The 143,319-nt window shown below is 44.6% G+C and overlaps 5 protein-coding genes across 5 annotated transcripts in view; 3 read left to right on the forward strand and 2 right to left on the reverse strand.

Moving 5' to 3' along the window:
• Window positions 1-10,908: 10,908 nt before the first annotated feature.
• LOC132764742 (arylacetamide deacetylase-like 4) lies at window positions 10,909-22,101 on the reverse strand. The gene is made up of 4 exons (XM_067472797.1): window positions 21,691-22,101; window positions 14,336-14,555; window positions 13,000-13,063; window positions 10,909-12,075 (listed from the first exon to the last, which is right to left on the reverse strand). The coding sequence occupies exons 1-4, from the start codon at window positions 21,901-21,903 to the stop codon at window positions 11,301-11,303; spliced, it is 1,272 nt and encodes a 423-aa protein (XP_067328898.1). The 5' UTR covers window positions 21,904-22,101; the 3' UTR covers window positions 10,909-11,300.
• Window positions 22,102-68,995: 46,894 nt separating this feature from the next.
• On the forward strand, window positions 68,996-81,490 carry LOC132765002 (arylacetamide deacetylase-like 4). Its single transcript, XM_067472798.1, has 4 exons — window positions 68,996-69,246; window positions 71,035-71,251; window positions 77,114-77,177; window positions 80,503-81,490. The coding sequence occupies exons 1-4, from the start codon at window positions 69,070-69,072 to the stop codon at window positions 81,275-81,277; spliced, it is 1,233 nt and encodes a 410-aa protein (XP_067328899.1). The 5' UTR covers window positions 68,996-69,069; the 3' UTR covers window positions 81,278-81,490.
• A 3,257-nt stretch (window positions 81,491-84,747) lies between these two features.
• On the forward strand, window positions 84,748-86,213 carry LOC132765390 (zinc finger protein 271-like). Its single transcript, XM_067472896.1, has 2 exons — window positions 84,748-85,008; window positions 85,094-86,213. Exons 1-2 carry the CDS (start codon window positions 84,748-84,750, stop codon window positions 86,183-86,185), a joined length of 1,353 nt encoding a protein of 450 aa, XP_067328997.1. The 3' UTR covers window positions 86,186-86,213.
• An 18,501-nt stretch (window positions 86,214-104,714) lies between these two features.
• LOC132764896 (arylacetamide deacetylase-like 4) lies at window positions 104,715-112,992 on the forward strand. The gene is made up of 4 exons (XM_060759070.2): window positions 104,715-104,912; window positions 106,306-106,522; window positions 109,333-109,396; window positions 111,968-112,992. The coding sequence occupies exons 1-4, from the start codon at window positions 104,736-104,738 to the stop codon at window positions 112,740-112,742; spliced, it is 1,233 nt and encodes a 410-aa protein (XP_060615053.2). The 5' UTR covers window positions 104,715-104,735; the 3' UTR covers window positions 112,743-112,992.
• An 8,673-nt stretch (window positions 112,993-121,665) lies between these two features.
• RNF207 (ring finger protein 207) overlaps window positions 121,666-143,319 on the reverse strand; it is a 48,341-nt gene continuing 26,687 nt past the window's right edge. The window contains exons 11-18 of the mRNA XM_067472912.1: window positions 138,290-138,358; window positions 137,928-138,040; window positions 135,086-135,275; window positions 129,347-129,532; window positions 129,199-129,250; window positions 127,776-127,893; window positions 123,965-124,054; window positions 121,666-121,842 (exon numbers count right to left, since the gene is read on the reverse strand). Of these exons, the coding sequence (XP_067329013.1) occupies window positions 121,782-121,842; window positions 123,965-124,054; window positions 127,776-127,893; window positions 129,199-129,250; window positions 129,347-129,532; window positions 135,086-135,275; window positions 137,928-138,040; window positions 138,290-138,358 (879 nt within the window). The 3' untranslated portion in view covers window positions 121,666-121,781. The remainder of the gene's footprint in view (window positions 121,843-123,964; window positions 124,055-127,775; window positions 127,894-129,198; window positions 129,251-129,346; window positions 129,533-135,085; window positions 135,276-137,927; window positions 138,041-138,289; window positions 138,359-143,319) is intronic.

Consider the following 143,319-nt stretch of genomic DNA (forward strand, 5'->3'; position numbering starts at 1 on the left):
ACCATGATAGCCATATCTTCAACCCATGATTCAATATTAGTTAACTGATTGATGGTATTTCATTTTGTATTAGCCCTCCCATCCATTCACTTCCCATCCCCGCCCTGCAAATTCCAGACCTCTCCAGCCCGTTCCAACCCTCACCTCCCTCACAAAGTGCAGTTATAATTAATATATACAGCAACTTAGGACGGAACATGGTTATTGGACGGATTTTGTTGGCCATGGGGGCTCTCTGTGCCAAGTTTGGTCTTTATTGGTATTTGGATGAGTGTCACTGTGGTTTCAGGAAGTGAGTGAAGGTACTGCAAGTCCCATTGTCCATCCTCCAAATAGGACCGGGATGTAGAGTGGCTCATGGGGGCTCTGTGTGGCAAGTTTGGTCTTGATCAGTCATTAAATGAGGGTTTCAGCAGTCTTGGGAAGTGAGTGGAGGTACTTCAAGTCCCATCACCCATGGTTCATTCTGCTTGAAACTGCATCAGGATGTAGAGAGGGTCATGGGGGCTCTATGTGCCAACTTTGGTCTTGATCAGTCATTGGATGAGGGTTGTAGTTGTCTCGGGAAATGAGTGGAGGTACTTCAAGTCCCATCATCCATGGGCCATCCTCCTCCAAAGTGCAGCAGGATGTAGAATGGGTCATGGGTGCTCTGTGTGGCAAGTTTGGTCTTTATTAGTCTTTGTTGGGGGTCGCAGTGGTCTGTGGGATCAGAAGTGTTGGAAAGTACTACAAATCCCATCATCCATTGTCCACCTTCCCCCAAACCTCACCAGGATGTAAAGGGAGTCATAGGGGTTATGTGTGCCAAGTTTGGTCTTGTTCAGTCATTGTTGAGGATCGCAGCGGTTTCAGAAAGCGAGTGGAGGTACTTCAAGTCCCATCATCCATGATCTGCCCTCTTCCAAACCGCAGTAGGATGTAGAGTGGGTCATGGGGGCTCTGTGGGTCAAGTTTGGTCTTTATTGGTCTTTGTTGGGGGCAACAGTGGACCGTGGGAACCAAACTGTTTGAGAGTACTACAAATCCCATCATCTGTGGTCCAGCTCCCCCAAACCACACCAGGACGTAAAGGGGTTCATGGGGGTTATGTGTGCCAAGTTTGGTCCAGGTGCTTCACCCATGTTGGTCACACTAGCCTGTGAAAGTGGCAACCGGTCAGAAAGCTGCCACATACACTTCCGACGCATACATACAAACATTGACTTTTATTATATACTAGCTGTCCCCTGCCAGGCATTGCTGTGGCCCAGTCTGGTGATCTGGAAAATAAAGTCATGAGAAAGTGTTGGTTTCTAATCAATGTAATTCCTTTCTGCTTGTGAGTAAACAGTCTTTCTTGTTGTTTCTTTGTCTGTGTTGATGTGGAGAGTGTCTGGTTTGCCTACTCTGGAATATGCAGCATATCATTGTCCTTCTTCAGGGGTCCCTTTCAAATCTATGATACTATGTGTGTGAATCATATCTATCTATATCTATGGCTGGGTGGCTCTTTGTGAGGAGAGGTTTGTTGGTGATGAGGGTTCTGTGTGGGAAGTTTGGCCCCATTCTGTCATTTGTGGGGTTCAGAATGGTCTTTGATTGGAGGTGAGCAGTGAATCCCAGTGATTACAACTCCCAAATGTTAAGGTGTATTTCCCCCAAACTCCACGTGTTTTCATATTCGTGCCAAGTGTGGTGGAGATCCATCATTGCTCATGTCCACAGTGCTCTCTGGATGTAGGTGTACTATAATTCCCAAACGAAAGGTGAATGCCCAGCAAAACCTTCCAGTATTATCTGTTGGTCATGGGAGTTCAGTGTGCCAAAGGCGGGGTAGAAATCACTTAAAACAAATTAGTAAATATTAATATTGCGGTGTGAAGCAGGCATGGGTAAACTCTGGCCCTCCAAGTGGTGTGGACTTCAACTCCCACAATTCCTAACAGTAGCGGCTGAGGAGGAAAAGGAAGGGGCCTGAGGCTGTTAGGAATTGTGGGAGTTGGAGTCCGAAACACCTAGAGGGCCAGAGTTTGCCCATATCTGCACAGGAGGCCTCTGAAGCCCCATTTCCTGAGGCCTCTAAAGAGAAGGTCCCCCTCCTTCCTTCTTTCCCTCCTTCCTTCTGGTGCGGCCTTCCCTTGAAGAGGTAGCTTATCTGTAGCGAAGTGGAGGGGGCTGGACTTTCTGCCGGCTGTGTCCCTGCCGTTGACGTCCACGTCGCCGTTGCGGCAGGCCTGGAAGAGCTTGCGGGTAGGCTCCGAGAGGAAAGAGGAGGTGGAGGAGGAAGAAGAGACGCCGCCGAACAGGACGCCGAGGAGGGGAGCAGCGACTCCACCCCACCCGCACACCTCCGCCCAGCCATGCCTTCTCCTCTCCTCCTCCCGAGGCTCCCACTCACACCCGGAGGCCCGGCATAGAAAGAAGCGGCCTCTGAGGGGGGTGCGAAGAAAGAAGCCTCCGCCTCAGCGGCCCCGGTGGGAGGGGAAGCGGAACAGCCAGGGTGCGCGCGCATAGGGAGGAAGAGGGAGGAGGGAGAGAGGACTCGCAGGGAACAGGGTTGAGGGAGGCAGGCAGGCGGCACTGCGCATGCGGGCGCGGGGGAAGCAGGGAAATGGAGTCCTTCCTCCTCCTCGTATGCTCTGCGCATGCCCCATCTATTTCATGAATTGTGAGTTTGCTGTGATGTGTATCGGAATTGTGATGATTGTTGCTCATACCTTGGGGTATGAGGAATGTGTACGCCAAATTTGGTGAGTTTTCCTCTGGGGGTTTTCCTGTTTTTGGGCGCCTAAGAACGCCCTTAACAGATTTATATATAGAGATAGATGTAGATATAGATTAGGCTTGGGTAACCACGGAAAAATTTGGTTCTAAATTCGTTTTGTTTTTAGGGGGCCCTTGCGTTTCGTTTTTTTTAAGAATTCCGAAATTTTCCTTTTAAAAATTTCAAAATATAAAAATTTTTGTAAAATTACGAATCAATTCGTTAATGGCGGACGCGATTGCGCAATATGCTAAAAAAACCTCCAAACGGGACAGGGGGAACTTCTGAAGCTTCCCTCTCCCTCTGTTGTTGACTATTGGTGTGATAAAACAAACAACAATTATATTATATTATATTATAATTATATTATATTATTATATTATTATATTATATTGTTGTATATTATATTATAATATTATTATATCATATTATTGTATATTATATTATATTATATTACTTTATATTATAATATTATTATATTATATTATATACATAACATTATAATATAATATATTATAATATATTATATATATAATATAATAATATAATAAATATACAGTACTATAATATAATGCGCTCTACATAGGGCTGCCCTTGAAAACGGCTCAGAAACTCCAATTGGTCCAGCGGGCAGCAGCTAGGATGCTAACCGGGGCTCATTATGGAGAGAGGTCTACCCCTCTGTTTAAGGAGCTCCACTGGCTGCCATTTATTTTCCGAGCCCAATTCAAGGTGCAGGTGCTCACCTACAAAGCCCTGAACGGTTTGGGACCACCCTACCTGCGTGACCGCATCTCCGTCTATGAACCCACACGCTCACTCCGGTCATCTGGAGAGGCCCTGCTCGTGATCCCACCCGCGTCGCAAGCACGTTTGGTGGGGACGCGAGACAGGGCCTTTTCTGTGGCGGCCCCCCGACTTTGGAACGCCCTCCCAAAAGATCTCAGACAGGCCCCTACTTTGGCAGTTTTCAGAAAGAATTTAAAAACTTGGCTGTTCCGATGTGCCTTTTCAGATTAGGAATCCCCGTCACCAAGTCCTAGAAGCACTTTAGCAGAATTAAGATGGCTGCACACCGCACTTATTTTATAATCCTACATTCCTCCTGCCACTTCAGCACTTTTAATTCCTGTACCCACTGCTCTGGCCGGCCCAGTTTTAAAGTGTCCTGATGTATTGTTACTGTTATTGTTTATTTTGCTTAACTGTTTTGATTTGCTTCTGGTATTGCTGTTGTATTATGTTCTGTTGTATTGTGTTTTGGGGCTTCGGCCTGTGTGAGCCGCATTGAGTCCTTCGGGAGATGCTAGCGGGGTACAAATAAAGTTAATAATAATAATAATAATAATAATAATAATAATAATAATAATATATTATTATTATTATTATATATTATATTATAATTGTATTTTATATTATATTATTATATTATATTATATTATATACTAGGCATAGAGTGAGGGTATGAAAAATAAAGTAATGAGAAATTTTGGGCAAGAAGGATGCCAGGAGAAAGAGGAGGGAGGGGGGAATGTGGGATTTGCCAGCTGGAAGGAAGGAAGGAAGGAAGGAAGGAGGGAAGGAAGGAAGGAAGGAAGGTAGCCCAGAGTGAGGCAAGAAGAAGCATGAGGAAAGAGGAGGGAAGCAGCAGAGCAAAGGGACTGGAAGTGGGGTAAATGCAAGATTGTAAAACTTGCACCAGACATACGAAAATAATTACAAAATAATTACGAAATAATTACGAAAATTGGAAAAATTGTTTCGATTCTTAATTACTCCTCACACTATTCCTGCATGGCTCGATATTGGATCGTAAGCTAATTTAAATACGAATTAATAACGAATAACGAAATTAACGAACTGGATTGCCCAAGCCTAATATAGATAAAGATTAGAGGAGTGTCTAGTTGTCTGTATATTTTTTGTTGTTATATATTTTTGACACAGTCAGTGGGTTAAGTAATCAATAAACAGAGTATCTTTCTATACGGCTATGGGAGTGCCAGCACTGTAAGGTCGTCTTACTTGAAGAGCAGCATTGTGCAAGGAAGTACTTAGAGTATATGTCGCCAACAGGATTTATGGGATTCTCGATGGAGCAATGTCAAATGTTCATTCTCAGATCCAGTTTGGTTACAAAGGGAAAGACACTTGCTAGTTTAAGCTGAAATTGCTGAAAACGAGGAAAATGCGCTGTTTTTATGATTGTCAATCAGCAGTGTTTACTAGCTAGTGATCTTAGGGCAAAAAGAGTCGGCAAAAAGGGAGGGGCAAAGGTGTGGTTGGGAACATAATTCCTTAATAACGACAAAACTCGCCAGCATTGCTTTTCTGCAAGAGCCAGCATTGGGAAAAATCAGTTGCAATTATATACGAACTCGGATGACCTGAGCATAGTGTAATAATGAACTGGTTTAGAACCAGGAACTTGAGTTTAAAGTATTCATAAATCAGTGAGAGTCACGCTAAGAATAGTCATCCTGCATGATGCGGTTAGTTGTCAGCCTGGCTGTGACAAACGCAGCATAAATATTTTCATAATTAAATTTACATGTGTGTAATGGAGTCAGATGGGAAGCGATAAGGCGCTTCTTTCCAAATTGTGCGACAGGTTGATGGTATCAGAGGGATACGACTGCATTGTGGTCGAGGACTGGCAGTGCCAAGGCAAACGAATCATTCAGTCCCCATTGAAAGTCATCAAGCATTTCTCTTTCTCTGACAGATTTTGTTGTTCATTCGTTCAGTCGTCTCCGACTCTTCGTGACCTCATGGACCAGCCTACGCCAGAGCTCCCTGTCGGCCGTTACCACCCCCAGCTCCCTCAAGGTCAGTCCAGTCACTTCAAGGATGCCATCCATCCATCTTGCCCTTGGTCGGCCCCTCTTCCTTTTGCCTTCCACTTTCCCCAGCATCATTGTCTTCTCTAAGCTTTGCTGTCTCCTCATGATGTGGCCAAAGGACTTCAACTTTGTCTCTAGTATCTTTCCCTCCAGTGAACAGTCGGGCTTTATTTCCTGGAGGATGGACTGGTTGGATCTTCTCGCAGTCCAAGGCACTCTCAGAACTTTCCTCCAACACCACAGCTCAAAAGCATCGATCTTCCTTCGCTCAGCCTTCCCTAAGGTCCAGCTCTCACATCCGTAGGTGACTACAGGGAATACCATGGCTTTGACTAGGCGGATCTTTGTTGCCAGTCTGATGTCTCTACTCTTCACTATTTTATCGAGACTGGACATTGCTCTCCTCCCAAGAAGTAAGCGTCTTCTGATTTCCTGGCCACAGTCTGCATCTGCAGTCATCTTTGCGCCTAGAAATACAAAGTCTGTCACGGCCTCCACGGTTTCTCCCTCTATTTTCCAGTTGTCAATCATTCTTGTTGCCATAATCTTGGTTTTTTTGACGTTTAGCTGCAACCCGGCTTTTGCGCTTTCTTCTTTCACCTTGATTAGAAGGCTCCTCAGCTCCTCCTCGCTTCCGGCCATCAGAGTGGTGTCATCTGCATATCTGAGGTTGTTAATGTTTCTTCCAGCAATTTTCACCCCAGCTTTGCATTCCTCAATCCCCGCACATCCTCGCATGATGTGTTCTGCATACAAGTTAAAAGGGTTGGGTGAGAGTATGCAGCCTTGCCGTACGCCTTTCCCAATCTTGAACCCGTCTGTTGTTCCGTGGTCAGTTCTGACTGTTGCTCCTTGGTCCTTGTACAGATTCCTCAGGAGAGAGGGAAGGGGGCTTGGGATGCCCATCCCACCAAGATCTTGCCACAATGTATTATGATCCACACAGTCAAAGGCTTTAGAATAGTCAATGAAGCAGAAGTAGATGTTTTTCTGAAACTCCCGGCCTTTCTCCATTCTCCAGCGGATATTGGCAATCTGGTCTCTCGTTCCTCTGCCTTTTCTAAACCCAGCTTGAACATCTGGCAACTCTCGCTCCATGTATTGCTGGAGTCTTCCTTGCAGGATCTTGAGCATTACCTTACTGGCATGAGAAATAAGGGCCACTGTACGGAAGTTTGAGCAGTCTTTCGCATTTCCCTTTTTTGGTATGGGGATATAAGTTGATTTTTTCCAGTCTAATTGGCAAATAGAGGGAGAAAACATGGAGACAGTGACAAACTTTGTATTTCTAGGTGCAAAGATGACTGCAGACGCAGACTGCAGCCAGGAAATCAGAAGGCATGTTGCACTCCAGGCCAGGAAAGCCCTCTGACTTTATACACCACACAGCTGAGTAAAAATGTAAGCAGATTATTGAAGAGGTCGACATGGGCAGGAGCAATCAGAAGGCGTGGAGGCTGCTAAGACGGCTGAGCAATGACCCCTCACAAACTCATACCCATGTAATAAGAAATTCAATGTGCAAATGATGTGTGGGAATGAATGGAAGGATGGAAGGATGCATGGATGGAGCTAATCATTTTGGAAACACCAGTATAATATTAAGGCCTGCAGTGACTTACTACCTGCTTTCTGCTTTGTGATTAAAACCTGTTAATGAGATCTGAAGAGTAAACTGTGATACGAACTGGGACAGTGATAAAGGAAATGTTTGCAATCTTCCTTATGTTAAGAAGGAAGTCAACATAAGATCAACACCAATCAAGAAGATCAATATCTGGCCAGGAAACCGAGATGGATCCAGGATGGAAGGTGTCTATCATTAATTTACAACTTTGGGACTACATCAACAGAATATCCCTATAAAAGACTCAATCTAATAATGCTCAAATTGTGACCGACCTGAGGAGTCTGTTCCACCCTCCATGCTCTGCTCCATAGAAGGAGAGAGATGGTGTATTTGGAGAGTGGCAGATCTGCACGGGAGCAGTCTGGTCACTTTGGGCCTTCTTTCTCAAAAGAAGAGGAAGAAGTGCACTTTTAGAGTCTTAGATTTTGTGCAGGGAGTCAGGTTCTGCTGTATGGAAAACAGAGATCTGGTCCTTGGCATTGTTCTTAGGAAAAGAAGTTTTGGCATCTCAGCGTTTTGAAGTTTTGGCATTATGGAAGTTATGGAACTATGTGTTGGCAGGCTGCAGGAAAGCAGGGTCTGGCCTAACAGGTGGTTCTCCAAGGAGGGAGAAAGGATATGGTAATAGTTGGATGCATGTGGATGAATGTGTGTACATGTGGTGTGAATGTTGAGTAAAAATGTAATTCCCCTGTGTTTGTTTGTTAACCAATGTAATTGTAAATCCAATGTAGTTGCATAGAATCTGTATGTTTGTATGTCCAATGTCATTCTTTGTCTAAATGTTTTCTGTAATCTGATATACCTTCTCACACAAGAAATTGCAATAAAAAGAACCTATGCTTCAAAGTCATTGAAAAGTCATTCATGATACCCATGCCAACATAAAGGCAGATCAGATAGCACACCAACTCTTGAAGAATGGGAAACCCAACCTTACCACCAAAGTAGGAAAGAAACCAATAGCCAGACAACCAGAGATTGAGAACAACAACCTTCATGAACCCTTTACACTTACATGGCTCTCAATAAATGGCAAAGCAGCTGGCCTGGATGATCTACGGATGGAACAAATCAAGAACTTTGGTCCAAAAGCAAGGCGCTAGCTGCTGGAGCTGATGAACAACTGCACTGCATCCTGTCAGATCCCCAAAATCTGGAGGAAAGCAAGAGTCATCGCCATCTTGAAGCCAGGCAAAGACCGCAATGATCTAAAAAGCTACAGATCAATCTCCCTGTTGTGCCACTTCTACAGGGGAATGGCAGGGGAATGAGGTGGGCGTGGCTACGGCCAGCTCTTCTTGACAGCCACTGGGGGAAACCGCATTGCCGCTTGTCGCCAGGGAGGCCAGGGAAACTGCGAGATTATAAACTAACGGGGGGAGGGGCACTTTCCATTAATGAAGTAAACAAAGCTATTCAGTAGGGCTGGGCAACCACGGAAAAATTTGTTTCTAAACTCGATTCGTTTTTAGGGGGTTTTTGCATTTCGTTTTTTAAAAGAATTCTGAAATTTTTCTTTTAAAAAGTTCTATATTTACGAAATTTCGGAAATTACGAAACAATTTCGAAACAATAACGAATCGATTCGTTAATGGCGGACGCGATTGCGCAATACGCTAAAAAACCCTCCAAATGGGACAGGGGGAACTTCTGAAGCTTCCCTCTCCCTCTGTTGTTGACTGTTGGTGTGATAATTTATTTTTTTATCACTGATAAAACAAACAACAACTATAAAACTTGCACCAGACATACGGAAATAATAACGAAACAATTTCGAAATGATTTCAAAACAATTTTGAAATGATTTCGAAACAATTACGAAACAATTACGAAATGAATTGAAAAATTCGTTTCGATTTTTAGTTGCTCCTGAATGGTTCAATATCGGATCGTAAGCTACTTTAAATACGAATTATTAACGAATTACGAAATTAACGAACGAAATCGCCCAGCCCTACTATTCAGATTTTTGCTATTTCCGATCTTTTTTCAAGAAAATTTGAGAAATAATTTTAAAATCGAAACGCCAATGACAGACAATGACAGAGAGGCCCCAGTGCAAAGGGCAGTTTCTCATGCTGGTGTACCGCCCACCTCGTGACCCAGCAGTCTCCCTGACTGAGCTAGCAGAGGTGGTCTCCAATTCGGCCTTGGTCTATTTCCGATCTTTTTTCAAGAAAATTTGAGAAATAATTTAAAAATCGAAACGCCAATGACAGACAATGACAGAGAGGCCCCAGTGCAAAGGGCAGTTTCTCATGCTGGTGTACCGCCCACCTCGTGACCCAGCAGTCTCCCTGACTGAGCTAGCAGAAGTGGTCTCCAATTCGGCCTTGGTCTATTTCCGATCTTTTTTCAAGAAAAATTGAGAAATAATTTTAAAATCGAAACGCCAATGACAGACAATGACAGAGAGGCCCCAGTGCAAAGGGCAGTTTCTCATGCTGGTGTACCGCCCACCTCGTGACCCAGCAGTCTCCCTGACTGAGCTAGCAGAGGTGGTCTCCAATTCGGCCTTGGTCTATTTCCGATCTTTTTTCAAGAAAATTTGAGAAATAATTTAAAAATCGAAATGCCAGCGCCCCCTATATACAAAATGAGTTTAGAACCATTTTTTTCTTGATCAACCAAGCCTAGTGTCTACAAACAACACCGGCTCTTCAGCTTAGAAATGGAGATGAGCGCTACCACCACGAGCTGGACACGACTAGACTTAATGTCAAGGGGAAACCTTTACCTTTTCCTTTAAAAGCATGGAAAATGTTTATTACACTGCAAAAACTTTGTTTTTGAATGAATATTTTGAACGAATATTTATCTATTTATTTATTTAGAGCATTTGTATCCTGTCCTTCTCAACTCCCGAAGGGGGACTCAGGCCGGCTTACAATTGGCAGTCATTAGACACCATCAAAGAAACAGTTAGTACACAACAATTAACATAAACAGGTCAACAGCAATAAAAATACATTAAAAAGTAATAAAATACATTCAAAATATTGGCCCTGAAATATTAACACAACCAAGTCCAAGTCTGCAAATCCAAATCATAGTCCAGAGTTCCAGTTCAAGGTCTCTTAATTGACAATTCACACAAGTCATGACAGTTGTTGCTCAGCCAGCTGTGCGAATGCTTGGTCCCAAAGCCAAGACTTGAGTTTCTTCCTGAAGGAGAGGAGAGAAGTTGTCACCCTGATTTCACTGGGGAGTACATTCCACAGATGGGGGGGCACCACCGAGAAGGCCCTGTCTCTCATCTCCACCAATCACGCTTGCGAAAGTGGGAGATCAAGAACAGGGCCTCCCCTGATGATTGTAAACTCCGAGGTGGGTCAGAGAGGGAGATACATTCGGACAAGTAAACTGAGCTTTATAGATCAAGACCAGCACCTTGAATTATGCTCAGAAGTGGACTGGCAGCCAGTGGAGCTGTCGAAGCAGGGGCATGATGTGCTCCCTGTAAATCGCTCTGGTGAGTAATCTGGCTGCCGACCGTTGGTCTTCCAAAGAGTCTTCAAAGTCAACCCCACATAGAGTGCATTGCAATAATATATTCGGGATGTAACAAGAGCATGGACCACTGTGTCCAGATCAGACTTCCCAAGGTATGGGTGCAGCTGGCGCACAAGTTTTAATTGTGCAAAGGCTCCTCTGGCCACCGCCGAGACCTGGGCTTCCAGGCTGCGAAACTGGGTTTTCGGGGAGAGTGTAACCCCATCCAACACAGGCTGTCTTGTTTGGCCTTTCAACTGACCAATAGGACCTCTGTCTTGTCTGGATTCAATTTCAATTTGTTAGCTCTCATCCAGTTCGACACAGCAGCCAAGCACCGGTTCAAGGTCTGAACAGCCTCCTTAGTAGCAGGTGGAAAGGAGTGACAGAGTTGAACGTCATCTGCGTACAGGCGACACCATACTCCGAAACTCTGGATGATCTTTCCCAGCGGCTTCATGTAGATATTAAACAGCATGGTGAATATCTCACCATCAATTCTCAGCCAATGCCACATAGTTTGCAGCAGCCACAAAAACTAAGTTTCTGGAGTAGAACAACTCACTTCCTTCTGCGCTGACCCATTTTATAGGCATTTTAAGAAATTTATTACATAACGGAAATGCTGGCGGGTGCACTTGAATTCCAATGGACCAAAGTCAATGAGGAACAGTATTCCGTGAAAGCCGTCCTTGACATGATGCCACGTCACCGGGACACCGTTGTCCTCCAGCCGTTTCTTGTACAAAAGCCCGTCGTCTCGGACAACGTCGTATTCGCAGGTTAATAAGAAAGTCTCGGGAAGCTGGCGGATCACATCTTCCTCTGCTAAAAGTGGGGAAAACATTGGATGAAAGCCCTCTTTGCACGACTCGTAAAGTTCTTCACAGAATGGTGCGGGCTCCAATGGCACGTAGCCCCTGGCCTTGAATTCATCTGGGATATGGTCGGCGCTCACCCATTTCTTGTATTTCACCTGCAAGTCCTGGGGCACATGGGCGTTCTTCATCAGACCGTCCACGTTTACTATCCTCCCCGTCAGGTACGTTGCTCCCCATTTGATCGCCCGCTTCTTAAACAAAACAGGTATGGAGTGGTTCTGCTGATAAGAAGGCAGATTGAAGTCCACCGCCTGGAGGAACGGGTAGATGAGGAGTTGAGCACGGAGCTTTGGAAGGTCCTTCTTTGTCGCCAGATGTTGGCAAACGGCTGCGGCAAACGTGCCCCCGCTGCTGTCTCCGCAAACAGCAATGCGATTCGGGTCCACTCCGTATTTTGTTGCATTTTTCAAAAAGTGTATGGTAGCCGTGCAGCAGTCCAGAACCGGGAGTGGGAATGGATTCTCTGGAGCTAGACGAAACCTGAAATAGAAACGAGAAATGGTTTGAACCTGTAAATCTACATGATGCATTATGAGAAATACAATTTTTAATTCACTGAGGGCCTCATATTACACACGGTTTATGATGGGTGGCTATTTGTTAATGTTGAACACAAATTGAAACTGAATCCAGACAAGAAAGAGGTCCTACTGGTCAGTCGTAAGGCCGAACAGGGCATAGAGTTACAGGGCTGGGCAACCACGGAAAAATTTGTTTCTAAAATCGATTCGTTTTTTGGGGGTTTTTGCCTTTCAATTTTTAAAAGAATTCCGAAATTTTTCTTTTAAAAAGTTCGATATTTACGAAATTTTGTAAATTACAAAACAATACGAAACAATTACGAAACAATTACGAATTGATTCGTTAATGACGGACGCGACCGCGCAATACGCTAAAAAACCTCCAAATGGGACAGGGGGAACTTCTGAAGCTTCCCTCTCCCTCTGTTGTTGACTGTTGGTGTGATATTTATAAATTTTTTTCACTGATTAAACAAACAACAACTATAAAACTTGCCCCAGACATGCGGAAATAATAACGAAATGATTTCAAAACGATAACGAAACGAATACAAAACGAATTCGAAACAATTACGAAACGAAATTAAAAATTCGTTTCGTTTTTTAGTTGCTCCTGAATGGTTCGTTATCGCTTCGTTATAAAAAAAAATAACGAATTTTTAACGAATTACGAAATTACGAAACGAAACCGCCCAGCCCTACTAATTACTTTTTGGAACCTTTTGATTTTCTTACAAGCATTTATTTCTTTTGGCTATTTACTAAGCTTCAATAAAAGAAGATTTGTTTCTTCACTCCTCGTGTGGTGTGTTTAAAGACAGAGGGCTTCTTCTCGACCTGGAGTGCAACAACCAGACCCCAAATGAAACGTGATGTCACTTACCCAACACATACAACCACGGAATCACTTCTCCGGGAAATGTAGCGGTTCACCCTTTCGTAAGCTTCTGGAAAACAGGAGAGTTTTCTGATGCATTGGGTGACTATTTAAGAAAGACAGCATACTCCCTATTGAAATTGGGTCCCTGGGGATAACTATTCCAAAGAGCCCCTGGTGGTGCAGTGGGTTAAACCGCTGTGCCGGCAGGACTGAAGACCGACAGGTCGCAGGTTCGAATCCGGGGAGAGGTGGATGAGCTCCCTCTATCAACTCCAGCTCCTCATGCAGGGACATGAGAGAAGCCTTCCACAGGGATGATAAAAATATCAAATCATTTGGGCATCCCCTGGGCAACGTCCTTGCAGACGGCCAATTCTCTCACACCAGAAGTGACTTGCAGTTTCTCAAGTCACTCCTGACATAACAAAAAAACACAACAACTATTCCAAGCCTTTACTAGTTTTTGACAATAGTACGGTGTCACTTGTTTAACTGAAATTACTAGGCCTGGGTAACAACGAAAAAAATTGTTTCTAAACTCGTTTCGTTTTTAGGGGGCCCATTGCGTTTCGTTTTTTAAAGGAATTCTGAATTTTCCTTTTAAAAAAATTCGTTATTTACGAAATTTCATAAATTTCGAATTGATTCGTTAATGGCGGACGCGATTGCGCAATACGCTAAAAAACCCTCCAAATGGGACAGGAGGAACTTCTGAAGCTTCCCTCTCCCTCTGTTGTTGACTGTTGGTGCGATAATTTTTTTTTATCACTGATAAAACAAACAACAACTATAAAACTTGCACCAGACATACGGAAATAATAACGAAACAATTTCGAAACGATTTCGAAACGATTTCGAACCAATTACGAAACAATTACGAAATAAATTGAAAAATTCGTTTCGATTTTTAGTTGCTCCTGCATGGCTCAATATCGGATCGTAAGCTAATTTAAATACGAATCAATAACGAATTACGAAATTAACGAACGAAACTGCCCAGCCCTAGAAATTACACTCTGTAACACAATTTTTGTTCCTGGGTTATAGATGTCATTTCCTAATTGGTTCCATCCTAAAAATATGAGAAATGTTTCGCTCGTGCAATATAGAACGTTTCCCAATGTTTTGAGGACAATTTTATTTGTTAGTTGTGTTTGTTCAATTCGTCACTATCTCCAAACTAATGTCTATGGCCAAAGAAGGGTCCCAAGTTGCAGGGAGAATCCAATCGAAGGTGAACAACACAATTTTTTTTTGATGGCTCACGGACAAATATTCCTGTTAAAGGACAAAGCTGTACTCTTCTAAAAAACGCCTAATAGATAACCACAGGACATACTGATGCTTCCGAACAAACCGACGCCTCCATGGAGATAGATCATTCCTCTTCTGTTCCCGGAAGACGATGTTTTAGGCCAATACACTCGCACAGGAACGTCATCGAAAAGCAGATCCTTGATTATCAACGCCGAGCTCTTCTTTAATAGCGGTATACCATTAAACATAATCCTCCAGACTGTATACCTCTGGCAAATGCCGAGTCTCTCGTACGCCATTCCCTGTTTACAAAAGGAATGGGAAACAATCCACGGTTACACACACTTCACATTGAATGAATGAAGTCTATTATTACAATCACAGATCTGGAGTGTCAAACTCGAAAACGTTTATTTATTTATTTGCAGCATTTCTACCCCGATCTTCTCACCCCCACAGGGGGACTCAGAGTGGCTTACATGGATTCATACATGACATTTAGACAACCTACATGGCTTCATACATGACACTTAGACAATCTTGTTGGAAGATGCAAGGAATCAGTTAATGTGTGTGTGTATATCAACTGTAAAATAAGATGTGTGAAGCTGATTGGTTGGGCAATGTCCGGGGAGATGGCTGAGCCTGGGACTTTTGGATACTGTTACATTTTTGTTCAGGCTTGAGCTATGCAGGTGCAGAGAGAGACAGTTCAAAGAGAGAAGCAGAGAGACAGTGTTTGAGTATACTCTTGCTTCATGAACTGCTGAAGGAGTTTATCCAGATGGACAGAGAAAGACCATTTTAAACCTATCAAAAAAGGACATTATGTGAGTTGATACAACTGATTACATTGTACATATGTTGTTCTGAGCTACTTGTTCTTTACTGTTCACCTGCGTGGCATATTTTCTTTCTCTGGCAAGACAGTGTGTGGACTCATCTGTCAGGATTAATTTAGTTATATGTGTGTTTTCAAATGTGCTTCTATGTATTCCAAGATGGATTCTACTGTGTATTAGAAATGCTGGGCAGAATGTTCATGAGGCTGTGATAATGTAACCTTGAGAGAAGTGAGATAATATTTTCTCTTGCTGGCAGAGGCGGCCCTAGGTAATTTTCAATGGTAAGCAAACAATATTTTGCCCCCCCCCCCCAACCAATCATTGATATATATTTTCTGTTCATCGTGGGAGTTCTGTGTGTCATATTTGGTTCAATTCCATCATTGGTGGAGTTCAGAATGCTCTTTGATTGTAGGTGAACTATACATCCCAGTAACTACACTTGCCGCACTTGCTCCCTTGCCTGGCCCGCTTTGGGTCCGGAGGCGTGCCTGAAGACCCCGGCGTGTGCACCAAAAGTCACCTCTTCTCCTGACTTTCTCCTCAGCCATTGGGACCAAGAGAGAGAGAGAGAGAGGTGGAGATGCCCACCTTTCCTGAAGGTAGGCGCAAAAACAAAGGAGGGAGCGGAGGTGGGAGATACCTCCAGCCGGAGGGGCTCCCTCTCTCTCTCTTTCTCTCTTGGTCCCAATGGCTGAAGAAAAAGTCAGGAGAAGAGGCAACTTTTGGTGTGCATGCTGGGGTCTTAAGACACGCCTCCAGACCCGAAGTGGGCCAGGCGCGGCGGCTCCGCCCCTTGGCCCACCCATGGATTGGGGAGAGGAGGCGGGTGGAGCGCCGGGGGACCAGGAAAGGAAGCCAGTAATGGGGAAGGGATAGAACACGGAGAACGATTGAGCGCCGGCTCTGCTCACGCACCCGGTGGCCGGGTGGAGCAGGAACGAGAGGGGCAAAGGCGAGGCTCAAGGGTCTTTGGGAAGAGGATCGCCCGGCAGCGAGGCAAGAAAGTCGAGGCTCCCCCCCCCCCCGACTGCTAGGGCTGTTGTGAGCTGAGGGGGCACTCCTCAAGTAGCGGTTGAGGGGCATTTACAGAGGCGCCTCTGCGCCCCTGGCAAAAAAAAGTGTTCTGCGACCGCTTACTTCGCGTAATGGATGAGCCGCCCCTGCTTGCTGGGAACAAAAGGGAGTATTTCGTCTCAGCAGGGAGAAGAGAGATAAGCAGATGTGTAGAGACTTTGGTTTTGACTAGTTCCCAATTGTAGCTCACTGTAGCAAGACGTGTAGTTTGAATGTGCTTAGTAAAACTTAGTTTCTTTTGTAACTGAAAGCCTGCAGAGTCCTTATTTTACATCACAGTGTCTGCTGATCTAGCAAACCTTCTGCTGCGCACATCCCAAACTCTGACATCATCAAACGTGAATTACATGTGGTTTATTTTACACTAGCTTGGGTACCCAGCGCTGCCTGGGTTATTTGAGAAAGGCACTGTGTGGCAAAGGTGTTTTTTATCAGTTATCAGTTAGTGAAGGTACTGCGAATCCCATCGTGCATGGTCCAAACAGGACCAGGATGGAGAGTGGGTTATGGTGGCTCTGTGTGCCAAGTTTGATCTTGCTCTGTCATTGGTGAGGGTCACAGTGATCTCATGAAGTGTGTGAAGGTACTGTAGGTCCCATCATCCATGGTGAATCCTCCTTCACACCACAACAGGATGTAGAGTGGATCATGGGGGCTCTGTGTGCCAAGTTTTGTCTAGATCCGTCATTGGATAAGAGTCACAGTGGTCTCAGAAAGTGAGTTAAGGTACTGCAAGTCCCATCATCCATAGGCCATCCTCCCTAAACTGCACCAGGATGTAGAGTGGATCATGGGGTCTCTATGTGTCAAGTTTGGTTTTTATCAGTCTTTGTTGGGGGCCGCAGTGTTCTGTGGAAACCGAAGGGTTGGAAAGTACTACACATCCCATCATCCATTGTCTGTCCTCCCCCAAACCTCACCAGGAACTAAACGGGGTCATGGGGGTTATGTGTGCCAAGTTTGGTCTTGATCAGTCATTGGATGAGGATCGTAGCTGTCTCAGGAAATGAGTGGAGGTACTTGAAGTCCCATTATCCATGGTCTGCCCTCCTCCAAACTGCAGCAGGAAGTAGATTGGGTCATGGGGGCTCTGTGTGCCAAGTTTGGCCTTTATTGGTCTTTGTTGGGGGCCACAGTGGTCTCTGAAAACTGAAAGGGTTGAAAGTACTACAAATCCATCATCCTTTGTCTGTCGTCCCCCATACCTCACCAGGACGTACAGGGGGTCATGGGGGTTATGTGTGCCAAGTTTGGTCCAGGTCCGTCGCTCGTGCAAGTCTCTGTGGCCTGTGAAAGTGAGAGCCAATCAGAAAGCTACCACATACACTTCCGCCCTCCGCATACATACATACAAACAAACATTCACTTTTATTACATACTAGCTTGGGGACCCGGCACTGCCTGGGTTCTTTGAGAAAGTGGGTAATGGCGGTTCTGTATACCAAGTTTGGTCTTTATTGGTCATTGGATGACAGTTGCATTGTTTCAGGAAGTGAGTGAAGGTACTTGAAGGTACTATATCCTCCAAACAGCAGCAGGATATAGAGTGGGTCACGGGGGCTTTGTGTGCCAAGTTTGGTTTTGATCAATTATTGGATGAGGGTCGCAGTGGTTTCAGAAAGTGAGTGAAGGTACTGCAAGTCCCATCATCCATGGTCCATCCTCCTCCAAACTGCAGTAGGATGTAGAGTGGGTCATGGGGCTCTGTGTGCCAAGTTTGGTCTTGATCGGACATTAGATGAGGGTTGCAGCAGTCTTGGGAAGGGAGTGGAGGTACTTGAAGTCCCATCATCCATGGTCTGTCCTCCTCGAAAGTGCACCAGGATGTAGAGTGGGTCATGGGGACTCTGTGTGCCAAGTTTGGTCTTGATTAGTCATTGGCGAGGGTCTCTGTAGTCTCAGGAAGTGAGTGAAGTGACTGCAAATCCCATCATCCATTGCCAAATTCTTCCAAACCGCACCAGGATGTAGAGTGGGTCATGCGGGCTCTCTGTGTAAATTGTGGTCCTGATCCATCATTGTTGACAGTTGTATTGGTCTTAGGAAGGGAGTGCAGGTATTGCAAGTCCCATCGTCCATGGTCCATCCTCCTCCAAACCGTACCAGGATGTAGAGTGCGTTATGGAGACTCAGTGTGCCAAGTTTGGGTTGGATAATAAAACAAGGAAGTTAAAACATTATCCACTAAAATCATCGATAATCTGCCTCCTGAGTGAGCGATGGTTCCCTATCCTCGATTAGATGTTTTTGAGAATGTTCTTAAGATGTATATCTTGTGAATGCTCGTTGGAAATATGTTTGCCCAGAAGGCAAAAAGTCCACTGTGAATGCTGGAGTCATACTGTACTGTAATGGAATCCTGTGGATACCAGGAAAATACTGTACTGTAATAGAACTTTGTGGATACTGGGGTCATACTGTAAAGTAAGGGGACCCTGTGGATACCAGGGCCACTTTGACCTTTCAGACCGTGAAGGACTTGAAGAACTGAGATTTATTTTTAACACATGCAACACAACGATTTTCGACTGTGAACACAAATATACATAAACACACACACAAAACCTTGTGGATACTGGGGTCAAACTGTACTGTAATGGGACCTTGTGGATACCGGAGCCACTTTGACCTTTCAGACCATGAAGGACTTGAAGAACTGAGATTCATTTTTAACACAACAATTTTAGACCATGAACACAATAAACACACACACGCACAAATATGAAACCTTGTGGATACTGGGTTCAAACTGTACTGTAAAGGGACCTTGTGGATACCGGGGTACTTCAGATCTTGAAGGACTTGTAGAACCGATATCCATTTTTAACACATGTAACACAACAATTTTAGACCATGAACACAATAAACGCACACACACGCACACACATATATGAAACTTTGTGGATACTGGGTTCAAACTGTACTGTAAAGGGACCTTGTGGATACCAGGGTCCTTCAGATCTTGAAGGACTTGTAGAACCGATATCCATTTTTAACACATGTAACACAACAATTTTAGACCATGAACACAATAAACGCACACACGCACACACACATATATGAAACCTTGTGGATACTGGGTTCAAACTGTACTGTAAAGGGACCTTGTGGATACCGGGGTCCTTCAGATCTTGCAGGACTTGTAGAACCGATATCCATTTTTAACACAACAATTTTAGACCATGAACACAATAAACGCACACACGCACACACACATATATGAAACCTTGTGGATACTGGGTTCAAACTGTACTGTAAAGGGACCTTGTGGATACCGGGGTCCTTCAGATCTTGAAGGACTTGTAGAACTGATATTCATTTTTAACACATGTAACACAACAATTTTAGACCATGACTGTGACACACACGTACACACACATAAACATATGCATATACATACACGTACACGTACACATACATACACATACACATACACATACACATACATATACATGAAATTAGGAGCCCCCAGTGGTGCAGTGGGTATTATTATTATTATTATTATTATTATTATTATTACTATTATTACTATTATTACTATTATTACTATATTTATTATATGTATTATATTTATTATATTATTATTAATATTATATTATTATTTATTATATTTATTATTTTTATATTTATATTTATTATTATTTATTATTATATTTATTATTATTATTTATATTTATTATTTATATTTATATTTATATTTATATTTATATTTATATTTATATTTATATTTATATTTATATTTATATTTATATTTATATTTATATTTATATTTATTATTATTAACCGCTGAGTTGCTGAACGTGCTGACCGAAAGGTCGCAGGTTCGCATTTGGGGAGCGAGTAGCTCCCGCTGTTAGCCCCAGCTTCTGCCCATCTAGCAGTTCGAAAACATGCACATGTGAGTAGATCAGTGGTTCTCAACCTGGGGGTCGCGACCCCCAGGGGGGTCGCTTGGCCATTTTGGAGGGCTCGCGAGGCCACCTCCTTTGGCCCTGCCCCCCTCCTCAAAATGGCTCCCCACAGGGCCCAGGCACTGCCCCCCGAGCTGGGCGACCCAGGTCTGTGGAAGTCAGAGGTACTGTAGATCCCACCATCCATTGTCCAACCTCCCCAAAACACGTTGTTTCCCTGATTAATCACTATGCTTTAATTATGTTAAATTTGTAACAACGAAAATACATTTACATTACGATTCATAACAGTAGAATAATTACAGTTCTAAAGTAGCAACGAAAATAATTTTATGGTTGGGGGTCACTACAACATGAGGAACTGTATTTAGGGGTCACGGCATTAGGAAGGTTGAGAATCCCTGGAGTAGATCAATAGGTAACGCTCCGGTGGGAAGGTAACGGCGCTCCGTGAAGTCATGCTGGCCACATGACCTTGGAGGTGTCTATGGACAACGCCGGCTCTTCGGCTTAGAAATGGAGATGAGAGACAATCAATCGGAGGATTTCCACGGAGGAAATCAAAAAAGCAATTTAAAAAACTAACCCTGAATAAAGCCCCGGGGCCAGACGGCTTCACCCCACTCTGTTACAAAACCTTCGTAGAATCCCAGAAAAGATCATGAATAGAGTTACTGGACTTAATGTCAGGGGAACACTAGGCCTGGGTAACAACGGAAAAATTTGTTTCTAAAATCGATTCGTTTTTGGGGGTTTTTGCGTTTCGTTATTTAAAATAATTACAAAATTTTTCTTTTAAAAAGTTCGATATTTACAAAATTTCGTAAATGTGAAAAAAACTACAAAACATTAACGAATCGATTTCCGAAACAATAACGAATCCATTCGTTAATGGCGGACGCGACCGCGAAATACGCTAAAAAACCTCCAAAAACTTCTGAAGCTTCCCTCTCCCTCTGTTGTTGACGGTTGGTGTGATATTATAATTTTTTTTCACTAATTAAACAAAAAACAACCATAAAACTTGCCCCAGACATGCGGAAATAATAACGAAACGACCTCAAAACAATAACGAAACGAATACAATAACGAAATACGAAGCATTTACAAAACTATTTAAAAATTCGTTTTTTAAAAAAATTGCTCCAGAATGGTTCGTTATCGTTTTGTAATTTAAAAAAATTAACGAATTATTAACGAATTACGAATTAACGAAACGAAACCGCCCAGCCCTAGTATTTAGGGGTCACGGCATTAGGAAGGTTGAGAACCACTGGAGTAGATCAATAGGTAACGCTCCGGTGGGAAGGTAACGGCGCTCCGTGAAGTCATGCTGGCCACATGACCTTGGAGGTGTCTATGGACAACGCCGGCTCTTCGGCTTAGAAATGGAGATGAGAGACAATCAATAGGAGGATTTCCATGGAGGAAATCAAAAAAGCAATTTAAAAAACTAACCCTGAAGAAAGCCCCGGGGCCAGACGGCTTCACCCCACTCTATTACAAAACCGTCGTAGAATCCCAGAAAAGATCATGAATAGAGTTACTGGACTTAATGTCAGGGGAACACCTTTAACCTATCCATGAAATTGGGGGACGCTCACCAGTCCGACCGCATATTTCGAGAGGAAATTGAAGAAGCGCAGTTTGGCGTATTGCTGGATGTCCGTGGGGACGTACGTCCGGGTGATATCGTAGTAGATTCCCCAGGCCAGCAGGACGAACAGGGCGGCAAGGCTGAGGTAGGAGGCCAGCATCCAGAGCGCCGAGCCGAACTCCATGCTGTCGGACGGAAGGAAGGAAGGGCTGCCTCTCATCCCGGGTGTCTCCCTTCCGAGCGCGACGTCTGCTCAAGTCTCCCGAGTTATAGTCAAACTTCGTCTGCCTCCCACATAATTATCCCGTTGGGAAACAAACTGGTTACTTCAGGAGTTGAATGGCTCTCCTTGCATTTTTCAGCCTTTGACTCTTTGCTAAGGCTGACAGTTCTTGACAGCTCATTATGTCCCACCCTCCTTTCCATTCCAGATTATTAAGTGCTTGCATCCTTTACCGCTGCTTCGCTTGTTTCTTCACTGCTTTGCTCGACGAGGATTCGCTCTCGTCTTTAGCTTATCGTTGCAAAATCCTGCAGTTGCTTAGCAAGCTGTTTGACAATGACTCGACAGGCGAGTTCATTTCCAAGCATGGGAAGAGATTTCATGCATATTTTGCACAAAAGGGGATTGCAGTTTGTTTGGTTTTCCCCGACCATATCTCATAGTTTGATTGGTGACCCTCAGGTTCATTGAGAATCAATCCTGCAAACACAAATGCTCCAGGATCGAAATATTCCGCGAGGAACACACTACCAACATCTAGTTTTGAATGTCTTTGTATTCCGCGAAACGGTGGAAATCTGTCCTGTTTTTGTTGTTTTCGTATTAAATTTCTGGACAATTCTGGGGAATTTGCAGGTGGGCCATTCGGATTCGTAATTCGGGGTCCGAAGTTCCCTTTCCATTTTAGGTAGTATTGACATTAAGTCCAGTCATGTCTGACTCTGGGGTGTGGTGCTCATCTCCATTTCTAAGCCGAAGAGCCAGCGTTGTCCGTAGACACTAGGCCTGGGTAACAACGGAAAAATTTGTTTCTAAAATCGATTCATTTTTTGGGGGTTTTTGCGTTTCGATATTTAAAAGAATTGCAAAATTTTTCTTTTAAAAAGTTCAATATTTACGAAATTTCGTAAATGTTAAAAAAAATACGAAACATTAACGAAACAAATACGAAACAATAACGAATCGATTCGTTAATGGCGGACGCGACCGCGCAATAAGCTAAAAAACCTCCAAATGGGACAAATGGGAAGCTTCCCTCTCCCTCTGTTGTTGACTGTTGGTGTGATATTATAATTTTTTTTCACTAATTAAACAAAAAACAACTATAAAACTTGCCCCAGACATGCGGAAATAATAACGAAACGACCTCAAACCGATAACGAAACGAATACATAACGAATCCGAAGCATTTACGAAACCAATTTAAAAATTCGTTTTGTTTTTAAGTTGCTCCAGAATGGTTCGTTATCGCTTCGTTATAAAAAAAAATAACGAATTTTTAACGAATTACGAATTAACGAATCGAAACCGCCCAGCCCTAGTAGACACCTCCAAGGTCATGTGGCCAGCATGACTGCATGGAGCGTTGTTACCTTCCCGCCGGAGCGGTACCTATTGATCTACTCACATTTGCATGTTTTCAAACTGCTAGGTTGGCAGAAGCTAGGGCTGACAGCGGAAGCTCACGCCGCTCCCCAGAATCGAACCTGCGACCTTTCGATCAACAAGCTCAGCAGCTCAGCGCTTTAACCCACTGCGCCACCAGGGGCTTTCCATTTTGGGCATGTTTTTATTCTGCTAAACAGTGGAAATCTGTCCTGTTTTTGTTGTTTTCGTATTAAATTTCTGGACGATTCTGGGGAATTTGCAGGTGGGCCATTCGGATTCATAATACAGGATCTGGAGTTCCCTTTCCATTTTGGAGATCTTTTTATTCTGCTAAACAGCTGAAATCTGTCCTGTTTTTGTTGTTTTCGTATTGAATTTCTGGATGATTCTGGGAAATTTGGAGGTGGACCATTCGGATTCGTAATCCGGGATCCAGAGTTCCATTTCCATTTTGGACATGTTTTTATTCTGCGAAACAGCAGAAATCTGTCCTGTTTTTGTTCTGTTTTTGTTTCAAATTTCTGGACGATTCCGGAAAATTAGAAGGTGGGCCATTTGGATTTGTAATTTTGAATCTGGAGTTCTATTTCTGACATGTTTTTATTCTGCGAAACGGCGGAAATCTGTCCTGTTTTTGTTTTTTTCATTTTGAATTTCTGGATGATTCTGGGACACTAAGAGGTGGGCTGTTCGGATTATATTCCGGGATCTGGAATTCTGTTTCCATTTTGGGAAGAATGCCTGAAAACAAACTTGATTTCTGTCAGAGTATGAGATTTGACCCTAACCAATTCTGGAAACCCAAATGCTCCAGGCTCGAAATATTCCACGAGGAAAGCACCACCGACATCTAGTTTTCAATATGTTTGTATTCTGTGAAAAAGCAGAAATCTGTTCTGTTTTTGTTCTGTTTTTGTTTAAAATTTCTGGAAGATTAAGGGAAACTAGGAGGTGGGCTGTTTGGATTCGTAATTCAGGATCTGGAGTTCCGTTTTCATTTCAGGAGGAATCTGCTTGAAAACAGAATGGATTTCTGTCATAGTTTGAGCTTTGACCCTCAGATTCATTGACAACCAATCCTGGGAATACCATATGCTCTGGGATCAAAATACTCCACGAGGAACACACTACCGACATCTAGTTTTGAATATGTTTTTATCCTGCAAAATGGTGGAAATCTGTTTTTGTTCTGTTTTCATTTAGGAGGGGGGCCATTCGGTTTCGTAATTTGGGATCCGGTGTTCCATTTCCATTTTGGGAAGAATCTGACTGAAAACAGAACTGATTTCTGTCAGATTTTGAGATTTGCCCGTAACTAGTCCTGGAAACCCAAATGCTCAAGGCTCGAAATACTCCACGAGGAACACCCTACCGACATCTAGTTTTGAAAATGTTTTTATTCCGCGAAATAAAAATTTTCAATTTCTGGAAGATTCCGGGAAAATAGGAGGTGGGCTGTTCAGATTCGTAATTCGGGATCTGGAGTTCCGTTTCCATTTTGGGAAGAATCTGCCTGAAAACAGAATGGGTTTCTGTCATTTCAAAACAAAAACAGAACGGATTTCCGCCGTTTCGTGTACCCCTCATTTTTATGGATTTCAACTGAATTATTTTAAAATATCCATAATCCTGTTTTAATGTTCGTATATTAGTAGTTTTTAAACTGTATTGCAATGCTTTTAATGTAAACACCTTTGGAGAGAAAAAGTAGAGTATAATAAACATAAAAACAACAACAACAACAACAACAACAACATATTCTAATATTAATAATATATACAAAGCTGGTTTGAGTCTCCTTGTGGAGAGAGAAAAGGTGGATAGAAATAAACATAATGAACATCATCATCATTATCATCATCATCATCATACATTGGTCAGACCCCTTTCTCTTTATAGTTTGAGTAGTGTATATTATGTATCCAGCATTGCTTAAGTGCTGAAAATGCCATTGCTCCTCTGCTTTCCTTCTTTCCTTCCTTCCTTGTCAGATTATTGACGCTTGCCAGCGGAAGGATTGCTAAATCAGCAGACACTGTGTTCAGAAATCAGGACTCTGCAGACTTTTAGTTATAACAGAAAACTAAGTTTTACTAAGTACATCTACACACATCTATTCACAGCAAGCTACAGACAGGAACTCCTAAGCAAAAACAACAGTCTCTGAACATCTGCTTATCTGACTTCCGGCTGAGACCAGTTCCTCCCTCTTCTTCCCAGCCAGAGAACACGTTATCTCATTTCTGTCAAGGTTACAGTTTCACAGCCTCAGCACAGTATTTCTAATACACAATTGAACAGAATAGAATCCATCTTGAAATACATCTTAATCCACCTTGAATTACATAGAAGCACATTGAAAAACACACATACATAATTGACATTCCTTCCTTTCTTCCCTTTCCTTCCATTTCCTTCCTTTCTTTCCCTTCTTTTCCTCTTTCTTTCTTTCCTCCCTCCCTCCCTTCTCTGCATACTTTCTGTCTTCACCCCCAGAGGGCCACTTCACCTAGCAACATTATTTTTTGATGCAGACAAATGTACTTTGACATATATGGGCTGTGGTGCTGCTAGCTGGGAGCTAGCTGCATTAAATCACTACTGACCGAGACGTCATGAGTTCAAAGTCAGCCTGGGTTGGAGCGAGCTTCTGGCCATGCAGCCCGAAAGAGAGTTGCATTTGTCAAGTAGGAAATTTAGGTACCTCTTTATGTGGGGAGGCTAATTTAACTAATTTACAATGCCATAAAACTTTCCAGCGGCGTGTAGAAGAATGAGGAAGTATTCCATCAAAGGACTCAGTGTCACAATGGACGGTGAAGGGATTCTGGACTCAAGACAGAATCGAGCATACCCTCATGAAGCCAGAAAACCTGGGCACAGCTGGAATGTTAAATTGCCTCTGTGTCTGTCTATTACTTACTTACTTACTTAGGCGATCCCTCGTTGGACGAGTAAGATGGTCTTCCATGATGGGTTTCCTTCTGGATTCGTAGGTGGCTGTGGAGCCCTATTCTGTCTATATATGTTGTATGTCTAACTGACATTGAATGCTTGCTATGTATATGTGCATTGTAACATGCCCTGAGTCCCCTGTGGGGTGAGAAGGGCGGAATATAAATACTGTAAATAAATGTATTGTGTAGCCCAATGCCAGACAATAGAACGAGATGTAGAAATCTTAGAAATCAGACCAGGAAACAAGGGCTGGGATCCTGTCGGCGATACACACACAATGTCATTGCTTTGGATGTTGTGCAAGGAGTTGCCCATCTCCTTCTTGTGCCACATCCAAAGCAACTGGGCAGTTACCCATATAGATTCCTGCAAAAGGCTTTGTGATCGACTTAACATGAGATGGGAGAGGATGTGAACCCTAGAAAAGATTACTCATGTTGCAACGGCACTCACTTGATGCCATTTCCGTGCGCACAAACGTCCTATAGCAATTCCAAAAGGATTTTGCACATTTTGCACATTTCCCCATGCGAGGTGCAATTACAGCAGGAGATAATGCCGGTAGATTAGCAACGTTGATGGAATTATGTCAAGAGATGACAATGAACGTCTTCACAAATTAATCCCCTCATTGAATTTGTCAATAAATGAAACAGTGGGTTGATTGCAATCACAAGGGTGCAACGGAAAGTTATTGATGTGGCATCATCTTTCCAAACTAATACTACTAATTCCAGATGGCTGTGCGATTGACAAAAAAAAAATGTTTCAAAACTCGTTACAAAATGAGGTGTCGGCATTTGTTTCTAAAGTGTCGTCAGTGAAAACTTTATTATTATAACAAGAGTAACAAAATGTTGTGATTTTTCAGCTGATTCGACTCCCACAGACCACTACAATCCCCACAAATGACAAATCAGGACCAAACTTGGCACACAGACCCACATCACGCCCTGGTGTGGTTTGGGGGAGAATGGACCACAGATGATGGGATTTGCAGTATCTCGCCTGCTTTCGATCTGACATCAAAAGATCATTTTGACCCACACGCTAGGCATGGTTAGAGGCACTCAGATAACTTGTAGCTTTTAATAATTTGATTAAAATTCCTTTTTCAAAGCAATATCAACGCTTTTTTAAAAAAAGTCCCTTTGCCCTTCCGAAACTTTTTCCGCCATTTTTGTTATGACTCAGGAAGTGAGTTGGAAATTATTCAGCTTTTTGCCACTTCTGGTCCCTGGCCTCGGCTCAAACCAGAGAAGCCAGTTTTAAACCAGAGAAGGAAGGAATTTCCTGGTCTCGGCTCAAGCCAGAGAAGCCAGTTTTAAACCAGAGTGTCGGCTCAAGCCAGAGAAGCCAGTTATAAACCAAAGAAGGAAGGAATTTCTTGGTCTTGGCTCAAACCAGAGAAGCCAGTTTTAAAGCCAGAGAAGCCACTTCTAAACCAAAGAAGGAAGGAATTTCTTGGTCTTGGCTCAAGCCAGAGAAGCCAGTTTTAAACCAGAGAAGGAAGGAATTTCTTGGTCTTTGGTCAAGCCAGAGAAGCCAGTTTTTTAAACCAGAGAAGGAAGGAATTTCCTGGCCTCAGCTCAAGCAAGAGAAGCCAGTTATAAACCAAAGAAGGAAGGAATTTCTTGGCCTCGGCTCAAGCCAGAGAAACCAGTTTTAAACTAGAGAAGAAAGGAATTTCCTGGCCTCGGCTCAAGCCAGAGAAGCCAGTTATAAACCAGAGAAGGAAGGAATTTCCTGGCCTCAGCTCAAGCCAGAGAAGCCAGTTTTAAACCAAAGAAGGAAGGAATTTCCTGACCTCGGCTCAAGCCAGAGAAGCCAGTTTTAAAGCCAGAGAAGCCAGTTTTAAACCAGAGAAGGAAGGAATTTCTTGGTCTTGGCTCAAGCCAGAGAAGCCAGTTATATACCAAAGAAGGAAGGAATTTCCTGGCCTCAGCTCAAGCCAGAGAAGCCAGTTTTAAACCAGAGAAGGAAGGAATTTCCTGGCCTTGGCTCAAGACAGATAAGCCAGTTTTAAAGCCAGAGAATCCAGTTTTTTAAACCAGAGAAGGAAGGAATTTCCTCCGCTTGCTTTTCTTCACTTCTGGAGTAAAACAACTACTTTCAAAGTAAAGACCACCCAATGAAACAGAAAATAACACTTTCAAACCATTAACCAAAGGATTCAGAGGTCTTGGAAGTTTCGAAAAGTTTTGAACATTTTCTCTGTGAAAATCGGACTTTAGAATCGAACCACCAGCGCCCCCTACATCCAAAACCAGTTTTGAACCAATTTTTGTGGATCAACCAAGCCTATCCCATGCATGACTGACCTGGACTAAGCTTGGCACAGAGAAGCCCCATGACCAACTTAACATACTGGAGAAGCTTTGGGGGGAATTCACCTTGATTTTTGGGAGTTGTAGTTCACCTGCATCCACAGATACTGTGACCTCCACCAACAATAGATCAGGACCAAACTTGGCACAGAGAACCTCCATGACCAACCAAACATACTGGAGGATTTTGGGAAAATTTTACCTTGACTTTTGGGAGTTATAGTTCACCTACATCTATAGAGCACTGAACTCAGTCGACAACGGATCTGGACCAAATTTGGCGCATAGAACCAACATGGCCAAGCGTGCATACTGGCAGGGTTCAGAGGAAGTTGACCTTGGTATATGGGAATTGTAGTTCACCTGTATCCAGAACCCAGCAGGTGACAGATATAAGCTTCGTCACCTGCTGAGTTCAGTGCTCTCTGAATATGGGTGAACTATAACTCTGGGTTCCAAGGTCAATCGTCATAAACTCCACCAGTATTCAAAGTTGGCCATGTTGGGTCTGTGTGCCAAGTTTGGTCCAGATTCGTCACCTGCTGGGTTCAGTTCTCACTAAATATGGGTGAACTATAACTCCTAGGTTCCAAGAGCAAACTTTGAATACTGGTGGAGTTTGTGGTGATTGACCCTGGAACCCAGGAGTCATGTTACACCAGGAATTTGAAGTCACAAAACTATGTGAAACAGGTTCAGGCTCGTTAAGCAATGAACTCTGAGGAACGTGCAAAGCGCCTATGCCACGTTACAAGACGACGTGGATACAAAGCCGAGCAGAGGTGAAGTTGGGCAATTTTCGACGCCTGGAGCAAGATGTCAAGCTGGTATGCAAGAGCGGTATCAACAGAAGATCTGCAACAGACTACGGCACGGGCAAAAAGGAGATGAAGAAAGCGAGAGGGCCACAAGGAGATCCAACTCACCTTGGATGTTCTAAGCAGCCCAACAACTATTAGGAATTGTGGGAGTTGAAGTCCAAAACACCTGGAAGGGGGGGGGGAATCCAAGTTTGCTCATGCTTGTTCTAAACCCTTGAATTCAAATACAGTCGTGCCTCTACATTTGTGGATATGCTTTTTTGCAGAATCGTTGATTGGATGGATTATTGGATAATACACATTATCTCTAGGAATCTCTAGGTCCTCCTCTGTGATTCTGCAACCAACTTTTACTTGTAGTTATTTCTCTATTTACAACATTTATATGCCGCCCTCCTCACCCCGAAGGGGACTCAGGGCAGCTTACAAGTCATATGTCAGTACAATACATTATATTAGAATAGCACAATATCAGTACCATACATTCCCATCTATATATATATATATATATATATATATAAACTAGCTGTGCCCTGCCACGCGTTGCTGTGGCCTATAGTAAAACTTATCAAAGTTGAGGTAGATATCTGGACTATTATGTGTGTGCAGCGGCGGGGAGAATGATGGAGCCTGGGGTTGCGTGTGTGTGTGTGGCGGCGGGGGGAGTGATGGAGCATGGGGTTGCGTGTGTGTGTGCAGTGGCGGGGGGAGTGGGGTTGCGTGTGTGTGGCGGCGGAGGGAGTAATGGAGCGTGGGGTTGTGTGTGTGTGTGCGGCGGCGGGGGGAATGATGGAGCCTGGGGTTGCGTGTGTGTGTGCGGCGGTGGGGGGAGTGGGGTTGCGTGTGTGTGTGCGGCGGCGAGGGAGTGATGGAGTGTGGGGTTGCGTGTGTGTGTGCGGTGGCGGGGGGAGTGATGGAGCATGGGGTTGCATGTGTGTGTGCAGCGGCAGAGGGAGTGGGGTTGCGCGTGTGTGGCGGCGGAGGGAGTGATGGAGCGTGGGGTTGCGTGTGTGTGTGCGGCGGCAGGGGGAATGATGGAGCCTGGGGTTGCGTGTGTGTGTGCAGTGGTGGGGGGAGTGGGGTTGCGTGTGTGTGTGCGGCGGCGGGGGGAATGATGGAGCCTGGGGTTGCGTGTGTGTGTGCAGCGGTGGGGGGAGTGGGGTTGCGTGTGTGTGTGTGCGGCGGCAGGGGGAGTGGGGTTGCATGTGTGTGTGCGGCGGTGGGGGAGTGATGGAGTGTGGGGTTGCGTGTGTGTGTGCAGCGGCGGGGGGAGTGATGGAGCGTGTGGTTGCGTGTGTGTGTGCGGCGGCGGGGGGAGTGAGGTTGCGTGTGTGTGGCGGCGGAGGGAGTGATGGAGCGTGGGGTTGCATGTGTGTGTGAGGCGGCGGGGGGAATGATGGAGCCTGGGGTTGCGTGTGTGTGCGCGGCGGCGGGGGGAGTGGGGTTGCGTGTGTGTGTGCGGCGGCGGGGGAGTGATGGAGCGTGGGGTTGCGTGTGTGTGTGTGCGGCGGCGGGGGGAGTGATGGAGTGTGGGGTTGCGTGTGTATGTGCGGTGGTGGGGGGAGTGATGGAGCGTGGGGTTGCGTGTGTATGTGCGGTGGCGGGGGGAGTGATGGAGCGTGGGGTTGTGTGTGTGTGGGAAGCGGCGCGGCGGGACTTGGAGTGGGCATGGCTTCTGCAGAGGGAACGTTGGCCGGAAGGCTGTGTGCGCACGCCAGGGAACTTGCGGCTGGGCACCAATGCACATGCTCAGTTGTTTTGCCGTTTTGTGAGTGTGTTGTTGTGTTGTTTTTCATTTTGTGTAGATATGTTTGTACCTTGTGGGTTGTGTTATGGGCATGGGAATTTTGGTTAAGTTTCGTTGGGTTTTTTTTGAGTTTTGTTGTTTTGCTGTTTTGTGAGTGTGTTGTTGTGTTGTTTTTCATTTTGAGTAGATATGTTTGTACCTTGTGGGTTGTGTTATGGGCATGGGAATTTTGGTTAAGTTTCGTTGGGGGGTTGTGGAGTTTTGCTGTCCGGTTGAACCAACCTAACAGATTTATATATATAGATGCTCTGTGCATAATGAGTACCTTAAAAACAAAAGAACCAAATTTGGCAACAAAACGTCTCACAACAGAAGGAGTGACCATCACTCAAAAAAATATGATTTTGTCATTTGGCAGTTGTAGTTGCTGGGGTTTATAGTTCACCTACAATCAAAGAGCATTCTGAACCCCACCAAACCATATTTAATAATCAAAAAGCATTCTGAACACCCCTTGTGATCCCCTCAGGGGTCCCGATGCAGGCGAAACATCAGGAGGAGGACAGGCTGAGCCCAGGGAAGGGGGAGTCACCTTTTGGGTCCACGCCTCCTACCCCCTCCCCAGGCCGGGCCTGCCTTCTCCCGGCTTCAGGACGGGGTCTTGCCTCGTCCTGAAGCCGGGAGAAGGCAGGGGAAGGGGCTGGCGACGTGGCTTTGGGGCCGCGTTGCCTGCCGCTTCTTCACACCCCGCGGGCCGGATAAATGCCCTCGGGGGGCCGGGTCTGACCCGCGGGCCATAGTTTGAGGACCCCTGGATTATTGGATAGATATACATTATCTCTAGGTCCTCCACTGCGATTCTGCAACCAACCTCTACTTGTAGTTATTTCTCTATTTACAACATTTATATGCCGCCCTCCTCACCCCGAAAGGAACTCAGGGCAGCTTACAAGTCATATGTAAGTACTAGGCCTGGGTAACAATGCAAAAATTTGTTTCTAAAATCGATTTGTATTTGGGGTTTTTTTTTGTTTCGATATTTAAAATAATTACAAAACTTTCCCTTTAAAAAGTTCGGTATTTACGAAATTTCGTTAATATTTACAAAACATTTTGTAAAGATGGCGCCCTTTTTTTTCCAATATTTTTTCAATATTTTTTTAATTTAATTATTAATTTAGTAGAATAGGGAGGAGAAATTATTATTAAGGAGGGAAGGCAGGCACTCACTCTGGCGGGCCCTCAAGCGCTGCCGCCGAGTCGGGCCCGGCTCCTCCGAAGCTAAGGTTTCAGTGCGGAATTGGGAGAAGGGGCTCCCCAAAGGCCATCTAGTCCCGTCCTCTGCTATGGTCTCAATGCGAAATTGGGAGAAGGGCTCCCCAAAGGCCATCTAGCCCAGCCCTCCGCTAAGGTTTCAGTGCGGAATTGGGAGAACGAAGCACACCCACCGCAAAGGTGAGGAAGGAGGGATGGGCCGCCTTCCCGCTGAGGGTCGCTCACCCTCTCGCTCGCTTGCTCAGCCGGCACCTTCCCTGCCCTCTCCTCCTCCTCCTCCTCTTTCAGGCTTTGACTGGCTAAGGAGAGGAGAGAGAGGAGAGCTCCCAGCAAGCATCTAGCCATCTTACGTATTTCCAAAATGGACGGAAATACAAAAATATTTGGCGCATGCCGTTTCGATATTTAAAAACACTTCCGGGTTTAAAAATAAGTTTTGTAATCGTTTTGTAATTGCTAAAATTAACGAATATTTAACGAATTACAAAATTAACAAACGAAACCGCCCAGGCCTAGTAAGTACAGTACATTATATTAGCATAGCACAATATCAGTACCATACATTCCCATTAGGCCTGGGTAACAACGGAAAAATTTGTTTCTAAAATCGATTCGTTTTTTGGGGGTTTTTGTGTTTCGATTTTTAAAAGAATTCCGAAATTTTTCTGTAAAAAAGTTCGATATTTACGAAATTTCGTAATTCGTAAAATAATTACGAAACAATTACAAAACAATTATGAATCGATTTGTTAATGGCGGACGCGATTGCGCAATACACTAAAAAACCTCCAAATGGGACAGGGGGAACTTCTGAAGCTTCCCTCTCCCTCTGTTGTTGACTGTTGGTGTGATATTTATATTTTTTTTCACTGATTAAACAAACAACAACTATACAACTTGCCCCAGACATGCGGAAATAATAACGAAACGATTTCAAAACAACGAAACAAATACAAAACAAATCCGAAGCAATTACAAAACGAATTTAAAAATTCGTTTCGTTTTTTAGATGCTCCTGAATGGTTCGTTATCGCTTCGTTATAAAAAAAATAATGAATTTTTAACGAATTACGAAATTACGAAACGAAACCGCCCAGCCCTAATTCCCATATTGTACTAAATCATTATACTGTAATATTACTAGTAATACTAGCTGTACCTGCCACGTGTTTCTGTGGTCAACCTTCCCTCCCTCTTTCTTGCCTTCCTTTCTTCCTTCTCTCCCTCCCTCTTTCCTTCCTTTCCTTTTTTCCTTCCTTTATTCTTTCCTTCCTTTTCTCCCTTCTTCCCTCCTTCTCTCCCTCCCTCTTTCCTTCCTTCCTTCCCTTTTCCTTTCTGTTCTTCCTTCCTTCACTCCCTCTCTCCCTCCCTCCCTCCCCCTTCCTCCCTCCCTCCCTCCCTCCCTTCCTTCCTTCCTTCCTTCCTTCTTTCCCTTTTTTCTTTCCTTCCTTCATTTCCTTAATTTCCTTCCTTCCCTTTTTCTTTCAATCCTTCGTTTCCTTCATTTCCTTCCCATTTTCTTTCCTTCCTTTCCATCCCTTCCTTCCTTCCCTCCTTTCTTCTCTCCCTCCTTCTTTCCTTCCTTCCTTCCCTCCTTTTTCTCTCCTTCCGTCCTTCCTTCCTTCCTTCCCTTTTTCTTTCCTTCCTTCATTTCTTTCCTTCCTTTCCTTTCCCTTCCTTCCTTCACTCCTTCCTTCCTTCCACTCCTCTCCCCCCTCTTTCCTTCCTTCCTTTCTTTCTTTATTTACCTACCTTCTCTATCTTAACTATCTATCTGGATGATTGCTGGGAGTTGCAGTCCAGGAATAGGAAATTGGAAATATGCCGGGATTGGGATGCTCTCAAAGAAATCCCAGGAGAAGAAAGCTTGCATCTTGGAAGCAGTGCATTTGGATCCTCCTCCTCTCCTAAAGGGTCTGGTTTAGGGGATGCTGGGAGCTGTAGTCCGGAAGAGAATGTGAATAAGCTATTGTGTGTTTTGTTTGCCGGGGGAGTCATTTTTGCGCATGCTCTGTAGCATATTTTTGCTTGTTTTTTGGCCTTTTGAGTCATTTCTGCTGTGTTTTTCAGTGTTTTTGTGCGTGATAGTCACTTGTTGGCCTGATAGGTGTCTTGTGTCCAAATTTGGTGTCAATTTGTCCAGTAGTTTTTGAGTTATGCTAATCCCACAAACGAATATTATATTTTTATTTATATAGATTATCCTTATTAGACAATGTATTATTATAATTATATTATCATTGTATAATATTATAATAATTATATATTATAATATTTTACGCAACACGCTATTTGTTCCTGGGTTATTAGTGTCATTCCCTAATTGGTTCTGTCATTAAAACATGGAAAGTTTTGCTCTAGTCTTTCAACCAATCTCTCATCATTGTGTCAATTCAAAGTTTGTGGCACCCTCAAATACAACGACGTTTCCGGAGTAAAACAACTATTTTCAAAGTAAGAACTGCACAATTAAATAGGAATAATGCTTTCAAATTATGACACATTCAGTACCCATTGAAAGTTATCGAACATCTTCTCTTTCTCTACTTGAAAATAGCAATGTGTAGCACGATTTTCGTTCCTAAGACTCGTATGGATGGAGGCTGGAATCGCATTGGTTTTGCTTCATCGAGATGCACTGTGTCTGATCCTTCGTGGGTTCCAGTGATGATTTCGCTATGCCCTGTGACCTTATACAACTAGTGTCTTCAAAGTGTGGGATGCACCAGATTTAGCAACCCGGTGGCTGGATGAACCTACTCTAGTTCTATCTCCAAAATCTTAATCTTAAGGCAACAAATCACGGTCGATCCCACGCTTCCTTCCACACTTCATAACAACTCTTCTCCAGAGGTTGAGAAACATTTTTAACCTCTTCTTCATAGATTCATAGAATCATAGAGTTGGAAGAGACCTCATGGGCCATCCAGTCCAACCCCATTCTGCCAAGAAGCAGGAATATTGCATTCAAATCACCCCTGACAGATGGCCATCCAGCCTCTGCTTAAAAGCTTCCAAAGAAGGAGCCTCCACCACACTCCGGAGCAGAGAGTTTCACTGCCGAACGGCTCTCAGGAAGTTCTTCCTCATGTTCAGATGGAATCTCCTCTCTTGTAGTTTGAAGCCATTGTTTCGCGTCCTTGTCTCCAGGGAAGCAGAAAACAACTTTGCTCCCTCCTTCCTGTGGCCTGAGCTCGTTTTGTGCTTTAGCCTTGTGGACTTTTTCCCTACAGGTGTTGGCTATTTGTTTGAATTCTTCTTTGGTGATTTCTCCCTTTTCCCACTTCTTGTGGAAACCACCCGACTCATTTTCATGTATTCAGCAGCCCAATCCCCCAAACCCGGTACAACGATATCGTGCACAGCCCTACTACAAATACCAGAGTTTTTTAGAATCATAGAATAAAAGAGTTGGAAGAGACCTCATGGGCCATCCAGTCCAAAACCCTTCCAAGAAGCAGGAATATTGCATTCAAATCACCCCCGACAGATGGCCATCCAGCCTTTGTTTAAAAGCTTCCAGAGAAGGAGCCTCCAACGGGGCAGAGAGTTCCACTGCTGAACGGCTCTCAAAGTCAGGAAGTTCTTCCTCATGTTCATATGGAATCTCTTGTAGTTTGAAGCCATTGTTTCACGTCCTAGTCTCCAAGGAAGCAGAAAAAAAGCTTGCTCCCTCCTCCTCCCTGTGGCTTCCTCTCACATATTTATACATGGCTATCATATCTCCTCTCAGCCTTCTCTTCTTCAGGCTAAACATGCCCAGTTCCCTAAGCCGCTCCTCATAGGGCTTGTTCTCCAGACCCTTGATCATTTTAGTCGCCCTCCTCTGGACACATTCCAGCTTGTCAATATCTCTCTTGAATTGTGGTGCCCAGAATTGGACACAATATTCCAGATGTGGTCTAACCAAAGCAGAATAGAGGGGTAGCATTACTTCCTTAGATCTAGACACTATGCTCCTCTTGATGCAGGCCAAAATCCCATTGGCTTTTTTTGCCGCCACATCACATTCCTGGCTCATGTTTAACTTGTTGTCCACGAGGACTCCGAGATCTTTTTCACACGTACTGCTCTCGAGCCAGGCATTGTCCCCCATTCTGTATCTTTGCATTTCATTTTTTCTGCCAAAGTGGAGTATCTTGCGTTTGTCACTGTTGAACTTCATTTTGTTAGTTTTGGCCATTCATCTCTCTAATCTGTCAAGATCGTCTTGAATCCTGCTCCTGTCCTCTGGAGTCTTGGCTCTCCCTCCCAATTTGGTGTCTTCTGCAAACTTGATGATCCTGCCTTCTGACCCTTCATCTAAGTCATTAATAAAGATCCTGAGCAGGACCGGGCCCAGGACGGAACCCTGCGGATGGCACTCCACTCGTCACTTCTTTCCAGGATGAAGAGGAAGCATTGGGGAGAATCACCCTCTGGGTTCGTCCACTTAACCAATTCCAGATCCACCTCACCGTAGTTTTGCCTAGCCCACATTGGACTAGTTTCCTTGCCAGAAGGTCATGGGGGACCTTGTCAAAGAAGGCCTTACTGAAATCCAGGTACGCCACATCCACGGCATTCCCCGCATCTACCCAGCTTGTAGCTCTATCGAAGAAAGAGATCAGATGAGTCTGGCATGACTTGCTTTTGATCAATCCATGTTGACTATTAGCGATGACCGCATTGGTTTCTAAGTGTTTGCAGACCACTCCCTTAACAATCCTTTCCAGAATCTTGCCCGGTATCGACGTGAGGCTGACCGGACGGTAGTTGTTTGGGTCATCCTTTTTTCCCTTCTTGAAGATCTGACCCAGCGAAGGACTAGTTGCCATCTAAACACCTGACGTACATCGCAAACATTTTGGATTTTTGATATGGTCTCTGCTGCCAGAATACTCTAGGCACAAAACATGGAAAGGTAGTAGACTACCTTCAAGAGATAACTGGGTTGTAAAAACGATTGCAAGCACAAAAATGAATAAAGGATCTAGTACAAGTATGGGATAATCCCAGGCCCACGGGCCGAATGCGGCCCCTTGGGCTCTTTGTTCATGCCCTCCATTCTCATACCATCCTATCCTTCCTTGTCTCTTTCCTTCCTCCTTCCCTTCCTTCCTTATCATCCCCTTTTTCCTTTCCTCCGTCTTTTCCTTTCACAATTTCATCCTTCCTTCATTCCCTTGTTCCTCCCTCCTTCCCCCTTGTCTTTCCATCTATCCTTTTGTCTTTCCTTCCTTCTCTCTTTCCTCCCTCCCTCCATTCTATTCCACCCTTCCTTCCATACTTCTCTTCCTCCTTCCTTCCTTTCAAACTTTTGTCCTTCCTTCATTTCCTCATACCTCCCTCCATTCTATTCCACTCTTCCTTCCACATTTCTCTCCTTCCTTCCTTCCTTCCTTCCTTCCTTCCTTCCTTCCTTCCTTCCTTCCCTCCCTCCCTCCCTCCTTCCTTTCCTTTCAAATCGTTGTCCTTCCTTCATTTCCTCATTCCTCCCTCCTTCCCTCTCTCCTTCCTTCTTTCTTCCATTTTGCCTTTCCTTCCTTCTCTCTTACCCCCTCCCTCCATTCTGTTCCACCGTTCCACCCTTCTTTCCATCTTTCTCTTCCTCCTTCCTTCCACCATTCCCTTGTTCTTCCCTCCTTCCCTCTCTCTCTGTCTCCTTCCTTCTTTCCTTCATTCCCTTTTGTCTTTTCTTCCTTCCCTCTTTCCTCCCACCATCCATTCCATTCCACCCTTCCAACCTTCCTTCCATTCTTCTCTTCCTCCTTCCCTCCCTCCTTCCTTCCTTCCTTTCCTCCTCCCTTTCCTCTCAAACTTTCGTCCTTCTTTCATTTCCTCGTTCCTTCCTCCTTCCCTCTCTCTCTCTCCTTCCTTCTGCCCTTACTTTTTGTCCTTGCTTCTCTCTTTCCTCCCCCCTCCATTCTGTTCCACCTTTCCTTCCTTCCATCCTTCTCTTCCTCCTTCCTTTCTTCTTTCCTTCCCTCCTTCATTCCCTTATTCTTCCCTCCTTCCCTCTCTCTCTCCTTCCATCTTTCCTTCCCTTTTGTGTCTTTCCTTCCTTCTCCCTTTCCTCCCTCCCTCCATTCCGTTACACCCTTCCACCCTTCCTTCCATCCTTCTCTTCCTCCTTCGTTCCCTCCTTCCTTTCCTTTCACACTTTCATCCTTCCTTCATTCCCTCATTCCTCCCTCCTTCCCTCTCTCTCTCCTTCTGTCCTTCCTTCCCTTTTGCCTTTCCTTCCTTCTTTCTTTCCTCCCTCCCTCCCTCCATTCCGTTCCACCGTTCCACCCTTCTTTCCATCTTTCTCTTCCTCCTTCCTTCCACCATTCCTTTGTTCTTCCCTCCTTTCCTCTCTCTCTCCTCCCTTCTTTCCTTCCTTCCCTCTTTCCTCCCACCATCCATTTCATTCCACCCTTCCAACCTTCCTTCCTTCCCTTCTTCCGTTCCTTTCAAACTTTCGTCCTTCCTTCATTTCCTCGTTCCTCCCTCCTTCCCTCTCTCTCTCCTTCCTTCTGTCTTTCCTTCCCTTTTGTCCTTGCTTCTCTGTTTCCTCCCTCCCTCCTTTCCACATTTCCTTCCATTCTTCTCTTCCTCCTTCCTTTCTTCCTTCCTTCCCTCCTCCCTTTACTTTCACACTTTCATCCGTCCTTCATTCCCTTGTTCTTCCCTCCTTCCCTCTCTTTCTCTCCTTCCTTCTTTCCTTCCTTCCCTTTTGTCTTTACTTGCTTCTCTCTTTCCTTTCCCCTCCCTCCCTCCATTCTATTCCATCCTTCCTTCCATTCTTCTCTTCGTCCTTCCTTCCTTCCCTCCTTCCTTTCCTTTCACATTTTTATCCTTCTTTCATTCTCTTTTTCTTCCCTCCTTCCTTTTTTCCTTCTTTCCCTTTGTCTTTCCTTCTTTCTCTTTTTCCTCCCTCCCTCCCTTCTGTTCCACCCTTCCTTCCATCCTTCTTCCTTCCTTCCTTTCCTCCTTCCTTTCCGTTCACACTTTCATCCTTCCTTCATTCCCTCCCTCCTTCCCTCTCTCTCTCCTTCCTTCTGTCCTTCCTTCCCTTTTGTCCTTGCTTCTCTCTTTCCTCCCTCCCTCCAATCCATTCCACCCTTCCATCCTTGTTTTCCTCCTTCCTTCCTTTTATCCCTCTTTCCTTTCCTTTCACACTTTCGTCCTTTCTTCATTCCCTCGTTTCTCCCTCCTTCCCTCTCTCCCTCCTTCCTTCTTTCCTTCCTTCCCTTTTGTCTTTCCTTCTGTCTCTTTTTCCTCCCACCCTCCATTCCGTTCCACCCTTCCTTCCATCCTTGTTTTCCTCCTTCCTTCCTTCCCTCTTTCCTTTCCTTTCACATTTCATCCTTCCTTAATTCCCTCATTCCTCCCTCCTTTCCTCTCTCTCTCCTTCCTTCTGTCCTTCCTTCCCTTTTGTCCTTGCTCCTCTCTTTCCTCCATTCCATCCCACCCTTCCTTCCATTCTTCTCTTTCTCCTTCCTTTTCTCCTTCCTTTCCTTTCACACTCATGTATTATTGTATAACATTATTTATTATTTATATTATTTATTATTTATCGTATCAGATATAATATAATTATAATATAATATTAAATAAAATGATAATAATATGATATCATAATTAATATAATATGCTATAATATAATATAATATAATATAATATAATAATATATAATAATATATAATATAATATAATATAATATAATATAATATAATATAATATAATATAATATAGCAGGATGTTCCTCCCGCAGAAGCTTTTGCAGTTTAATCAGCTTTTCCCATGTTTTTATGATAGAACCAATTAGGAAATGGCATTGATAATCCAGAAACAAAAATCGTGGTACATATTGTAATTCTTTGGATTTATATTGCCCCCTAGTGACATAACTAGAGAAGGACGTAATACATTATGTAACCTCTTCAAAACATTTTATTATATTTATTTATGTATTTATTTATGTATTTTGCTTCTATACCGCTGTATCTCAAGCCCGAAGGCGACTCACGGCGGTTCACAAACAGTAAAAACAGTAGAAACAGCAGTGGTTCCATACAACATATAACAATTGACTTAACACATTATCCATAAATTACCAATAAGCAATTACAATGCACAATTATTACAAAAACAACCGTACCCAATCTTCTCATCATCCAAGCGTAGTCCAGGTTCGTCGTCCGTTGTTCCATTCCTATGTTCCATTACCAGATTGCACTCAATTACTCAAACGCCTGCACAAACATCCAGGTCTTCACCTTTTTGCGGAATACCATTAGAGATGGTGCTAGTCTAATGTCCGTAGGAAGGGCGTTCCACAGCCGCGGAGCCACCACCGAGAAGGCCCTATCTCTCGTCCCCACCAGCCGAGCTTGAGAAGCAGGCGGGATCGAGAGCAGGGTCTCCCCGGAAGATCTCAAGTCCTGGTAGGTTCATAGGCAGAGATGCGGTCGGATAGGTAGCTTGGGCCGGAACCGTTTAGGGCTTTAAAGGCCAACGCCAGCACTTTGAATTCAGCCTGGTAGCAGATCGGTAGCCAGTGGAGTTGGCGCAACAGGGGGGTTGTATGCTCCCTGTTAGTATCATGGCTGCCGAGCGTTGGACTAGTTGGAGCTTCCGAGCTGTCTTCAAAGGCAACCCCACGTAGAGAGCGTTGCAGTAGTCTAAACGGGATGTAACCAGAGCGTGGACTACCGTGGCCAAGTCAGACTTCCCAAGGTACGGTCGTAGCTGGCGCACAAGCTTTAGCTGTGCAAATGCTCCCCTGGTCACCGCCGAAACCTGGGGTTCCAGGCTCAGCGATGAGTCCAGGGTCACACCCAAACTGCGAACCTTCATCTTCAGGGGGAGTGCAGCCCCATCCAACACAGGCTGTAACCCTATGCCCTGTTCGGCCTTGCGACTGACCAGGAGGACCTCTGTCTTGTCTGGATTCAGTTTCAATTTGTTCGCCCTCATCCAGACCGTCACAGCGGCCAAGCACCGGTTCAGGACCTGGACAGCCTCCTTAGTAGCAGGTGGAAAGGAGTGACAGAGTTGGACATCATCCGCGTACAGATGACACCGTACCCCGAAACTCCGGAAGATCTCCCCCAGCGGCTTCATGTAGATGTTAAACAACATGGGAGACAATATTGAGCCCTGAGGAACCCCACAAGACAATGGTTGTGGGGTTGAACAGGTGTCCCCCAACAACACCTTCTGAGATCGACCCTCCAGGAATGACCGGAGCCACTGCAAAACAGTACCTCCAAGACCCATCCTAGAAGGATACCGTGGTCGACGGTATCGAAGGCCGCTGAGAGGTCAAGCAGCACCAACAGGGACACACTCCCCCTGTCGAGCTCCCGGCGCAGATCATCCACTATTATTATACTATTATTATTATAACTTTATTTGTACCCCGTTAGCATCTCCCAAGGGATTCGATGCGGCTTACAACAGGCCGGAGCCCAACACAATACAACAATACAATACATAGCAAATAAAACAGTTAAAGCAGAAAACAATAACAGTAGCAGTACAACAGGACATTATTAAAAACTGAGCCGGCCAGGAGTAGGGTACAGGATTAAAAGTGCTGAAGTGTCAGAGGGATATGGGATTAGAATATAAGTGCAGTGTGCGGTGAGGGTGATCTTGACTCTACTAAAGTGCTTCTGGGCTTTGGTAGTGGGGTTCCTAATCTGAGAAGGCACGTTGGAACAGTCAGGTTTTCAGGTTCTTTCTGAAAACCGCCAAAGTAGGGGCCTGTCTGAGATCTTTCGGGAGGGCATTCCAGAGGCGGGGGGCCACCTCAGAGAAGGCCCTGTCCCGTGTCCCCACCAAACGCGCCTGCGATGCGGGCAGGATCACGACCAGGACCTCTCCTGATGACCGGAGTGAGCGTGTGGGTTCGTAGACTGTGATGCGGTCACGCAGGTAGGGTGGTCCCAAACCGTTCAGGGCTTTGTAGGTAAGCACCTGCACCTTAAATTGGGCTCGGAAAATGAACGGCAGCCAGTGGAGCTCCTTAAACAGGAGGGTTGACCTCTCCTGTTAACATCCTGGCTGCTGCCCGTTGGACCAATTGGAATTTCCGAGCCGTTTTCAAGGGCAGCCCCACGTAGAGCGCATTGCAGTAATCCAGTCTAGAGGTGACTAAGGCATGGACCACCCCGGCCAGATCAGCCTTAGCGAGGTACGGGCGCAGCTGGCGCACAAGTCTCAGTTGTGCAAAAGCCCTCCCGGCCACCGCCGACGCCTGAGCCTCAAGCGTGAGCGATGAGTCCAGGAGGACTCCTAAGCTGCGGACCTGTGGCTTCAGGGGGAGTGTAACCCCGTCCAACACAGGTTGCCACCCTATACCCCAGTCTGGTTTGCGATCGACCAGGAGGACCTCTGTCTTGTCGGGATTGATCTTCAGCTTGTTCGTCCTCATCCAGATGGACACAGCGGCCAGGCACTCGTCCAGCACCTGAGAGGCCTCCTTGGAGTTGGGTGGAAAAGAGTAGTAGAGTTGTGTGTCATTTGGTGAAACCATCCAGTGAAGTTGTTCCATTGTGCTACTTGTGGCATCATCACAACAAAATCCATTCAATATAATGCATACATTAGAACACATTTCTGTAAAATACACTTGTCAAAATGCATTGACAAAGATTAACAGGAAACTAAGCACGACGCGACCATCAACTTCCAGCCAGCATTGCATTGGAAGACCTTGAGATTCCATTTTTAGATCATCTCTGCAAAATTCAAAACCACAGAGACGGAGGACCAACTGTAAATGTATTGCATGGAGGGACAAAGTGGAGTTAGGAAAACCAATACTTGGATGATTGGCTTTTAGGGCGTTGTCATCATCATCATCATCATCATCATCATTTTTTAAAACATTTATAATAATATAGTAATAATAAACCTTTATTTGTACCCTGCTACCATCTCCAGAAGGACTCGGTGCGGCTTACATGAGGCCGAGCCCAAATACATCAGTAAAAACAACAACAACAATAACAAAATGAAATCAAAACACCACGACGCATTAAAATCTATGGCAGGGCCAAATGTAATAGTTAAAATTAAATATATGCTGGGAACGACCAGGTGAAAAGGGTAGGTATTTGGAGGGGGATGGGGCATGCAGATATCCTGGATCTCCAGTAAAGTGCATTTGGGGACATATTGCTTGGAGTTTCCTTATTCTGGGAAGGCACACTGGAACAACCACATTTTCAAGCTCCTCCTAAAAATTGCCAATGTTGGGGCATGCCTGATGTCCTTAGGGAGAGAGTTCCAAAGTCGAGGGGCCACCACCGAGAAGGCCCTGTCCCTCGTCTCCACCAATTGCCCTTTCGAAGCAGGTGGGATCGTGAGCAAGGCCTCTCCAGATGATCGAAGAGATCATGTGGGTTCGTATTTGGAAATGCGGTCACGCAGGTAGGTGGGTCCCAAACCGTTTAGGGCTTTATAGGTGAGCACCCGCACCTTGAATTGGGACCGGAAAATGGAGCTCCAGTAGCCAATGGAGCTCCTTAAACAGGAGGGTTGACCTCTCCCTGTAAGGAGTACCAGTTAACAACCTGGCCGCCGCCCGTTGGACCAATTGAAATTTTCGGGCCATTTTAGAGTGCGTTACAGTAATCCAATCTGGAGGTGACTAAGGCATGGACCACCCTGGCCAGATCCACCTTCACGAGGTACGGTCGCAGTTGGCGCACGAGTCTTAGTTGTGCAAAGGTCTTCCCGGCCACTACCGATGCCTGAACTTCAAGCGTAAGTGATGACTCCAGGAGGACAGCCAAACTGTGGGCCTGTGACTTCAGGGGGAGTGTAACCCCGTCCAACACAGGTTGCCACCCTATACCCCGATCCAGTTTACGATTGACCAGGAGGACCTCTGTCTTGTTGGGATTAATCTTCAGCTTGTTCCTCCTCATTCAGACAGCCACAGCGGCCAGGCACTCGTCCAGCACCCGAGGGGCTTCCTTGGAATTAGGTGGAAAAGAGTAGTAGAGTTGTGTCATCTGCGTAGAGATGGCACCCAACTCCAAAACTCCGGATGACCTCTCCCAGCGGTTTCATGTAGAATCATAGAATCATAGAATCAAAGAGTTGGAAGAGACCTCCTGGGCCATCCAGTCCAACCCCATTCTGCCAAGAAGCAGGAATATTGCATTCAAATCACCCCTGACAAATGGCCATCCAGCCTCTGCTTAAAAGCTTCCAAAGAAGGAGCCTCCACCACACTCCGGGGCAGAGAGTTCCACTGCTGAACGGCTCTCACAGTCAGGAAGTTCTTCCTAATGTTCAGATGGAATCTCCTCTCTTGTAGTTTGAAGCCATTGTTCCGCGTCCTAGTCTCCAAGGAAGCAGAAAACAAGCTTGCTCCCTCCTCCCTGTGGCTTCCTCTCACATATTTATACATGGCTATCAAATCTCCTCTCAGCCTTCTCTTCTTCAGGCTAAACATGCCCAGTTCCCTAAGCCGCTCCTCATAGGGCTTGTTCTCCAGACCCTTGATCATTTGAGTTGCCCTCCTCTGGACACACTCCAGCTTGTCAATATCTCTCTTGAAATGTAGATCTTAAAAAGCATGGGAGACAGAATAGAGCCTTGCGGGACCCCACAGGTCAAAAGCCAGGGGTCTGAGCAGGCATCTTCCAGCTTCACCATCTGGGAACGATCCTCCAGGAAGGACTGGAGCCGTGATAAAACCGTGCCCCTGAGGCCCATCCCGGAGAGTTGTCCCAGAAGGATACCATGATCGATGGTATTGAAAGCCACTGAGATGTCCAAGAGAACCAATAGGGTTGCACTCCCCCTGTCCAGCTCTCTGCGGAGGTCATCCACCAAGGCGACCAAAGCCGTCTCGGTACCGTGACCAGATCTGAAGCCAGACTGTGACTGATCCAGATAGTTGATGTCATCCAGAAAGCCCTGGAGCTGAGAGGCGACCACCCGCTCCAACACCTTGCCCAAAAACGGGAGGTTGGAGATTGGTCTGTAGTTGTTCAGCACCTTGGAGTCAAGGGATGCCTTTTTCAGGAGTGGTCGAACCACAGCCTGTTTCAGCAGAGATGGAAAAATTCCCTGCTCCAACTATGCATTAATGATCAACACAAACCAATCTACCAAACCACCCCTGGCCGATTTATATTCCGCCCTTCTCACCCCGAAGGGGACTCAGGACGGAGCACAGCATATCTATGGCAAACATTCAATGCCAGGACACAAATTCTTATATACATACATAAACATTAAAAATATTTATCAAATTATTAAAATACACCATTTAAAACTGTCCTAGTCGTCCACGTCAAATCTAATTGGCCTGGTCATCTTTCCTATTGCCGCTTCATTGCCCTGTCCTGAAGCTTGGTCCCACAGCCAAGTTTTGACCATCCTTCTAAAGGACAGGAGGGAGGGGGACCGACCTGATCTCAACGGAGTTCCATAGCTGGGGAGCAATCACCGAGAAGGCCTTGTCTCTCATGCCCACCAATCGTGCTTGTGACAATGGCGGGGCAGAAAGCAGGGCCTCCCCGGAGGATCTTAATCTCCACGATGGTTCATAGGGAGATGAGAGGAGATTCCATCTGAACATGAGGAAGAACTTCCTGACTGTGAGAGCCGTTCAGCAGTGGAACTCTCTGCCCCGGAGTGTGGTGGAGGCTCCTTCTTTCGAAGCTTTTAAACAGAGGCTGGATGGCCATCTGTCAGGGGTGATTTGAATGCAATATTCCTGCTTCTTGGAAGGGGGTTGGACTGGATGGCCCATGAGGTCTCTTCCAACTCTTTGATTCTATGATTCTATGATTCTATGAGAGATGCGTTCATAGGGAGAGATGCACCCGGTAGCAAACAGGCAGCCAATGGAGCTGGTGTAACATGGGAGTTGTATGCTCTCTGTATGCCACCCCAGTTATTAACCTGGCTGCCTCTCATTGGACTATTTGAAGCTTCCGAGCAGTCTTCAAAGGCAACCCCACGTAGAGTGCGTTGCAGTAGTCTATCCGAGATGTAATGAGAGCATGGACCACCGTGGCCAAGTCTGACTTCCCAGCTGGCGCACAAGTTTTAGTTGTGTGAACGCTCCCCTGGCCACCGCCAAAACCTGGGATTCCAGGCTCAGTGATGGGTCCAGGAGAACTCCCAAGCTGTGAACCTGAACCTTCAAGGGGAGTGTGACCCCATCCAGCACAGGTTGTGACCCTATACCCTTGCGACTAAGAGGTCCACCAGGAGGCTGAGAGGTCCACCAGGAGGACCTCTGTCTTGTCTGGATTGAGTTTCAATCTGTTGTCCCTCATCCAGTCTGTTACAGCGGCCAAGCACCGGTTCAGGACTTGAACAGCCTCCTTAGTAGAAGGTGGGAAGGAGTGACAGAGTTGGACATCATCTGTGTACAGGTGGCACTGCACCCCGAAACTCCAGATGATCTCCCCCAATGGCTTCATGTATATTTTGAATAACATAGGGGACAAAACTGAGCCCTGCGGGACCCCACAGTAAAGTGGTCGTGGGGCCGAGCAGGAATCCCCTAACAAGACCTTCTGGGAGCGACCCTCGAGGAAGGACTGGAGCCACTGCAAGGCAGTACCCCCAAGGCCCATTCCCGTGCGGTGTCCCAGAAGGATACTGTGGTCGACGGTATCGAAGGCTGCTGGGAGGTCCAGGAGAACCAACAGAAACACACTTCCCCTGTCAAGCTCTCTGCGGACATCATCCACTAAGGTGACCATGGTTGTCTCAGTTCCATGTCCCGGTCTGAAACCTGACTGCGACAGATCCAGATAGTCAGTTTTATCCAAGAACCCCTGGAGCTGTGAGGCAACCACACATTCCAAGACTTTGCCCAAAAAGGGGAGGTTGGAAACTGGCCGAAAGTTGTTCAAATGGGATCCAGTGATGGCTTTTTCAGCAGCGGTATTATCACAGCCTTTTTTAGGCTCGCTGGAATGTTGCCCTCCTGAAAGGAGGCATTAACCACCACCTTGACCCACTCTGCCAACCTCCCTCTGGCTTCCTTTATCAGCCAGGATGGGCAGAGGTCCAGGATGCATGTGGTCGCCCTGCTTCTTCTTTCCCAAAGGATACTCAAAGCACCTAACACTACAAACAGAGGCGGCCCTCGGTAATTTTCAACTGTAAGCAAACAGTATTTTGGCGCCCCCCCCCCCCCCAATCAATCATTGATATATATTTTCTGTTTGTCGTGGGAGTTCTGTGTACAATATTTGGTTCAATTCCATCATTGGTGGAATTCAGAATGCTCTTTGATTGTAGGTGAACTATACATCCCAGTAACTACACTTGCCGCACTTGCTCCCTTGCCTGGCCTGCTTTGGGTCCGGAGGCGTGCCTGAAGACCCCGGCGTGTGCACCAAAAGTCACCTCTTCGCCTGACTTTCTCCTCAGCCATTGGGACCGAGAGAGAGAGAGAGAGAGAGAGAGGTGGAGATGCCCACCTTTCCTGAAGGTAGGCGCAAAAACAAAGGAGGGAGCGGAGGTGGGAGATACCTAAAGCTGGAGGGGCTCTCTCTCTCTCCCTCTCTCTCTCTCTCTCTTGGTCCCAATGGCTGAAGAGAAAGTCAGGAGAAGAGGCGACTTTTGGTGCGCACGCTGGGGTCTTCAGACACGCCTCCGGACCTGAAGCAGGCCAGGCGCGGCAGCTCCGCCCCTTGGCCCACCCGCAGATTGGGGAGAGGAGAGGAGGTGGGTGGAGCGCCGGGGATCAGGAAAGGGAGCCGGTCATGGGGAAGAGATCAAATGCGGAGAATGATTGAGCACCGGCTCTGCTCACGCACCCAATGGCCGGGTGGAGCAGGAACAAGAGGGGCTAGGCGAGGCTCAAGGGCCCGGCCCCTTTGGGAAAGGATCGCCCGGCAGTGAGGCAAGAAAGCCGAAGCTCCCCCTGGACTGCTAGGGCTGTTGTGAGCTGAGGGGGCGCTCCTCAAGTGGCGGTCGAGGGGCATTTACAGAGGCGCCTCTGCGCCCCTGGCAAAAAAAAGTGTTCTGCGACCGCTTACTTCGCGTAATGGACGAGCAGCCCCTGACTACAAATCATCCAATATTTATATTCATCATATCATTGGCAATCCCTCGTGTCCGAGCATGGGGTCTTGGTGGTGGGTTTGTAGGTGATTGTGGAGACCTATTCTTGACCTACATATCCTTTCTTCCATAGTGAGGACATCCAGATGGAAGATGATCCTGACAAGGATTAGCATGAGGCGCCTCCTTCCTCTTGATACATTTCTCCCAGGTCCACCACTTTCTTTATACATTTCAGCAGTGATCCCATCAGGTCCACTGGCTTTGTTATTTTAAGACCATTTCTAAAGTCTCTTTTCCTGCCCACCAACATTCTGTTTTCCGTTCTTGAGTTGGGAGTATAGTAACTGCTTTGGGAGGCAGTGATCTTTGGGCATTTGGACAACATGGCATTCAGTCCAACGGAATTAATGGTGGAGAATCATGGCTTCAGTGCTGGTGGTCATTGCTTCTTCTTCCTGACATTTGTCCACCTGTCTACCCAAATTTTTGCAGGATTTTCCAGAGGCAGTGTGGATGAAATCATTCCAGGAGTTGAGTAAAGAAGGGACCCGAGAAGACAGTTCCATCTCATCTCCTCTGACATCAGAGCCCCTCCCCCAGCAACAATATTATATATAATACTAATATTAAGAATGATGTATTATTACTATGCTAATAATATAGTATGTTGTATACACATATGACTTGTAAGCCGCTGTGAGTCCCCTTCAGGGTGAGAAGGGCGGCATATAAATGTCGTAAATAAATAAATAAATAAATAGTGACATCTGTAGATGGTCCACATTTCGTAGGTGTATATCAAGGTTGGGAGGACAATGGCTTTATCAACAACCATCTTGGTCTCCCTACAGATGTCCTGATCCTCAAATGCTCTCTGATTCATTCGATGCTGCGCTCGTTGATTTCATTGTTGATGTTGACTGTTGTGGCTACCCAGGTAATGTTCCACCATCAAGGTGTATTTCTGACATTTCAGAGGGATACCTGTTGCCTTTTGCTGAAAGAGCATTTTGGTTTTCTCAATGTTCAATGAGAGGTCAAGCGTTTCGTATGCTTCAGCAAAGGCGTTTAGAGCAGCTTGTAGATCTGCTTCTGAATGAGCACAGACTATGTTATCATCAGCATATTAGGTTTCTATAACAGATGTTGCACCCTTGGTTTTGGCTTTCTGTCTGCAGAGGTTAAACAACTTTCCATTTGTCCGATATATGATTTCGACGTCGGTGGGAAGCTTCCCATCAATAAGATGCAGTATCATAGCAACTAAGATGAGAAATAAGGTTGGAGCAATGACACACCCCTGTTTGACACCTGATTCCACCTTAAATGGGTCACACTACTGTCCAAGACTGTTGCCATCATGCCATTGTGGAGGAGCCACAGGATGTTCACAAATGTTTAATAAACCCAAGGAATACAAACATACGCCAAGTATCTTAAGAAATAGTTCTCAAGAATCCCACAAGGAGGCAGTGTTGCTTTTCAATGTGTCAATGTTGTTGTGAACCCTTGGTAGGTCATACATTCAGCTAGGGCTTATCTGGCCTGCAGATCTATAGCAACTTGGTAGTAGTGTCGTTTCCAACATCTCCAAGAGTTCTTTTGGTGCCCAATACTGGAAGGATGTTGTTGTTGCAGAAGCGTCGCTGATGGTCAATCATTCTATCAGACAAGACGTGGGGCTCAAAATCAATAGACTGACCACTTATCAAGAAGGATAGGCGAATAGGCTCCATGGCAGGTCATGGATGAATGAGTAGATCTGGATTCAGGCAAGCCAAGGCCGTCTTGAAATGTGTTAAATTAGGGGTGTGTGAAACGGCACAGAATTCCATTCTGTTTTCGGTTCTGTTTCCAGGAAGATTCGTTCCCAAATGGAAACAGAACTCCGAGTTCTGAATTTCGAATCCGAACGAACCCCTCCTCATCTCCTGGAGTCTTCCCAAAAACGGAATGGGGGGGGGGACCCAAAATTCGAAACGAAAACATGTGTGGCCTCAAATTCTCCCTAAGAATCTAGAGCAAACCAAGACTTTAGGTCCATGTCAACAGTTAGCATGGTTCGAGATGGAACTGGCTGCGACTGTTGACACTCACAAGACAGGGTCTCTTATGTTGATGACGAACTTATTTAATAGGCTTGGGCGGTTTCGTTTGTTAATTTCGTAATTCGTTATTAATTCGTATTTAAATTAGCTTATGATCCAATATTGAGCCATGCAGGAATAGTGTGAGGAGTAAATTAGATTCGAAACAAGTTTTTCAATTTTTTCCGTAATTATTTCGTTATTATTTCGAAATTATTTCGAAATTATTTCGTAATTATTTCGTAATTATTTCGTAATTATTTTCGCATGTCTGGTGCAGGTTTTATAGTTGTTGTGTGTTTTATCACACCAACAGTCAACAACAGAGGGAGAGGGAAGATTCAGAAGTTCCTTCTGTCCCATTTGGAGGTTTTTTTAGCATATTGCGCAATCGCGTCCGCCATTAACGAATCGATTCGTAATTATACGAAATTTCGTAAATTTCGAAATTTTTAAAAGGAAAATTTCGGAATTCTTTAAAAAAACGAAACGCGATGGACCCCTAAAAACGAAACGAGTTTAGAAACAAATTTTTCCGTTGTTACCCAAGCCTAGCTTAAATGTACTTTAACTAAAAGTTACAGGAGTGTTAGTGAGGATAGGGATGTGTGTTTATTGTGTCTTTGTATACGCATCTTTTGTCTTTTACTGTTGACATGGTCAGAGGACTAAACAATAAACAAATCTATCTATTTACTAGACATGTGCAAAAAATTCAGAAGTGTCGGAAATCGTAAGAAAATCGGGAATTTTGTACTGGAAGTCATATTCAAAGCGTTTGCATGGCACACACCAAATATTTTAGAATCAAAACTGACCCAATACTCTTTTGTTTTAGTTTTGTAAATCTCTGAAGGCTCTCAAAGTCAGTTTCATATTCAGTACAAGGAAGCGCAATTAAAACTTGTGTGCCAGCTGCGCCCGTACCTTGGGAAGTTTGATCTGGCCACGGTTGTCCATGCTCTTGTTACATCCCAAATAGACTACCGCAATGCACTTTATGTGCCTTTGAAGATGGCCCAGAAACTTCAATTAGTCCAATGGTCGGCAGCCAGGTTGCTCACCGGAGAGGTGTACAGGGAGCACACTATTCCTCTGTTACGCCAGCTCCACTAGCTGCCGATCAGCTTCCGAGCACAATTCAAAGTGCTGGTCTTAACCTTCAAAGCCCTAAACGGTTCTACCTATCCGAACATATCTCCTGGTACGAACCATCACGAAACTTTCACGAACAGAAAGATGGAGTAGCTATGGGGAGCCCTCTCAGCCCGGTCATAGCTAACTTCTACATGGAACACTTTGAAGAACAAGCCCTGGAGACAGCAACCAAAAAGCCCACGATATGGTTCAGAGATGTGGATGACACCTTCACCATTTGGAGCCATGGAGAAGAAGAACTCAACAGGTTCCTGGACCATCTTAACAGCATCCACCCAAACATCCAATTCACAATGGAAAAGGAAAATGAAGGAAGACTGCCTTTTCTAGATATCCTAGTCATCCGCAAACCAGATCAACAATTGGGTCACACCGTCTACAGAAAACCCACACACACAGATAGATATCTACATCAAAACTCCAACCATCACCCAAGTCAAAAAAGAAGCACCATTAAAGCCTTGGCAGACCGTGCAAAAAGAATCTGCGAAGCCCACCTCCTCCAAGATGAACTGAACCACCTCAACTGGGCTCTCCAGGCCAATGGATACTCCACCTCAGACATCAGAAGAGCTGCAAGACAACCGAGAAGAAGCCATGAGAGTCAAGATGAAGATCCACCCAGAGGAAAAGTGTTCCTGCCATACATCAAGGGAACCACTGACCGCAGAGGGAAGCTGATGAGGAAACACAACATACAAACTATCTACAGACCCACCAAGAAAATCCAACAAATGCTCCGTTCAGCAAAGGACAAGAGAGATCCTCTCACCTCTGCAGGAGTCTACCATTGTATACCATGCAGCTGTGGACAAGTCTACATAGGGACCACCAAACGCAGCGTTGCCCAGACACGCATCAAGGAACATGAAAGGCACTGCAGACTACTCCAACCAGAGAAGCCAGCCATAGCAGAGCACCTGATGAACCAGCCTGGACAGAGCATATTATTTGAGAACACAGAAATGCTGGACCACACCAACAACCACCATGTCAGGCTACACAGAGAAGCCATTGAAATCCACAAGCATGTGGACAATTTCAACAGAAAGGAAGAGACCATGAAAATGAACAAAATCTGGCTACCAGTATTAAAAAACTCTAAAATTATAACAGCTAAACAACAGAGAGGAAAAAACCAGGCACAGATTAACACCTTCCAGGAACAGATTTTCCCAGGCTCAGGCAGACCTTCAAATGCTAATGAAGGTGATCAGCTGAAACATTCACACCTAGCTCTAGCAGGGAAGAGCTCCTTGCTCCACCCCAGCCATTCCACAGATATATAAACCCATTGTCCTAATTCCAACAGACCTCACTACCTCTGAGGATGCTTGCCATAGATGCAGGCGAAACGTCAGGAGAAATGCCTCTAGAACATGGCTCTATAGCCCGAAAAAAACCACAAGAACCTGCCTATACTTGTTTTGTGATATTTTGTACTGATGTTGTTCACCGCTTTGAGTCGCCCGAGGGCTGAGAAAAGCGGTATAGAAATAAAGTAAATAAATAATAAATAAAATAAATGTGCAAAAAAAATCGGAAGTGTTGGAAATCGTAAGAAAATCGGAAGTTTTGTACACGAAGTCATATCCAAAGCGTTTGCATGGCACACACCAAATATTTTAGAATCAAAACTGACCCAATACTCTTTTGCATGGAAAGGAACTCCATGGCTTGGCTTCTCTCACTAATGCTTCCTCTTCATCCTGGAAAGAAGTGACAAGTGGGGTGCCGCAGGGTTCTGTCCTGGGCCCGGTCCTGTTCAACATCTTTATTAATGACTTAGATGAAGGGCTAGAAGGAAGGATCATCAAGTTTGCAGACGACACCAAATTGGGAGGGAGAGCCAATAGTCCAGAGGACAGGAGCAGGATTCAAAACGATCTTGATAGATTGGAGAGATGGGCCAAAACTAACAAAATGAAGTTCAACAGGGACAAATGCAAGATACTCCACTTTGGCAGGAAAAACGAAGTGCAAAGATACAGAATGGGTGACGCCTGGCTCGAGAGCAGTACGTGTGAAAAAGATCTTGGAGTCCTTGTGGACATGAAGATAAACATGAGCCAACAATGTGATGTGGCGGCAAAAAAAGCCAATGGGATTTTGGCCTGCATCAATAGGAGTCTAGTGCCTAGATCTAGGGAAGTCATGCTACCCCTCTATTCTGCTTTGGTTAGACCACATCTGGAATATTGTGTCCAATTCTGGGCACCACAATTCAAGAGAGATATTGACAAGCTGGAATGTGTCCAGAGGAGGGCGACTAAAATGATCAAGGGTCTGGAGAACAAGCCCTATGAGGAGCGGCTTAGGGAACTGGGCAGGTTTAGCCTGAAGAAGAGAAGGCTGAGAGGAGATATGATAGCCATGTATAAATATGTGAGAGGAAGCCACAGGGAGGAGGGAGCAAGCTTGCTTCTTTGGAGACTAGGACGCAATGGAACAATGGCTTCAAACTACAAGAGAGGAGATTCCATCTGAACATTAGGAAGAACTTTCTGAGAGCCGTTCAGCAGTGGAACTCTCTGCCCCGGAGTGTGGTGGAGGCTCCTTCTTTGGAAGCTTTTAAGCAGAGGCTGGATGGCCATTTGTCAGTGGTGATTAGAATGCAATATTCCTGCTTCTTGGCAGAATGGGGTTGGACTGGATGGCCCATGAGGTCTCTTCCAACTCTTTGATTCTATGATTCTTCCCTCACAATGGTCGGTTGGTGCGTTATTCTTCTTGCGCACTGGGGAGGGGGGCTTTTGCGCATGCTCTGTAAGGCATTTTTCTTTTTGGGGAGTTTTGAGTTATTTCCCCTTCATTTTTAAAGGTTTTTCTGTTTGAAAGAGATAGATTGCTTTGGTTGGTGTCTTGTGTCCAAATTCGGTGTCAATTCGCCCAGTGGTTTTTGTGTTCTGTTAATCCCACAAACGGACATTACATTTTTATTTATATAGATATACTAGCTGTACCCGCCACACGTTGCTGTGGCCAACCTTCCTTCCCTCTTTCTCTCCTTGCTTTCCTCTTTTTCTTTCCCTTCCTTTTTATCTTCTTCTTTCTTCCATCTCTACCTGTTTCTTTCCTCCCTTTGTTTGCTCTTTGGTTACATCCTTCCTTCCCTGTATTTTTCCTTTCACTTTTTTATTTCCTTCTCTCCTTTCTTGCTTCTCTTCCTTTCTTTCTTTCCTTCCTTCTTTCCCTCCCTCCTTCTCTCCTTCCTCCTTTCCTGCCTTCATTCCTTCCCTCTTTCCCTCCTTCTCTCGTTACTTCTTGACTGTCCCTTCCAACTCTATTCTGTAAGTCTATTTAGTTTGTATTATGTAGTAATTATGTAGTCTCAATAAAATAGTAAAGAGTAGAGACATCAGACTGGCAACCAAGATCCATTGCCTAGTCAAAGCCATGGTCTTCCCCGTAGTCACCTACGGATGTGAGAGCTGGACCTTCGGGAAGGCTGAGCGAAGGAAGATCGATGCTTTTGAGCTGTGGTGTTGGAGGAAAGTGCTGAGAGTGCCTTGGACTGCGAGAAGATCCAACCAGTCCATCCTCCAGGAAATAAAGCCCGGCTGCTCACTGGAAGGAAAGATACTAGAGACAAAGTTGAAGTCCTTTGGCCACATCATGAGGAGACAGCAAAGCCCAGAGAAGACAATGATGCTGGGGAAAGTGGAAGGCAAAAGGAAGAGGGGCCGACCAAGGGCAAGATGGATGGATGGCATCCTTGAAGTGACTGGACTGACCTTGAAGGAGCTGGGGGTGGTGATGGCCGACAGGGAGCTCTGGCGTGGACTGGTCCATGAGGTCACAAAGAGTCGGAGACAACTGAACGAATGAACAACAACAACAGTAATATATAATAGTAAGATATTATATGGTAATCTATATAACAATATATAAAATATTGTATTTATATCTTACATAGAAAGAAGGAAGGAAGGAAAAAGGGAGGGAGGGAGGGGAGGAGGGAACGAAGGGAAGGAAGGAAAGGAAAGAAGGAGGGACATCAAGGAAGGAAAAAGGAAGGAGAAGGAAGGAAGGAAGGAAGAGGGAAATGAAGGAGGGGGTGAAGAAAAGAAGGAGGGGAGGAAAGTATGGGGAAGGAAATGAAGAAAGGGAAAGAAGGGGGACAGGAAGGAAGGGGGGAAGGAAAGGAAGGGAAAGGGAGGGAGGAGGGAACAAAGGGAAGGAAGGAAAGGAAAGAAGGGACATGAAGGAAGGAAAAAGGAAGGAAAAAGGAAGGAGAAGGAAGGAAGGGGGAAAGGAAGGATGGGGTGAAGAAAAGAGGGAGGGAAGGAAAGTATGGGGAAGGAAATGAAGAAAGGGAAAGAAGGAGGAAAGGAAGGGAGGAAGGAAAGGAAGAAGGGACAGGAAGGAAGGGAAGGAGGGAAAGAAGGAAATGAAGGAGAAGGAAGGGAAAAAAGGGGGGACAGGAAGGAAGGGGGGAGGAAAGGAAGGGAGGAGGGAACAAAGGAAAGGAAGGAAAGGAAAGAAGGGACATGAAGGAAGGAAAAAGGAAGGAGAAGGAAGGAAGGAAGGAAGGAAGGAAGGAAGGGGGAAAGGAAGGATGGGGTGAAGAAAAGAGGGAGGGAAGGAAAGTATGGGGAAGGAAATGAAGAAAGGGAAAGAAGGAGGAAAGGAAGGGAGGAAGGAAAGGAAGAAGGGACAGGAAGGAAGGGAAGGAGGGAAAGAAGGAAATGAAGGAGAAGGAAGGGAAAAAAGGGGGGTCAGGAAGGAAGGGGGGAAGGAAAGGAAGGGAAAGGAAGGGAGGAGGGAACAAAGGGAAGGAAGGAAAGGAAAGAAGGGACATGAAGGAAGGAAAAAGGAAGGAGAAGGAAGGAAGGAAGGAAGGAAGGAAGGAAGGAAGAGGGAAAGGAAGGAGGGGTGAAGAAAAGAGGGAGGGAAGGAAAGTATGGGGAAGGAAATGAAGAAAGAGAAAGAAGGAGGAAAGGAAGGGAGGAAGGAAAGGAAGAAGGGACAGGAAGGAAGGGAAGGAGGGAAAGAAGGAAAGGAAGAAGAAGGAAGGGGAAAGAGGGGACAGGAAGGAAGGGGGGAAGGAAAGGAAGGGAAAGGAAGGGAGGAGGGAACAAAGGGAAGGAAGGAAAGGAAAGAAGGGACATGAAGGAAGGAAAAAGGAAGGAGAAGGAAGGAAGGAAGGAAGGAAGGAAGGAAGGAAGGAAGAGGGAAAGGAAGGAGGGGGTGAAGAAAAGAGGGAGGGAAGGAAAGTATGGGGAAGGAAATGAAGAAAGGGAAAGAAGGAGGAAAGGAAGGGAGGAAGGAAAGGAAGAAGGGACAGGAAGGAAGGGAAGGAGAGAAAGAAGGAAATGAAGGAGAAGGAAGGGAAAAGGGGGGGACAGGAAGGAAGGGGGGAAGGAAAGGAAGGGAAAGGAAGGGAGGAGGGAACAAAGGGAAGGAAGGGAAGGAAAGAAGGGACATGAAGGAAGGAAAAAGGAAGGAAAAAGGAAGGAGAAGGAAGGAAGGAAGGGGGAAAGGAAGGATGGGGTGAAGAAAAGAGGGAGGGAAGGAAAGTATGGGGAAGGAAATGAAGAAAGGGAAAGAAGGAGGAAAGGAAGGGAGGAAGGAAAGGAAGAAGGGACAGGAAGGAAGGGAAGGAGGGAAAGAAAGAAATGAAGGAGAAGGAAGGGAAAAAAGGGGGGCAGGAAGGAAGGGGGGAAGGAAAGGAAGGGAAAGGAAGGGAGGAGGGAACAAAGGGAAGGAAGGAAAGGAAAGAAGGGACAGGAAGGAAGGGAAGGAGGGAAAGAAAGAAATGAAGGAGAAGGAAGGGAAAAAAGGGGGCAGGAAGGAAGGGGGGAAGGAAAGGAAGGGAAAGGAAGGGAGGAGGGAACAAAGGGAAGGAAGGAAAGGAAAGAAGGGACATGAAGGAAGGAAAAAGGAAGGAAAAAGGAAGGAGAAGGAAGGAAGGAAGGAAGGAAGGAAGGAAGGAAGGGGGAAAGGAAGGATGGAGTGAAGAAAAGAGGGAGGGAAGCAAAGTATGGGGAAGGAAATGAAGAAAGGGAAAGAAGGAGGAAAGGAAGGGAGGAAGGAAAGGAAGAAGGGACAGGAAGGAAGGGAAGGAGGGAAAGAAGGAAAGGAAGGAGAAGGAAGGGAAAAGGGGGGAAGGGACAGGAAGGCAGGGGGGAAGGAAAGGAAGGGGAAGGAAGGAAGAAAAGGAAAGAAAGGGAGGAAAGAAGGGAAGGGAGTGAGGGAGAGAAGGAGTGGAGTGTGGCAGAGGCAGCTACCTAATGGTCTGGATGTTAATGGGGGGGGGAGAGAGAGAGTGTTAAATGTGTGGGAGGGAAGATAAGAGAGGGAGGGAAGAAAGAGTTGGCAAAGAAGGGAACAGTCTCTCTCCCCTCTTCCCTCCCTCCTGCCTGCTGCTTCTACCGGGACATCTTGAAGGAAGAGGAGGTGACTGTCCTCCTCCTCTTTTTCCTCACTCCCATGGTGGCCACTCTCACTTGTGTGTGGGGGGGGGCGTGCACGTGCGCCTGGCTCCTCATGTTTCCCCGCGAGGAGGACGGGGCGTGGCCATGGGTCTCGGTAGACATGCAGTTTCTCCTTTGTGGACATGCAGTTCAGAAGTGCTTTCTGCTTTTTGTTTTCGTGGGGTTTTTTTGAGTGGAGAACATACATTGGGTTGTTAGGGACATCATGTCCAAATTTGGTGCCAATTGCCGCAGTGGTTTTTGAGTTCTGTGAATACCACAAACGAACATTAAATTTTTATTTATATAGATATTAGGGCTGGGCAACCACGGAAAAATGTGTTTCTAAACTCGATTCATTTTTAGGGGGTTTTTGCGTTTCGATTTTTAAAAGAATTCCGAAATTTTCCTTAAAAAAAGTTCGAAATTTACGAAATTTCGGAAATTACGAAACAATTACGAAACAATTACGAATCGATTCGTTAATGGCGGGCGAGATCGCGCAATACGCTAAAAAAAACCCTCTCCCTCTGTTGTTGACTGTTGGTGTGACAATTATATTTTTTTTTCACTGAGGAAACAAACAGCAACCCTAAAACTTGCACCAGACATGCGGAAATAATAACGAAACGATTTCGAAACGATTTCGAAACGATTACGAAACGATTACGAAACAATTACGAAACAATTACGAAACAATTGGAAAAATTTGTTTCATTTTTTAGTTGCTCCTGAATGGTTCAATATCGCTTCGTTATCAAAGAAAATAACGAATTAATAACGAATTACGAAATTAACGAACGAAATCGCCCAGCCCTAATAGATATAGATATATTGGGAAGCATTCTAGAACAAGAGTTTGAAGGAGGTTGGCCTGAATCATCATCTTCTCCGTCACGGAGATTTCTTCTGCAGATAGAGACCACATTGTTTCCCATATAATGCAGACGAAGAGAAAAATAGGGCGAGGTTGCATTGTGCGTTGCAATGGGAGGCGATGTTTTTGGCAACGAAAGCTCACGCTCGCTTTGCTGATAATGGAGCGAAGTTGCAATCCGGTCCCTCCTTATCTGTGATAACATGATGAAACAACATTTGAAAAAGGTTTCTCTTCCTGGTTTGAAAGTGTTTAATTGCGCAGCCCTTACTGTGAAAGTAGTTGTAGCTTTGTGGCTGATTTGGTTGAGACGCAATGAGATATTCACTGGAAAAATATAGCCAAAGGTGCTGGAGGATATCCTACTTTCCTCATGTTTTTATGAGAGGACCAATCAGGAAATCTATATCTATATAAATAAAAATGTAATGTTCGTTTGTGGGATTAACAGAACTCAATAACCAGGGGACGGATTGACACGAAATTCGGACACTATACCCCTAACAGACCAACGAGTGACCATCACTCATTAAAAAAAAACCAAAAATAGCAGAAAGGACTTAAAACCCCCAAAAAGCTAAATGACGAAAAGCTAAAAATGGCAATGCATATCTGCGAGTCAACGGATCACTTCAAAATCGGCGCCATTCTTCTTCTGGGAAAATTCTAAGACTAATGGCTATCTCGCTTTTGCTCTGCTAACCCCTCCGCCTCGGGAATAACCATTTTTGCCTCTAAAAACCCAACATGGAGCCCAGCTGGTTCCAGGATGACACCGTGTTGTTGCCACCATTTCGTCGATGCCCAGAGAGCCTGCTAATCTGGAGAATCTGTCACCCCTTGGGATCCCCAAGATGTCAGCGTACCATTTTGGTCCTTGATGAAAGGGGATCTATAGTTTTCTTCACTTTCCAAGACGGGTCCCGACCTCCAGCGCTGGCAGCCATTTCCATAAGGACTCAATGGACTCTGGGGCACCTCTCCCAACTTGCCCCCCTGGATTGTACAACTTTTATCAACTTTCACCAACTTTTAAGAACTTTTGAAAAAAAATTGGAACTTTCTCCTCTTTCAAGCCCCATGGACACCCCTTTAATGATTATGGGGTTTTATGATTTCATAACTTTAGACTCTCTATGAACTCTGGTGGGTCAATATGAATTTCTCTCTCCTCCCCCCCTTTTTCCCCATGTGTACCTTATGAACCCCCATATATGTGTCTGTATATGAAATATGGAGAGCCACCTTTTCGTGACCCCAGCATGACGAACTCTTGGGAAATTCCTTCCTATTTGCTGAGATGAATTCCCCATTGACCTAAGGACTCTTGGGAAATTCCTTCCTATTTCCTGAGATGAATTCCCCATTGACCTAAGGACTCCAACAAAGACTTATTGCATAACAATAATGGTGCCCTTGGGTCTTGAAGCATGGCCTCCCAGGAGAGCACCCCATGGTGACTCAATCATTCCTCAACAATGGGACATCCTGCCTTCAGGAAGGATCAGGGTGCCCCATCCGCCTTACTCATTGTCTTTGCCCCTTGGCTGAAACCAACACATAGATAGCACCAATTGATCCCATATCCAGGACTAGAGATTATCAAGGCTTGGCAGCCACGCCAGCCACTTTTGTATATCTCACAATACCAGGCCAGCTTGAGGAATCCCCGGATTATCACCAGCCGTCGGACAAGACACTAAGTCACATTTAATCCACTCATTTCCCACTCGGTTCTTTGTTTCCCGCTTGTACTGCCACTTTGATCCCCATTGGCTCAGAAGCCAAAGCGGCGCTGGATTCCCCATTGGCTGAGGCGCGCCTACACCAGCCACGCCTCCCTCCAGTTGAAGACTCCAGCCAATCAGCGCAAAGCCAGCAAGGGGGCGGGGGGCGGGAAGTTTGAATTTGACAGTTCTGTACTTCCTATAAAATTTACCCCTTTTCGCCCTGCCGAACATGTCAACTTATGCAAGGGATTTGGTTTGACATCCGTACCAGCTGGCATGAAATAAAGACAACTCGGTGGCTTTTCTTCAACTTGGTGAGACCTTTTATTGGGAAAAAACAGGGAAAATCTTGGGTGCTTCTTTCTGTCTCGCCAGGGCTACGGACTCTCGTTGGTGAGTCTGATCGGTTTTCGCCTACTGGAAAAGACCCCCAAGTTCTTGCTCGATATCAGTTGCTGGGATTTATAATTCACCTACAATCAAAGGGCACTCTGAACCCCACCAATGACGGAATTGGGGCAAACCTCGCACACAGAACCCCCATGACCAACAAAAAATACTGTGGTTTCTAGTAGTCTTTTGTGACCCTTCTGACACCCCCTTGTGACCCCCCCCCCAGTGGTCCTGACCTCCAGGTTGAGAAATGCTGCCTTAAGGCCACCCAGTCCAGCTCCCTTCTTTACCAGGGTAAGAAAACATAATCAAAGCCCTCCTGACAAAGAGACATCCAGCCATAGATATTGATAGCTACTAGGGCTGGGCAATTCGTTTCGTTAATTCGTAATTCGTTAAAAAATTCGTTAATTTTTGAATTACGAAATGATTACAAAACTTTTTTTTTAACCTGGAAGTGTTTTTAAATATCGAAACGGCAGGCGCCAAAAAATTTTGTATTTCCGTCCATTTCGGAAATACGTAAGATGGCCGCCTGGCTTGCTGGGAGCTCTCCTCTCTCGGCGCCGGCTGAGCAAGCGAGCGAGAGGGCGAGCGAGAGGGCAAGCGGCGAGCGAGAGGGCGAGCGAGAGGGCGAGAGGGAGGTCTCCTTCTCTTTCTTTCCTTTTCTCTTCTTTCTCTCTCTCTCACCTTTCGCAGGGGGGTTCTGAGCTCTCTTCCAAAGAAGGCTCACTTGCTTCCTCTTCTCTCTCTCTCTCTCTCTCTCTCTCAATTCGAGGCAGGAAACCCCTCCATCCTGCAGCCATCTACACTGCAGCCTGGATGAGGTTTGGCACCACATTGGCTCAGTGCTGTAGCATCCTGGGAGTTGTAGTTTGGCAGCCTGGGAAAAAGAGCCCCTCCTGGAAGGAACCCATCCTAGCGAGAGGGCGAGAGGGCGAGCAAGAGGGCGAGCGAGCGGCGAGCGAGAGGGCCCGCCAGAGTGAGTGCCTGCCTTCCCTCAATAATAATTTCTCCTCCCTATTCTACTAAATTAATAATTAAATTTAAAAAATATTTTAAAAATATTGAAAAAAAAAAGGGCGCCATCTTTACAAAATGTTTTGTAAATATTTACGAAATTTCGTAAATACTGAACTTTTTTTTTGGAAAATTTTGTAATTATTTTAAATATCGAAACAAAAAAACACCTCAATTACAAATCGATTTTAGAAACAAATTTTTGCGTTGTTACCCAGGCCTAATAGCTATATATGATTCACACACACACACACACACATATGACACACATAGTATCTTAAATTTGAGAGGGACCCCTAAAGAATAATAATAATAATAATAATAATAATAATAACACTTTAATTGAACCCCGCTACCATCTCCCCAAGGGACTCGGTGCGACTTACATGAGGCCGAGCCCAGATACAACAATACAAGCAATAATAACGACAATACAGCAGTTAAAATAAAAACATAGGCAATAAAACACATTTTCAATAAGACAACACACAATTAAAACTGTGGGAAGGCCAAATGTAAAGTTAAAAATTGAAAATAATGCTGGAGCATAGACGAAAGATTATAGTGGCATTTGTGGAGGGCATACCAGCAGACCTAAAGAAATGTAAAGTGCTTTGGAGGACAAAGTGCTATGGGATCATTATTCCAGGAAGGCACACTGGAACAGCCACGTCTTCAAGCTCCTCCTAAAGACTGGCAGAGTTGGGGCCTGTCTGATATCTTTAGGGAGTGAGTTCCAGATTCGAGGGGCCACCACCGAAAAGGCCCTCTCTCTCATCCCCTCCAATCGCGCCTGCGATGCTGGTGGGACTGAGAGCAGGGCCTCTCCGGATGATCGAAGGGATCGCGTGGGTTCGTATACAGAGATGCGGTTCAAGAACCTGCACCTTGAATTGGGTCCGGTAGATGAATGAAAAGGGAAATGCGAAAGACTGCTCCAACTTCCGTACAGTGGCCCTTATTTCTCATGCCAGTAAGGTAATGCTTAAGATCCTGCAAGGAAGACTCCAGCAAGACATGGAGCGAGAGTTGCCAGACGTTCAAGCTGAGTTTAGAAAAGGCAGAGGAACCAGAGGCCAGATTGCCAATATCCCGATGCTGGATAATGGAGAAAGGCAGGGAGTTTCAGAAAAACATCTACTTCTGCTTCATTGACTATTCTAAAGCCTTTGACTGTGTGGATCATAGTAAATTGTGGCAAGTTCTTGGTGGGACGGGCATCCCAAGCCCCCTTCCCTCTCTCCTAAGGAATCTGTACAAGGACCAAGGAGCAACAGTCAGAACTGACCACGGAACAACAGACTGGTTCAAGACTGGGAAAGGCGTACGGCAAGGCTGCATCCTCTCACCCAACCTTTTTAATGTGTATGCAGAACACATCATGCGAGGATGTGCGGGGCTGGATGAATGCAAAGCTGGGGTGAAAATTGCTGGAAGAAACATTCACAACCTCAGATATGCAGATGACACCACTCTGATGGCCGAAAGCGAGGAGGAGCCGAGGAGCCTTCTAATCAAGGTGAAAGAAGAAAGCACAAAAGCCGGGTTGCAGCTAAACATCAAAAAAACCAAGATTATGACAACAAGAATGATTGACAACTGGGAAATAGAAGGAGAAAATGTGGAGGCCATAACAGACTTTGTATTTCTAGGCGCAAAGATGACTGCAGATGCAGACTGTGGCCAGGAAATCAGGAGACGCTTCCTTCTTGGGAGGAGAGCAATGTCCAGTCTCGATAAAATAGTAAAGAGTAGAGACATCAGACTGGCAACAAAGATCCATTGCCTAGTCAAAGCCATGGTCTTCCCTGTAGTCACCTACGGATGTGAGAGCTGGACCTTCGGGAAGGCTGAGCGAAGGAAGATCGATGCTTTTGAGCTGTGGTGTTGGAGGAAAGTGCTGAGAGAGCCTTGGACTGCGAGAAGATCCAACCAGTCCATCCTCCAGGAAATAAAGCCCGGCTGCTCACTGGAGGGAAAGATACTAGAGACAAAGTTGAAGTCCTTTGGCCACATCATGAGGAGACAGGAAAGCCTAGAGAAGACAATTATGCTGGGGAAAGTGGAAGGCAAAAGGAAGAGGGGCCGACCAAGGGCAAGATGGATGGATGGCATCCTTGAAGTGACTGGACTGACCTTGAAGGAGCTGGGGGTGGTGACGGCCGACAGGGAGCTCTGGCGTGGGCTGGTCCATGAGGTCACGAAGAGTCGGAGACGACTGAACGAATAAACAACAACAGATGAATGGCAGCCAGTGGAGCTCCTTGAACAGGAGGGTTGACCGCTCCCTGTAAGGAGCCCCAGTTAACAACCTGGCTGCTGCCCGTTGGATCATCTGAAATTTCCGGGCCGTTTTCAAGGGCAGCCCCACATAGAGTGTGTTACAGTAGCTCAATCTGGAGGTGACTAAGGCATGGACCACCCTGACCAGATCTGCCTTCACAAAGTACGGTCACAGTTGGTGCACGAGTCTCAATTGTGCAAAGGCCCTCCTGGCCACCGCCGACGCCTGAGCCTCAAGCGTAAGTGATGAGTCCAGGAGGACACCCAGACTTCAGGGGGAGTGTAACCCCGTCCAACACAGGTTGCCACCCTATACCCCGGTCTGGTTTACGATCGACTAGGAGGACCTCTGTCTTGTTGGGATTAATCTTCAGCTTATTCGTCCTCATTCAGACAGCCCCAGCGGTCAGGCACTCGTCTAGCACTTGAGGGGCTTCCTTGGAGTTAGGTGGAAGAGAGTAGTAGAGTTGTGTGTCATCTCCATAGAGATGGCACCCAACTCCAAATCTCTGGATGACCTCTCCCAGTTGTTTCATGTACATGTTAAAAAGCATGGGAGACAGAATAGAGCCTTGTGGGACCCCACAGGTCGAAGGCCAGGGGTCTGAGCAGGCGTCTCCCAGCTTCACTATCTGGGATTGACCCTCCAGGAAGGACCGGAGCCATAACAAAGCCGTGCCCCCAAGACCCATCCCGGAGAGTTGTCCCAGAAGGATACCATGATCGATGGCAGGGCCGTAGCCAGAAAAAAAATTCGGGAGGGGTTGAAATTTTCGGGGGGGGTTTTGAAATTTTCGTAGGGGGGGTTGAAACCTGCCTCCTAGCTCACGCTGAAGCAAAGAGCACAGCAGGGGGGGGGGGGTGTCTGCAGCTCCGCCCTTGTCAACCACCTCCACCAAGTCTGGCCTCCTTAATGAGAGCATTCAACATCCCCCCCCCCCCGCCAACTTAGTTGCTTCACTACTGTTCTGTTGCGCGCTGGGCCTGTAAATAATTGTCTTTAGAACAGGATGTGCAACCTTTGCCCAGCGGGAAGCCAGGGGGCCTAAAGAGAAGTTCTCAGAGGTTTCCACCACAAACAGTCTTTAGATGGCTTGAGAAGTACAACAAAGTCTTTTATTAATGAACCATCAAACAGAAACTTCTCTTGTCTTCAGTAAAATTAAGCAAATGATTCCAAGCTTTTAGGCAACTGGTGAATTCCTAATTTTGCCCACGAAGGACAGGCAACTGTCTTCACTAACTTCTTCTTTAAAGGAAAATCCCCGTTTTAACTTCTCCCAGGCTGACTGCGATCTAACCCTTACTGATGTGAGCTCCGCTACCGGGTCGAACTGCGTCTCGAACACCGAGTGGACCTACCAGCAAGGCAGTAGATGTTCTCCAGCTGGAGTTCTTTGGTCTTTAAGGCTGTTTTCCTGGAAATTCTTTGGAGGCTCTTAAGACCTTTCTCCCCCGGAAGGTCTTAAGGGTTGAAGCTTTTGTACAGGGGAAGCTTGCACACATCCTATACATAAGTTTACTTTGCTGAGACTAACTAAAAATGGCTCCCTTCCCTTCCCAATTGCCCTGAGCAAGGGGCGGGACCAAAACTTAACAATGATGGACAGGTGACTTGCCCTATGACTGCAACCAAAGAAGCCACCTATCTGCAGAGTCCCTGAAACCTAGGACTGCAAGCAAACATTTAATACAAAGCAAATAAAGTTGGAGCTCCTGGTACAGCTGTACCAGAACAACTACATCAGCTATTGCTGCAAGTAATGACAGTGTGAATAAATTGCTAATATTTGCTTGAGATAGTGCTTGCAGTTCTGGAGGGACTCTTGATTTTTTGCATCTCATAGACTTAGCAGCATGGGGATTGGGCTAACCAGTTAAAATTCATGAGTAAACCAGGTTTTTTAAAAAAAATCTGAAACATTTCGGGGGGGGGGGTTGAACCCCTAAACTAAATCCCCTCACTACGGGCCTGATCGATGGTATTGAAAGCCGCTGAGATGTCCAAGAGAACCAACAGGTAGGCCTGGGTAACAACGCAAAAATTTGTTTCTAAAATCGATTTGTAATTGGGGGTTTTTTTTGTTTCGATATTTAAAATAATTACAAAATTTTCCCTTTAAAAAGTTCGGTATTAATGAAATTTCGTAAATATTTACAAAACATTTTGTAAAGATGGCGCCCTTTTTTTTCAATATTTTTTCAATATTTTTTAAATTTAATTATTAATTTAGTAGAATAGGGAGGAGAAATTAAAATTATTATTAAGGAGGGAAGGCAGGCACTCACTCTGGCAGGCCCTCTCGCTCGCCGCTCGCTCGCCGCTCGCTCGCCCCTCTCGCTCGCCATAGATGCAGGCGAAAAGTCAGGAGAAAATGCCTCTAGGCCATGGCCATATAGCCTGAAAAAACCTACAACAACCCAATCAGGGACATCTAATCACCTCTCAACAAAAGATTGCTCCAGGCACTGCCAAGCCATCAAATGCTAATCAAGGTGGTCAGTTGAAACATTCACACCTCGCTCCAGCAGACAAGAGTCCTTTGTCCCACCCTGGTCATTATTCCACATAAATATAAACCCTTTTTCCTACTTCCAACAGACCTCACTACCTCTGAGGATGCTTGCCATAGATGCAGGCAAAACGTCAGGAGAGAATGCCTCGCTCGCCCCTCTTGCTCGCCGCTCGCTCGCCCCTCTCGCTCGCCCTCTCGCTCGCTTGCTCAGTCGGCGCCGAGAGAGGAGAGCTCCCAGCAAGCATCGGCAGGCAGCCATCTTACGTATTTCCGAAATGGACGGAAATACAAAATTTTTTGGCGCCTGCCGTTTCGATATTTAAAAACACTTCCAGGTTAAAAAAAAAGTTTTGTAATCGTTTCGTAATTCAAAAATTAACGAATTTTTTAACGAATTACGAATTAACGAAACGAATTGACCAGCCCTACCAACAGGGTCACACTCCCCCGGTCCAGCTCCCTACGGAGGTCATCCACCAAGGCGACCAAAGCCGTCTCAGTGCCGTGGCCAGGCCTGAAACCAGACTGTGACTCATCCAGGTAGTTGAAGAAGGACAATGATATGTTGCATGTTCCAGAGTAGGCAAACCAGACAATTAGGGCTGGTCAATTCGTTTCATTAATTCGTAATTCGTTAAAAAATTCGTTAATTTTTGAATTATGAAACGATTACAAAACATTTTTTTTAACCTGGAAGTGTTTTTAAATATCGAAACGGCAGGCGCCAAAAAATTTTGTATTTCCGTCCATTTCGGAACGGCCATAAGATGGCCGCCTGCCGATGCTTGCTGAGAGGGGCGAGCGAGAGGGGCGAGCGAGAGGGGCGAGCGAGCGGCGAGCGAGAGGGGCGGAAGCACTCTCTCCTGACATTTCACCCACATCTATGGCAGGCATCCTCAGAGGTTGTGAGGTCTGTTGGGAAACTAGGCAAGTGGGGTTGATATATCTGTGGAATAATGTTCAGGGTGGGAGGAAGAACTCTTGTCTGCTGGAGGCAAGCGTGAATGTTGCAGCTGGCCAGCTTGATGAGCATCGAATGGCCTTGCAGCTTCATGGTCTGGCTGCTTCCTGCCTGAATGTTGCAATTGGCCAGCTTGCTTAGCATTGCCTATTAATAATAATAGCGAGCGGCGAGCGAGAGGGGCAAGCGAGCGGCGAGCGAGCGGCGAGCGAGAGGGGCGGAAGCACTCTCTCCTGACATTTCACCCACATCTATGGCAGGCATCCTCAGAGGTTGTGAGGTCTGTTGGAAACTAGGCAAGTGGGGTTGATATATCTGTGGAATAATGTTCAGGGTGGGAGGAAGAACTCTTGTCTGCTGGAGCGAGAGGGGCGAGCGAGCGGCGAGCGAGAGGGCCCGCCAGAGTGAGTGCCTGCCTTCCCTCCTTAATAATAATTAATAATAATTAATCCCTATTCTACTAAATTAATAATTAAATTTAAAAAATATTTAAAAAATATTGAAAAAAAAAAGGGCGCCATCTTTACAAAATGTTTTGTAAATATTTACGAAATTTTGTAAATACCGAAACTTTTTTTTGGGAAAGTTTTGTAATTATTTTAAATATCGAAACAAAAAAAAAACCCAATTACAAATCGATTTTAGAAACAAATTTTTGCGTTGTTACCCAGGCCTACAGACAATCTCCACATCAACACTGACAAAGAAACAGCAAGAAATACTGTTTACCCACAAGCATTTTTTTTTACATGTATTAGAAATCAACACTTCCTCGTTACTTTATTTTCAAGATAAAAATAAACTGGGCCACAGCAACGCCTGGCAGGGGACGGCTAGTTAAAATATAAGAAAAGTAGTGCAAAGTTTTGCACCGGAAGCATTAAAGACTTCAAATCCAACATTCAGGGTGAGCAAAATGTGCCCTCCAAAGTGACCTCCAAAGACTGGGCCACAGCAACACCTGGCAGGGGATGGCTAGTTAAACATTACTTGAGTGGTGGAGGGGGGAATGTGTTTTATCAATTTCTCTCCAGGTAACGCTTCAGTGGGTGGGAAGGGCGTCTTCCTAATGGATATCTTTCATCTCCTCTTCTCTTCCCAACTTGTGAAAGTGTCCCGAGATATTACTCCAGCCAGCGCCGTGTTGCAAGTCAGAACAGCTGTCTTCCAGCTGCAGGGATGGAATGGCTTTCGACAACGCTGTGGCTGTTCATCTATCTGAGCGTTGCCGTCCTCTGTTTGTACTTTGGGAGCTCGCTTCATTACATTATGACCAGGACTCATATCCCTGCGGAAATTAATCCCAATGTGAAACTACGCATCCTTACAGTCTGCATGCATTTCGGACGTCGATTGGTAAGTGCTCTCGGTTTTTGTTATGGTTTTCCTTTCTACTTCTCTTGATCTATTTCCAATGTGGGGATTGTCCAAATTGCTTAGAACTGCTGACCTGAAGTCGGTGGTTCGAATCCGCAAGATGAGGTGAGCTCCCATCTGTAAGCCCCAGCTTCCCATGCAGAGACGTGAGAGAAGCCTCCCGTAGGATGGCAACACATCCTGGGGCACATCTCTGTAAATGGCCGACTCTCTCGCACCAGGAGCAACTTGCAGTATGTTCTCAAGTCGCTTCTGACAATTAAAAAAAAAACACAGGATACAGTGTTGTAGGTTTTTCGGGTTCTAGAATATACACAAAAATATACACACACATATACCCACACAAAACACATATAAACAGAGTGGGCCACAGCAACACGTGGCAGGGGACGGCTAGTAGTAGTATATAATGCTGATATTGTACTATGCTAGTAATATATACACATATACACAAAAATATGCACACACAAATACCCACACAAAACACATATACACAGAGTGGGCCACAGCAACGCGTGGCAGGGGATGGCTAGTAGTAGTATATACTGCTGATATTGTACTATGCTAGTAATATATACACATATACACAAAAATATACACACACATATACCCACACAAAACACATATACACAGAGTGGGCCACAGCAACACAGGACAGGGGACGGCTAGTAGTAGTATATAATGCTGATATTGTACTATGCTAGTAATATACACACATATACACAAAAATATGCACACACAAATACCCACACAAAACACATATACACAGAGTGGGCCACAGCAACGCATGGCAGGGGACAGCTAGTAGTAGTATATACTGCTGATATTGTACTATGCTAGTAATATATACACATATACACAAAAATATGCACACACAAATACCCACACAAAACACATATACACAGAGTGGGCCACAGCAACACAGGACAGGGGACGGCTAGTAGTAGTATATAATGCTGATATTGTACTATGCTAGTAATATATACACATATACACAAAAGTATACACACACATATACCCATACAAAACACATATACACAGAGTGGGCCACAGCAACGCATGGCAGGGGACGGCTAGTAGTAGTATATAATGCTGATATTGTACTATGCTAGTAATATATACACATATACACAAAAATATGCACACACATATACCCAAACAAAACACATATACACAGTCTGGGCCATAGCGACGTGTGGCTAGTAGTAGTATATAATGCTGATATTGTAATATAATATATTGTGTGTGTGTGTGTGTATCTTGCAAGCCGCTCTGAGTCCCCTTCGGGGTGAGAAGGGCAGCATATAAATGCCATAAATAAATAAATAAATAAATAAATAAATAATAGAAGCATTCTCTCCTGAAGTTTCGCCTGCATCTGTGGCAAGCATCGTCAGAGGTGCACCTGTGGCAAGCAACCCTCTTTGATTGTAGGCGAACTATAAATCCCAGCAACTACAACTTCCAAATGACAAAATCACTTTTAGTGATGGTCCTTGGGTTTGTAGGTGTCTTCTGGCCAAATTTGGTGGCGATTCGTCCAGTGGATTTTGAGTTATGATGTCACTCAAAACGAAGAGAACATTTATATATAGATAGATTATTGAGGGGTTCCCAGTTGGTGTTGGGGGAGAGGATATATACTAATAGTGTGTGTCTCTGTGTGTGTGTGTGTATGTATCAGGCATGGGCCGGGCCAGTGCCAGAGGGATGGAGAGTGTTTGGGTGAATTAATTCAAAATCTTTGGTTTGCTTTCTTCTAAACAGTCGGTGTTGGTGGAAAAACTGGGCCTCTGTCACCGTTACGAAGTCTGGCGGTTCTTCTTCAAAGGCATCCATCCGAGGAAGAGTTCGGCGGTGGTTACGAAAGATCTGGATTTCGATGGGGTGAACGTGAGGGTCTATTGGCCCCGAACACTGCCTGCTGGGAACGCGAGAGGAATGGTGGTCATTCCCGGAGGGTTTGGGCTGTGCGGAAGTATCCGTAAGTTCTGTGAAAGGAGCCGACAACCTACCCGTCGTAACACTTTGGACTTTATTACGCGAGGCATTGCATTTGGACCATCACTTTTGGCGATGGTCCCTGTTACATGACGCCATGTACATCCCACTGTGGGTCTGACTCCCCAACATGAAATACCGGTCCCTAGCTATTAATGGGTCAAATACCTTTGATGTCTCGCAATCTCGTAATATTCCTGTGACCGTCATACAATGGGTCCATTCCACTTCTGTGCCAACATCCCAACAGCAATCACTGATTCCTGGCTAGTAGGGCTGGGCGGTTTCGTTTCGTTAATTCGTAATTCGTTAATAATTCGTTAATTATTTCAATTACAAAACGATAACGAACCATTCTGGAGCAATTTTTTAAAAAAACGAATTTTTAAACACGTTTTGTAAATGCTTCGTATTTCGTTATTGTATTCGTTTCGTTATTGTTCTGAGGTCGTTTCGTTATTATTTCCGCATGTCTGGGGCAAGTTTTTTGTTTAATTAGTGAAAAAAAATTATAATATCACACCAACAGTCAACAACAGAGGGAGAGGGAAGCTTCAGAAGTTTTTGGAGGGTTTTTAGCGTATTTCGCGGTCGCGTCCGCCATTAACGAATTGATTCGTTATTGTTTCGGAAATCGATTCGTTAATGTTTTGTAATTTTTTTCACATTTACGAAATTTCGTAAATATCAAACTTTTTAAAAGGAAAATTTTGTAATTATTTTAAATAATGAAACGCAAAAACCCCCCAAAAATGAATCGATTTTAGAAACAATTTTTTTTGTTGTTACCCAGGCCTACTGGCTAGTAATGGGTTAAATACCTTCGATGCCTACTTTCATATGGTGAGTCCATTCCACTTCTATTCCTGTCTGGAATAGACAGGAATGGGACTCATGAATCACAGGTCCATAGCGATTAATTGGTTAAATACCTTCGATGTCTCGCAATTTCACAATATACCCATTACCTATTTTCATAGGATTATTATTATTATTATTATTATTATTAATAATAATAAATAAACCTTTTCCCGGAGGACTCGTAAGTAGGCAACGGGTATATTACGAGATTGCGAGACATTAAATACCTTTGATGCCTCGCAATCTCATAATATACCCGTTGCCAACTTTCATAGGATGGGTCCATTCCACTTCTAGGGCAGCATCCCAACAGTAATGGAACTACCCCACATGAATCACCAGTCCCATTGTATGAAAGTAAGTGACAGCGATATTGCGAGATTACGAGGCATCAAAGGTATTGAACCCATTAATAGTCTAGGCCAGCATCCCAACAGTAATGGAACTACCCAACATGAATCACCAGTCCCTAACTATTAATGGGTTCAATATCTTTGATGCCTCGCAATCTCGCAATATACCCGTTGCCTACTTACATAGGATGGGTCCATTCCACTTCTAGGGCAGCATCCCAACAATAATGGAACTACCCAACATGAATCACCAGTCTCATCGTATGAAAGTAAGTGACAGCGATATTGCGAGATTACGAGGCATCAAAGTTATTGAACCCATTAATAGTCTAGGCCAGCATCCCAACAGTAATGGAACTACCCAACATGAATCACCAGTCCCTAACTATTAATGGGTTCAATATTTTTGATGTCTCGCAATCCCGCAATCTCGCTGTTACTTTCATGCAATAGGTCCATTCCACTTCTAGGCCAGCATCCCAACAGTAATGGAACTACCCAACATGAATCACCAGTCCCTAACTATTAATGGATTCAATAATAATAATAATAATAATAATAATAATAATAAATTAATAAACCTTTATTTATACCCCGCTACAATCTCCCGGAGGACTCGTAAGTAGGCAACGGGTATATTACGAGATTGCGAGGCATTAAATACCTTTGATGCCTCGCAATCTCGTAATATACCCGTTGCCTACTTTCATAGGATGGGTCCATTCCACTTCTAGGACAGCATCCCAACATGGAACTACCCAACATGAATCACCAGTCCCATCGTATGAAAGTAAGTGACAGCGATATTGCGAGATTACGAGGCATCAAAGGTATTGAACCCATTAATAGTCTAGGCCATCATCCCAACAGTAATGGAACTACCCAACATGAATCACCAGTCCCTAACTATTAATGGGTTCAATACTTTTGATGTCTCGCAATCCCGCAATCTCGCTGTTACTTTCATGCAATAGGTCCATTCCACTTCTTGGCCAGCATCCCAACAGTAATGGAACTACCCAACATGAATCACTACTTCCTAGCTATTAATGGGTTCAATAACTTTGATGCCTCACAATCCCGCAATATACCCGTTGCCTACTTTCATAGGATGGGTCCATTCCACTTCTAGGCCAGAATCCCAACAGTAATGGAACTACCCGACATGAATCACCAGTCGCATCATAGGAAAGTAAGTGACAGCAATATTGCGAGATTACGAGGCATCAAAGGTATTGAACCCATTAATAGTCTAGGCCAGCATCCCAACAGTAATGGAACTACCCAACATGAATAATCAGTCCCTAACTATTAATGGGTTCAATAATAATAATAATAATAATAATAATAATAATAATAATAATTAATAAATAAACCTTTATTTATACCCCTCTACCATCTCCCGGAGGACTCGTAAGTAGGCAACTGGTATATTATGAGATTGCGAGGCATTAAATACCTTTGATGCCTCTCAATCTCGTAATATACCCGTTGCCTACCTTCATAGAATGGGTCCATTCCACTTCTAGGGCAGCATCCCAACATGGAACTACCCAACCTGAATCACCAGTCCCATTCATATGAGAGTAAGTGACAGCAATATTGAGAGATTACGAGGCATCAAAGGTATTGAACCCATTAATAGTCTAGGCCAGCATCGCAACAGTAATGGAACTACCCAACATGAATCACCAGTCCCTAACTATTTATGGGTTCAATAATAATAATAATAATAATAATAATACCTTTATTTATACCCCGCTACCATCTCCCGGAGGACTCGTAAGTAGGCAACGGGTATATTACGAGATTGCGAGACATTAAATACCTTTGATGCCTCGCAATCTCGTAATATACCCGTTGCCTACTTTCATAGGATGGGTCCATTCCACTTCTAGGACAGCATCCCAACAGTAATGGAACTACCCCACATGAATCACCAGTCCCATCGTATGAAAGTAAGTGACAGCGATATTGCGAGATTACGAGGCATCAAAGGTATTGAACCCATTAATAGCCTAGGCCAGCATCCCAACAGCAATGGAACTACCCAACATGAATCACCAGTCCCTAACTATTAATGGGTTCAATACTTTTGATGACTCGCAATCTCGCAATATAACTGTTACTTTCATGCAATGGGTCCATTCCACTTCTAGGCCAGCATCCCAACAGTAATGGAACTACCCAACATGAATCACCACTTCCTAACTATTAATGGGTTCAATACCTTTGATGTCTCACAATCTCGCAATATCGCTGTCACTTACTTTCATGCGATGGGTCCATTCCACTTCTAGGCCAGCATCCCAACAGAAAAGTAATGTCAGGAGTAACATTCCTTTTTATTTTTTATATTTATACTAGCCATCCCCTGCCACGCATTGCTGTGGCCCACATAGGGGTTCTGTGTGGGAGGTTTGGCCCAATTCTATAGTTGGTGGGGTTCAGAATGCTCTGTGATTGTAGGTGAACTATAAATCCCAGCAACTACAACTCCCAAATGTCAAGATTCTATTTTCCCCAAACTCCACCAGTGTTCATATTTGGGCATAATGAGTATTCGTGTAGAGTTAGGTCCAGATCCATCATTGTTTGAATCCACAATGCTGCCTGGGTGTAGGTGAACTACAACTCCAAAACCAAAGGACACTTCCCACCAAACCCTTCCAGTATTTTCTGTTGGTAATGGGAGAACTGTGTGCCAAGTTTGGTTCAATTCCATCGTTGGTGGGGTTCAGAATGCTCTTTGATTGTAGGTAAACTATAAATCCCAGCAACAACAACTCTCAAATGACAAAATCAATTTTTTTGAGTGAAGGACATACATTGGGTTGTTAGGTGTCTTGTGTCCAAATTTGGTGTCAATTCGTCCAGTGGTTTTTGAGTTATGCTAATCCCACAAACGAACATTACATTTTTATTTATATAGATTGTAGGTGAACTATAAATCCCAGCAACTACAACTCCCAAATGACAAAATCATTTTTTGAGTAAAGGACATACATCGGGTTGTTAGGTGTCTTGTGTCCAAATTTGGTGTCAATTCATCCAGTGATTTTTGAGTTCTGTTAATCCCACAAACAAACATTTACATTTTTATTTATATAGATTCACCTTCTTTGGGGTTTTTAAAATGATGTTATTGTGCAAATGCGCTATAAATAAAAATTGAAAAAAAATAAGGAACAGTAGCAGTGCGGACGGGAGGGCTACGAGGATAAGATTGACGGATCAATGATCGGCGAACTGCCTTATGAAACAGTTATGGAATGCACAGGGGAGGCTCGTCCATTACGCGAAGTAAGCGGTCGCAGAACGCTTTTTTTTGCCAGGGGCGCAGAGGCGCCTCTGTAAATGCCCCTCGACCGCCACTTGAGGAGCGCCCCCTCCGCTCACAACAGCCCTAGCAGTCCGGGGTAAAGGTGGAGATGCCACCTTTCCTACCTTCAGAAAAGGTGGGCATCTCCACCTCTCTCTCTCTCTCTCTCTCTCTCTTGGTCCCAATGGCTGAGGAGAAAGTCAGGAGAAGAGGTGACTTTTGGTGCACACGCTGGGGTCTTCAGGCATGCCTCCAGACCCAAAGCGGGCCAGGCAAGGGAGCAGTCCGGCTTTCTTGCCTCGCTGCCGGGCGATCCCCTTCCCAAAGGGGCCGGATCCTTGAGCCTCGGCTAGCCCCTCTCGTTCCTCCTCCACCCGGCCACTGGGTGTGCGAGCAGAGCCGGCGCTCAATCGTTCTCTGCGTTCGATCCCTTACCTATGACCAGCCCCCTTTCCCGATCCCCCGGCGCTCCACCCGCCTCCTCTCCTCTCCCCAATCCGCGGGTAGGCCAAGGGGCGGAGCCGCCGCACCTGGCCCGCTTCGGGTCCGGAGGCATGTCTGAAGACCCCAGCGTGTGCACCAAAAGTCGCCTCTTCTCCTGACTTTCTCTTCAGTCAAGAGAGAGAGAGGTATCTCCCACCGGCTGGAGGTATCTCCCACCTCCACTCCCTCCTTTGTTTTTGCGCCTACCTTCAGGAAAGGTGAGCATCTCCACCTCTCTGTCTCTCTCTCTCTCTCTTGGTCCCAATGGCTGAGGAGAAAGTCAGGAGAAGAGGTGACTTTTGGTGCACACGCCGGGGTCTTCAGGCATGCCTCCAGACCCAAAGCGGGCCAGGCAAGGGACCAAGTGCGGCAAGTGTAGTTACTGGGATGTATAGTTCACCTACAATCAAAGAGCATTCTAAACTCCACCAGTGATGGAACTGAACCAAATATGGCACACAGAACTCCCATGAAAAACAGAAAATATATATCAGTGATTGGTTGGGGTGTGTGTGCCAAAGTACTGTTTGCTTACCACTGAAAATTACCTAGGGCCGATACGTCCAAACTTGTGAGGTTGGGATTGATTTTATCATTTGGGAGTTGTAGTTGCTGGGATGTATAGTTCACCTACAATCAAAGAGCATTCTGAACTCCACCAATGATGGAATTGAACCAAATATGGCACACAGAACTCCCACGAAAAACAGAAAATATATATCAATGATTGGTTGGGGGGGGGGCGCCAAAATACTGTTTACTTACCGTTGAAAATTACCTAGGGCCGCCTCTGGGAATGCAACGAATAATACGATTTGTTTTTCAGAGGCGTACGAAAGGATGAGCCGTTATATCGCCCGAGAAAGTAATACCGTGGTTGTTAATATTGGGTAAGTCATTTCACTCGAGTTGCAGGACAAGTAGGATTCAGGACAAGAAGTGTAACACACTCTTAGCCTTTTTGTGTTCTGTTCCAACAAACGGTTGATATATCCCACTATCAACAGTTTGTTGGAGCAGAAAACAGAATGCCTGCTCTCTCGATAAGCACTTATTGGTTCATAAGACGGGATGAGATGAAGTCAGAAAAATCTCTACCTTACACTCAACGTTCAACAGATTATTGCAAAAATTCGGCATTATAGGAAAAATTGATGTTCAGCGTGCCAATTTTGTAGTTGACTTTCGTTATTCGGAATAAAGTCGAAAATATTTCCTTTTTGAAGTGATTTTGAAGTTTTTAAGAAAACTTTTCGAAGCTTTTTCGCCATTTTTTTAACGACTCATGAAGTGAGTCGGAAATGCTTCTTCCTTATAATTCGCTTCTGTGGCTTTAAAACTGGCTGTCTTTAATGGCTTGAGGAAGAAGCAGAGCAAATCCATGCTTCTCTCTTATACCTCGCTTAAAGCTAGATTAGAATTTGCAAAATGGCTGAAATCCAATTAGTAATGTATTTCAGATAGGCTTGGACGGTTTTGTTCGTTAATTTCGTAATTCGTTATTAATTCGTATTTAAATTAGCTTACGATCCAATATTGAGCCATGCAGGAATAGTGTGAGGAGTAAATTAGATTCGAAACAATTTTTTCAATTTATTTCATAATTATTTTGTAATTATTTCGTAATTATTTTCGCATGTCTGGTGCAAGTTTTATAGTTGTTGTTTGTTTTGTCACACCAACAGTCAACAACAAAGGGAGAGGGAAGCTTCGGAAGTTCCCCCTGTCCCATTTGGAGGTTTTTTTTAGCATATTGCACAATCGCGTCCGCCATTAACGAATCGATTCGTAATTATACGAAATTTCGTATATTTCGAAATTTTTAACACAATTTAAAAACAACTTAAAACAATTTAAAAACAATTTAAAAACAACAATATCAGAGATCAAAGGCCTGTCGAAACAGGTATGTCTTACATGCCCTGCGGAAAGCTGGTAAGTCCCGCAAGGCACGGACTTCAGGTGGCAGAGTATTCCAGAGTGATGGTGCCACTGCTGTGAAGGCTCTGCGTCTGGTTGCTGTTAGACGCAAGGTCTTGACACTGGGAATTTCCAACAAATCTTGGTCCTCAGAACGGAGGGATCTCTGGGGTTGGTAGGGGGTGAGGCGGTCTCTCAGGTACATCGGCCCCAGACCATGCAAGGCCTTAAAAGTGAGTCCCATAACTTTGGAAGTGATCCGGTGCTCAATTGGTAATCAATGCAGCTGTAGTAAGATTGGTGTTATGTGGCTTCTCATCGGAATTCCCGCAAGAAGCCGAGCAGCTGCATTTTGTACCAACTTGAGCTTCCAGGTCACCGACAGAGGAAGGCCAATATAGAGGGCGTTACAGTAGTCCAGTCTTGAGATGACCATAGCCTGGATCACCATAGCTAGGTCATCCCTGGACAGGGAGAGGGCCAGCCGTCTAGACTGCCGCAGATGAAAAAAGGCGGTTCTGCTCACGGCGGAGACCTGGGCCTCCATCGTCAGCAGAGGGTCCAAAAGGACTCCCAGACTCTTGACCAATTATGACGGGCGTAGCGCCTCGCCATCCAGGGTAGGCAGCTGGATGTCCCCACTGCCCGGTCGACCCAGCCATAGCATCTCCGTCTTTTCTGGATTCACCCTCAACCTGCTGGCACGCAGCCATCCAGTCACGGCCTTGAGGCACTGATGGAAACAATCGGGTACAGAGTCCGGTCGGCCTTCCATCTTCAGCACCAGCTGAGTATCATCGGCGTACTGGTAACACTAAAGCCCAAAACCTCGAACCAGCTGAGCAAGTGGTCACATACAGGTGTTAAACAAGAGAGGGGAGAGAATGGCCCCCTGAGGAACCCCACAAGAGAGAGAGAGGGGACCTCTCAGAGACCAGGCCTCCCCTCTCCACGCGCTGTCCACGGTTGTGAAGAAAGGAGGACAGCCAGTTCAAAGCTCTCCCCCTGACTCACTCCAACAGCAAGGCGGTGGGTCAAAAAAATTGTGGTCAACTGTGTCAAATGCTGCTGTGAGATCCAATAACACAAGCAGCGCCGACCCGCCCTGGTCAAGCTGGCATTGAAGGTGATCCGTGATGGAGACCAGCACAGTCTCTGTCCCATGCCCATTGCATGGTTTCTACTTTGAAAGTAGTTTTTTTACTCCAGGAGTGGGTTATAACTCGCTTCTGTGACTTTAAAACTAGCTGCCTTTAATGGCTTGAGGAAGAAGCGGAGCAAATCCATGCTTCAAGCGAGTTAAAAGGGAGAAGCATGGATTTTCTCCGCTTCTTCCTCAAGCCATTAAAGGCAGCCAGTTTTAAAGTCACAGAAGTGAGTTATAAGGGAGAAGCATTTCCGACTCACTTCATGAGTCGTTAAAAAAATGGCGAAAAAGTACTTCCGGATTTTCTTAAAAACAAAATCGCTTCAAAAAGGAAATCTTTCCGATTTTATTCCGAATAATGAAAGTTCCGAATGGACCTAACCATTAGGCTTGGGCGGTTTCGTTCGTTAATTTCGTAATTTGTTATTAATTCGTATTTAAATTAGCTTACGATCCAATATTGAGCCATGCAGGAATAGTGTGAGGAGTAATCGAAACAATTTTTCCAATTTTCGTAATTATTTCGTAATTATTTTCGTAATATAATATAATAATATTTAATATATAATACAATATATTATAATAATATAATATACAATAATATAATATAATAATATTATTATAATAATATAATATAATAATATATAATATAATATACAATAATATAATATAATAATATTATAATAATATATAATATAATATATATATATAATATAATATATTATAATAATATAATATACAACAATATAATATAATAATATTATAATAATATAATATAATATAATATAGTTGTTTGTTTTATCACACCAACAGTCAACAACAGAGGGAGAGGGAAGCTTCAGAAGTTCCATTTGGAGGTTTTTTAGCATATTGCGCAATCGCGTCCGCCATTAACGAATCAATTCTAAATTTACAAAATTTCGTAAATTTTGAAATTTTGAAAAGGACAATTTCGGAAGTCCAAAAAAAAAAACCGAAACACCATCGCCCCCTAGAAACGAAACAGGTTTAGAATCAAATTTTTCCGTTGTTATCCAAGCCTACTAACCATGTCTAATAGGGATATAAATAAATATATACACAAATAAATAAAATACACAGTGTTGTCTAAGTTTAGGAATTTCTATCGTTTCTTGCTTACGTTTCAGTTTCCGCCTCGCCCCGGAACATCCGTACCCAGCCCAAATCCAGGACTGCTGCATCGCTACCGAGCACTTTTTGAGGAACGCGGAGGATTACGGAGTGGATCCGAACCGTATCAGCATCGGCGGAGAAAGCAGCGGGGCCTCCTTTTCCGCGGCCGTGTGTCAGATCCTGGCGAGAAAGGGGTTCCTCCCCAAGCTCCGGGCTCAGGTCCTCTTGTACCCGTTTCTCCAAGGAGTGGATTTCAATTTGCCGTCTTATCAGCAGAACCATTCGATTCCCCTCTTGTTTCGGAAATTCACCGTCAACCACGGCTCAACGTATCTGATCGGGAAAACCATTGACGTGGAAGAAATGATGAAGGGAAGCTACATTCCAGAGGATTTGCGGGTGAAATACAGAAAGTGGGTGAGCGGGGACCACATTCCGGATGAATTCAAGGTTCGGGGCTACCGGTCAGTGGAACCCGCTCCGTTTTCCAACGAGCAGTACGAAATGTTGAAGAAAGGCTTTGATCCTGTCTATTCGCCACTTTTAGCCGAAGACGACGTCATTCGCCAGCTCCCGGAGACGCTCCTCGTAACGTCGGAGTACGACATCCTCCGCGACGATGGGCTTTTGTACCGGAAGCGCCTAGAAGACAACGGCGTGCCGGTAACGTGGCACCACATTGAGGACGGAATCCATGGAATGACATTCACAATCGACTATGGGTTCCTCGAATTTCCCAATGCACGGCGTGGTTTGCAACATGTGGTGAAGTTCTTAGAAGGGTTGTAACATTCAATAGTGTATTATATATGTCCCCTCCTTCGGAGAGGCCCAACAGTTGGAAAGTTAGAAACGTCCTTACCATCCCTCCGTTGGCAAAAAAAGAAACGTAGTTGCCGTAGTATTTGGTTCTAGAAAAAAGTATAAATAGTTCTTTCGAAACAGAAATATCAAGACTGTCATTCTGGGGAAGATCAATGCCAAATCCCCTCATGCCCATGTCATCTTCCCATGATGTCCTAGAGGACCACTTCACCCAGTAATAGCCAACCCAGTGAGATCCCAGAGGGCCACTTCACCTAGATACAGCCAACTCCTCGCCTAACTCACAATGTCTCCCTGGCAACATGGCTCTCTTTTCTTCCTCCCTTCCCCTTATATACATCACATTTCTTTACCCATGACATCCCAGAGGGCCACTTCACCCAAGAACAGCCAATCCAGTGACATCATGAAGGGCCACTTCACCCAGCCACAGTCAATCCAGTAATATCACAAAGCACCACTTCACCTACCGACAGCCAAAGCAGTGAGATCACAGAGGGCCACTTCACCTAGGAACAGCCAGCCCCTCATCTACTTCACAACATCTCTCTTCACAACATCTTCACAACATGGCTTCCTGGTTATCCTATATAAACCAGCGTCTGAACCCAAGGGGCAGCTGGGCTCCCACAGAAGTTGAGGAAGCAGGAATCCATTTTGTTTCCTTCTGCTTCAGGATAAGCTTTGTTTAAATTTAACTGCTTTCAGTGTTGCTTGTTGGAGAGGAGGGGTTTCTGTGTTTAAATTTAACTGCTTTCAGTGCTGCTTTGTTTGAGAGGCGGGGCTTCCTGAGTTTAAAAATTAACTGCTTTGTTTGAGAGGCGGGGCTTCCTGAGTTTAAAAATTAACTGCTTTGTTTGAGAGGCGGGGCTTCCTGGTTATCCTATATAAACCAGCGTCTGAACCCAAGGGGCAGCTGGGCTCCCGAAGAAGTTGAGGAAGCAGGAATCCATTTTGTTTCCTTCTGCTTCAGGATAAGCTTTGTTTAAATTTAACTTCCTTGGAGACTAGGACGCGGAACAATGGCTTCAAACTACAAGAGAGGAGATTCCATCTGAACATGAGGAAGAACTTCCTGACTGTGAGAGCCGTTCAGCAGTGGAACTCTCTGCCCCGGAGTGTGGTGGAGGCTCCTTCTTTGGAAGCTTTTCAACAGAGGCTGGATGGCCATCTGTCAGGGGTGATTTGAATGCAATATTCCTGCTTCTTGGCAGAATGGGGTTGGACTGGATGGCCAGGAGGTCTCTTCCAACTCTTTGATTCTATGATTCTATGATTCTATGGCTCTCTTTGTGACTCTTTCCATCCTTTGCTTCCCTCATACAAGTGACACTTTTATCCCCAAGCGATCATGCAAAGAGCCACTTCACCTAGCAATGCCCAATCCGGTGACATTGCAAAAGGTCACTTCACCTAGTGACAACCAACTCCTCGCCTACTTCACAACATTTCCTTGGCAACATGGCTCTCTTTGCGACTCTTTCCATCCTTTGCTTCCCTCATACAAGTGTCACTTTCATCCCCATGTGATCATGCAAAGGGCCACTTCACCTAGCATCAGCCAATCCAGTGGCATTGCAAAGGGCCACTTCACCTAGTGACAGCCGACCCCCTCACCTACTTCACAACGTCTCCTTGGCAGCACGGCTCTCTCTGCAGCTCTTTCCTTTGTCCGTTCCATTCATACACACGTCACCTTTATTTCCCCCATGTTGTCCCAGAAGACCACTCCACCCAGCAACAGCCAGCACAGCGACATTGTGAAGGGCCACTTCACCTAGCGACAGCCAATCCTTCACCTATCTTCCAACTCTCTTTGGCAACACAACTGTCTTTGTGGCTCTTTCCATCCTTTGTGTTGCTTTCCTTTCCTAGTAACGTCGCAAAGGACCACCTACTCTAGCAACGGCCAATCCGGTGACAGCGCAAAGGGCCACTTCACCTACCAATGGCCCTTGACGTCCAGAGAGGCAGACAAATGGGCAGATTTATTTCTATCCCAGTTTAAAATCTTTGATTGAGAAGCAAAGCCACTACATAGGTAGGGCTAAGCTAGGAGGCGGTTCGTGCTTGGTTTAGTTTGCGTATGTGTTGTTGTTGTTAAAGAAACCACAATATGCCTTAAAGAACAAGAAAGGCGTTTGCTTTTCTCCATTGTCTGAAACTAAGAAGGGATTGAGAGCAGGATAGTCCGGTTTCCACGTATCTCTGGAATGTGCAGCTGTGGGGAGAATAAGTAAATTGTACTCAGAGGTGGCCCTAGGTAATTTTCAATGGTAAGCAAACAGTATTTTGGCACACACACCACCACCCCCCCCAACCAATCACTGATATATATTTTCTGTTTGTCGTGGGAGTTCTGTGTGCCATATGTAGTTCAATTCCATCATTGGTGGAGTTCAGAATGCTCTTTGATTGTAGGTGAACTATACATCCCAGTAACTACAACTCGCCTATGTCAAGGTCTATTTTCCCCCAAGAGCGCCTCAAGAGCACCCCTGGGCAACATCAACGATACTGCGAATGCTTACTCTGCGTAATGGATGAGCCGCCCCTGTACTGTCGTCAAACAACACTCCGGGGATCTGGTGTCGGTTATTCCAGAGCATCCTTACACGGACGTTGTAGTTTTGCAAGGCCTTTCACACGAATGAGAGCAAACACAGCCAGGATTGCACCACGTTGAGCGAGTGGCATCGATGCATCCTCCAAAACAGCCTTATCCATTGATCTGGCATCCCATCTCGATGACACAGCCTTGTGTGCAAGTTATCATTCAAATTTCCAACGTATTGATCCTCCTTGTATGTCGCAACCGACGTTCCTCGCCCATCTTAGTCACAACATTTGTAACTCCTTCCGCTTCGAATCCAGACGGGAGTTTGTGCCTTTCAGTCATCGAGGCCCTCCAAACGCACTCCAAACCAGATGTGTAGTTCGAAAGCGCTTGCAGTAGGGCTGTGCAGAAAGTCGTATGTGCTTCGGATGTCGTTTCGTAAGACTCGTATGTACGAAGCGATATTAAGGAATGCGAGGGGCATCCAGGTAAAACACTCGCCTATGATAAAAGCTTTGGGGAAGTGGCCAAGCTGATCGCCCACGAGTGGCTCCACATGGTCGACTGGCCCTACAAGTGCTCCTCCTTCGGGAAGAGCTTCAACCAGAGCTTGGAAGTCTCCCAGCACGAGCAGATCCACACAGGGGAGAAGCCCTCCAAGTTCACCACCTGCGAGAAGTGCTTAAGCCAGGGGTCCAAGCTGGTTGTCCATCAGCGCTTCCACACTGGGGAGAAGCCCCACATCTGCACCCTCTGCGGGCATTGTTTCCACCAGCGGGTGGACCTGGTCAAGCACGAGCGCATCCACACGGGGAGAAGCCCTACAAGTGCTTCAACTGTGGGGGCATCTTCCACCAGAACTTGGACCTGATCAAGCATGAGCACATCCACACAGGGAGAGAAGTCCTACAAGTTCCCAGACTGCGGGGACAGCTTCCACTGGAACTCAGACCTGGACAAGCATGAGCACATCCACACGGGGGAGAAGCCCTACAGGTGCTACAACTGTGGGAGCATCTTCCACCAGAACTTGGACCTGGTCAAGCACGAGCGCATCCACACAGGGAAGAAGCCCTACAAGTGCTACAACTGTGGGGGCATCTTCCACCAGAACTTGGACCTGATCAAGCATGAGCACATCCACACAGGGAGAGAAGTCCTACAAGTTCCCAGACTGCGGGGACAGCTTCCACTGGAACTCAAACCTGGACAAGCATGAGCACATCCACACGGGGGAGAATCCCTACAGGTGCTCCAACTGTGAGGGCAGCTTCTACCAGAACTCAGACCTGGTCAAGCATGAGCGCATCCACACGGGGGAGAAGCCCTACAAGTGCTCCACCTGTGGGGGCATCTTCCACCGGAACTTGGACCTGGTCAAGCACGAGCGCATCCACACAGGGAAGAAGCCCTACAAGTGCTCCACCTGTGGGGGCATCTTCCACCGGAACTTGGACCTGGTCAAGCACGAGCGCATCCACACAGGGGAGAAGCCCTACAAGTGCTCCAACTGCAGGAGCAACTTCCACCGGAACTCAGACCTGGTCAAGCACAAGCGCATCCACACAGGGAAGAAGCCCTACAAGTGCTACAACTGTGGGGGCATCTTCCACCGGAACTTAGACCTGGTCAAGCATGAGCACATCCACACAGGGGAGAAGCCCTACAAGTGCTCCACCTGTGGGGGCATCTTCCACCGGAACTTGGACCTGGTCAAGCATGAGCACATCCACACAGGGGAGAAGCCCTACAAGTGCTCCGACTGTGGGGGCATCTTCCACCGGAACTTGGACCTGGTCAAGCACGAGCACATCCACACGGGGGTGAAGCCCTACAAGTGCTCCGATTGCAGGGGCAGCTTCCACTGGAACTCGGACCTGGTCAAGCACAAGTGGATCTACACTGGGGAGCAGCCCTACAAGTGCTCCACCTGTGAGAAGAGCTTCCACCAGCACTCAGCCCTGCTCTACCACGAGTGGACCCACATGGTGGAGAAGCCCTACAAGTGCTCCGACCTGCAGGAAGGGCTTCAGCTGCAAGATCCCCCTCGTGCTCCACAAGAGGACCCACACAGGGGAGAAGCTCTACAAGTGCCACTTCTGTGGGAAGACCTTCACCACCATCTCGTATTTTGTGAAGCACCAGCAGATGCACCTGGGGCAGGAACCATTGCCAGTTCTCTGAAAGGAGAAAATGTTACTCCTCTTTCGCGGAAATGCACGAGCATCAGGACTGCAGGAACAATGGCTGGGAAACTGAGCAACACGTTCCTCGCAGAGGAAATCATTCAATGTGCAAATCTTTCTGAAACTTGAGGAAAATTATGCCCTGGTAATCTCTTGTCATTGTAGAGACAATCATGAAAATAGTTTTCGTAGTTTTCGTTTTTAAAATGTTTGAAAAATTTACAAAATTCTCCAAAAATCATTAAATGTGCGAATCTTTCTGAAACTTGGAAGAAACGATGCTCTGGTTCTCTCTTGTCATTGTAGAGAAAATTATGAAGATGGTTTTTGTAGTTTTTGTTTGAAAAATGTTTGAAAAATTTACAAAATTCCCCAAAAATCATTAAATATGCAAATATTTCTGAAACTTGGAAGAAACGATGCTCTCGTTATCTCTTGTCATTGTAGAGAAAATCATGAAGATAGTATTTGTAGTTTTTGTTTTAAAAATGTTTGAAAAAATTAAAAAATTCCCCAAAAATCATTAAATGTGCAAATCTTTCTGAAACTTGGGGAAATACCTTGGTTATCTCTTTTCATTGTAGATAAAATCATGAAGATGGTTTTTTGTAATTTTTGTTTGAAAATGTTTGAAAAATTACAAAATTCCCCCAAAATCATCAAATGTGCGAATCTTTCTGAAAATTGGGGGAAACGATGCCCTGGTTATTTCTTGTTATTGTAGAGAAAATCATGAAGATGGGTTTTAAAGCTTTTGTTAAAAAAAAATTACAAAATTCCCCCCAAAATCATCAAACGTGCGAATCTTTCTGAAAATTGGGGGAAACGATGCCCTGGTTATTTCTTGTTATTGTAGAGAAAATCATGAAGATGGGTTTTAAAGCTTTTGTTCAAAAAAAATTACAAAATTCCCCCCAAAATCATCAAACGTGCGAATCTTTCTGAAAATTGGGGAAAATGATGCCCTGGTTATTTCTTGTTATTGTAGAGAAAATCATGAAGATGGGTTTTATAATTTTTGTTCAAAAAAATTTACAAAATTCCCCCAAAATCATTAAATGTGTGAATCTTTCTGAAACTTGGGGGAAACGGTGCCCTGGTTCTCTCTTGTCATTGTAGAGAAAATCATGATGGTTTTTGTAGTTTTTTTAAAAAAATACAAAATTCCCCCAAAATCATTAAATGTGCAAATCTTTCTGAAACGTGAGGAAAATGATGCCCTGGTTATCTCTTGTCATTGTAGAGAAAATCATGAAGATGGGTTTTATAGTTTTTGTTCAAAAAAATTACAAAATTTCCCCAAAATCATTAAATGTGCTAATCTTTCTGAAAATTGGGGAAAACGATGCCTTGGTTATTTCTTGTTATTGTAGAGAAAATCATGAAGATGGTTTTTGTAGTTTTTTGTTTTAAAATGTTTGTAAATATTACAAAGTTCCCCAAAAATCATTAAATGTGCGAATCTTTCTGAAACTTGGAAGAAATGATGCCCTGGTTATCTCTTGTCATTGTAGAGAAAATCATGAAGATAGGTTTTGTAGTTTTGTTTGAAAAATGTTTGAAAAACTTACAAAATACCCCAAAAATCATTAAATGTGTGAGTCTTTCTGAAAATTTGGGGAAATGATGCCTTGGTTATTTCTTGTTAGTGTAGAGAAAATCATGAAGATGGGTCTTATAGTTTTTGTTCAAAAAAATTTACAAAATTCCCCCAAAATCATCAAATGTGCGAATCTTTCTGAAAATTGGGGGAAACAATGCCCTGGTTATTTCTTGTTATTGTAGAGAAAATCATGAAGATGGGTTTTATAGTTTTTGTTCAAAAAAAATTACAAAATTCCCCCAAAATCATCAAATGTGCGAATCTTTCTGAAAATTGGGGAAAACAATGCCTTGGTTAAGCTGTGTCATTGCAGATCAGTGGTTCCCAACCTTTGTTTAACCAGGGACCACTTGACCAGGGACCACTCTCCAACATTAGTACCAACATTACGATCCAGTTTTTGGTCAACTTGAGATTTGGTTTGGTTATTTGGGGCGCTGATTCAGAAAATTGCATTGGATAGATCTCATCAGCTCCAGCTTCTGATACAGAACATATGCCATCCAGTAGTTGTCATCTTCTCACCCACAGAAAACCATTTTTAATGATCTAGAGCTGATGTGGTCTATCTAATGCAATTTTCTGAATCAGCACATAACCCCAGGAATAGGCCTAAAATGATTTTTTTGGTAGGATTGCACTACAAGAGGGTTTTGCAAGACCAGTCACTCTTCTTGCAATGGTGTAGTAACAGTAAGAACATGGACCATATTTTAGTTGGGTGGTTCATGGACCACAGGTTGGAAACCACTGTAGTAGATAAAAGAGTTCATCACACTAGAGAAAAAAAATCCACTTAAAATCTCGTTTCTGCCTTCTGCAGAATTCTGGGGATTGTAGTTTAGTGAGGCTGTTAAACGCTCCTCCCTAAACTACAAACCCCAGAATTCTGCAGGAGGCAGAAACCAGATTTTAAGTGGTTTTTTTTCTGTAGTGTCATGAGACCCATTATCAAGGAGATAGCTCTTGTAGTTTTTTAAAAAAAATATTTGTAAAAACTTACAAAATTCCCCCAAAATCCATCGATGTGTGAAGTTTTCTGAAACTTGGAGAAAACAATGCCCTGTTTATGTTGTGTCATTGTAGACAAAATCAAAGAGATAACATTTGTACTTTTTTTGTTTTAAATATTGTTTGTGAAAATGTTAAAAATTCCCCACAAAAATCAATAGATATGTGAATCTTTCTGGAACTTGGGAAGAAGGATGGTTATTAGGCTTGGGTAACAACGGAAAAATTTGTTTCTAAACTCGTTTTGTTTTTAGGGGTCCATCGCGTTTCGTTTTTTAAAAGAATTCCAAAATTTTCCTTTTAAAAATTTCGAAATTTACGAAATTTCGTATAATTACGAATCGATTCGTTAATGGTGGACGCAATTGCGAAATATGCTAAAAAAACCTCCAAATGGGACAGGGGGAACTTCTGAAGCTTCCCTCTCCCTCTGCTGTTGACTGTTGGTGTGATAAAACAAACAACAATTATAAAACTTGCACCAGACATGCGAAAATAATTACGAAATAATTACGAAAATATTTCAAAATAATAACGAAATAATTACGAAATAAATTGAAAAGATTGTTTCGAATCTAATTTACTCCTCGCACTATTCCTGCATGGCTCAATATTGGATCGTAAGCTAATTTAAATACGAATTAATAACGAATTACAAAATTAACGAACGAAACCACCCAAGCCTACTGGTTATATCGTGTCATTGTAGACATTGTAGACAAAATCAAGCCAATTTAAAAAAAGTTTGTAAAAACTTTTTAAAAATCCCCAAAAATCAGTAAATGAGTGAAATGTTCTGAAACTCAGAAAGTTAACAGTGGTAAATGTGTGCTATAATTGTCATAAGTTTTATGGCAATATCCCTTGTAGTTTTTGTTTAAAAAGTTGTTTGTAAAAAATTCAAAATTATCCCCAAACTTATTGGATGAGCGAAATGTTCTGAAACATGGTAAGGTAACAGTGGTAAATGTGTTCTATAATTGTAGCAAGCTTCATGCTAATAGCTCTCGTAGTTTGTTTGTAAAAAAATGTTGTTTGTAAAAACCTTTAAAAATTCCCCAAAAATCAGTGGATGCGCAAAACATTCTGAAACTTGGAATGGTAACACTGGTGAATGTGTCCTACCATTGTGTCAACTTCTACGCTGACAGCTCTAACAATGATGGAGGGAAAAAAATCCCCTGACGTTTCCCCATTGGCATAATTACATCACAAAAAAGTCGGTATTTCGTTATAGTTACGATATGGACCCCGTACGATATTTTAGAAACACTTTAGAAACAATTCTCCACCGCTCTTAATTTAGTAATGAGTATTGAAACATTTTTCGCATTTTTCACCACTGGATATACCACATTTTCCAGCATACAAGGCGACCGGGGGTATAAGACGACCCCCCAACTTTTCAACACAAAATACAGAGTTAGGGATGTACTCCGCGTTTAAGAGAACTCCGCATTACATGGAGGTGATGGCCTGCTGGGCTGTCCCTGCAGCTCCCATGGCTCTCCCCACTCTACTTTCAAGACCCTCCTCCGAAGGCCACTGGGCTCGCCTTAGGCCCAAGGAGCACCTCTGGAAGACAACTCCCAGCAGTGCTGGGCAGTGGCGTGCCTGGGATGTGCTCCCAAAGGCATTCTGGGAGCAGTAGTTCCCTGACTCCTACTGCTCCCAGAATGCCTCTGGGAGCACATCCAAGGCACGCCACCGCCCAGCACTGCTGGGAGTTGTCCGGAGACATTTCCTTGGGCCTCTGGAATACAACTCCCAACTGTCCTGTGTGGCGGTGTGCCTTGGATGTACTCCCAGAGGCATTCTGGGAGCAGTAGGAGTCAGGAAACTATTGTTCCCAGAATGCCTCTGAGAGCAAATCCAAGGCACGCCACCATCCAGTGCTGCTGGGAGTCATCCGGAGATGCTTTCTTGGGCCTCTGGAAGACAACTCCCAGCTGTCCTGGGCGATGGCATGCCTTGGATGTGCTCCCAGAGGCATTCTGGGAGCAGTAGTTCCCTGACTCCTATAGCTCCCAGAATGCCTCTGGGAGCACATCCAAGTCATGTGGCCGCCCAGCAATGCTGGGAGTCATCCAGAGACGCTTCCTTGGGCCTCTGGAAGACAACACCCAGCTGCCCTGGGCGGTGGCGTGCCTTGGATGTACTCCCAGAGGCATTCTGGGAGCAGTAGTTCCCTGACTCCTATGGCTCCCAGAATGCCTCTGGGAGCACATCCAAGTCACGCCGCCGCCCAGCACTGCTGGGAGTCATCCGGAGATGCTTCCTTGGGCCTCTGGAAGACAACTCCCAGCTGTCCTGGGTGGCGGTGTGCCTTGGATGTACTCCCAGAGGCATTCTGGGAGCAGTAGGAGTCAGGGAACTACTGTTCCCAGAATGCCTCTGGGAGCACATCCAAGGTACGCCGCCGCCCAGCAATGCTGGGAGTCATCCAGAGACGCTCCTTGGGCCTCTGGAAGACAACTCCCAACTGTCCTGGGTGGCGGCATGCCTTGGATGTACTCCCAGAGGCATTCTGGGAGCAGTATGAGTCAAGAACTACTGCTCCCTGAATGCATCTGGGAGCACATCCAAGTCATGCGGCTGCCTAGTGCTGCTGGGAGTCGTCTGGAGATGCTTCCTTGAGCCTCTGGAAGACAACTCCCAGCTGTCCTGGGTAGCAGTGTGCCTTGGATGTACTCCCAGAGGCATTTTGGGAGCAGTAGGAGTCAGGAAACTATTGTTCCCAGAATGCCTCTGGGAGCACATCCAAGGCACGCTACCACCCAGTGCTGCTGGAAGTCGTCCAGAGAGGCTTCCTTGGCCCTCTGGAAGACACCTCCCAGCTGTCCTGGGTGACGGTGTGCCTTGGATGTACTCCCAAAGGCATTCAGGGAACAGTAGGAGTCAGGGAACTACTGCTCCCAGAATGCCTCTGGGAGCACATCCAAGGCACGCCGCCACCCAGCACTGCTGGGAGTCGTCCGGAGATGCTTCCTTGGGCCTCTGGAAGACAACTCCCAGCTGTCTTGGGCAGTGGCGTGCCTTGGATGTGCTCCCAGAGGCATTCTGGGAGCAGTAGTTCCCTGACTCCTATAGCTCCCAGAATGCCTCTGGGAGCACATCCAAGTTACGCCACCACCCAGCAATGCTGGGAGTCATCCAGAGACGCTCCTTGGGCCTCTGGAAGACAACTCCCAGCTGTCCTGGGCAGTGGCATGCCTTGGATGTGCTCCCAGAGGCATTCTGGGAGCAGTAGTTCCCTGACTCCTATAGCTCCCAGAATGCCTCTGGGAGCACATCCAAGTTACGCCGCCGCCCAGCACTGCTGGGAGTCAGTCGGAGATGCTTCCTTGGGCCTCTGGAAGACAACTCCCAGCTGTCCTGGGCAGTGGCATGCCTTGGATGTACTCCAAGAAGCATTCTGGGAGCAGTAGGAGTCAGGGAACTACTGCTCCCTGAATGCCTCTGGGAGCACAACCAAGTCATGTGGCTGCCTAGCGCTGCTGGGAGTCATCCGGAGACGCTTCCTTGGGCCTCTGGAAGACAACTCCCAGCTCTCCTGGGTGGCGGTGTGCCTTGGATGTACTCCCAGAGGCATTCTGGGAGCAGTAGGAGTCAGGGAACTACTGCTCCCTGAATGCCTCTGGGAGCACATCCAAGTCATGTGGCTGCCTAGCGCTGCTGGGAGTCGTCCGGAGACGCTTCCTTGAGCCTCTGGAAGACAACTCCCAGCTGTCCTGGGTGACGGTGTGCCTTGGATGTACTCCCAAAGGCATTCTGGGAACAGTAGGAGTCAGGGAACTACTGCTCCCAGAATGCCTCTGGTAGCACATCCAAGGCACGTCGCCACCCAGCACTGCTGGGAGTCGTCCGGAGATGCTTCCTTGGGCCTCTGGAAGATGACTCCCAGCAGCCCTGGGCAGTGGCGTACCTTGGATGTTCTTCCAGATGCATGCTAGGAGCAGTAGTTTCCTGACTCCTATGGAATTGGAAGAGACCTCAAAGGCCATCTAGTTGAACCCATCAGAGATAGATAGGGTCCTAGATTTGGAAGAGACCTCAACGGCCATCTAGTTGAACCCTTCAGAGATAGATAGGGTCCTAGATTTGGAAGAGACCTCAACGGCCATCTAGTTGAACCCTTCAGAGATAGATAATCGGACAGAATCCTAGAGTTGGAAGAGACCTCAACCACCATCTAGTTGAACCCATCAGAGATAGATAATCAGATAGGATCCTAGAGTTGGACGAGACCTCAATGGCCATCTAGTTGAACCCTTCAGAGATAGAATCCTAGAGTTGGAAGAGACCTGCATGGCCATCCAGTTGAACCCTTCAAAGATAGATAGAATCCTAGTTGGAAGAGATCTGGATGGCCATCTAGTTGAACCTTTCAGAGATAGATAGAATCCTAGAGTTGGAAGAGACCTCAATGGCCATCTAGTTGAACCCATCAGAGATAGATAGGATCCTAGAGTTGGAAGAGACCTCAATGGCCATCTAGTTGAACCCTTCAGAGATAGATAATCAGACAGAATCCTAGAGTTGGAAGAGACCTGGATGGCCATCTAGTTGAACCCTTCAGAGATAGATAATCAGACAGAATCCTAGAGTTGGAAGAGACCTGGATGGTCATCTAGTTGAACCCTTCAGAGATAGATAGGATCCTAGAGTTGGACAAGACCTCAATGGCCATCTAGTTGAACCCTTCAGAGATAGATAGGATCCTAGAGTTGGAAGAAACCTCAATGGCCATCTTGTTGAACCCTTCAGAGATAGATAGGATCCTAGAGTTGGAAGAGACCTCAAAGGCCATCCAGTTGAACCCTTCAGAGATAGATAGACTCCTAGAGTTGGAAGAGACCTGGATGGCCATCCAGTTGAATCCTTCAGAGATAGATAGGATCCTAGATTTGGAAGAGACCTGGATGGCCATCCAGTTGAACCCTTCAGAGATAGATAGACTCCTAGAGTTGGAAGAGACCTGGATGGGCATCTAGTTGAACCCTTCAGAGATAGATAGGATCCTAGAGTTGGAAGAGACCTCAAAGGCCATCCAGTTGAACCCTTCAGAGATAGATAGGATCCTAGAGTTGGAAGAGACCTCAGTGGCCATCTAGTTGAACCCTTCAGAGATAGATAGAATCCTAGAGTTGGAAGAGACCTGGATTGCCATCTAGATGAACCCTTCAGAGATAGATAGAATCCTAGAGTTGGAAGAGACCTCAATGGCCATCTAGTTGAACCCATCAGAGATAGATAATCAGACAGAATCCTAGAGTTGGAGGAGACCTCAATAACCATCTAGTTGAACCCTTCAGAGATAGATAATCAGACAGAATCCTAGAGTTGGAAGAGACCTGGATGGCCATCTAGTTGAACCCTTCAGAGATAGATAATCAGACAGAATCCTAGAGTTGGAAGAGACCTGGATGGCCATCCAGTTGAACCCATCAGAGATAGATAGGTTCCTAGAGTTGGAAGAGACCTCAATGGCCATCTACTTGAACCCATCAGAGATAGATAATCAGACAGAATCCTAGAGTTGGAAGAGACCTGCATGGCCATCTAGTTGAACCCATCAGAGAAAGATAGAATCCTAGAGTTGGAAGAGACCTCAATGGCCATCTAGTTGAACCCTTCAGAGATAGATAGGATCCTAGAGTTGGAAAAGACCTGGATGGCCATCTAGTTGAACCCATCAGAGATAGATAGAATCCTAGAGTTGGAAGAGACCTCAATGGCCATCTAGTTGAACCCTTCAGAGAGAGATAGGATCCTAGAGTTGGAAGAGACCTCAATGGCCATCTAGTTGAACCCATCAGAGATAGATAGAATCCTAGAGTTGGAAGAGACCTCAATAGCCATCTAGTTGAACCCTTCAGAGATAGATAGAATCCTAGAATTGGAAGAGACCTCAATGGCCATCTAGTTGATCCCTTCAGACATAGATAGGATCCTAGAGTTGGAAGAGACCTCAATGGCCATCTAGTTGAACCCTTCAGAGATAGATAGGATCCTAGAGTTGGAAGAGACCTCAATGGCCATCTAGTTGAACCCTTCAGAGATAGATAGGATCCTAGAGTTGGAAGAGACCTCAATGGCCATCCAGTTGAACCCATCAGAGATAGATAGAATCCTAGAGTTGGACGAGACCTGGATGGCCATCTAGTTGAACCCTTCAGAGATAGATAGAATCCTAGATTTGGAAGAGACCTCAATGGCCATCTAGTTGAACCCTTCAGAGATAGATAGGGTCCTAGATTTGGAAGAGACCTCAACGGCCATCTAGTTGAACCCTTCAGAGATAGATAATCGGACAGAATCCTAGAGTTGGAAGAGACCTCAACCACCATCTAGTTGAACCCTTCAGAGATAGATAATCAGACAGAATCCTAGAGTTGGAAGAGACCTGGATGGCCATCCAGTTGAACCCTTCAGAGAGAGATAGAATCTTAGAGTTGGAAGAGACCTGGATGGCCATCCAGTTGAACCCTTCAGAGATAGATAGGATCCTAGAGTTGGAAGAGACCTCGATGGCCATCTAGTTGAACCCTTCAGAGATAGATAGGATCCTAGAGTTGGAAGAGACTTCAATGGCCATCTAGTTGAACCCTTCAGAGATAGATAGGATCCTAGAGTTGGAAGAGACCTCAACCACCATCTAGTTGAACCCTTCAGAGATAGATAATCAGACAGAATCCTAGAGTTGGAAGAGACCTCAATGGCCATATAGTTGAACCCTTCAGAGATAGATAGGATCCTAGAGTTGGAAGAGACCTCAATGGCCATCTAGTTGAACCCTTCAGAGATAGATAGAATCCTAGAGTTGGAAGAGACCTGGATGACCATCTAGTTGAACCCTTCAGAGATAGATAATCAGACAGTATCCTAGAGTTGGAAGAGACCTCAATGGCCATCTAGTGGAACCCTTCAGAAATAGAATCCTAGAGTTGGAAGAGACCTGGATGGTAGTTGAGAAGCATTGCCATACCAACTTCAGTCAGCAGATGGCAGCAAAATACGGTTGATATCTGCTCTCTGGTTGACACTCATACTTACTCATAGTTTCTTCCCAGGAAGACAAGCTATTCAAGGAGTGATTTTCAAGCCAATGGAGAAACAGCATCCGATCTCAGCTCAGCAATACCTTACTCCACCTTCTTGAGGCAAAGTGGAGTAGCAGCTCCCCATTGTGGCTCTTATCTAATACGGGTGTATATGCCCTGTCATTGCCCTCCTGCTTTCTCCCTTCTCCGGCTCTCAGAAGGCTTGTCTCACCATGTCTTCCTTTTCTTTCTTCATCCTTTCCTTCCCTTCTTTTTCTGTCTTTTCCTTCCTTTTTCCTTCTCTTCCCTTTCTCCCTTCTCCAGCTCACAAAGTGATTCCTTCCTTCCTCCATTTTCCTCATGCATCTTCTATCTCTCACTGTCTCTCTCTCTCTCTCGTTGGTTTCTTCTGTCCTACTTCCCTCGTTTTCCCTTATATACCTTCACCATCTTCCTTTCTTTTCCTTCCCTTCTTTTTCTTTCCTCCTTCCCTCTCTCCCTTCATATCTTCTTTCTTCCCTTCTTTCTCTTTCTTTTCCTTCTCTTCTCGTCTTGTTCTTTCTTTCCTTCCAACTTACCTTACTTTTCCTCATACACCTTCACCCTTCCTTCCCTTTCTCTTCCTTCCTTCCCTTCTTTTTCTTCCTTCCTTCCCTCTCTCCCTTCATATCTTCTTTCTTCCCTTCTTTCTCTTTCTTTCCTTTCTCTTCTTTCCTTCCAACTTGCCTTACTTTTCCTCATACACCTTCACCCTTTCTTTCCTTTCTCTTCCTTCATCATCCCTTCTTTTTCCTTTCTTCCCTGCCTTCATATCTTATTTTTATCTTCTTTTCTTTCCTCTTCTTCTTTCTTTCTCTTCCCTTCTTTTTCTTTCTTTCTTTCGTTAATTCATTCTTTCCTACTTTCCTTGCTTTTCCTCATACACCTACACCCTCTTTCTTTCCTTGCTCTTCCTTCCTTCCTTCCTTCCTTCTTTCCTTCTTTCCTTTCTTTCTTTCTTTCTTTCTTTCTCTTTCTTTCTTTCCTCCTTTCCTCCTTTCCCTCTCTCCCTTCATATCTTCTTTCTTCCCTTCTTTTCTCTTCCCTTATTCTTTATTTCATTCATTCTTTCCAACTTCCTTTGCTTTCACTCATACACCCTCCCTCCCTCCATCTCTTCTTTCTTCAATTCTTTCCTCTTAACTTCTTTCTCTTTCTTTCTTTCTTTCTTTCTTTTTCTTTCCTTCTTCCTTCTTTTCTTCCATCCCTGCCTCTCTTCTTTCTTCCCTTCTTTCCTCTGCACTTCTTTCTCTTCTTTTCCTTAATTCCTTCTTTTCTTCCATCCCTCCCTCCTTTCATCTCTTCTTTCCTCCCTTCTTTCCTCTTCACTTCTTCCTCTTTCTTTCTCTTTCTTTCCTTTTTCATTCCTTCTTTTCTTCCATCCCTCCCTCCCTTCATCTCTTCTTTCCTCCTTTCTTTCTGCTTCACTTCTTTCTCTTTCTCTTTCTTTCCTTCATTCCTTCTTTTCTTCCATCCCTCCCTCCATCTCTTCTTTCTTCCCTTCTTTCCTCTTCACTTCTTTCTCTTTCTTTTTATTTCTTTCTCTTTCTTTCCTTTTTCATTCCTTCTTTTCTTCCATCCCTCCCTCCCTTCATCTCTTCTTTCTTTCTGCTTCACTTCTTTCTCTTTCTTTCCTTCATTCCTTCTTTTCTTCCATCCCTCTCTCCCTTCATCTCTTCTTTCTTCCCTTCTTTCCTCTTCACTTCATTCTCTTCCTTTCTCTTTCCTTCTTCATTCCTTCTTTTCTTCCATCCCTCCCTCCCTTCATCTCTTCTTTCTTCCCTTTTTCCCCTTCTTTCTCTTCCTTTCTTTCTCGTTGTTTCCTTCTTCATCCCTTTTCTTCCTTCCCTCCTTCTTTCTTCCTTACTTTCCTCTTCCCTTCTTTCTCTTTCCTTCCTTTCTTCTCCTTTCTCTTTTTCTTTCTTTCCAGCTTCCCTTACCTTCCTTCATACATCTTCACCTTCTTTCCTTCCTTGTCCTTTCTCTCTCTCTTCCCTCCTCTTCATCTCTTCTTTCTTCCCTCCTTTGTTTTCCTTTCTTTTGCTCCTCTCTTACCTTTGGATGTGGCATCTATAACACCTCATTGCTCTTTCCCTGGAAGGGAAGGAAATGCAATACGAGTGTCAAAGAGTAGCTTCTTAAAACAACCTTGCAATACATTAGTGAGGGTGCATTCATAATATCGCATCTGCCATAAACGTCGGTGGAAACTAATTAACAAACCAGCGACGTGGGCACGAGTTTTTCGGGCGAGCTTCCTTCTGAGTTACAAAACAGGTTGTCGGCGCCAGTTTCCATGGGTTTTTTTTCTGGATCTTATCAGGCAATCCGGTTTAAGCAGTTTCATCATCCCACAGGGTTGGTTTGTTTTGATTTTCCCATTTCCTTGTTTGCAAACTGGGGAACACCCCCGAACTCGGAACACCAAATCACCGGCTTCCATGCCCCACAAAGAGATGCAATCCCAGAATTTTGCAAGAGACAGCAACTGGGTTCAGTTGGGATACATCCTGCAACACATTATATTATATGAATATGTATTATTATATGTATTATTATAATTTTATTCATTATATGATATGATTCTATTATAATCTATATATATAAAATGCTTAAGGGCGTCCTTAGGCGTTCAAAAACGGACAAACCACCGGACGAAATCTCACCAAATTTGGCCTGCTAATACCTCTTCCCCCAAGGTATGACCAACAACCCTCAAAACACCAATACGCAACAACACAAACGCACAATACCGTAAAAACATGGAGCATGCGCAGAGGCCTCGGGAGGAATACGATGAGGAGGAAGGACTGCATTTCCCAGCTTCCCCCACGCCCAAGTCCTCCTCCGCATTCACACTGCCGCCTGCGTGTATCCCTCTACCCCATCGCTCCCGCCGCTGCCTCACATACACACATGGAACAAGAACAGGAGAGATTGCGAGCCCAGTCTGAGAAAGCCCACCAGGCCGATGTAAACACTAACGGCCGGGGAGGGCATGGAAGCTAGGGGGGGGGGGGCGCCGAGGGCAACAAAAACAACACAAGACAGCAGGCCCGCCATCTTCTCCTAAACCGGGGCCTCGATTTCTACTGTGGCCCGATGCCCCTCTTGCCTTCGGCGGCCTCATGGAAGCAAATAGAGAAGGAAGGAAAGAGGTAGAGAAGAAAGGAGTGAAAGAGGGAGGGAAAGAAAGAAGGAAAGGGAGAAGGAAGGAAGGAATGAGGTAGAAAAGGAAGAAAGGAGAGAAAGAGGGAGGGAAAGAAAGAAGGAAAGGGAGAAGGAAGGAAGGAATGAGGTAGAAAAGGAAGAAAGGAGAGAAAGAGGGAGGGAAAGAAAGAAGGAAGGAAGGAAGGAAGTAGAAAAGGAAGAAAGGAGAGAAAGAGGGAGGGAAAGAAAGAAGGAAAGGGAGAAGGAAGGAAGGAATGAGGTAGAAAAGGAAGAAAGGAGAGAAAGAGGGAGGGAAAGAAAGAAGGAAGGAAGGAAGGAAGGAAGGAAGTAGAAAAGGAAGAAAGGAGAGAAAGAGGGAGGGAAAGAAAGAAAGAAGGAAAGGGAGAAGGAAGGAAGGAATGAGGTAGAAAAGGAAGAAAGGAGAGAAAGAGGGAGGGAAAGAAAGAAGGAAGGAAGGAATGAGGTAGAAAAGGAAGAAAGGAGAGAAAGAGGGAGGGAAAGAAAGAAGGAAGGAAGGAAGGAAGGAAGTAGAAAAGGAAGAAAGGAGAGAAAGAGGGAAGAAAGAAAGAAGGAAAGGGAGAAGGAAGGAAGGAATGAGGTAGAAAAGGAAGAAAGGAGAGAAAGAGGGAGGGAAAGAAAGAAGGAAAGGGAGAAGGAAGGAAGGAATGAGGTAGAAAAGGAAGAAAGGAGAGAAAGAGGGAGGGAAAGAAAGAAGGAAGGAAGGAATGAGGTAGAAAAGGAAGAAAGGAGAGAAAGAGGGAGGGAAAGAAAGATGGAAGGAATGAAGTAGAAAAGGAAGAAAGGAGAGAAAGAGGAAGGGAAAGAAAAAGGGGGAAGGAAGGAAAGTTAGAGAAGGAAGGAATGAGATAACAAAAGAAAAAAGGGAAAGAAGGAAGGAAAGAGGGAGCAAAGGAAGGAAGGAGAGAAGATATAGAGAAAGAGGGAGGAAAGGGAAGAAAAAGAAAGAAAGAGAGGGAGGGAAAGAAAGAAGGAAAGGGAGAAGGAAACATGGAAGCAAAGAGAGGAAGAAAGGAGAGAAAGAGGGAGGGAAAGAAAAAGGGGGAAGGAAGGAAAGTTAGAGAAGGAAGGAAGGAAGGAGAGAAGGAAAGTAAAAAGTAAAAAGGGAAAGAAGGAAGGAAAGGAAGGGGGAAGATGTAGAGAAAGAGGGAGGGAAGGGGAGAAAAAAAGAAAGAGAGAAAGAAAAGGAAAGGGAGAAGGAAGCATGGAAGCAAAGAGAGAAGGAAGGAAGGAGAGAAATAGGGAGGGAAAGAAAAGGGGGGAAAGAAGGAAAGAGAGAAGGAAGGAAGGAAGGAAAGAAAGAAGGAAAGAAAAAAAGGAAAGAAGGAAGGAAAGAGAGAGCGAAGGAAGGGGGAAGATGTAGAGAAAGAGGGAGGGAAGGAAAGAAAGAAAGAAAGAAAGAAAGAAAGAAAGAAAGAAGAAAAGAGAGACAGCAGAAGAGAAAAAAGGGGGAAGGAAGGAAAGAGATAGAGAAGGAAGGAAGTGAAGAAAGACAGGAAGGAAGGAAGGAAAGAGGGAGTAAAGAAAGGAGGGAAAGAAGGAGAGAAGGAGGCAAGGTTGGCCACAGCAACGCGTGGCGGGTACAGCTAGTTGTATTATATTATTATAATCTATTGTTATAATATATAATACAATATATATTATTATAATATAATAATATAATATATATTATAACATAACATTATAATATATTAAAATACAAAACAGGAGCTTTTTTGTTGAGTTCCAGGGCCAGAGAAGCAGATAGCGAAGACAGAAGAACGGTCTGCCTCAGGGGAGCGTGCTTGCTCCATCCATGTTCAACATGTACATAAATCATCATCACTCAACTGCTGAGTAGCCAACTCTGTTTGGCGCAAGTCTGCCCAAGCGAAGTAAGTGAACATAGCATTGAACGAAACATGCAGAATAATCACAGGATGTCTTAAACCTTTTTCAAATAACCCGGACATCGCCGGGTACCCAAGCTAGTACAATAATAAATATTATAATAATATCAAATAATTACATTAGTAAGAACGTCATCCCTGACCTTGTCTCACTCAACTGCTGAGTAGCCATCCCTATTTGGAGCAAGTCTGCCCATGTGACGCAAGTGAACATAGCATTGAACGAAAGATGCAGAATAATCACGGGATGTCTTGAACATTTTTCAAATAACCCAGACATTGCCGGGTACCCAAGCTAGTACAATAATAAATATTATAATAATATCATATAATTACATTAGTAAGAAGGTCATCCCTGACCTTGTCTTACTCAACTGCTGAGTAGCCAACCCTATTTGGAGAAAGTCTGCCCAAGCGAAGTAAGTGAACATAGCATTGAACGAAACATGCAGAATAACCATAGGATGTCTTAAACCTTTTTCAAATAACCCGGACATCGGCGGGTACCCAAGCTGGTACAATAATAAATATTATAATAATATCAAATAATTACATTAGTAAGAACGTTACCCCTGACCTTGTCTTACTCAACTGCTGAGTAGCCAACCCTGTTTGGCGCAAATCTGCCCAAGCGAAGTAAGTGAACATAGCATTGAACGAAACATGCAGAATAATCACAGGATGTCTTAAACCTTTTTCAAATAACCCGGACATTGCCGGGTACCCAAGCTAGTACAATAATAAATATTATAATAATATCATATAATTGCTTTAGTAAGAAGGTCATCCCTGACATCGCCGGGTACCCAAGCTAGTACAATCTATATAAATAAAAATGTAATGTTCATTTGTGGGATCAACAGAACTCAAAAACCACTGGGGGAATTGACACCAAATTTGGACACAAGACACCAACCAAAGCAATCTATGTCTTTCAAACAAAAAACCTTTAAAAATGAAGGGGAAATAACTTAAAACTCCCCCAAAAGAAAAATGCCTTACAGAGCATGCTCAAAAGCCCCCCTCCCCAGTGCGCGAGAAGAATAATGCACCAACTGACCATTGCGAGGGAAGAGAAGCCTAGCCATGGAGTCCCTTTCCATACAGGAAGGCAGAGTCCTTTTTCTTTTGGGGAGGGGTTGAGGAAAGGAAAGGGGGAAGGAAGGAGAAGGCCTGACCCCACGGAGGGCATGGAGGCTTGGTGAGGCAAGCCCCGGCAGCAGCTGGAGCCACCGCAGTGGCTCCATGAGGCCCAAGGAAGGAGGCTCAGCTCCTCACAGCGATTCCCACACACTAGACTTCAACTCCTGGAAGCCTCTGCTACCTTAGACAATGAGAAAGGATTTTGGAAATATACTTAACAGTCCAATGTATGTCCTTTACTCAAAACAACAACGGAAACAAAAAGCAGAAAAGACTTCTAAACTGCATGTCCACAAAGGAGAAACTGCATACCCAGAAAGAGGCCCACGTCCACACCACCTCCTCCTTGCGGGGAAACAGCTGGCCGTTAAAGCATGAGTAGCCAGGCGCACGTGCACGCCACACACACACAAGCGAGAGTGGGCACCATAGGAGTGAAGGTGGAGGCTTGCCGCATGGAGCCCCTTCTCTTTCCTTTCTATGTCAGTAGGGCGGTCTCCTCCTCCTTTCTTTGTTGGAAGAGGGAGGGGTGGATGAGTGGCAGCGTCAGCAGCGGAGCCCCCAGGAAAGGAAGAAGGGGGGGAGGAGGAGGAAGAGGATGCAAGGAAGGTTGGCGGTGCTTGAGTGAAGGACCTTCCTTCTCTCCCTCAATCCCTTCCTTTCCTTTCCTCCCTCTCCTTCCTCCCTTTCTTTCCATTTCTTCCTTCCTTCTACTTCCTTTCCTTCATTCCCTCCTTCCCTTCCTTCCTGTCCCCCCTTCCTTTTTCCTCTCCTTCTTTTCCTCCCTCCCTCCCTTTCCTCCTTCTTTCCCTTTCTTCATTTCCTTCCCCTTCATTTCCTTCCCTCCCTCCTTTCTTCATCCCCTTCCTTACTTTCCCTTCTTCCTTCCTTCTCCTTCTATTAGTGCCGTGTGCAAAAGCCAGAAAGTCCTATATAAGGCCAGACTTTTGAACGGTGAGGGTCAGTCAGTTGAAGACTGAGACAGTATCGTTAATCATCGTTTTACATTGTTCTTTTTACTGTAGTTATGCCTCCTCGCACATGTGTAAATAAAGCACTATGGAAAAAGATATCAAGGCAAATGGACTCCGTCCATGCTGTCAGACTCCTGCTGGAGCATTGTAAGAGACAATCCTTTCCTTGAATACAAAAGAAAAGTCAAGAGAAGCAAACAGGATATAAACTAAAGTCACGATTAAAGTGACATTTAAACTTTCAGACTTTTCAACTGCATTAAGCCTACGAATATAGTTTCTTGCTGCACAAACATAAACAATAGACTAATTAAATAAATATCTCTCATGTATAAACTATTGGCAATATAATTTGACTAAAATTTAGTAAATATTCACAGTTTATATACATGCAGTAAGGTTAGGCGCATTATCATAATATTAATGAATTACTAGGGCTGGGCAACCACGGAAAAAATTGTTTCTAAACTCGATTCGCTTTTAGGGGGTTTTTGCGTTTCGTTTTTTAAAAGAATTCCGAAATTTTTCTTATAAATGTTCGATATATACGAAATTTCGGAAATTACGAAACAATTACGAAACAATTACGAATCGATTCGTTAATGGTGGACGCGATTGCGCAATACGCTAAAAAACCCTCCAAGTGGGACAGGGGGAACTTCTGAAGCTTCCCTCTCCCTCTGTTGTTGATGTTGGTGTGATAATTTATTTTTTTTCACTGATAAAACAAACAACAACTATAAAACTTGCACCAGACATACGGAAATAATAACGAAACAATTTCGAAACGATTTCGAAACAATTTTGAAACGATTTCGAAACAATTACGAAACAATTACAAAATGAATTGAAAATTTCATTTCGATTTTTAGTTGATCCTGAATGGTTCAATATCGGATTGTAAACTACTTTAAATACGAATTAATAACGAATTACGAAATTAACGAACGAAACCGCCCAGCCCTACGAATTACCTATTGTGGAGAAAATTGAAATAGCTGTTGCATAAAAACCAGAGCCAATTAACACATTTAATTATTATATTTGAATTCAGCATGTTAAATTTATTAAGAAACGGTACATTTCGTTTCCGAAACTGAGAAAAACTGAAAATTTGTAGAACAGTGTTGTCCGTCTACGCAGGGTTCCATACTCGGCACTTTAACAATGCAACTATTCAATGCTAAGGCTTCCCACCAAAACGGAACTGTAGAGGAGAGTCTACTGAATAAGCCAGTACCTGCCACATACCAGGACTGCCATCTGTTGAGGAGTTACGAAGGTGGAGGCATTACATTTCATTCAACCTTCGTAATATGCTACAGTGGGATGTCCCTCCTGCAAAGACAAAGTGTGCACAGTTGAATAAATTTTCCCCATGTTTTTATGATGGAACCCGTTAGGAAACAACACTGATAACCCAGGAAGAAGCAACATGCCGTGTAATGTTATTATCACGGCCTTCTTCCTACCTTTTAGGGATGGCGCAACCGTCAGGACTGGTGATGTAACCCGGCAGATAAGGGCAATGGGTGGAAAAGGAGAAGGATGCTCCTCACCGAGACTGTGGTGCAGAATGTTGTCATTATTACACAAAATGGGTGATTAAAAAATCAAGAATGTTTCCCTCCGTGAACTCCTGAACGAACCAAGTAACCAAGTCGGTAATTAATGCATTATCCCGTGGGCGTCCAAAAAGGGTGGAAAACTTGGGAAATTCAACCAAAGCCGAACATCCCGGCGTCTGGAGAGCTGCGTTGTCCCATTTGGTTCTCCGTCTCCAAGGGAATGGAACTGGTTCCCAGTCTATGGGCACTGGCTTTGTCTCTCAGTGTCGGGACTCTTGGCTGGTTGCTCGTGTGGGGCGTTTATTACAACGTGACCCGGACTCATCTTCCCCCGGACCTCAAGCAACGCACGAAACTGCGATGGATTACCTTCTTGCAGAATGTCCTGATGGCGTTGGTGAGTTTCCTTCCAACTATGGTCACGGGCCTTCAAGCAGAGGATCACGATAATCAATAATTAATCAATACAATCATAATAATAAATCCCAGGATTTATATCGCACCTGGGATTTCTAGATTTGTACAACTCCTATTATCCTGGGATTTGTAGTTTGCTGTGGTTATGTGACTGAATGGAGTGAGACTACAACTCCCATTCTCCTGGGATTTCTATTTTGTCGAGGTTATGTCACTGAATGGAGTGGGACTACAACCCCCATTATCCTAGGATTTATACTTTGTCGTGGTTATGTCACTGAACTGAGTGGGACAACTCCCATTATCCTAGGGTTTATACTTTGCCGTGGTTATGTCACTGAATGGAGTGAGACTGCAACTCCCATTATCCTGGGATTTATGCTTTGCCTTGGTTATGTCACTGAATGGAGTTGGACTACAACTCCCATTATTCTGGGATTTATACTTTGCCTTGGTTATGTCACTGAATGGAGTGGGACTGCAACTCACATTATCCTAGCATTTATACTTTGCCATGTTATGTCACTGAATGGAGTGGGACCACAACTCCCATTATCCTGGGATGTATACTTTGTCATGGTTATGTCACTGAATGGAGTGGGGCAACTACCATTATCCTAGGGTTTATACTTTGCCTTGGTTATATCACTGAATGGAGTGGGACTACAACTCCCATTATCTTGGGATTTGTAGTCTGCTATGGTGGTGTCAATGAATGGAGTGGGACTACAACTCCCATTATTCTGGGATGTATACTTTGCCATGGTTATGTCACTGAATGGAGTGGGACTACAACTTCAATTATCCTTTTTGTGTCACAAGTGACTTGAGAAACTGCAAATCGCTTCTGGTGTGAGAGAATTGGCGACCTGCAAGGACATTGCCCAGGGGCTGCCCAGAAGTTTTGATGGTTTACCATCCTTGTGGGAGGCTTCTCTCATGTCCCTGCACAGGGAGCTGGAGCTGACAGAGGGAACTCATCCACGCTCTCCCCGGATTCGAACCTGCGACCTGTCAGTCTTCAGTCCTGCCGGCACAAGGATTTAACCCACTGAGTAACCGGGGGGTCCTCCCATTATCCTGGGATTTATAGTTTGCTGTGGTTGTGTCACCTAATGGAGTGGGATGACAACTCCCATTATGCTGGGATTTGAAATTTACCTGTGGTGTTTAAGTCAAGGAAACTGAACTACCGCCTTCATAGTCATGGGATTCGTAGTTTTCTCATTCACCTTTACTCTCTGATAACATTATGTGTAATATGATTTTTTTCCTGGGTTATGAATGTCATTTTCTAATTGCTTGAATCACAAGCTCATCGCCGACGAAGATACAATTTACCGTTCACTGTTTCTCTTGTTTCTCCAAAACAGGCCTTAGGGATCGAGAAACTCGGTGTTTGTAACCGGTACAAAATCTGGCAGCTAATATTCAATGGCATCCCACCATTGGGAGATTCGGGCCTGATCATTAAGGACTTACGATTCGACGAGGTGCCGGTGCGGATGTATCGTTCCAAATCCCAACCGTCGAAGAAGAGTAGAGCCATCGTCTACATCCCGGGAGGAGTCGGGCTGCTGGGAAGTATCTGTAAGTCCTTGGCACGGCACCTTCAACGATCTCGCTCTTGATATCCTATTCCAACTCTGTCTTATCTATTAGGGCTGTGCGATTTTTTTGTTCGTCATCATAAGTCGGATCAAATTCGTCAAATTTGTACTTATGGCACAATATCCAACAGCACATAGCCTATCATCTATATACGGTGTAGATGTTTCAGGATGAAACTTGGTACACTTGTCGTCAACATTTAAGACTTTAAGCCTGCCAAGTTTCTGAAAGTTTTGGTCACTGACTAATTTTTAGGAAATTTAATTTTTAATAATTGTTTTAAAATAATTGATAATTGTTTTTAAGCCACACAAGATATCCCCTTTAATTTCTGCACAACGGGACAACATAAGTGACAATTGTTGATCCGCATGTTCTCCTGCAGTGAGGACATTCGTTTCCAAGTGGAAGGCAGTCCTGGACGAGGTTGGCTTGACGTGCCTTTCCTTTGGCACGTTTCTCTCTTTTGCCCTCCATTCATGCCTCTTCAAATTCTACAGCACTGCTGGTCACAGCTGACCTCCAGCTGGAGTGCTCATGGCCCAGGGCTTCCCAGTTCTCGGTGTCTATGCCAGAGTTCTTAAGGTTGGCTTTGAGCCCATCTCTCAATCTCTTTTCCTGTCTTCCAACATTCTGTTTTCCGTTTTTTTGTTCGGAGTAGAATATCTGTTTTGGGAGACGGTGATCAGGCATCCGGACAACGTGGCTGATCCAGCAGAGTTGATGGCAGAGGATCATCGCTTCAATGCTGGTGGTCTTTGCTTTTTCTAGCACGCTGACATTTGTCCGCTTGTCTACCCAAGAGATTTGCAGAATTTTTTGGAGTCAATGCTGATGGAATCGTTCCAGGAGTTGCATGTGACGTCCGTAGACAGTCCACGTCTTGTAGGCATATAGCAGGATTGGGAGGACAATAGCTTTATAAACAAGCACCTTGGTCTCCCTACAGATGTCCCAGTTCTCAAACATTTTTTGCTTAATTCAGAAAAATGTTGCACTCGCAGAGCTCAGGCGGTGTTGTATTTCAGTGTCAATGTTGACATCTGTAGACAGTCCACGTCTCGTAGGCATATAGCAGGGTTGGGAGGACAATAGCTTTGTAAACAAGCACCTTGGTATCCCTACGGCTGTCCTGGTCCTCAAACACTCTCTGCTTCATTCGGAAAAATGCTGCACTCGCAGAGCTCAGGCAGTGTTATATTTCAGTGTCAATGTTGACATCTGTAGACAGTCCACGTCTCGTAGGCATATAGCAGGGTTGGGAGGACAATAGCTTTGTAAACAAGCACCTTGGTATCCCTACAGCTGTCCCGGTCCTCAAACACTCTCTGCTTCAGCTCGGGCGGTGTTGTATTTCAGTGTCAATGTTGACGTCTGTAGACAGTCCACGTCTCGCAGGTGTATGGCAGGGTTGGGAGGACAATAGCTTTATAAACAAGCATCTTTGTCTCCCTACGGATGTCCCAGTTCTCAAACATTCTTTGCTTCATTTGGAAAAATGCTGCACTCGCAGAGCTCGGGCGGTGTTGTATTTCAGTGTCAATGTTGACGTCTGTAGACAATCCATGTCTCGCAGACGTATGGCAGGGTTGGGAGGACAATAACTTTATAAACAAGCACCTTGGTATCCCTACGGCTGTCCTGGTCCTCAAACACTCTCTGCTTCATTCGGAAAAATGCTGCACTCGCAGAGCTCAGGCAGTGTTATATTTCAGTGTCAATGTTGATGTCTGTAGACAGTCCACGTCTCGCAGGTGTATGGCAGGGTTGGGAGGACAATAGCTTTATAAACAAGCATCTTTGTCTCCCTACCGATGTCCCAGTTCTCAAACATTTTTTGCTTCATTCGGAAAAATGCTGCACTCGCAGAGCTCAGGCAGTGTTGTATTTCAGTGTCAATGTTGACATCTGTAGACAGTCCACATCTCACAGGCGTATGGCAGGGTTGGGAGGACAATAGCTTTATAAACAAGCACCTTTGTCTCCCTATGGATGTCCCAGTCCTCAAACACTCTCTGCTTCAGCTCGGGCGGTGTTGTATTTCAGTGCCAATGTTGATGTCTGTAGACAGTCCATGTCTTGCAGGCGTATGGCAGGGTTGGGAGGACAATAGCTTTATAAACAAGCCCTTTGGTCTCTCTATGGATGTCCCAGTTCTCAAACATTCTTTGCTTCATTTGGAAAAATGCTGCACTCGCAGAGCTCAGGCAGTGTTGTATTTCAGTGTCAATGTTGATGTCTGTAGACAGTCCACGTCTCGCAGGCGTATGGCAGGTTTGGGAGGACAATAGCTTTGTAAACAAGCCCTTTGGTCTCTCTACGGATGTCCCAGTTCTCAAACATTCTTTGCTTCATTTGGAAAAACGTTGCACTCGCAGAGCTCAGGCAGTGTTGTATTTCAGTGTCAATATTGACTTTTGTGGAGAAGTGGCTGCCAAGGGAGCGGATTTCAAGGGTCGCACACAAGCTGATTTTGTACAGAATCATTCCCGAACTGCGAATATTCTTTCGGGAATGCTTTCGTTGTAGGAAGTTGGATTCGATGGTCTTTGTGGCCTTTCTCCTTTCTATGATTCTCTGAATCAATGGTTAGGTAGGTCGACACTTATGTAAGCTTCACTGGTTTTGATGGGTTTACTCCAGTTGGGACCGTCAAAAGAATTTGACAGTCCCAACTAATTCCCAAAGAACTAATTCCTCTAGAAATATCCTGGGATTCAAGTGCTCATGGGGTTTTCACTCCCCAAAGGAGTTTAAGAAGTAATCTGCCTGTTTTCTCTATATTTTAGCGGCGTATGAAAGGGTGTGTCGCTTCATCGCCCGAGAAAGCGAGTTCGTGGTGGTGAGCATTGGGTAAGTGGCATTATTTCTGACGCCGAAGTGAAACATGTTCTCAAAAACTGAATCAAACCAATCACCTTTCCAGCCCAGCATTTTATTTCCTGTGTAGACACTAGGGTTGTGCACTGATCCGCTTGTCAAAAAATGGTTGTGTCCATTTTCAGCCAATCAGAGATCGCTGCTGGTTGTGTCCAACCTCAGCCAATCAGAGATCACTGCTGGTTGTGTCCTTCCTCAGCCAAACAGAGATCACTGCTGGTTGTGTCCATTCTCAGCCAAACAGAGATAGCTGCTGATTGTGTCCATCCTCAGCCAATCAGAGATCACTGCTGGTTGTGCCCATCCTCAGCCAATCAGAGATCACTGCTGATTGTGTCCATTCTCAGCCAATTAGAGATTGCTGCTGGTTTATCCATCCTCAGCCAAACAGAGATCACTGCTATTGTGTCCATCCTCAGCCAATCAGAGATGGCTGCTTGTTGTGTCCATTCTCAGCCAATCAGAGATCACTGCTGGTTTATCCATCCTCAGCCAAACAGAGATAGCTACTGATTGTGTCCACCCTCAGCCAAGCAGAGATAGCTGCTGATTGTGTCCACCCTCAGCCAAACAGAGATAGCTGCTGATTGTGTCCACCCTCAGCCAAACAGAGATAGCTGCTGATTGTGTCCACCCTCAGCCAAAGAGAGATAGCTGCTGATTGTGTCCATCCTCAGCCAAACAGAGATAGCTGCTGATTGTGTCCATGCTCAGCCAAACAGAGATAGCTGCTGATTGTGTCCATCCTCAGCCAAACAGAGATAGCTACTGATTGTGTCCATCCTCAGCCAAACAGAGATAGCTGCTGATTGTGTCCATCCTCAGCCAAACAGAGATAGCTACTGATTGTGTCCACCCTCAGCCAAACAGAGATAGCTGCTGATTGTGTCCATCCTCAGCCAAACAGAGATAGCTGCTGATTGTGTCCATCCTCAGCCAAACAGAGATAGCTACTGATTGTGTCCATCCTCAGCCAAACAGAGATAGCTGCTGATTGTGTCCATCCTCAGCCAAACAGAGATAGCTACTGATTGTGTCCACCCTCAGCCAAGCAGAGATAGCTGCTGATTGTGTCCACCCTCAGCCAAACAGAGATAGCTGCTGATTGTGTCCACCCTCAGCCAAAGAGAGATAGCTGCTGATTGTGTCCACCCTCAGCCAAAGAGAGATCGCTGCTGGTTATGTCCATTCTCAGCCAAACAGAGATAGCTGCTGATTGTGTTCATCCTCAGCCAAACAGAGATAGCTGCTGATTGTGTCCATCCTCAGCCAAACAGAGATAGCTGCTGATTGTGTTCATCCTCAGCCAAACAGAGATAGCTGTTGATTGTGTCCATCCTCAGCCAAACAGAGATAGCTGTTGATTGTGTCCATCCTCAGCCAAACAGAGATCGCTTCTGGTTGTGTCCATCCTCAGCCAAACAGAGATAGCTGTTGATTGTGTCCATCCTCAGCCAAACAGAGATAGCTGTTGATTGTGTCCATCCTCAGCCAAACAGAGATAGCTGCTGGTTGTGTCCATCCTCAGCCAAACAGAGATAGCTGCTGATTGTGTCCATCCTCAGCCAAACAGAGATAGCTGCTGATTGTGTCCATCCTCAGCCAAACAGAGATAGCTGCTGATTGTGTCCATCCTCAGCCAAACAGAGATAGCTGCTGATTGTGTCCATCCTCAGCCAAACAGAGATAGCTGTTGATTGTGTCCATCCTCAGCCAAACAGAGATCACTGCTGATTGTGTCCATCCTCAGCCAAACAGAGATCACTGCTGGTTGTGTCCATTCTCAGTCAATCAGAAATAGCTTCCAGTTGTGTCCATCCCCACCCAATCAGAGATCACTTCTGGTTGTGTCCATCCTCAGCCAATCAAAGATCACTGCTGGTTGTGTCCATCCTCAGCCAATCAGAGATAGCTGCTGACTGTGTCCAACCTCAGCCAATCAGAGATCACTGCTGGTTGTGTCCATCCTCAGCCAATCAGAGATAGCTGCTGGTTGTGTCCATTCTCAGCCAAACAGAGATCACCGCTGGTTGTGTCCATTCTCAGCCAATCAGAGATCACTGCTGGTTGTGTCCATCCTCAGCCAAACAGAGATAGCTTCTGGTTGTGTCCATCGTCAGCCAATCAGAGATCGCTGCTGGTTTATCCATCCTCAGCCAAACAGAGATCACTGCTAGTTGTGTCCATCCTCAGCCAAACAGAGATAGCTTCTGGTTGTGTCCATCGTCAGCCAATCAGAGATCGCTGCTGGCTTATCCATCCTCAGCCAAACAGAGATCACTGCTAGTTGTGTCCGTCCTCAGCCAATCAGAGATAGCTGCTGGTTGTGTCCATTCTTGGCCAATCAGAGATAGCTGCTGGTTGTGTCCATCCTCAGCCAATCAGAGATCACTGATGGTTGTGTCCATCCTCAGCCAATCAGAGATAGCTGCCAGTTGTGTCCATTTCGTATAATGTCTTGATTTATCATTCCATCTATAAATCAAGACACAGAGATTGGAAAGTAGCTTCTGATTTCAGTTTGCTTTCTCATTTTCATTTTAGGTATCGTTTAGCTCCTGAGCATCTATATCCAGTTCCGTTGCTCGATTGTTGCACGGCTGTGGCCCACTTCTTGAAGCATGCCGCGGATTATGGAGTCGATCCCAACCATATTACCATTGCAGGGGACAGCAGTGGAGGGACATTTGCCGCAGCGGTCTGCCAGCGTCTTACGGCGAGGAAAGACCTCCCACGGGTCCAAGCTCAGGTCCTGATCTACCCGTTCCTCCAAGCTGTGGACTTCAACTTGCCTTCTTACCAACAAAACCATTCCGTCCCGCCGTTGTTCAAGAAACGGGCGGTGAAGCTCGGGTTAACATACCTGACGGGGATGCGCAAGCATGTGCGCTGTCTTATGAAGAACGCTCACGTTACCCGGGATCTGCAGGCAAAGTACCAAAAATGGGTCAGTGCGGACCTCATCCCGGATGAATTTAAGGCCCGGGGCTACGTGCCAATGGAGCTTCCTCCATTTTGCGAAGCTCTCCACTCGCTCTACGAGAAGGGCTTTGACCCCATGTTTTCCCCACTTTTAGCGGAAGATGAGATTCTCCGCCAGCTCCCAAAGACGTTCATATTGACCTGTGAATACGACGTCGTTCGAGATGATGGACTGTTGTACAAGAAACGACTCGAGGACAATGGCGTGCCAGTCACATGGTGTCACATTAAGGACGGATTCCACGGAACCGCGTTCTTTATCGACTACGGCCTGTTTGAATTGGAAATCTCGCACCGCTCTTTGAAACCCTTAATACAGTTCTTGGAAGATTTATAAAGAGAAAGCATGCATTTAAAGCTATATATAACGATCACACCGCTGCTCAGCCAAATTATGACGACCACACAGCAGTCTACCAAATTATAATGATGACACCACCAATACAGATAAGCTCACCAAAATATGGAGGGAGAATAGTTGTTGAAACAACTGGATATTTAAAAGCTAGGAACTGGGGAGCACTGGAACTGAGAGACTTAAATTGATTCCTTAAAAGATTTCCGCTGCCACCATATGATTAATAAACAGGCTGAGGTAAAATATTGAGAGATGGTTCTGAGACCCCCACTGTGTCATTATAGTTCTCAACCTGGGGGTCGCGACCCCCCAGGGAGTCATTAGGCAATTTTGGGGGGGGGGGTCGCGAAGCTGCCTTGGTTGGCCCCGCCCCCTCCAAAATGGTTGCCATGCGGGCAGTCATTCTGCCCGGCCCACGTGCCTCTCCGAACTCAAAGGGATGTGTGGGTCAGGCGGAAGCCTGCCCGCAGGGCCTCGCCAGGCAAGCAGCCTTTCCGCCCAGCCCACGCGCCTCTCCGAACTCGGAGGGGTGCATGGGCCAGGTGGAGGCCTGCTCACAGGGCCTCACCAGGCGGGCGGCCTTTCCACCTGGCCCATGCGCTTCTCTGAACTTGGAGGAGTGCATGGGCCAGGCGGAGGCCTGCCCGCAGGGCCTCGCCAGGTGGGTGGCCTTTCCGTCCGGCCCACGCGCCTCTCCGAACTCGGAGGGGCGCGTGGGCCAGGCAGAGGGCTGCCCGCACAGCTTTGCCGTTGAAGAGCCTTTTCTGCTTGGCTCTCATCCCCTGGGTGGATGGCTCCCAGCATGGCCTGGCCATCCATGGAGTGCCATGGTTGCCTGGCACTCACTCCCTGCCGAGCTTAAGAGGGGCAGAGCCAGGAGGAGGGCTCCACATGGCCTGGCAGTCTGGGGAGCCTTTGCCACCAAGCCCTCACCCCTTGCCGAGCTCGGTCCAGATCCATCGGTATTTGGGTTCACAGTGCTCTCTGGATGGAGGTCAACTCCAACTTCAAATCAAGGTAAATTTCCCCTAAAGACCTTCAGTATTTTTTGCTCAGATTTGGGCATATTGAGTATTTGTGCCAAGTTGGGTCCAAATCATTGTAAATCATTGTCAATTCCTCCCAGTCAATAATTATGTTTAATTTCTAATAATGAAAATACATCCTTCATATCACATGTTTCCATTATGATTCATAAATGTAGCAAAACTACTAGGGCTGGGTAACCATGGAAAAATTTGTTTCTAAACTCGATTCGTTTCCAAATTCTAAATACTTCCGAAATTTTGAGATTTCAAAATTTCGTTATTTGCGAAATTTCGTTAATTTCGAATTGATTCGTTAATGGTGGATGCGATAGCGCAATATGCTAAAAAAAATCTCCAAATGGGACAGGGGGAACTTCTGAAGCTTCCCTCTCCCTCTGTTGTTGACTGTTGGTGTGATAAAACAAACAACAACTATAAAACTTGCACCAGACATGCGAAAATAATTACGAAAAAATTACGAAAAAATTAAGAAAATAATTTCGATATAATAACGAAACAATAACGAAATAAATTGAAAAAATTGTTTCGAATCTAATTTACTCCTCACACTATTCCTGCATGGCTCAATATCGGATCGTAAGCTAATTTAAATAGGAATTAATAACGAATTACGAAATTAACGAACGAAACCGCCCAGTCCTAAAAACTACCGTTATAAAATAGCAATGAAAATATGGTTGGGAGTTGCCACAACATGAGGAACTTCATTTAGGGGTCACGGCATTAGAAAGGTTGAGAACCACAGCTGGCTTGAATAACACTTTGGCCACAAGGTATTCACACTGAGGCTGATATAAGTTGGTAAAAAATAACAAGAACTTTTATTGAACAGGCTTGAATAATTCAGGTACAAATGCTTGGTGGTTTCAATAAAAATCTGGCACACAAAGCTTGTGGTTACGTTTGAGAAGAGATCTTAAAAACGTCTGGGTTTCAAGTCTTAAAAGTTACAGCACAGAAAATTACTTCAGGAAATGAATCTCTGAAAGTAACTCCCCCAAAAAATCCCCCTTAGGAATTTAGCCAAAACCCTGGACTAGACTTCCTTAAGGAAAAGAACAGACCGCTAACGGGGTTCTGCGCCACACAGTATTCTAGCTATACTTCCCTATAGCTACCCTGAATACTAGGCCTGGATAACAACGGAAAAATTTGTTTCTAAAATCGATTCGTTTTTTGGGGTTTTTTGCTTTTCGATATTTAAAAGAATTCCGAAATTTTCCTTTTAAAAAGTTTGATATTTACGAAATTTCGTTAATATTAACGAATCAATTCGTTAAAATGGCAGACGCGGTTGCGCAACTGAAAATAATAGGGGTGAGATCTCTATTCTGGTTTGACAACGCTTCCCAATAATAATAATAATAATAATAATAACAAACCAATTTCTGCCTTCCTGCATGTAAGGCACAGTCAAAGCACTACTGAAAGATGGCCATACATTCTTAATAATAATAATAATAATAATAATAATAATAATAATAATAAATATAATAAATATAATAGTTTTAACCTGGAGAAGGAAAGAGGTTAGGCAGGCAACAGGCAGGTCTCTGAGTGCTGCACTGCTGTGTCTCTTTGCCCAATGCACATGCAGGCCAGAGTGAGGAACGAGGTGAGGTGACGACAGGAGGAGAGGAGAATTTGATCCACTTAAGCAGAGGCCAGGGACCCGGAAGTAGGGTAAATGCCGACCGCTTGCAACCAGGGAGAGGGGAGGGAAACAACTATAAAACTTGCACCAGACATACGGAAATAATAACGAAACAATTACAAAACAATTACGAAATAGCTTTAAAAATTCGTTTTGTTTTTTAGTTGCTCCTGAATGGTTTGTTATCGCTTCGTTATCAAGAAAAATAACGAATTATTAACGAATTACGAAATTAGCGAACGAAACCGCCCAGCCCTACTGAATACTAAACAAAAGACTGACCCAAAGTTCTTCTTCAAAACCCCAAACTGCTCTCGCTAACACCCTTTCCAAGCTCCAACTCTCAACTGGCAAACTCGGAACTCAAGTCTCAGTTTAAAAGTAACTTTTTTCCTTCAGATCACTTAGACTCTACCCCCATCTTCTTAACCAATCCAATTTCCCTCCAAAACTAGAGGCAAACCTAACCTAAGATGGTGTCTCCCTGTCTCCCTTCTCCAAAACGGATGCCGTGGCTTTGCCAGGCCCACTCTCCTAGGCCTAAGCTAGCTTACCAAGGTAAGGGATTGATTACACTATACCATTGCTGCGGTATCGGTAACCAAAGCTATTGGAAGAAATATTTCCCGTATCAATCTTTTCTTTCTCGGTCATGGTGTAAATGTTGATATTTGGTTCGGATTTCATTAAGGAGCAGCCGAGCAGTTGCCAGGCGGATCTGGACCAAAGCCCTTGAACAAAGCAGACAGTTATTGCAGCAATACGGGCGAGAAGGAGCGGGATTAGTGTAATTATATGCGAGCAGCTTAATTATCACTATGGCCATGAAAAGGTGCAACTATCTCAACCTAGCAGTTTCTTTTCCGACCTGTTTTTTGGGTAATTGGCAGTTCCTTCTGACTCCTGCTAAGTCGTTTTTGGATTTTTGGAAACCGCTGTTTACACCACACCCGCGGTTTGCCCAAAGCCTTGGAGCCTTCTCCGATTCCTGGGTGTGTCCTCATCACATGGTGCAGTCATCCTAATGACACGATTCCAACCGAAGGTGATGCATCGATCACTGAACTGTTTCCCCAAAGCCGCTTCATTTGTGATTACAAAGTCCGGAAGACACCCCATTTTGTTTCTAAAATGTTTTGCAAAATTCGTAAGAGACCCGTTCCATAATTTTGATTCATTTGTGTTAGGTAGTTGAATGTATGCCAATAGTACACATACTTTGTTCAAATATTGTACAGGGTCATCGGGATATGTGTTGGAGCAGGGGCGGTTCGTCCATTATGCGAAGTAAGCGGTCGCAAAATACTTTTTTTTTGCCAGGGGTGCAGAGGTGCCTCTGTAAATGCCCATCGACCGCCACTTGAGGAGCGCCCCCTCAGCTCACAACAGCCCTAGCAGTCCGGGGGGAGCCTCGGCTTTCTCGCCTCGCTGTCGGGCGATCCTCTTCCCAAAGGGGCCGGGCCCTTGAACCTCGCCTCGCCCCTCTCGTTCCTGCTCCACCCGGCCACCGGGTGCGCGAGCAGAGCCGGCGCTCAATCGTTCTCCGCGTTCGATCCCTTCCCCATGACCGGCTCCCTTTCCCGATCCCCCGGCACTCCATCCGCCTCCTCTCCTCTCCCCAATCTGCGGGTGGGCCAAGGGGCGGAGCCGCCATGCCTGGCCCGCTTCGGGTCCGGAGGCGTGTCTGAAGACCCCAGCGTGCGCACCAAAAGTCGCCTCTTCTCCTGACTTTCTCTTCAGCCATTGGGACCAAGAGAGAGAGAGAGAGAGAGAGAGAGAGAGAGCCCCTCCGGCTGGGGGTATCTCCCACCTCCGCTCCCTCCTTTGTTTTTGCGCCTACCTTCAGGAAAGGTGGGCATCTCCACCTCTCTCTCTCTCTCTTGGTCCCAATGGTTGAGGAGAAAGTCAGGAGAAGAGGTGACTTTTGGTGCACACGCCGGGGTCTTCAGGCACACCTCCGGACCCAAAGCGGGCCAGGCAAGGGAGCAAGTGCGGCAAGTGTAGTTACTGGGATGTATAGTTCGCCTACAATCAAAGAGCATTCTGAACTCCACCAATGATGGAATTGAACCAAATATGGCACACAGAACTCCCACGACGAACAGAAAATATATATCAATGATTGGTTGGGGGGGGGGGGCAAAATACTGTTTGCTTACCTTTGAAAATTACCTAGGGCCGCCTCTGTGTTGGAGGGATCCGCCCAAGGTCCCTGCTGAATAAACCTGCATTTTTCCCCTTAAGAGGAAGGCCTGGTGTGTTTCCTGAAATCCAACCATAACATCGGGCCAAGGCAATGGGGTTGTGTCCAGATCTTCTTCTCTCCCTCCGACATTTAGGCAGTGGCAGTTGGCATGGGTGGAGTTCTTTTGCTTCTGGGCCTAGGTATAATGGAGCAGCACCCATCACTTCCCTTCCTCTGATACAAGGGCAGTGGCAGTTAGGATGGATTGACGGATTTTCCTGCTTGTTCGTCTTTCATCCAAGGCCAAGGGAGTGGCAGTTGGGATGGATGGAGTGCTTTTGCTTCTGGGCCTAGGTATAATGGAGCAGCACCCATCACTTCCCTTCCTCTGATACAAGGGCAGTGGCAGTTAGGATGGATTGATCGATTTGCCTGCCTGCTCGTCTTTCATCCAAGGCCAAGGCAGTGGCAGTTGGGATGGATGGAGTGCTTTTGCTTCTGGACCTAGGTATAATGGAGCAGCACTCATCTCTTCTCTCCCTCTGAAATTAAGGCTGTGTCAGTTGAGATGGATGGAGCACTTTTGCTTCTGGACCTAGGTATAATGGAGCAGCACCCATCTCTTCTCTCCCTCTGACATCAGGGCAGTGGCAGTTGGCATGGATGGAGTGTTTTTGCTTCTGGGCCTAGGTATAATGGAGCAGCACCCATCCCTTCCCTTCCTCTGATACAAGGGCAGTGGCAGTTAGGATGGATTGATCGATTTGCCTGCTTGCTCGTCTTTCATCCAAGGCCAAGGCAGTGGCAGTTGGGATGGATGGAGTGCTTTTGCTTCTGGACCTAGGTATAATGGAGCAGCACTCATCTCTTTTCTCCCTCTGACATTAAGACAGTGGCAGTTGGCGTGGATGGAGTTCCACTATGCCTAGACCCAAAACCAAAGCACTCTTTCCATGCCAACTGCCACTGCCCTAGGTATAATGGAACAGCGCCCATCTCTTCTCTCCCTCTGGCATCAGGGCAGTGGCAGTTCCACTATTCTTAGACCCAAAACCAAAGCACTCTTTCCATGCCAACTGCCACTGTCCTAGGTATAATAGAACAGCAGCCATCTCTTCTCTCCCTCTGACATCAGGGCAGTGGCAGTTCCACTATGCCTAGACCCCAAACCAAAGCACTCTTTCCATGCCAACTGCCACTGCCCTAGATTTAATGGAACAGTGCCCATCTCTTCTATCCCTCTGGCATCAGGGCAGTGGCAGCTCCACTATGCCTAGACCCAAAACCAAAGCACTCTTTCCATGCCAACTGCCACTGCCCTAGGTACAATGGAACAGCAGCCATCTCTTCTCTCCCTCTGACATCAGGGCAGCGGCAGTTCCACTATGCCTAGACCCCAAACCAAAGCACTCTTTCCATGCCAACTGCCACTGCCCTAGGTATAATGGAACAGCAGCCATCTCTTCTCTCCCTCTGACATCTGGGCAGTGGCAGTTCCACTATGCCTAGACCCAAAACCAAAGCACTTTCCATGCTGCCACTGCCCTAGGTATAATGGAACAGCACCCATCTCTTCTCTCCCTCTGACATCAGGGGAGTGGCATGGACAGAGATGGAACAGCACCTATCTCTTCTCTCCCTCTGACATCTGGGCAGTGGCAGTTCCACTATGCCTAGACTCAACACCAAAGCACTCTTTCCATGCCAACTGCCACTGTCCTAGGTATAATGGAAGAGCACCCATCTCTTCTGTCCCTCTGACATCAGGGCAGTGGCAGTTGGCATAGACAGAGATGGAACAGCAACCATCTCTTCTCTCCCTCTGACATCAGGGCGGTGGCAGTTCCACTATGCCTAGACCCCAAACCAGAGCACTCTTTCCATGCCAACTGCCACTGCCCTAGGTACAATGGAACAGCACCCATCTCTTCTCTCTCCCTGACATCAGGGCAGTGCCAGTTGGCATGGACAAAGATGGAACAGTACCCATCTCTTCTCTCCCTCTGACATCAAGGGAGTGGCAGTTGGCATAGACAAAGATGGAACAGCACCTATCTCTTCTCTCCCTCTGACATCAGGGCAGTGGCAGTTCCGCTATGCCTAGACCCCAAACCAAAGCACTCTTTCCATGCCAACTGCCACTGCCCTAGGTATAATGGAACAGCAGCCCATCTCTTCTCTCCCTCTGACATCAGGGCAGTGGCAGTTCCACTATGCCTAGACCCAAAACCAAAGCACTCTTTCCATGCTAACTGCCACTGCCCTAGGTACAATGGAACAGCAGCCATCTCTTCTCTCCCTCTGACATCAGGGGAGTGGTAGTTGGCATAGACAGAGATGGAGCAGCACCTATCTCTTCTCTCCCTCAGACATCAGGGGAGTGGCAGTTCCACTATGCCTAGACTTCAAACCAAAGCACTCTTTCCATGCCAACTGCCACTGCCCTAGGTATAATGGAACAGCAGCCCATCTCTTCTCTCCCTCTGACATCAGGGAGTGGCAGTTGGCATAGACAGAGATGGAACAGCACCTATCTCTTCTCTCCCTCTGACATCAGGGCAGTGACAGTTCCACAATGCCTAGACCCCAAACCAAAGCACTCTTTCCATGCCAACTGCCACTGCCCTAGGTACAATGGAACAGCACCCATCTCTTCTCTCCCTCTGACATCAGGGCAGTGCCAGTTGGCATGGACAAAGATGGAACAGTACCCATCTCTTGTCTCCCTCTGACATCAGGGCAGTGCCAGTTGGCATAGACAGAGATGGAACAGTACCCATCTCTTCTCTCCCTCTGACATCAGGGGAGTGGCAGTTCCACTATGCCTAGACCTCAAACCAAAGCACTCTTTCCATGCCAACTGCCACTGCCCTAGGTATAATGGAACAGCAGCCCATCTCTTCTCTCCCTCTGACATCAGGGAGTGGCAGTTGGCATAGACAGAGATGGAACAGCACCTATCTCTTCTCTCCCTCTGACATCAGGGCAGTGACAGTTCCACAATGCCTAGACCCCAAACCAAAGCACTCTTTCCATGCCAACTGCCACTGCCCTAGGTACAATGGAACAGCACCCATCTCTTCTCTCCCTCTGACATCAGGGCAGTGCCAGTTGGCATGGACAAAGATGGAACGGTACCCATCTCTTGTCTCCCTCTGACATCAGGGCAGTGCCAGTTGGCATAGACAGAGATGGAACAGTACCCATCTCTTCTCTCCCTCTGACATCAGGGGAGTGGCAGTTCCACTATGCCTAGACCTCAAACCAAAGCACTCTTTCCATGCCAACTGCCACTGCCCTAGGTACAATGGAACAGCAGCCCATCTCTTCTCTCTCCCTGACATCAGGGCAGTGCCAGTTGGCATGGACAAAGATGGAACAGTACCCATCTCTTGTCTCCCTCTGACATCAGGGCAGTGGTAGTTGGCATAGACAGAGATGGAACAGCACCCATCTCTTCTCTCCCTCTGACATCAGGGCAGTGGCAGTTCCACTATGCCTAGACCCCAAACCAAAGCACTCTTTCCATGCCAACTGCCACTGCCCTAGGTATAATGGAAGAGCACCCATCTCTTCTCTCTCCCTGACATTAGGGCAGTGGCAGTTGGGATGGACGGACAGCTTTGCCTGCTTGCTCATCTCTCATCCAAGGCCAAGGCAGTGGCAGTTGGGATGGATGGAAGGCCTATTGGTATGCAGTCCGAACTGCTCTGTTCAGGGGCGCCGTTCTCCCTCGCCGTTTGAGCTACCGGCACGAAACTTGCCTCAATCATAGAACATATTTACCCCTCTTACCCCACCAAGTTTCAGAACGTTCCGATCATCCACTGCTTTTTGGGGAATTTTTGAATCACAACATGTGGTTTTATTGTGTGCTCGTTGTGTTGTTTCTCTTATCTATGATTTCGGGAATTCAGAGAACGAATGTGAGGCATTGCTTTGTATTATCCGTTCACTTGGCGCCATCTAGTGTTCGCTCTTGTCTTTGCGAGCTCAAAAACAAACAAACTTGGATCCCATTCTTCCCATGTTTTTATTGACATTGATCACCCATAATGTTATTCTTCCAATAGAGGAAGAGAAAGTACTTGATGACTTTCAATGGGGCCAAATGATGATGTTGCCTGTTTTCAACTCAGGAGCGGCTCTGCTTCCTCTTTGCCTTCTTTGGCCTCCTTGTTGACATCGTCCCTTTTGAGAAGAGAGAAGAGAGGGAAGTGGCGGAGTCTGCGGATGCGTCTTTCTCCCTTTCTTCTCTTCCTCTTTGTTTCCTGCCTTTCTTTCTCCCATTTCTCCTTTCTTCTGTTTCACAACGTCCTTTCTTTCTTTTTCTTCTCCTCCTTCCCTCCTTCTCTTTCTCATTTTCTTCTCTTCCTTCCCTCTTGTTCCTACCTTTCTTTTTCTTCTCTTCCTTCCCCATTTTCTGCCACTCTTCCTTCCCGCTTTTTTGTACCTGCCTTTCTTTCTCCTTCTTCACTTCCTGTTTCCTTCCTCCCTTTCTTCTCTTCCTTCCCTCTTTTTTCCCACCTTTCTTTTTACTACTCTTCCCCATTTTCTCCTTTTCTTCTGTTTCACCCCTTCTTTCTCCTTCTTCACTTACTTTCCTGTTTCCTTCCTCCCTTTCTTCTCTTCCTTCCCTCTTTTTTCCCACTTTTCTTTTTACTACTCTTCCCCATTTTCTCCTTTTCTTCTGTTTCCCCCTTCTTTCTCCTTCTTCACTTACTTCCCTGTTTCCTTCCTCCCTTTCTTCTCTTCCTTCCCTCTTTTTTCCCACCTTTCTTTTTACTACTCTTCCCCATTTTCTCCCTTTCTTCTGTTTCTTTCCCCTTCTTTCTCCTTCTTCACTTCATTCCCGTTTCCTTCCTCCCTTTCTTGTCTTCCTTTCCACTCTTTTTCCTGCCTTTTTCTTTCTTCTCTTCCTTCCCTCCTTTTTTCCCACCTTTCTTTTTTTACTTCTCTTCCTTCCCCATTTTCTCCTTTTCTTTCTCCATTTCTTCCGTTTCTTCCCTTCTTTCTCTTCTCTTCTGTCCCTCTTTTTCCCACCTTTCTTTTTTCCTCTCTTCCCTCTGTTTTCTCCTTTTCTTTCCCCTTTCTTCTATTTCCTCCCTCCCTCCTTTCTTTTTCTTTCTTCTCTTCCTTTCCTCTTGTTCCTACCTTTCTTTTTCTTCTCTTCCTTCCCCATTTTCTACTTTTCTTTCTCCCTTTCTTCTGTTTCTTCCTTCCCTCTTTCCCCCATCTTTCTTTTTCTTCTCTTCCCTGTTTTCTCTTCTTTCCCCCTTCTTTCTCTTTCTTCTCTTCCTTCCCCATTTCTTCTTTTCTTTCTCCCTTTCTTCCCTTCCTTCCCAATTTCTTCTTTTCTTTCTCCCTTTCTTCTGTTTCTTCCCCTTCTTTCTCTTTCTTCTCTTCCTTCCCTCTTTTTCCTATCTTTCTTTTTACTTCTCTTCCTTCCCTGTTTTCTCCTTTTCTTTCCCCTTTCTTTCTGTTTCTTCTCTTCCTTCCCTCTTTTCCCCATCTTTCCTTTTTCTTCCCTTTCTTCCCTGTTTTCTCTTCTTTTCCCCTTCTTTCTCTTTCTTCTCTTCTTTCCCTCTTTTTCTTTCTTTTTTCTTCTCTTCCTTCCCCATTTCTCCTTTTCTTTCCCCCTTTCTTTTCTGTTTCTTCCCCTTTTCTTTCTTTTTCTTCTCTTCCTTCCCTCTTTTTCCTATCTTTCTTTTTTACTTCTCTTCCTTCCCTGTTTTCTCCTTTTCTTTCCCCTTTCTTTCTCTTTCTTCTCTTCCTTCCCTCTTTTTCCTATCTTTCTTTTTTACTTCTCTTCCTTCCCTGTTTTCTCCTTTTCTTTCCCCCTTTCTTTTCTGTTTCTTCCCCCCTTTCTTTCTCTTTCTTCTCTTCCTTCCCTCTGTTTCCTACCTGCCTTGATTTCTCTTTCCCTTCCTTCCCTCTTCTTCCTCTTCTTCTTTTCTTGTCTCCCATTTCCTACTTCCTTTTTTCTTCTCTTCCTTCCCTCTCTTTAACTGCTTTTCTTTCTCCTTCTTTTCCTTTTCTTTCTACCTTCCCTCTTTCTTTACTTCCATCTTCCATCCCTTTTCTCCTTCTTTCCCTCTTTCCTTCCTCCTTCATTCCCTTCCTTCTTTCCCTCCTTCCTTTTCTCCTTCTTTCCTTCCTTTATTGGTAGGCTAAATCCGTTCCCACGGACCGTGATCTACACTGTAAATATTATTATTATTATTACTATTATTATTATTATTATTATTATTATTTACATTATTTTACATTATTATTAGGTAAACCTTCAACCAGAATCAAAAGCGAAGCGTACCTTTGCGGGGCCTCTGCAGTCGTGGCCCCTTCGATGCAAGTTTTCAGGAGGCTTTCGGGAAGCTCCTCTTTCTCCTTGGCTTCCTGCAGCCTGAAGAGAAAGGAAAGTTGGGGCTCTCTTCCCAACCCCACCCAAGCCCTCCCTACAGATGGCCATCCAAGCTCTAATAATAATAATAATAGTAATAATAATAATAATAATAATAATAATAGAATGATAGAACTGGAAGGGACCCCCAAAGGTCATCCAGTCCAACCCCTTGTACTATGAAGGAAGACACCATCCAAACCTTCCTGACAGATGGCCATCCAAGCTCTAATAATAATAGTAATAATAATAATAATAATAATAATAATAGAATGATAGAACTGGAAGGGACCCCTAAAGGTCATCCAGTCCAACCCCTTCTACTATGAAGGAAGACATCATCCAAGCCCTCCCAACAGATGGCCATTCAAGCTCTAATAATAATAATAATAATAATAATAGAAATAATAATAATAGTAATAATAATAATAATAATAGAATGATAGAACTGGAAGGGACCCCCAAAGGTCATGCAGTCCAACTCCTTCTACTATGAAGGAAGATATCATCCAAGCCCTCCCAACAGATGGCCATCGAAGCTCTAATAATAATAATAATAATAATAATAGTAGAATGATAGAACTTGAAGGGACCCCCAAAGGTCATCCAGTCCAACCCCTTCTACTATGAAGAAAGACACAATCCAAGCCTTCCCAACAGATGGCCATCCAAGCTCTAATAACAATAATAGTAGTAGTAATAATAATAATAATAATAATAATAATAATAATAATAAAAGAATGATAGAACTGGAAGGGACCTCCAAAGGTCATGTAGTCAAATCCCTTCTACTATGAAGGAAGACACCATCCAAGCCCTCCAAACAGATGGCCATCCAAGCTCTAATAGTAATAGTAATAGTAGTAGTAGTAATAATAATAATAATAATAATAATAATAATAATAATAAATAGAATGATAGAACTGGAAGGGACCCCCAAAGGTCACCCAGTCCAACCCCTTCTACTGTGAAGGAAGTCACCATCCAAGCCCTCCCAACAGATGGCCATCTAAGCTATAATAATAATAATAATAATAATAGTAATAATAATAATAATAATAATAATAATAATAGAATGATAGAACTGGAAGGGACCCCCAAGGGTCATCCAGCCCTATCCCTTCTACTATGAAGGAAGACATCATACAAGCCTTCCCGACAGATGGCCATCCAAGCTCTAATAATAATAATAGTAGTAATAATAATAATAATAATAATAATAGAATGATAGAACTGGAAGGAACCCCCAAAGGTCATCCAGTCCAACCCCTTCTACTATGAAGGAAGACACCATCCAAGCCCTCCCAACAGATGGCCATCCAAGCTCTAATAATAATAATAATAATAGTAATAATAATAATAGTAGTAGTAGTAGTAGTAGTAGAATGATTGAACTGGAAGGGACCCCTAAAGGTCATCCAGTCCAATGACTTCTACTATGAAGGAAGACACCATCCAAGCCCTCCCAACAGATGGCCATCCAAGCTCTAATAATAATAATAATAATAATAATAATAATAATAGAATGATAGAACTGGAAGGAACCCCCAAAGGTCATCCAGTCCAACCCCTTCTACTATGAAGGAAGACACCATCCAAGCCCTCCCAACAGATGGCCATCCAAGCTCTAATAATAATAATAATAATAGTAATAATAATAATAATAGTAGTAGTAGTAGTAGTAGAATGATTGAACTGGAAGGGACCCCCAAAGGTCATCCAGTCCAATGACTTCTACTATGAAGGAAGACATCATCCAAACCCTCCAAACAGATGGCCATCCAAGCTCTAATAATAATAATAATAATAATAATAGAATGATAGAACTGGAAGGGACCCCAAAAGGTCATCCAGTCCAACCCCTTCTACTATGAAGGAAGACATCATCCAAGCCCTCCCAACAGATGGCCATCTAAGCTCTAATAATAATAATAATAATAATAATAGTAATAGTAATAATAATAATAGAATGATAGAACTGGAAGGGACCCCCAAAGGTCATCCAGTCCAACCCCTTCTACTATGAAGAAAGACACAATCCAAGCCCTCCCAACAGATGGCCATCTAAGCTCTAATAATAATAATAATAGTAATAATAGAAATAATAATAATAATAATAATAATAATAATAGAATGATAGAACTGGAAGGGGCACACAAAGGTCATCCAGTCCAACCCCTTCTACTATGAAGGAAGACACCATCCAAGCCCTCCCAACAGATGGCCATCTAAGCTATAATAATAATAATAATAATAATAATAGAATGATAGAACTGGAAGGGACCCCCAAGGGTCATCCAGTCCAATCCCTTCTACTATGAAGGAAGACATCATACAAGCCTTCCCGACAGATGGCCATTCAGGCTCTAATAATAATAGTAATAATAGTAATAATAATAATAATAATAATAATAGAATGATAGAACTGGAAGGGACCCCCAAAGGTCATGCAGTCCAACCCCTTCTACTATGAAGGCAGTCACCATCCAAACCTTCCTAACAGATGGCCATCTAAGCTATAATAATAATAATAATAATAATAATAATAGTAATAATAATAATAATAATAGAATGATAGAACTGGAAGGGACCCCAAAGGTCATCCAGTCCAACCCCTTCTACTATGAAGAAAGACACCATCCAAGCCGTCCCGATAGATGGCCATCTAAGCTCTAATAAGAATAGTAGTAGTAGTAGTAATAATAATAATAATAATAATAATAATAATAATAGCAAAAATTATAGAACTGGAAGGGGCACACAAAGGTCATCCAGTCCAACCCCTTCTACTATGAAGGAAGACACAATCCAAGCCTTCCCAACAGATGGCCATCCAAGCTCTAATAATAATAATAATAGTAATAATAATAGTAATAATAGTAATAATAAAAACAATAATAGATTGATAGAACTGGAAGGGACCTCCAAAGGTCATCCAGTCCAATGACTTATACTATGTAGGAAGATACCATACAAGCCCTCCCAACAGATGGCCATTCAAGCACTAATAATAATAGTAATAATAGTAATAATAATAATAATAATAATAATAGTAGAATGATAGAACTGGAAGGGACCCCCAAAGGTCATCCAGTCAAACCTCTTCTACTATGAAGGAAGACACCATCCAAGCCTTCCCAACAGATGTCCATCCAAGCTCTACTAATAATAATAGAATGAGAGAACTGGAAGGGACACCTAGTCCAACCCTCTTTTGGCGGCATGGAGACACAATCCGAACCCTCCCAACAGATGGCCATCCAAGCTCTAATAATAATAATAATAATAATAATAATAATAGAATCCTAAAGTTGGAAGGGACACCCAGAGGCCATCCAGTCCAACCCTCTTTTGGCAGGCATGGAGACACAATCCGATCCCTCCCAACAGAAGGCCATCCAAGCTCTAATAATAATAATAGTAATAATAATAATAATAATAAAATGATAATAATAATAATAGAATGATAGAACTGGAAGGGACACCCAGAGACCATCCAATCCAACCCTCTTTTGGCAGGCATGGAGACACAATCCGAACCCTTCCAACAGATGGCCAGCCAAGCTCTAATAATAATAGTAATAATAGAATCCTAAAGTTGGAAGGGAGACCCAGAGGCCATCCAGTCCAACCCTCATTTGGCAGGCATGGAGACACAATCCGAACCCTCCCAACAGATGGCCAGCCAAGCTCTAATAATAATAATAATAATAATAATAATGACCTGGGCTCCAGGCGCTCTTTGACCTTGGCGATGGAGCGGACGTAAGGGGCGATCTGCTTGGTGATGGTGGTCAGGGAGCCGTTCTCCTGCTTGAGCTGCAAAAGGTCGTGGAGCTGGGCTGCGAAAAGAAAGGAAGAAAGAAAGAGGAGAAGAGGAAAGGAAAAGCAAGAAAGGCGAGAGAAGGAAATAAGGAAGGAAGGAAAGACAGTGAGGGAAGGAAGGAGAGAGAGGAAGGAGAGAGAGGGAAGGGAAGAAGGAAGAAAGGGAAGGAAGGAAGGAAGGAAGGAGAAAGAGAGAGAAGGAAGGAAGAGGGAGAAAAGGGAAGGAAGGAAGAAGGAAGAAAGGAAGGAAAAGAGGGCAAATAGGGCGGGGGAAAAGAATGGAGGGAGGGAGGGAGGGAAGGAAAGGTAAGAATGGAGGGAAGAGGGAGAAAGGGGAAGGAAGGAAGGGGGAAGAAAGGAAGGAAAGGAAAAGAGGGCAAATAGGTCAGGAAGAAAGGATGGAGGGAGGGAGGGAAGGAAAGAAGGAAGGGAAGGGAGGGAGGGTTGAGAAGAAAGAAAGAAAGAAAAGAGTGAGGATAGGAAGGAAGTAAATGAAGGAAGGAAAGAGAGAGAAGGAGGGGAGGGAAGAAGGGAAGGGAGAGGGAGAAAAGGGAAGGAAGGAAAGAAGGAAGGAGAAAGAGACAGAGAAGGAAGGAAGGAAGGGGGAAGAAAGGAAGGAAAGGAAAAGAGGGCAAATAGGGCAGGAAGAAAGAATGGAGGGAGGGAAGGAAGGGAAGAAGGAAGGGAAGGAAGGAAGGTAAGGAAGGAAAGGGAGGGAGGGAGGGAAGGAAGGAAGGAAGGCCGAGAAGAAAGAAAAAAGTGAGGAAAGGAAGGAAAGATTGAGAAGGAGGGAGGGAGGGAAGGAGGGAGGGAGGGAGGGAGGGAAGGAAGGAAGGAGAGAGAGACAGAGAAGGAAGGAAGGAAGGTAAGAAGGGAAGGAAGAGGGAGAAAAGGGAAGGAAGGAAAGAAGGAAGGAAGGAAGGAAGGGGGAAGAAGAAGGAAAGGAAAAGAGGGCAAATAGGGCAGGAAGAAAGAATGGAGGGAGGGAGGGAGGGAGGGAAGGAAGGAAGGAAGGAAGGAAGGAAGGAAGGAAGGAAGGAAGGAAGGAAGGAGAGAGAGACAGAGAGGAAAGGAAGGTAAGAAGGGAAGGAAGAGGGAGAAAAGGGAAGGAAGGAAGGAAGGAAAGAAGGAAGAAGAAAGGAAGGGAAGGAAAAGAGGGTAAATAGGAAAGAATGGAGGGAGGGAAGCAAGGAAAGGAAGGAACAAAGGGTGGGAAGGGAAAAGAATAAGAGAGAGGGTGAAGAGGGTGGGAAGGAAGATTGGAAGGTGAATGGAGGAAGGGGAGGCAAAAGGAAGAAGAAGGCAAGGGATTCTCTGCTGACCTTCGTAGATCTCTTGCTCGTTGGCCACTCGCTGGTAGGTCTCCTCCCAGGTCTGCAAGGCAAAGGACCGAATCAGCTCTCTCTCTTGATCGCCACCCCGACTGTACCCAGGAGGAGCGGCTGGATGCCCTCTGGGTGCCCTTCTTACCTCCTCGAAGAGGCTGCGCATCATCTCCACGGCAGAGTACTGGGAGGCGATGTGGACGTCGGCCTGGAGGGAGCGCTGGAGGATGTGGGCCACCTGCTCGGTGCGGACGAGAGAGTGGTGCTTGGTGAGGTCGCGGTGGAGCTCCTGTACCTGGTCCTTCAAGCCTTGGACTTCCGCCTGCAGCGCCTGTGGGACGAGACATCCCAAGGTTCTAAGATCCCCAGAGGAAGGATTTGAAAGTACTACAAATCCCATCATCCATTGTCCGTCTTCCCCCAAACCTCACCAGGACATTAAAGGGGTCATGGGGACTCTGTGTGACAAGTTTGGTCTTGATCGGTCATTGGATGAGGGTTGCAGCGATAGACAGGAGATTAGTCAAAACGGGAGAGCCGAACAGTGGCTTTGGCGTTCTGCTAGGCTTCGAGAGAAAAAGATAAGGGAATCTCAACTAAAGTGAAACCAATTTCTGAGTGTTTGAGATAGTTTAATGAGGGGATAAAAGTCCCAAGTACGGGAAATGTAGCCAGATGAAGCATCGTTTAGAATCAAGTTAAGTTCTCGTCCTTGTTTCATGGAAGCCTAGCTTGGAAGAATCATGCTTAAGTATTTCTTGTTTCATAGTTTTGATTTTTATGACTGCATACTCATGTCTTAGATTAATGTTTCCTGATTTTCTGGATTATATTAGAGAAGTGTGGACTTTGTTTTCATGGACTTTGCTGAACTGTACCCTGGACTATTTTGTTCCTGCTTATCTTCTTACCTAATTGGATTTACTTATTTCTTTAAAGTGCTTTTTTACTTTGCTGCTTTTTAATTATCTCCAATAAAAGGATTGTTTTTCAATACTGGTAACCAGAATTGTGTTCACTTTCGTGGTTTCCTCCTTTCCGTTGAAATTGTTCCTGCTTATCTTCTTACCTAATTGGATTTACCTATTTCTTTAAAGTGCTTTTTACTTTTCTGTTTTTTAATTATGTCCAATAAAAGGACTGTTTTTCAATACTGGTAACCGGAATTGTGTTCACTTTCGTAGTTTCCTCCTTTCCGTTGAAATTGTTCCTGCTTATCTTCTTACCTAATTGGATTTACTTATTTCTTTAAAGTGCTTTTTTACTTTTCTGCTTTTTAATTATCTCCAATAAAAGGATTGTTTTTCAATACTGGTAACCAGAATAGCGTTCACTTTCGTGGTTTCCTCCTTTGCGTTGAAATTGTTCCTGCTTATCTTCTTACCTACGTGGATTTACCTATTTCTTTAAAGTGCTTTTTTACTTTGCTGCTTTTTAATTATCTCCAATAAATGGATTGTTTTTTCAATACTGGTAACCAAAATAGTGTTCACTTTCGTGGTTTCCTCCTTTCCGTTGAAATTGTTCCTGGTTATCTTCTTACTAATTGGATTTACTTATTTCTTTAAATGCTTTTTTACTTTGCTGCTTTTTAATTATCTCCAATAAAAGGATTGTTTTTCAATACTGGTAACCAGAATTGTGTTTACTTTCGTGGTTTTCTCCTTTGCGTTGAAATTGTTCCTGCTTATCTTCTTACCTAATTGGATTTACCTATTTCTTTTTTACTTTGCTGCTTTTTAATTATCTCCAATAAAAGGATTGTTTTTCAATACCCGTAACCAGAATAGTGTTCACTTTCGTGGTTTCCTCCTTTCCGTTGAAATTGTTCCTGCTTATCTTCTTACCTAATTGGATTTACCTATTTCTTTAAAGTGCTTTTTTACTTTGCTGCTTTTTAATTATCTCCAATAAAAGGATTGTTTTTCAATACTGATAACCAGAATTGTGTTCACTTTCGTGGTTTCCTCCTTTGCGTTGAAATTGTTCCTGCTTATCTTCTTACCTAATTGGATTTACCTATTTCTTTAAAGTGCTTTTTACTTTGCTTGCTTTTTAATTATCTCCAATAAAAGGATTGTTTTTCAATACTGGTAACCAGAATTGTGTTCACTTTCGTGGTTTCCTCCTTTGTGTTGAAATTGTTCTTGCTTATCTTCTTACCTAATTGGATTTACCTATTTCTTTAAATTGCTTTTTTACTTTGCTGCTTTTTAATTATCTCCAATAAAAGGATTGTTTTTTCAATACTGGTAACCAGTATTGTGTTCACTTTCGTGGTTTCCTCCTTTGCGTTGAAATTGTTCCTGCTTATCTTCTTACCTAATTGGATTTACTTATTTCTTTAAAGTGCTTTTTTACTTTGCTGCTTTTTAATTATCTCCAATAAAAGGACTGTTTTTCAATACTGGTAACCAGAGTAGTGTTCACTTTCGTGGTTTCCTCCTTTCCGTTGAAATTGTTCCTGCTTATCTTCTTACCTAATTGGATTTACTTATTTCTTTAAAGTGCTTTTTTACTTTGCTGCTTTTTAATTATCTCCAATAAAATGATTGTTTTTCAATACTGGTAACCAGAATAGTGTTCACTTTAGTGGTTTCCTCCTTTCCGTTGAATTTGCTCCTGCTTATCTTCTTACCTAATTGGATTTACCTATTTCTTTAAAGTGCTTTTTTACTTTGCTGCTTTTTAATTATGTCCAATAAAAGGATTGTTTTTTCAATACTGGTAACCAGAATTGTGTTCATTTTCGTGGTTTCCTCCTTTGCGTTGAAATTGTTCCTGCTTATCTTCTTACCTAATTGGATTTACCTATTTCTTTAAAGTGCTTTTTTACTTTGCTGCTTTTTAATTATCTCCAATAAAAGGACTGTTTTTCAATACTGGTAACCAGAATAGTGTTCACTTTCGTGGTTTCCTCCTTTTCGTTGAAATTGTTCCTGCTTATCTTCTTACCTAATTGGATTTATTATTTCTTTAAAGTGCTTTTTTACTTTGCTGCTTTTTAATTATCTCCAATAAAAGGATTGTTTTTCAATACTGGTAACCAGAATAGTGTTCACTTTCGTGGTTTCCTCCTTTTCGTTGAAATTGTTCCTGCTTATCTTCTTACCTAATTGGATTTATTATTTCTTTAAAGTGCTTTTTTACTTTGCTGCTTTTTAATTATCTCCAACAAAAGGATTGTTTTTCAATACTGGCAACCAGAATAGTGTTCACTTTCGTTGTTTCCTCCTTTCCGTTGAAACTGTTCCTGCTTATCTTCTCACCTAGTTGGATTTCCCTATTTCTTTAAAGTGCTTTTTACATTGCTGCTTTTTAATTATCTCCAATAAAAGGACTGTTTTTCAATACTGGTAACCAGAGTAGTGTTCACTTTCGTGGTTTCCTCCTTTCCGTTGAAATTGTTCCTGCTTATTTTCTTACCTAATTAGATTTACCTATTTCTTTAAAGTGCTTTTTTTACTTTGCTGCTTTTTAATTATCTCCAATAAAAGGATTGTTTTTCAGTACTAGTAACCAGAATAGTGTTCACTTTCGTGGTTTCCTCCTTTCCGTTGAAACTGTTCCTGCTTATCTTCTCACCTAGTTGGATTTCCCTATTTCTTTAAAGTGCTTTTTACATTGCTGCTTTTTAATTATCTCCAATAAAAGGACTGTTTTTCAATACTGGTAACCAGAGTAGTGTTCACTTTCGTGGTTTCCTCCTTTCCGTTGAAATTGTTCCTGCTTATTTTCTTACCTAATTAGATTTACCTATTTCTTTAAAGTGCTTTTTTTACTTTGCTGCTTTTTAATTATCTCCAATAAAAGGATTGTTTTTTCAATACTAGTAACCAGAATAGTGTTCACTTTCGTGGTTTCCTCCTTTCCGTTGAAATTGTTCCTGCGTATCTTTTTTATCTAATTGGATTTACCTATTTCTTTAAAGTGCTTTTTTTTTACTTTTCTGCTTTTTAATTATCTCCAATAAAAGGATTGTTTTTCAATACTGGTAACCAGAATTGTGTTCACTTTCGTGGTTTCCTCCTTTCCGTTGAAATTGTTCCTGCTTATCTTCTTACCTAATTGGATTTATTATTTCTTTAAAGTGCTTTTTTACTTCGCTACTTTTTAATGATCTCCAATAAAAGGATTGTTTTTCAGTACTGGTAACCAGAATTGTGTTCACTTTCGTGGTTTCCTCCTTTTCGTTGAAATTGTTCCTGCTTATCTTCTTACCTAATTGGATTTACTTATTTCTTTAAATGCTTTTTTACTTTGCTGCTTTTTAATTCTCTCCAACAAAAGGATTGTTTTTCAATACTGGTAACCAGAATAGTGTTCACTTTCGTTGTTTCCTCCTTTTCGTTGAAATTGTTCTTGCTTATCTTCTTACCTACGTGGATTTACTTATTTCTTGCAAGTGCTTTTTACTTTGCTGCTTTATAATTATCTCCAATAAAAGGACTGTTTTTCAATACTGGTAACCAGAATAGTGTTCACTTTTGTGGTTTCCTCCTTTGCATTGAAATTGTTCCTACTTATCTTCTTACCTAATTGGATTTACCTATTTCTTTAAAGTGCTTTTTTACTTTGCTGCTTTTTAATTATCTCCAATAAAAGGATTGTTTTTCAATACTGGTAACCAGAATTGTGTTCACTTTCGTGGTTTCCTCCTTTCCATTGAAATTGTTCCTGCTTATCTTCTTACCCAATTGGATTTACCGATTTCTTTAAAGTGCTTTTTTACTTTGCTGCTTTTTAATTATCTCCAATAAAGGGACTGTTTTTCAATACTGGTAACCAGAGTAGTGTTCACTTTCGTGGTTTCCTCCTTTGCGTTGAAATTGTTCCTACTTATCTTCTTACCTAATTGGATTTACCTATTTCTTTAAAGTGCTTTTTTACTTTGCTGCTTTATAATTATCTCCAATAAAGGGATTGTTTTTCAATACCCGTAACCAGAATAGTGTTCACTTTCGTGGTTTCCTCCTTTCCGTTGAAATCGTTTCTGCTTATCTTCTTACCTAGTTGGATTTACCTATTTCTTTAAAGTGCTTTTTTACTTTGCTGCTTTTTAATTATCTCCAATAAAAGGATTGTTTTTTCAATACTGGTAACCAGAATTGTGTTCACTTTCGTGGTTTCCTCCTTCCCGTTGAAATTGTTCCTGCTTATCTTCTTACCTAATTGGATTTACCTATTTCTTTAAAGTGCTTTTTTACTTTGCTGCTTTATAATTCTCTCCAATAAAAGGATTGTTTTTCAATACTGGTAACCAGAATTGTGTTCACTTTCGTGGTTTCCTCCTTTGCGTTGAAATTGTTCCTGCTTATCTTCTTACCTAATTGGATTTACTTATTTCTTTCAAGTGCTTTTTTACTTTGCTGCTTTTTAATTATCTCCAATAAAAGGACTGTTTTTCAATACTGGTAACCAGAGTAGTGTTCACTTTCGTGGTTTCCTCCTTTCCGTTGAAATTGTTCCTGCTTATCTTCTTACCTAATTGGATTTACCTATTTCTTTAAAGTGCTTTTTTACTTTGCTGCTTTTTAATTATCTCCAATAAAAGGATTGTTTTTCAATACCCGTAACCAGAATTGTGTTCACTTTCGTGGTTTCCTCCTTTCCGTTGAAATTGTTCCTGCTTATCTTCTTACCTAATTGGATTTACCTATTTCTTTAAAGTGCTTTTTACTTTGCTGCTTTTTAATTTCTGTATTCTCAACACATGGCACACACAACACGCAAAAGGAAGGAAGGCCTATAAGTAAAGTATTATTATTATGAAGGAACGAAGGAATTTGACACGACTTACGAGGACTAACGAAAGAAATGCACAAGCCTAATGTATACACCTGCATGTACAGGATCCCACCTTCCTTCCTTCCTCCTCCCTTACCCGGTATCGGTCCTCGTAGCTGTGGCAATGCCTGGCGAAGGCGGTCTCGGTCCCCTCGGCCAGCAGGACCTTGGTGCTGATGTAGCGGTGCAAGGTGGGTTTCCGCACCAAGGACATCACGCTCCCGCAGGCGGAGGAGGCACCACAGCCGGGAACCAGAAGGGTCTTGGAGCAAGATCCACCCGACATCCTGCAAGCAAGAACATTTCCTGGGGTTGGACTACATGACCCCTGAGGGAGGGTCCCTTCCAAGCCGCTTCAACAGAGAGGCAGAGGCAAACATCTTCCTAGGGTTGGACTACATCACCACTGGGGATCCCCTTCCAAGCCATTCAATAGCAAGGAATGGGCCAGCTTTCAAGCTGGAAAAGGAACCCTTAAAGGTCATCTAGTCCAACCCCATTATATTATTATGTTATATATATACAGGCCATCCGTGAGTTACAAACACTTGACTTATAAATGACTCATAGTTAGGAACGGGGCTGAGATAACAGGATGAAAGAAAAGTCTTATATTGGTATTATTATTATATATTATTAGTATTATATTATTATTATTATTTTATATAGACACAGGCCATCTCTGAGTTACAAACACCCGACTTGCAAATGACTCACAGTTAAGAACAATTGGGCTGAGACAACAGGGAAAGTAATATTATTATTAGTAGTAGTAGTATTAATATTATTATAATATATATTCGTATTATTATTTATATAGAGAGGCCATCCCCAAGTTACAAACACTTCACTCACAAATGACTCATAGTTAAGAACGGGGCTGAGCTAACAGAAAGGGAGAGGAGTTTTCTATTATTATTAATATTATTATTTATTTTATTTATTTATTTATTTACCTTTATATACCGCTGTTCTCAGCCCGAAGGCGACTCACAACGGTTAATATTATATATTATGAGTATTATATTATTATTATTATTATTATTTTATATATGCATAGGCCATCCCTGAGTTACACACACTTCACTCACAAATGACTCATAGTTAAGAACAACCGAGTTGAGATAACAGGGAGAGTAATCTTATTATTATTATTTTATATATTATATTAGTATTCATATTATATTATATTATATTTTCCTATTATTATTTATATATATATAGGCCATCCTCAAGTTACAAACACTTCACTCACAAATGACTCACAGTTAAGAACAATGGAGTTGAAACAACGGGGAGAGTAATATTATTATCATTATTATTATTATTATTATTATTATTATTATATTAGTATTATTATATTAGTTGGACTAAGATTACCCCCAAAGGTAATCTTATTATTATTATTATTATTATTATTATTATTATTATATATTAGTATTAATATTATCATATTATATTTTCATTATATATAGGCATTTCCCAAGTTACAAACACTTCACTCACAAATGACTCACAGTTAAGAACAATGGAGTTGAGACAACAGGGAGAGTATTATTATTATTATAATATTAGTATTAATATTATCATATTATATTTTCATTATATATAGGCCATTCCCAAGTTACAAACACTTCACTCACAAATGACTCACAGTTAAGAACAATGGTGCTGAGATACCAGGGAGAGTAATCTTATTATTATTATATTAGTATTACTATTATTATATTATATTTTCATTTTATATAGGCCATCCTCAAGTTACAAACACTTCATTCACAAATGACTCAAAGTTAAGAACAATGGGACTAAGACTACAGGGAGAGTAATATTATTATTATTATATTAGTATTAATATTATTATATTATATTTTCATTATATATAGGCCATTCCCAAGTTACAAACACTTCACTCACTAATCTATATCTATAAATCCGATATGGCCATCCAACGGTACAGCAAAACTCAAAACCCCCCCGACGAAAATTTACCAAAATTTCCATGCACATACCTCAACGCACAAGGTATGCCGAAATAGATTCAAAATACTAAACAACATAACAACACACTCACAATAACACAGAACAACTGAGCATGCGCAATGGCGCCCCTCCGCAAGACCCCGGCGCGCGCACATGGCCGAACGGCCAACGGACCTTCTGCCGAAGCCATGCCCCCATCCCGCCCCACCCCAACACTCCTCCTCTTCCTCCTCCCACCCCCCTCCGTTGTAGCTGCTGGGATTTATAGTTTACCTATAATCAAAGCATTCTGAACTCCACCAACAACAGATTTATAACCAAACATGGCACACAGGACTCCCAAGACCCAACATAAAGCACGAGAAGGGTTTGGTAAGCATTGGGAAGGAAGGAAGGAAGGAAGGAAGGAGGGAAGGCAGGAAAGAAAGAGGTACTGAAGGAAGGAAGAAGAGAAAGTAGAAAGGAAAGAAAAATAAAAGGAAGGAAAAGCAGGAAAGAGGTAAAGAAGGAAGGAGAGAAAGAAATAAAAAATGAAAGAAGGAATGAAACAGGGAGGGAAGAAAGGAGGCAAAGGAAGAAAGGGGGAGGGAATGAAGGAAAGAGAGAAGGATGAAACCAAGGAGCGAAAGAAGGAAAGAAAGAAAGAGGTAGAGAAGGAAGGAAGGAGAGAAAGGGGTAGGGAAAAGGGGGAAGGAATAGGTAGGTACCTCTCTTTCATAATACGCCAGATATCTACCTCTACTTTGAAAAGTTTTACTATAGGCCACAGCAACACGTGGCAGGGCACAGCTAGTAATAATAATAATAATAATAATAATAATAATAATAATAATAATATACAGTCCTGAAAGAAGTCCTCAATCCACTAGAGTTGGAAGGAGACCCCCAAAGGTAATCTAGTCCAACAGATGGGGGTTGGTCTGGAGGCCCTCTGGGGTCCCTTCCAATGGACTTACATGTTGGCGCTGCCCATTCCGGATCCGCTATTGACCACGACCGAGAGCCTCGGCGCCAGGAGCAGAAGTGGCTCCAAGCAGTGGGCAAACTCCGCCCGGTATTCCGTGTCGATCTGTAAACAACAACAACAACAACACATGCAACACTACATAACCAAAATTGGAAAAAAAATGCAGTTCCGTAAACTTTTCCCATTTGTTTATGACAGAACCAATTAGGAAATGACGTTGTTAACCCAGGAACAAAACCATACCGTCACATAGTGCAATTTAAGCTACACAAATGACGCCGTCCTAGTGTCACAAACCAGCAAAGGCTTGAAAGAGTGATGTTATTAGTATTATTTTATTATTATATTCACCTTGCTGGTCTGCGACGGGCGCAACCGATGGGGCAGTTTGACGATCTTCTGCAACCTCTCCATCAATTGCTAAGGAAAAGAAGTCGTTGTTATTATTATTATTACTAAAAACGTAGATAAAAACATAAGAATAACATTAATAAATTTCAAAATAATTTTTATTATTGTTGCTATTACTACTACTACTATTACTCCTTGGTGCATATGAATGCATATGAAAACAGGAAGATATATATATATATATATATATATATATATACTCAAACACATACATAAATATATATATGTTTTTGTGTTCATTATTTATATATTATTTTATATATTTGTCTATTGCATGATCTGAACTGCAACTAAGTATTCTTTAGATATTCTTTGGGGGGCGCTTTCCTTACCTATGGTCTTATGGGACTGCCTAGATGGCCTTTGGGGGCCCCTTTCCCCATCTATGGTCTTATGAGACCATCTAGATGGCCTTTGGGGGTCCCTTTCCCTATCTATGGTCTTATGAGATCATCTAGATGGCCTTTGGGGGTCCCTTTCCCCATCTATGGTCTTATGAGACCATCTAGATGGCCTTTGGGGGCCCCTTTCCCCATCTATGGTCTTATGGGACTGCCTAGATGGCCTTTGGGGGCCCCTTTCCCCATCTATGGTCTTATGGGATTGCCTAGATGGCCTTTGGGGGTCCCTTTTCCCATCTATGGTCTTATGAGACCATCTAGATGCCTTTGGGGGTCCCTTTCACTATCTATGGTCTTATGAGACCATCTAGATGCCTTTGGGGGTCCCTTTCGCTATCTATGGTCTTATGAGACCATCTAGATGCCTTTGGGGGTCCCTTTCACTATCTATGGTCTTATGAGACCATCTAGATGGCCTTTGGGGGTCCCTTTCCCCATCTATGGTCTTATGAGACCATCTAGATGGCCTTTGGGGGTCCCTTTCCCTATCTATGGTCTTATGAGACCGTCTAGATGGCCTTTGGGGGTCCCTTCCCCTATCTGTGGTCTTATGAGACCATCTAGATGGCCTTTGGGGGTCCCTTTCCCCATCTATGGTCTTATGAGACCATCTAGATGGCCTTTGGGGGTCCCTTTCCCTATCTATGGTCTTATGGGACTGCCTAGATGGCCTTTGGGGGCCCCTTTCCCCACCTATGGTCTTATGAGACCATCTAGATGGCCTTTGGGGGTCCCTTCCCCTATCTATGGTCTTATGAGACCATCTAGATGGCCTTTGGGGGTCCCTTTTCCCATCTATGGTCTTATGAGACCATCTAGATGGCCTTTGGGGGTCCCTTTCACTATCTATGGTCTTATGAGACCATCTAGATGGCCTTTGGGGGTCCCTTTCCCCATCTATGGTCTTATGAGACCATCTAGATGGCCTTTGGGGGTCCCTTTCCCTATCTATGGTCTTATGAGACCGTCTAGATGGCCTTTGGGGGTCCCTTCCCCTATCTATGGTCTTATGAGACCATCTAGATGGCCTTTGGGGGTCCCTTTCCCTATCTATGGTCTTATGGGACTGCCTAGATGGCCTTTGGGTGTCTTTTCCCATCTATGGTCTTATAAGACCATCTAGATGGCCTTTGGGGGTCCCTTTCCCTATCTATGGTCTTATGAGACCATCTAGATGGCCTTTGGGGGTCCCTTTCCCCATCTATGGTCTTAAGAGACCATCTAGATGGCCTTTGGGGGTCCCTTTCCCCATCTATGGTCTTATGAGACCATCTAGATGGCTTTTGGGGGTCCCTTTCCCCATCTATCGTCTTATGAGACCATCTAGATGGCCTTTGGGGGTCCCTTTCCCTATCTATCGTCTTATGAGACCATCTAGATGGCCTTTGGGGTCCCTTTTCCCATCTATGGTCTTATGAGACCATCTAGATGCCTTTGGGGGTCCCTTTCACTATCTATGGTCTTATGAGACCATCTAGATGGCCTTTGGGGGTCCCTTTCCCCATCTATGGTCTTATGAGACCATCTAGATGGCCTTTGGGGGTCCCTTTCCCTATCTATGGTCTTATGAGACCGTCTAGATGGCCTTTGGGGGTCCCTTCCCCTATCTATGGTCTTATGAGACCATCTAGATGGCCTTTGGGGGCCCCTTTCCCCACCTATGGTCTTATGAGACCATCTAGATGGCCTTTGGGGGTCCCTTCCCCTATCTATGGTCTTATGAGACCATCTAGATGGCCTTTGGGGGTCCCTTTTCCCATCTATGGTCTTATGAGACCATCTAGATGGCCTTTGGGGGTCCCTTTCACTATCTATGGTCTTATGAGACCATCTAGATGGCCTTTGGGGGTCCCTTTCCCCATCTATGGTCTTATGAGACCATCTAGATGGCCTTTGGGGGTCCCTTTCCCTATCTATGGTCTTATGAGACCGTCTAGATGGCCTTTGGGGGTCCCTTCCCCTATCTATGGTCTTATGAGACCATCTAGATGGCCTTTGGGGGTCCCTTTCCCTATCTATGGTCTTATGGGACTGCCTAGATGGCCTTTGGGTGTCTTTTCCCATCTATGGTCTTATAAGACCATCTAGATGGCCTTTGGGGGTCCCTTTCCCTATCTATGGTCTTATGAGACCATCTAGATGGCCTTTGGGGGTCCCTTTCCCCATCTATGGTCTTAAGAGACCATCTAGATGGCCTTTGGGGGTCCCTTTCCCCATCTATGGTCTTATGAGACCATCTAGATGGCTTTTGGGGGTCCCTTTCCCCATCTATCGTCTTATGAGACCATCTAGATGGCCTTTGGGGGTCCCTTTCCCTATCTATCGTCTTATGAGACCATCTAGATGGCCTTTGGGGTCCCTTTTCCCATCTATGGTCTTATGAGACCATCTAGATGCCTTTGGGGGTCCCTTTCACTATCTATGGTCTTATGAGACCATCTAGATGGCCTTTGGGGGTCCCTTTCCCCATCTATGGTCTTATGAGACCATCTAGATGGCCTTTGGGGGTCCCTTTCCCTATCTATGGTCTTATGAGACCGTCTAGATGGCCTTTGGGGGTCCCTTCCCCTATCTATGGTCTTATGAGACCATCTAGATGGCCTTTGGGGGTCCCTTTCCCTATCTATGGTCTTATGGGACTGCCTAGATGGCCTTTGGGTGTCTTTTCCCATCTATGGTCTTATAAGACCATCTAGATGGCCTTTGGGGGTCCCTTTCCCTATCTATGGTCTTATGAGACCATCTAGATGGCCTTTGGGGGTCCCTTTCCCCATCTATGGTCTTAAGAGACCATCTAGATGGCCTTTGGGGGTCCCTTTCCCCATCTATGGTCTTATGAGACCATCTAGATGGCTTTTGGGGGTCCCTTTCCCCATCTATCGTCTTATGAGACCATCTAGATGGCCTTTGGGGGTCCCTTTCCCTATCTATCGTCTTATGAGACCATCTCGATGGCCTTTGGGGTCCCTTTTCCCATCTATGGTCTTATGAGACCATCTAGATGCCTTTGGGGGTCCCTTTCACTATCTATGGTCTTATGAGACCATCTAGATGGCCTTTGGGGGTCCCTTTCCCCATCTATGGTCTTATGAGACCATCTAGATGGCCTTTGGGGGTCCCTTTCCCTATCTATGGTCTTATGAGACCGTCTAGATGGCCTTTGGGGGTCCCTTCCCCTATCTATGGTCTTATGAGACCATCTAGATGGCCTTTGGGGGCCCCTTTCCCCACCTATGGTCTTATGAGACCATCTAGATGGCCTTTGGGGGTCCCTTCCCCTATCTATGGTCTTATGAGACCATCTAGATGGCCTTTGGGGGTCCCTTTTCCCATCTATGGTCTTAAGAGACCATCTAGATGGCCTTTGGGGGTCCCTTTCCCCATCTATGGTCTTATGAGACCATCTAGATGGCCTTTGGGGGTCCCTTTCCCTATCTATGGTCTTATGAGACCGTCTAGATGGCCTTTGGGGGTCCCTTCCCCTATCTATGGTCTTATGAGACCATCTAGATGGCCTTTGGGGGCCCCTTTCCCCACCTATGGTCTTATGAGACCATCTAGATGGCCTTTGGGGGTCCCTTCCCCTATCTATGGTCTTATGAGACCATCTAGATGGCCTTTGGGGGTCCCTTTTCCCATCTATGGTCTTATGAGACCATCTAGATGGCCTTTGGGGGTCCCTTTCACTATCTATGGTCTTATGAGACCATCTAGATGGCCTTTGGGGGTCCCTTTCCCCATCTATGGTCTTATGAGACCATCTAGATGGCCTTTGGGGGTCCCTTTCCCTATCTATGGTCTTATGAGACCGTCTAGATGGCCTTTGGGGGTCCCTTCCCCTATCTATGGTCTTATGAGACCATCTAGATGGCCTTTGGGGGTCCCTTTCCCTATCTATGGTCTTATGGGACTGCCTAGATGGCCTTTGGGTGTCTTTTCCCATCTATGGTCTTATAAGACCATCTAGATGGCCTTTGGGGGTCCCTTTCCCTATCTATGGTCTTATGAGACCATCTAGATGGCCTTTGGGGGTCCCTTTCCCCATCTATGGTCTTAAGAGACCATCTAGATGGCCTTTGGGGGTCCCTTTCCCCATCTATGGTCTTATGAGACCATCTAGATGGCTTTTGGGGGTCCCTTTCCCCATCTATCGTCTTATGAGACCATCTAGATGGCCTTTGGGGGTCCCTTTCCCTATCTATCGTCTTATGAGACCATCTAGATGGCCTTTGGGGTCCCTTTTCCCATCTATGGTCTTATGAGACCATCTAGATGCCTTTGGGGGTCCCTTTCACTATCTATGGTCTTATGAGACCATCTAGATGGCCTTTGGGGGTCCCTTTCCCCATCTATGGTCTTATGAGACCATCTAGATGGCCTTTGGGGGTCCCTTTCCCTATCTATGGTCTTATGAGACCGTCTAGATGGCCTTTGGGGGTCCCTTCCCCTATCTATGGTCTTATGAGACCATCTAGATGGCCTTTGGGGGTCCCTTTCCCTATCTATGGTCTTATGGGACTGCCTAGATGGCCTTTGGGTGTCTTTTCCCATCTATGGTCTTATAAGACC

Source organism: Anolis sagrei, chromosome 13 (genome assembly GCF_037176765.1).
Source record: "Anolis sagrei isolate rAnoSag1 chromosome 13, rAnoSag1.mat, whole genome shotgun sequence".
Lineage (NCBI taxonomy): Eukaryota > Metazoa > Chordata > Lepidosauria > Squamata > Dactyloidae > Anolis > Anolis sagrei.

What these genes read in the sequence shown, in the direction of transcription:
- LOC132764742 (XM_067472797.1), bottom strand. Translation starts at nt 21,903, where the DNA reads ATGAGAGGCAGCCCTTCCTTCCTTCCGTCCGACAGCATGGAGTTCGGC. An exon ending in CGGTTTGTTCGGAAGCATCA is followed by an intron (nt 13,064 to 14,335) that starts GTATGTCCTGTG and finishes CCTGTTTTCCAG; the next exon opens with AAGCTTACGAAAGGGTGAAC. An exon ending in TCCGTGGTTGTATGTGTTGG is followed by an intron (nt 12,076 to 12,999) that starts GTAAGTGACATC and finishes TTTCTATTTCAG; the next exon opens with GTTTCGTCTAGCTCCAGAGA.
- LOC132765002 (XM_067472798.1), top strand. Translation starts at nt 69,070, where the DNA reads ATGGAATGGCTTTCGACAACGCTGTGGCTGTTCATCTATCTGAGCGTT. An exon ending in TGCATTTCGGACGTCGATTG is followed by an intron (nt 69,247 to 71,034) that starts GTAAGTGCTCTC and finishes TCTTCTAAACAG; the next exon opens with TCGGTGTTGGTGGAAAAACT. An exon ending in ACCGTGGTTGTTAATATTGG is followed by an intron (nt 77,178 to 80,502) that starts GTAAGTCATTTC and finishes CTTACGTTTCAG; the next exon opens with TTTCCGCCTCGCCCCGGAAC.
- LOC132765390 (XM_067472896.1), top strand. Translation starts at nt 84,748, where the DNA reads ATGAGCACATCCACACAGGGAGAGAAGTCCTACAAGTTCCCAGACTGC. An exon ending in ACCTGATCAAGCATGAGCAC is followed by an intron (nt 85,009 to 85,093) that starts ATCCACACAGGG and finishes AAGCATGAGCAC; the next exon opens with ATCCACACGGGGGAGAATCC.
- LOC132764896 (XM_060759070.2), top strand. Translation starts at nt 104,736, where the DNA reads ATGGAACTGGTTCCCAGTCTATGGGCACTGGCTTTGTCTCTCAGTGTC. An exon ending in AGAATGTCCTGATGGCGTTG is followed by an intron (nt 104,913 to 106,305) that starts GTGAGTTTCCTT and finishes TCTCCAAAACAG; the next exon opens with GCCTTAGGGATCGAGAAACT. An exon ending in CGGGCTGCTGGGAAGTATCT is followed by an intron (nt 106,523 to 109,332) that starts GTAAGTCCTTGG and finishes TCTATATTTTAG; the next exon opens with CGGCGTATGAAAGGGTGTGT.